This window comes from Hypomesus nipponensis, chromosome 5 (assembly GCF_054491055.1).
Source record: "Hypomesus nipponensis isolate SF chromosome 5, ASM5449105v1, whole genome shotgun sequence".
Classification (NCBI taxonomy): domain Eukaryota; kingdom Metazoa; phylum Chordata; class Actinopteri; order Osmeriformes; family Osmeridae; genus Hypomesus; species Hypomesus nipponensis.
Genome location: NC_140365.1, coordinates 10,329,875 through 10,451,770, shown reverse-complemented (window position 1 = coordinate 10,451,770; position 121,896 = coordinate 10,329,875). Strand labels below are relative to the sequence as shown.

The 121,896-nt window shown below is 46.3% G+C and overlaps 8 protein-coding genes, 4 long non-coding RNA genes and 7 other non-coding genes across 25 annotated transcripts; 3 read left to right on the top strand and 16 right to left on the bottom strand.

Annotated features, from left to right (window-relative positions):
- Positions 1-419: 419 nt before the first annotated feature.
- On the bottom strand, positions 420-13,839 carry rabep1 (rabaptin, RAB GTPase binding effector protein 1). 3 transcript variants are annotated; one of them, XM_084698326.1, is made up of 19 exons: positions 13,693-13,839; positions 11,929-12,057; positions 11,348-11,551; positions 10,794-10,954; positions 10,443-10,562; positions 10,118-10,253; positions 9,313-9,491; positions 8,868-8,975; positions 7,898-8,368; positions 7,417-7,521; positions 6,922-7,038; positions 6,630-6,728; positions 5,498-5,638; positions 4,149-4,338; positions 3,934-3,945; positions 3,031-3,086; positions 2,603-2,701; positions 2,094-2,210; positions 420-1,410 (listed from the first exon to the last, which is right to left on the bottom strand). In XM_084698326.1, exons 1-19 carry the CDS (start codon positions 13,736-13,738, stop codon positions 1,309-1,311), a joined length of 2,592 nt encoding a protein of 863 aa, XP_084554452.1. In that variant the 5' UTR covers positions 13,739-13,839; the 3' UTR covers positions 420-1,308. The 3 variants fall into 3 exon arrangements, with proteins under 3 accessions (XP_084554452.1, XP_084554454.1, XP_084554453.1); XM_084698328.1 differs by lacking the exon at positions 2,094-2,210; XM_084698327.1 differs by lacking the exon at positions 3,934-3,945.
- A 3,289-nt stretch (positions 13,840-17,128) lies between these two features.
- Positions 17,129-20,630, top strand: scimp (SLP adaptor and CSK interacting membrane protein). Its single transcript, XM_084698595.1, has 5 exons — positions 17,129-17,229; positions 18,117-18,240; positions 18,790-18,853; positions 19,233-19,312; positions 19,498-20,630. Exons 2-5 carry the CDS (start codon positions 18,129-18,131, stop codon positions 19,701-19,703), a joined length of 462 nt encoding a protein of 153 aa, XP_084554721.1. The 5' UTR covers positions 17,129-17,229; positions 18,117-18,128; the 3' UTR covers positions 19,704-20,630.
- A 728-nt stretch (positions 20,631-21,358) lies between these two features.
- derl2 (derlin 2) lies at positions 21,359-24,963 on the bottom strand. The gene is made up of 7 exons (XM_084698215.1): positions 24,822-24,963; positions 24,219-24,284; positions 23,233-23,306; positions 22,909-23,002; positions 22,359-22,554; positions 22,136-22,226; positions 21,359-21,911 (listed from the first exon to the last, which is right to left on the bottom strand). The coding sequence occupies exons 1-7, from the start codon at positions 24,912-24,914 to the stop codon at positions 21,806-21,808; spliced, it is 720 nt and encodes a 239-aa protein (XP_084554341.1). The 5' UTR covers positions 24,915-24,963; the 3' UTR covers positions 21,359-21,805.
- Positions 24,964-25,546: 583 nt separating this feature from the next.
- On the top strand, positions 25,547-27,118 carry mis12 (MIS12 kinetochore complex component). The gene is made up of 2 exons (XM_084698216.1): positions 25,547-25,634; positions 26,173-27,118. Exons 1-2 carry the CDS (start codon positions 25,607-25,609, stop codon positions 26,802-26,804), a joined length of 660 nt encoding a protein of 219 aa, XP_084554342.1. The 5' UTR covers positions 25,547-25,606; the 3' UTR covers positions 26,805-27,118.
- A 105-nt stretch (positions 27,119-27,223) lies between these two features.
- On the bottom strand, positions 27,224-37,676 carry LOC146288419 (uncharacterized). Its single transcript, XR_014755170.1, has 3 exons — positions 37,599-37,676; positions 34,449-34,487; positions 27,224-28,913 (listed from the first exon to the last, which is right to left on the bottom strand). It is a non-coding gene; the product is annotated as an uncharacterized LOC146288419 (long non-coding RNA).
- Positions 27,534-27,606, bottom strand: trnav-aac (transfer RNA valine (anticodon AAC)). Its single transcript has one exon. It is a non-coding gene; the product is annotated as a tRNA-Val (tRNA).
- On the bottom strand, positions 29,117-29,189 carry trnav-cac (transfer RNA valine (anticodon CAC)). The gene has a single exon. It is a non-coding gene; the product is annotated as a tRNA-Val (tRNA).
- On the bottom strand, positions 29,386-29,458 carry trnav-aac (transfer RNA valine (anticodon AAC)). Its single transcript has one exon. It is a non-coding gene; the product is annotated as a tRNA-Val (tRNA).
- Positions 30,902-30,974, bottom strand: trnav-aac (transfer RNA valine (anticodon AAC)). Its single transcript has one exon. It is a non-coding gene; the product is annotated as a tRNA-Val (tRNA).
- On the bottom strand, positions 32,549-32,621 carry trnav-cac (transfer RNA valine (anticodon CAC)). Its single transcript has one exon. It is a non-coding gene; the product is annotated as a tRNA-Val (tRNA).
- trnav-aac (transfer RNA valine (anticodon AAC)) lies at positions 33,426-33,498 on the bottom strand. Its single transcript has one exon. It is a non-coding gene; the product is annotated as a tRNA-Val (tRNA).
- On the bottom strand, positions 35,205-35,277 carry trnav-cac (transfer RNA valine (anticodon CAC)). The gene has a single exon. It is a non-coding gene; the product is annotated as a tRNA-Val (tRNA).
- A 46-nt stretch (positions 37,677-37,722) lies between the features above and the next one.
- LOC146288418 (uncharacterized) lies at positions 37,723-40,789 on the bottom strand. Its single transcript, XM_084698773.1, has 14 exons — positions 40,778-40,789; positions 40,432-40,497; positions 40,287-40,331; positions 40,037-40,072; positions 39,850-39,939; positions 39,539-39,592; positions 39,403-39,459; positions 39,259-39,285; positions 39,056-39,124; positions 38,809-38,862; positions 38,515-38,541; positions 38,364-38,417; positions 38,091-38,177; positions 37,723-37,728 (listed from the first exon to the last, which is right to left on the bottom strand). The coding sequence occupies exons 1-14, from the start codon at positions 40,787-40,789 to the stop codon at positions 37,723-37,725; spliced, it is 684 nt and encodes a 227-aa protein (XP_084554899.1).
- A 60-nt stretch (positions 40,790-40,849) lies between these two features.
- Positions 40,850-42,728, bottom strand: LOC146288417 (uncharacterized). Its single transcript, XR_014755098.1, has 5 exons — positions 42,650-42,728; positions 42,012-42,128; positions 41,127-41,162; positions 40,999-41,016; positions 40,850-40,896 (listed from the first exon to the last, which is right to left on the bottom strand). It is a non-coding gene; the product is annotated as an uncharacterized LOC146288417 (long non-coding RNA).
- A 412-nt stretch (positions 42,729-43,140) lies between these two features.
- LOC146288416 (uncharacterized) lies at positions 43,141-44,614 on the bottom strand. The gene is made up of 6 exons (XR_014755099.1): positions 44,581-44,614; positions 44,365-44,391; positions 43,668-43,694; positions 43,489-43,515; positions 43,327-43,353; positions 43,141-43,233 (listed from the first exon to the last, which is right to left on the bottom strand). It is a non-coding gene; the product is annotated as an uncharacterized LOC146288416 (long non-coding RNA).
- Positions 44,615-47,823: 3,209 nt separating this feature from the next.
- LOC146288415 (uncharacterized) lies at positions 47,824-67,795 on the bottom strand. Its single transcript, XR_014755096.1, has 3 exons — positions 67,681-67,795; positions 67,383-67,434; positions 47,824-47,862 (listed from the first exon to the last, which is right to left on the bottom strand). It is a non-coding gene; the product is annotated as an uncharacterized LOC146288415 (long non-coding RNA).
- A 1,267-nt stretch (positions 67,796-69,062) lies between these two features.
- LOC146288414 (dual specificity protein kinase CLK4-like) lies at positions 69,063-76,243 on the bottom strand. 4 transcript variants are annotated; one of them, XM_084697957.1, is made up of 13 exons: positions 76,114-76,243; positions 75,129-75,289; positions 73,752-73,998; positions 72,944-73,034; positions 72,462-72,528; positions 72,188-72,304; positions 71,224-71,390; positions 70,696-70,790; positions 70,456-70,585; positions 70,247-70,329; positions 70,052-70,131; positions 69,695-69,785; positions 69,063-69,474 (listed from the first exon to the last, which is right to left on the bottom strand). In XM_084697957.1, exons 2-13 carry the CDS (start codon positions 75,287-75,289, stop codon positions 69,325-69,327), a joined length of 1,479 nt encoding a protein of 492 aa, XP_084554083.1. In that variant the 5' UTR covers positions 76,114-76,243; the 3' UTR covers positions 69,063-69,324. The 4 variants fall into 4 exon arrangements, with proteins under 4 accessions (XP_084554083.1, XP_084554082.1, XP_084554085.1 ...); XM_084697956.1 differs by lacking the exon at positions 76,114-76,243 and adding an exon at positions 75,626-75,791 and having other exon boundaries at positions 75,129-75,516; XM_084697959.1 differs by lacking the exon at positions 76,114-76,243 and adding an exon at positions 74,578-74,633 and having other exon boundaries at positions 75,129-75,250.
- Positions 76,244-86,954: 10,711 nt separating this feature from the next.
- On the top strand, positions 86,955-91,903 carry LOC146288413 (rho GTPase-activating protein 24). The gene is made up of 7 exons (XM_084697960.1): positions 86,955-87,326; positions 87,638-87,845; positions 88,082-88,214; positions 88,405-88,478; positions 88,667-88,788; positions 89,281-90,358; positions 90,707-91,903. The coding sequence occupies exons 1-7, from the start codon at positions 87,233-87,235 to the stop codon at positions 90,942-90,944; spliced, it is 1,947 nt and encodes a 648-aa protein (XP_084554086.1). The 5' UTR covers positions 86,955-87,232; the 3' UTR covers positions 90,945-91,903.
- An 857-nt stretch (positions 91,904-92,760) lies between these two features.
- Positions 92,761-105,205, bottom strand: LOC146288412 (glutamine--fructose-6-phosphate aminotransferase [isomerizing] 2-like). Of its 2 annotated transcripts, XM_084697955.1 has the most exons (19): positions 105,047-105,205; positions 104,406-104,513; positions 104,081-104,176; positions 103,792-103,917; positions 103,178-103,236; positions 102,587-102,721; positions 101,814-101,875; positions 100,004-100,083; positions 99,469-99,580; positions 98,903-99,066; positions 98,606-98,701; positions 98,357-98,454; positions 97,842-97,962; positions 97,566-97,723; positions 97,344-97,458; positions 95,373-95,500; positions 94,755-94,922; positions 94,075-94,236; positions 92,761-93,805 (listed from the first exon to the last, which is right to left on the bottom strand). In XM_084697955.1, exons 1-19 carry the CDS (start codon positions 105,051-105,053, stop codon positions 93,761-93,763), a joined length of 2,040 nt encoding a protein of 679 aa, XP_084554081.1. In that variant the 5' UTR covers positions 105,054-105,205; the 3' UTR covers positions 92,761-93,760. The 2 variants fall into 2 exon arrangements, with proteins under 2 accessions (XP_084554081.1, XP_084554080.1); XM_084697954.1 differs by lacking the exon at positions 105,047-105,205 and having other exon boundaries at positions 104,406-104,526.
- Between the last annotated feature and the right edge of the window lie 16,691 nt (positions 105,206-121,896).

Here is a 121,896-nt window from a genome sequence, read left to right as displayed (position 1 = left end):
TTAGTATTTTATCTAACTAAATGAATGACTATAAAAACAAGAGCATCTCTCAATATTCAGCAGTCCTGTCACACAAATTATAAACATGTAGAATTTATTATAAGGAATATCTGTATTTTTTCTCAGGTGTATCGTTATCCGTCAATAAGAAATCAACTCAACAGCATCAGTAGCTTTAGTTGTAAAGATTTTTTTACAATAAAAAAAATGCTCACTATTTAAAAGGTCATTGTCCATGATCCTGTGTGTTAAAGTGTAGTCTTAAACAGTTTCCTTATCTCAGAAAACATACAAGGGTCGTCGAGCAAAGTTGTTGCTTTATACTGCTGGTGGACCTGCCAGAGGTTGCAATGTGGGGGAAATGAAATGAGGGAAGCCCCTCTGCTCAGCTGTAATAAAGTCTTCCGCTTGAGACACAGTACAGTTCTGAAACCACAGGCTTTATTGAGGCAGATCATACCAACCAACGATCAGAGCTGGGGGTGTGGGGGGGGGGGCAAACCATTAATCATGTAGCAGTAGCGGTAGATTCTTAGTGAAATGGTTAACGTGGACTACAGAAGGAACACAGGTCTGATTATTATGACGGGGGGGGTAACAAATGACTTCATCAATGCAATAATATATATCCTGTATACATCGTTATGTACAAATATGTTCAGTAAATCTCCTTCATTAAGTCTTTGCCGTAAGCAAGTTGAAATTACGAAAAAGGGAAAAAAAACAAAAAAAGGTTAGAGAATGAAAGAGAAATAAGGAGAGAAAGATACATAGATGGTGAGATAGAAATAAAGACGGAAATTCATCTGCTTGTTGCCAAAACAGCAGAGAAGAGTGCAGATCCTTTTGATCCCATTTTACCTGACAGAGAAGTTGTAGATGAAAAAGTGCCTCAGAAGACTACAAACTCCTCTTTGGTTTAGCTAACATGGACAGTCCCATATCTACAGTAGAAACCAGGGATAGACACACACACACACATACATACATACACACACACAGAGGAAGGAAGCTTCAATCCACCATAAACAGTTATTTTGTTATTTACAATCTCTTAGTAGTAATGTTCCTTCACTTCTGAACAGACAAGCTCCAAATCCTCTTGTACAGAAAAAGGCCTTTCATCTCCTTACAGACTGATTTTTATCGTCCTCCATCTCGAACATTTTTTCCCCATCCCCAAACCATTTCATCATACTATTCTGTGGTAGTGATGGTCAGGGGGTTGGGCTTGGGAGAATGTCATTGGGCCAATGAGACAGGTGGAGACTGGAAGGCGGACGGGGGATGCAGTGTCAACCAATAGTATCATGTCTCTGGAAGATGGCTGATGTCAGTCAAGTTGGTGTCATTAAGAATTGCTTTGATGCGATCCAGAGAGTCGGCCTGCCGGATTCGCTCCAATTGGACCTGAGAGAATGAAGAGAACACCGATTGGTTTATTTTGTTGGTCAATAAATTAACACACACACACAACTCTACTGAGAACTACTACACCAATTACTGCTACAACTACTGTGGTAAATCACTATATTCATATTGTCAATGAGTGACTACCTTTTATAGCGTTCACACTTACCAACAATATTTTGGGAACTTTTGAAGAAAGCCACTAAGTAAGTATGCAATATAAAGTTTGTTTTTAAGTGAATGAATACTAGGATTTTCATTTAATCTGTAATTTCTGCATTTTAGCCCACATTACTGATAATGGTGGAATTTTACAAATGTATGTCCACTCTTTCCTTACCTGTGGTTTTTTGTTGAGAAATGGAGTAGACAGTGCCATAAACTGAGCATTCCAATCCCTTCTGATACCGACAGATACTGACACTATCTTTACCAGTGTATTACAGTTGTGTCTTGACAAATAAATCCATTTCAACTGACGTTGTTTCAGTTAACAATACAAAAATTTGCTTTTTCTTGGACACAAAGGTAGTAGCAGTCCACGAATAGCATCATAAAAGGACGCAACAGATCTCAACATTAAAACACATTTCCGAAGAAGATCTCCAGCTATAAACTACACCGGTACAAACAACATTTTGGTTTCAAACGCGCAACCTCGCTGACTCTGACTCTGCCGTTACCTGCAGGGTCTGGGAGAGCTTGACAAAGTCCCTCTGCACCTGCTCACTGACGTCCAGTTCCGTCTGTAACCGCTGGGCTTTGTCCTTCTCATCCAGCGCCTGGCTCTCCAGGGCGGTCTGTCCACCAGCAACACACGCACACGCACCAGACACCCACACACGCGCAAAGGGAGTCAGGTGGCCGAGCGGTTAGGAAATTGGGCTGGTAATCGGAAGGTTGCCAGTTTGATTCCTGGCCGTGCCAAAATGACGTTGTGGCCTTGGGCAAGGCACTTTCACCCTACCTGCCTCGGGGGAATGTCCCTGTACTCACTGTAAGTCGCTCTGGATAAGAGCGTCTGCTAAATGACTACGTGTAAATGTAAACCAATATGAGATGAGGTCAGGCAACCGTCGTCCCAGGGGAGTCAGGCGCCCTCTCACGTGTCAGGAGTTAACAAACGTGTGAGACAGCGGGGGGGGGGGGGGAGATGGTTGTACCTGTATTTGTGTACGTGTTAAACTCTGACCTTGGCTGTGGCGACCTCCTTCATCTGCTCCTCGAGGCTGGTCTTTAGGCTCTGTACGCTCTCCAACGTCCGGCTCCTCTCTGCTAGGTTTCTCTCCAGCTGAGGGGAGCGTCAACGTACTGTCAGCAACCACCCATTTATCAGTGTCCAGTGTATTTATGAATAGCATCGTCACCAAAACATTCTGCTGGAGCCAATTCAACAGCATTCCCCGGGGAAAAAAATGATGGTATGCATTAAAATGTCTTCCTTCTACAATATATGTGTCTGTCTATTCAGCCTTGATTCGACACACTGTCATTTATTTCCCTTTGTCCAAACTCATCAACGTCACAGTGGATCGTATCCACAGAGGTACACTTCCAGTGCCACAGTTAGGGAGAGTAAGTCTGACCGTAAGCTTCCCACCTATGTTGGGGAAAGTGTACCTGCTCTTTCTCTGCCTTCACTCGCTCCAGCTCAGTCTTCAGGCTGGAAAAGGACGCTGGGTAAAAGAAGAGACGGTGATACAGACTTACTACAGAGCCATGACAAAGACCCCAGACATGCGTTCAGGCTTTCTAATGAGGTGCCTGGAAAACTGAGTCTGCAATTCATGAATAATTGATTGGAGAGGCGTGTTGAGGGTGGAGGGGGAGTGGTGCGTGTATGTCTTAGCTCTACAAAGCAATACAACACAAAATGTTTTTTTGATAACAAGTATAAAAATACACCATTACTCTAGTGTAAATAGCATCCTCCAAAACTAGATTAACGATGTATATGTGAATATGAAGTATGTATATATTTGAAGCTACAAGTAAATGTAGAGGCAAATGTAAAGGCATCAAACACGAGTGCAATCACTATGTGCAAAAATATCCAACTCACCAATGTTGATGTTTTTTGTTTACATGTGTAATTATTTAGCGTAAACAACAAACTATTAAAAAGAAATGTCAATTAATTTACCTGTGAAAAGATAACTAATCAAGCCACTATGTTACATCCTATAGGTGGTATTATTAGTGGTATTATTAGCCGTGCACATCAATGGCACAATTTTACAAACCACATATGCCGCTATGTACCATGACTGTTTTTGGTCAATGCACCCTTCATACCCATAATGCACCCTTCATACCCATAATGCACCCTTCATACCCATAATGCACCCTTCATACACATGCCATGTCCAAACATCAAAGTACAAAAGCAAACATGAAAAGCAGTGGATGAGTTTAACTTCCATTCCATCATTAGTCTATCATGTGAAGGTACTAGTGCGCACACACACACACACACACACACACACAGCCAGAGTGGGCTTGTTTCAGAGTGTGTTTTCATACCTTCCAGGATGTCTGAACAACAGTCACCAATGGGGAAGAAAGGAGTGGAGGAAAGAGAGGGACAAAGAATCTTCAGAGTGTGTAAAAACCCAACCTCCCGGAACCCAGTCCAAAAGGTCAAGAGAGGCACCCAAGTTGCATATCGGCCGACAGCGCTCTCCTCCCACCATAACACCGGCATGCCAAGTCCAGCGAACGAAGGCGTCACGGCTCACCTATCTCCTCCTTGCAGCCCTCTATCTCCAGCTGCAGCGTGTCCTCCAGGTTGTCCTTCAGACACTGCTCGGCCTGGATCTGCTCCTTCAGGAACAGGATCTCCGCCTTCAGCTTCTCCTCCAGGTGGTCTGCTGCGGTGCGCACCCCCACCATGTCCTCCCGCAGCTGTAGTACCAGGGGCTGGAGCTCCTGGTCAAAACAGAGGGTCTCTTTTGTCATACAAGAAAAAGATATAGAATGTAATGTGTGGAAGAAATTTAGATTTCCCGCGTGCTTACATTATTCACTAATCAAGAGAACTCGTCATTGGATACTAGTGAGTATGTTCTCATGTAAGCTTGCTATTAATAAGAGTAGATTGTGTCTATGTGTCCGGGTTAATAGATGTTCGAGATCAGGAGAAAGTACTGGCTAAATGTTCCTTGTCATGACTACAAGGAGAGCTCCAACTATGAACTCTCTAGTCTGAGTTGTCATGTGTTGGGAGCTTTGAATCTCTTTCTCTGAGACTGTAGTAACGTCATTACTGCCTGACTGTCACTATCTATGTTTACATTCTTGTGCCCTATAAAAGATGGTCCTCCGGCCTTCAGAGCGGAGAGAGACATGATTGAGACCTAAGCCTGGTGTTGTCATTTATTGTCAGAGGTCTGGTTTTCTCTCCCAATCTGCAGATTGATAAATACTTATCAAAATCCAGAACTCAACTGAACTTAGTCACTCCGTTTATGAAGAGACGGACAAAACACTTTCTTCATCAAATGAAACACACAAATCCGGTCTCTTAGATCCACGCACAAAACACTTTCTTCATCAAATGAAACACACAAATCCGGTCTCTTACATCCACGCACTTCTCTGAAGACACGTGGGGATGGAGCTTTTGCCGCTATGGCACCCGGACTCTGGAATGCTTTGCCAACCGGCATTAGGTTTGCTGAGAATGTTGAGTTTTAAGGGACGAGTGAAGACTCACTTGTTCAGGTTAGCTTTTGAGTCATCTCTGTCTCTGGTCTATTGATCATTTTGATCTGTTTTTATTTATTTGTATTATTAGACTTTTATGTTATATTGACAATGTACATTGTGAAGCACTTTGTGACCCTGTCTGCGAAAAAGCGCCGTATAAATACATTTTACTTGGAGAGAAGAAAAACTCCCCTCTTGGGAGATAGTAAAGAGAAGATTGGATGAGTGGCTGGCCCTTTGCCCCAAACATCTTTGCATGACTCAAGTCTCAGCCTTTATTCACAGCGCCGTGGCTATGATTCATTCTACATTACATTCTCCCCTCCCTCTCCCTCTCCCCTCAACACACACACACACACTGAAAACACAGAGCTCGTACTTGCACGGTGTTGGGTAGTTTAAAGTCTTCTTGCTGCTGGAGGGATGAATGGAGACTGTGTTTGCCCTGTAGGCTCTCGTTGTCTTTCTGCAGCCTGCTCAGCTCCTCTGCCACCTGCTCTCTGGACTGCATCAGCACTGCCTGGGACACAGCACACAAACAACAGCAGATGACGTGTCACTCTCCCGACAGTGGTCAAATCTCTGAACTTTACAGGAGGTGCAAACTTCCTGTGGGAACATTCAAAATGATTAGGGACTATTCAGAAACTAGTGAGAATCATGGGGATTTAATGGAGAATATTGAGAAATGAACACAAAATGGGGATTTTTTTGAGATGCTAAGGCCTGTGTCTACATGTGTTGCAAGAATGAACTGCTCATGTAATGGAAGCATGGAGAGGGCAAGCAGTGAATTGCAATACCACTGAATTTGTACTAGATGGGGGTGTTTTCCCGTGTCAGACTTTTCACATGTACGGTATTAAAAAATAGATATAGTATGTGTATATAAAAATACAGTTTATATACACACACAGTATATACTGTATATAGTGCAACTTAGTTTAATAAGGAGGTGGTTATCGTTTTTGTGTTCATTATTATTAAGTCAAATAATATATTTAGCTTATTGAGGTAATGTACAACGGGAAATATGCAACCGTTTAATTATTTTTCAAGGAACATTTTGCGAATGAAAATTCCCATAGAAACTTTCCAGAAAATTCCTGGAAACTTTTCAACCTCAATTGTAAGTGTATTCTAACCTTAACCGTATCCCTATTCTTCCCCATAATTCTATAAAAAATTTAATTAAATTGTGATTCATTGGGGAAAAATAGGATGACCATCTCGTTGAGCCAGTCAACTGGCCCGATATGTGTTTGACTTGACTCTCTCTCTCTCTCTCTCTCTCTCTCTCTCTTTCTCTGGCAGGAGAGACATCATTTTCACTCAAGTTTCTTGCATCAGTAAATCCCATGCATATGCATAAGATGGGATGTCTTGGATAAATAACTAAATGTAATGTCCAAATGCTTTTGGCTGATAATGCGCCCTGGCTGGATAGGACTGTTCAGAGACTTTGTAAAAGCCTATATTGGGGCTGGTTGTGCTATGGGATAGGTGCTCACCATCTGTTCCTGGGTGTGCCTCTTGGCTTGACTAAAGGCCTGTTGTAGTGTGGTTAGTAGCGTCTCAGATTCCTGCACTTTCTGTACGAGAGCCAAGACCTGGAACAAAACAACCAGTCAGCAACGAGACTCATCACAGTTATATGCAAATTCTTTGTCTCTTCTCCAAAATTGTATATAGAAAGCCTGTTGGCTTGATTTCGAGCAACTCATTCTACATAACAGGCGTAAAACGCATTTAAAAACGACACATGCGACTATGTGTGTGTCGGTTGTACGAGGGGGAACAGACCTTGACAGTGGTTTCCTCGTTGCCCTGTTTGACGGAGTCTTCCAGCTCCTGTTTCTCAGCCATGGTTCTCTCCAGCTGGTCGTTGGCCTGCCGAAGCATCACCTGTAGCTTCTTTACCTGACAGACCCCAGACCGCAGCTATGTGAATGGAACAGGCGGGCACAAAGACTGGCTGGCACAGGGACCAATTGGCACCAAGCTAGTCACCGTTAACAGCGCCAAGTCTATTCCACTACGCCAAATTTGAGGCTGCTGGAATTTCCCAGACAACAAATGGTTTTGACTGCGAACAGATGGCGTGTTTTATCGGCCCAAAATGATTTCGGAACAAAGGTGATTTCTACTATTCCCCCGACACACGCGGCCAATTTCATACTCAGTCGGAAGGCTGAAAGCAGCAATCAAAATGCTACTGTAGCTGAGGGAGGAGAGAGAAAGAGAGAGACCGAAAGAGAGAGTGAGAGTAAGAGAGAGAGAGGGGGCAGGAGAGGTCACCTGATCTCTTGTCTCCGCCTCTTGGCCCTGAATGACCTGCAGCTGTTTCTCATAGTTGGAGCACATGTCGCAGCGTCTTCCCAGTTTCCGGCCCGCGTTCTTCACCTAGCAACAGACGGCCAAGAACGCTCTCAGGAATACGACAAAGTGAATCAAGCCGACAAGAGCACCGACACCCAAAAACAACTCACGGTAGCAAAGAAGTTGTTCCACTATAGCTAGCTTGAAAATGTCAATGCTAAACACAGAATTAAGTCAATGATAGCAAAAACAGCAGTAGTAGACAGGGGAGATGTACATGGGAGATACACAGACACAGTACTCAAATGGTAAACATTTGTGAACCCGTACACATCATATCCTGCACTTTTCCAGAAGAATCTGACAATGGGATTCCTTGGGTAATGGCACGCTACCGGATGTGCAAAGTAACATGTAACGATGAAAACACACGAGAGAACCCCCAACCCTTCTGACAGACCTCTTGCTGGAGCAGGTTCCACTCGCTGTCGCTGACCAGCCGGTACCCCGAGGGGGCCAGGTAAGCCGTGTCGGGGGCATGGGAAATACTGGAGAGCAGCGACGCCGTCTCTTCCTGCTCCGGCGTCATGGCCTTGATGGCCTTCTCCTGGTCCTTCGTCAACAGGAAGTGACCCGCCGTCAGCTGAATGGAGCTGACGGAAACCGTGTCCCCGAAGCCCTCGATCGCCCCGCTGTCCGCGCCCACCAGGGGCCCAAAGTCCGACTCGTCCAGGTGGCTGGCCGACTTGGCTTTGTGGTTGTGGCCCCCGAGGCCCTGCTGCATGCCCTGGAGGGCCCCGGAGCAGGAGCCCAGGCTGTCAGTGGACTGAGCCCGACGGAGGCTGTCCTTGTAGGGGTCCAGGGGCCCCCCGGCCACCACCTCGGTGTCTAAGGAGTACATGGAGCCATGTCCGCTGTGGTTGGTGTGGGGCTAGAGGAGAGGAGATACAGAACAATGGGTCACATATTCAGAACTGTGGCGATTTGCATGAGATTATGTGTAATTTAACAGTCTGTTTAAGAAGTGGGAGAGATAAAAAAATGCCGTTGGGGAGTGCAATACAAGAGGGGCAGTCTAACTTCAAAGTAGCTCTTTGAACTGAATCAATTTAAAGTTTTTGAGGCACTTGTAACACTGCATGTGGTTGAAGTTAAAAACAAAATTAAAGCAGAAAGGCACTCGAGATGATGGCATTCCAGCATTTAACTACTACGTTTTCAGTAGAACGGTTAGCCAGGGTTAACCTTTAAGCATGTCTGTTTCGTCATTACATCCTTGTGGTGTCACTTGAGGTGATTTTAAGACCCTCTCCTATTTGCCATTCAAAAATCAGAGGTCAGAATATGAAGATCTACTGTCCTGGAAGATCCCATATCGGGAGGGGTGAGTATGCATGGTCGGTGGATTCAGGGAACCCTATCTGCCTCACCTCGTCAATGCTGAGGCCGAGGAATGAGTCGTCTAAAGGCTCGGTGAAGTCGCCATCCTCTTCTTGCCTCTCCTTCGTCTGGCTGATCATTTCCTTCTCGTACTCCTCCTGGGGGGGGGGGAGGGGGGATGACGACACACGATGTGTTAAACACACAACTGGAGCCTGACTTGGTGTTTCGTAGCTGTGCACACACACAAACACTCACAATCACACACCAACACACCCACAAAACTTGTCTGGATCTGTAAAACGTGCGCCGAACCTCAAATAACATCAGACAACTGCCACCCTATTTCCATTGTGCCCCTATCTCCCTACAAATGTAATTAACCCCCGTTACGCCCAACCACAACGGCAGCGTTGGCTTCCCCAAAACCAAACCGCATGCTACGATCAGAGCCCAGGGCCAGGGTTGCGACGGGCATCGCGCCAGCATGGGTACCTGGTCCCTCTTCCTCATCTCCTCCACCTGGCGCAGCTGCTCCGAGGAGAGCACACTCTCGATGCGCTGCATGTCCCTCATGAGCAGCCTCTGCGACTCCAGGAACTGGTCGTTGGCCCGCTGCCAGGTGTGCTTCAGCTGGTTGTGCTGCTGGCGCTCCAGCTCCAACAGGTGACACACTGACCCCCCAGACGGAGAGAGATGGAGGAGAGAGAGAGAGGGCGAGGGGGGGAGTGAGAGACGGGGGAGTGAGAGAGGGTGGTGGGAGAGAGAGAGGGGAGGAAGAGTGGTGACGCAGAGAGAGGAGAGAGAAAGGGCGAGGGGGGAGTGAGAGACGGGGGAGTGAGAGAGGGTGGTGGGAGAGAGGGTGGTGAGAGAGAGAGAGGGGAGAAAGAGTGGTGACGCAGAGAGAGGAGAGAGAGAGGGGGCGAGGGGGGGAGTGAGAGACGGGGGAGTGAGAGAGGGTGGTGGGAGAGAGAGGGGAGGAAGAGCGGTGACGCAGAGAGAGGAGAGAGAAAAGGCAGAAAGGAGTGAAAGGGAGGGAGAGGAGAAAAACACAATTTTAGAAAGGGGATGAATATTGCAGGCTAGTTAGGTATTTTTGTTCAATTACTGTGTCACGGCGAACAAAACGGTGAACTTTTAGTTCACGGATTATGTGCGGCACTGCTTAGCACTATTTGTTCATCACTTTGGACAAAAGTGTCAAAAAAAAAAAGAAAAAAGGATGAACTCAAATGTAAGAATTTCAAAGGCGCTAAACTTCCCTCGATGTCCTTGGACAAAACAGGGCATGACGAGTCACCTTCATGAAGTTCTTTGCGTAGTTTCTCGGCGTCCTCCTGCAGGACAGACTTCTGCGTGTTGAGCACGGCCACGTACATCTCCAGATCTGTGCGACACGACTTCTCAGCCTCCAGAACGTGGTTCAGCTCCTTCACCTATAGAGAGAAACCCCACCCAAATAACTGGTAGGTCTTCAGTCCCAAAACCATGTAAAGTGTAAACCTTGTAAAGTGTCCTCTTCCAGCGATTTGGTAGATCTATCAAAAATTATTACTGCTTTTATGACATTGGTTATACTTTTCAGTGTGACTTATGTGTATACAAATGTATGTACGTGTTTGCACCTTGGAAGCCTCCAGTTCCTTCACCCTGTCCTCTGTTGTGGTGAGCTTGGCTTTCAGAGCTGCTATCTCCTGCTCCATAGGCATCACGACTGACCTCAGCTTCTCAGCATCCTCCTGGGCCTGACAGGAGAAATGAAAGACTGTTAACAACTTAAAACAAAATAAAGTCATGAAACAACCCGAGTTTATAACATTATGATATGACTTATGACCTGAGTTAGCATTCTAGTGCTACATTGACATTTCAACAGAAAAACCACACGAGATGGGGATACGTGGTACTTTCTGTCTCAATTTAGATGGCGACCTCCATTTTAGAAACCGGAAGCATCCGCAAGTCCGCCAACGCACCTTTTTCATCTCGTTCTCCAGGTTCTCCTCCTCCTGGCCCTCCGAGAGGCGGCGTCTCAGCTCGGCCATCTCCCTCTCCACGGCCTCCCTGTACTGGGCCCACTGCGCCCTCTCCTGCTCCAAGCGCTGGTGGAACTGCACCTCATACTCGGTCACGGTGTCTAACAGGACAGGGAGAGAGCCTTTACTGGACTGTTTGTTGTTGTTAGCACTGTTTGGTCGTGTCACCCTGCCTGTCCAGCTTGAGATGGGTCAAGTGTTTTTTTCAGGCTTATTGCCGGCTCGCTAGAATGCCAGAACTCAAGCTCTGATGCTGCGTTAACCGCCAATGGTGTATTCTCAGTGTACTGAGTGAGATGATATTCCTGGTTCACATAACTTCCTTCTACAAACCTTATGGGTGATCCTATGGCTTTGAGAGCTTAGTTACCTATGGCCCCATGGGAAAACATAACAGCGACCGAACTTCAGTCGTAACAGTCCATAACATCATCAATTGCCAACGTGGGATGCAGCAATAGGGATAACCAGCCTTAGCTTCTTGGCTGGGCTACCTTTCATGATGGCCTGCAGCGATGCCACCTCCTCTTGCCACTGGCCTTTGACCTGGTCGATAGCCTCCTGCTTGGTGCTCTCTGACACGGTCGCCACCTCCTTGATGTTCTCCATCTCAGCCTGAGCCTGAGTGAGCTGTGTCTGAACGCGACTCAGCTCCGCCTGCGCACCCTCCAGAGATGCCGCCTGCCTCTTCAGCTCCTCTGGGAGAAGAAGAAAATAAAAAGGGGAGGGGGGGGAGACAGAAGTGGAAAAGAGGGAGGTGGGGAGGGAGAAAGAGGAAGCAGGCATGGGATGGAACAAGAGATGCGTGTTGAGTAAAACCGAGAACTGACTCCGTGGCCTGTCAGAAAAAGGAATTCAGACATGATACACTGTCCAAACAACTAAAAATATTTGAACTTCTCTACGCTGAAACGCAACAAAGGCTTTGCTATTTTTCAGTCATTTGGAAAAAATGCTTCACATTTCAGCTTTCTTAACTAGATCCATTCTAAACACTGTATGAGAAAAATTGTATGAATCTATAAGGCAGTTCCATTCCAGTAAATGAGCTAATAAAACCGTATTAAAGACTTACCTTCTTTTGACAGGTAGAGCTCCTTAAACTTGGCCCGTTTCTGGTTGAACTCCAACTCCAGCTGCTGTTTGAGTTTGATGAACTCGGCCCGCTCCTGCTCCAGTGCTGCCACACGCTTCTGGAGCCCCCCTGAAGAACGGTAAAAAGCTCACCTGAGAATACCCGTTTTGGTCTCCATGTTCCTTAACAAGGCTAGCTTAGCAAATGGTCGCTAACTTCGGTAGCTGACTTTGACCCAGGATTAAATAAAAGCAATGAAGGGTTTATTGCCGAGGAGTGAGGGCAATGCTTCACTCATGTGAGCAAGTTTCAGGTGACTAGAAATAGTGTACTTTATGTAAAAACAGCAGCCACCTGTCTATTTCAGTCGGACACTCAGACACTATTTTAACTAGTCACCCCTTGGAAAGGGGAAGTGCATTTTATTTTGCAGTCAGTTTAATCGTTTTTTCAGTTCAGCATACTTGAGCTTAGTTAAGCATGTATGAGAAATAGACAATTGGTTTGAGGCTGTCAATATAACAATTCAGGCAATCAAACAAGACACCTCATTTTGCAAAAAAAAAAAAGTAACTCTCCTGACCACTTATTGCATTAATGTTCATATTAACTAACTCAACAAAAATCTGCTCAAAATATATAAATTAGTTGTTGACCACATTCTAGCAGGTTTCTACTCTGGTCTAGGAACTTGTACCTTTAACCAGATTAGCTTGTGTAAGACAGTTTTGCTGTCTGAAAATCACTTCTTTATTATAAGCCCTTTTCTAGCAGATTTCGAATAGATCCCTTTGATGCGTTACTCAGTCTTTTTTCCCTGTGTAAAATGTAATGCCATTCAGGATCTATTCTAAAGAAGTCTAGCAAATCAGACCATATAGAAATTGTGAAAACCTAGACTAAAGCTTGTCCCAACTGAATCAATAAATGTTATAATGTTACACGTAAAGAGATCTTGACCTGGACTTAATTACACAAATGCTTTACATTGAGGTCAAGAAAAAATAATATAACTACATTGACTAGCTATCTTATGAGGATAGCGCATCCAAATGAGCCATTACTAAAATATCCCCATAGAAAATGAATAGGGCAAAGTGGATTGAAAGAATGATATGCTCACTGGAGTGATGACATGCAGAGAATTGCAGAAACAATTATACGGCTGAGTCTAACAAACTGAAATTATATGAACTGTTCAACATTGCCAATTCACCCACACAATGCAAGCACACTGTATATCAAACTAAACGTATGGATAGACACAATTACATGCATCTGGACTGACATTGCCTGCTAGGAAGCTAAACAGCAAGGATCAATTTGATCAGACTTCCCGGTAGTGCGTGTGGTTAAGGGTCGATCAGAAGCTGGAGAATAGTCGTTTTGGAGTTTCTCTTCACATTAACTGCATAAAGAAACTCCCTGACTGTCATTGTTGTTGTGTTTTGAACTTGACAATGACAGGTAGCTCTCTGGCTAGCGGTTAGCTATCCAACGGATAACAAGCAACCCAAAGGTTACGACAGATCTCCGATCACGCCATAATATGTAGTTAATAAGAACACTGTGCGCATATTGTATGTGGCCTCAAAATGCATGATTTCGTCCCCTGAGAACATAGAGAATAACCACACTACCACCTTTCAGGTAGCATAGCGAATGGGCTATTTTAGCTCGAGGATGCACAGGCCGCTGACCTGGATTAGCTCGAGACCACGCAAGCTACATTACTAATACTTCCAAAAAGAAAATTATGTTTACCGTCATGCTGGGACGGCCGGGCAGATCCCGAGGCCTCCTCGGCCATGGTTTCCTTGGGGTGGATTGCAATAACCGGCGGGGTGAGAGAAAGCTAGGAGTGTCTAAGAAAACAGGCAACTACATGAAAGGCAACGTCATTGGAGATACAGAGCCAACCACGCATGTGCCAACGGGAATATAAGGGAGGAGTTGGGCAACATGGATTGAGTTGATGAGGGATGATGATGATAATGATGATGATTGTATGTATTATAAAGATAATACAATAGTGTAGGCAGGTACCCGATTAAGCTAAGAAGCTTTCTTCTTTCTCTCAGATAATCACACCCAAACACAAATACAGCCGTGGCCAAATGTATTGGGAGCGACATACATTTTGTGTTTGCAAAGCTTGCTGGGCCTTGGCAATATGACAGCTAACATAATTTCAGTAACCAAAGTCATATCACCAATACAGGGGGAAATGTGAACTGGTTCTAGCCAGGTGAAATCACTCTATCATTCTGATTGGATTGTAGGACTGCTGTAAAAGAGGGGGGAATTGCCATTGAAAATGTTTGCCCCCAAAAAAGCTTTTAAAAATATGAAATGTGCCTTATTGTGATTCCAGTATTCTATAGAAACGTGAAAAGATTTTTCTCAAGATTTTCTCAAATACTGAACCAGCAAACTTTGCAAAACACAACATGTGTCATTGCATTGGTGGCCACTGGCCAGTGAACTATTTTGAGGTGGTAGTGGAACATATATAACTTAAATTAAACAAAATATCAGCACCATTGCAATAGATTGGAACACATTTATATAACCGTTTTCACCCCACATATTTTAATATGTAACTAAACACTTCAACTTCAGCCATACATTACATTTACATGTATTCATTTAGCAGACTCTTTTATCCAACGCGACTTCCAAGAGAGAGCTTTACAAAGTGCATAGGTCACTGATAATAACAACATTGCGGGTAGCCAAAACATGAAGCACATATTGTGAACAACCAAAATAAGTGCCATAAGGAAGAACCATAAGAGCATGTACTTTAACAAGTTACAATTAAACAACATGAATCGCTATAAGTGCAAGTGTACTAGTATAAAAGCAAGCAACAGTGAAAAAAAATAAAATAATATTTCACAGCGAGTACAACAATTTAAATCAGTTACCAATAACCAACAAGAGCAACAAGTCTCTAAGCAAGAGTCATTGTGATCCTTGAGGAAACTAGCATTGGGTCCAACAAACCATTCCTAAGTACCGTGGTACTCCCGGAACAAGTGCGTCTTGAGCCTTTTCTTGAAGGTGGGGAGACAGTCAGTGTCTCTGATAGAGGTGAGGAGTTGAGTCCACCACGGGGAGGCCAGACAGGAGAAGAGCTTGTGTTGGGACCGGGCGGTCTTGAGCGGTCGGACCACCAGGCGGTTGTCTGAAGAAGACCGTAGGTGGTGGGTGGGGGTGTAAGGCTGCAGGAGTGACTTGATGTAGTCGGGTGCAGTCCCGTTCACTGCTTGGAAGGTCAGTACCAGGGTCTTCAATCTGATGAGGGCCTTAATGGGTAGCCAGCGGAGGGAGATGAGGAGCGGGGTAACATGGGAGCGTCTGGGTAGATTGTAGACCAGGCGGGCCGCTGCGTTCTGAATCTTCCGAAGAGGGTGGGTTGCGTATGCTGGGAGACCAGCAAGCAGCGAGTAGCAGTAGTCCAACTTGGAGAGGACAAGTGCCCGGACTAGCAGCTGGGTGGAGTGCTCAGACAGGTATCTCCTGATCTTCTGGATGTTGTAGAGGGTGAATCTACATGACCGGGAGACCGCAGCAATGTGGGCCATGAGGGAGAGCTCGTCATCCATGGTAACCCCAAGGTTCCTGGCAGAGGATGAGGGGGTCACCGTTGCAGATCCCAGGGTGATTGAGAGATTGTGGGAGATGGAGGGTTTGGCTGGGATGATGAGAAGTTCTGTTTTGGCGAGGAGGTGTTCAGCTGGAGGTGGTGCTTGGTCATCCAGGCGGAGATGTCTGTTAGGCAGGCCTCAATCCTAGCTGAGACCCCGGATCGGTCGGGGGGAACGACAGGTACAGCTGCGTGTCGTCAGCATAGCAGTGGTAAGAGAAGCCATGGGAGGTGATGATTGATCCAAGTGAGGTGGTGTACAGAGAGAAGGGGAGGGGTCCAAGGACGTAGCCCTGTGGGACACCAGTGGAGAGCTGGCGAGGGCCTGACAGTTTGCCTCCCCAAGAGACCTGGTAGGATCTTCCCGACAGGTAGGATGAGATCCACTGGAGTGCAGTGCCAGTGATGCCCATCTCAAAAAGTCTGGAGAGCGGGATCTGGTGGTTAACCGTATCAAACGCTGCAGAAAGGTCCAGCAGAATGATGACGGATGACCTTGAAGCCGCTCTGGTAGACTGGAGGGCAGTGGTGACTGCCATAGTCCGTTCATTCTCATGGTGCATCCCCACATTTAAGCAGGGTCGCAGCAAGGGGAGGCGGTGAGTTCCAATACATTATCAATCGAATGGAGATTGAGGGGAGCCATGATGAGGAGAGTCAAGGCAATGACAAAATTGTGAAGATGCGGAGCTGCAGAGATGCGGAGCAAGAGAATGGGATTCCGTGTGGCGCAAAGAGGTTGAGAAACATTTTGGGGCTGTGGGGGATTCAACCAAAAGAACCCTATATGGAACATGTGGTGTCCACATTCTTGCCGTCTTTAATTCTCCCAGTGCTGTATAATGTGTTGTATGATTTAAGCCTAAACAAAAACTAAGCCTTAAGCATCCAAGCCATCATCACCCTTTCATTTGTGTATTTTAAAACAGACAATGCAAACAAGGACCAATTAGCTCGTCATTCAGTGAGGCAATGTCAGAAGAACAGGAGAACATTGATCAATGCCATATCTGCAATCAAGGCCTTACACAAGATCAACTCCCTTCATACCCCTTTGTTACACATAACATACACCAGGGCAAAAATCTGGGAGACAATGGCGGGGGGAAGGACTTTCTCATATAGAGTTTTTCTCCTCTGGAACTGACTCTTCATGTTGCAATCAGAGCGGCTGACGTTATCCCTGTGTGAGGCCAAATTAAAAACCTTTAATTTGAGTCACTTCTGGGTTGGATGTGGCTGCTGATCTGTGGACATTTGTGAAGCGCTCTGTGTCACCGCTTGTAAAAAAGGTGTTATGATTACTAGTGTTTATAATTAGTGTAAATATAATTTTGTCATTGTTTTTGTACTCCTAATTGGGAGCTAACACAGCAAATTGTACAATTTGTCCATCCTGCCTACGCCTAGGCCCAAATAGGGTGTGAACACTCAATACAGTCTGAATCAGTGAAGCAAATAGCCGGGTGGGGGCAGGGGTTATGGTAGTCATTTGGACTTCCTTAAAAAAGACTAAAGGGAAATGAGTTGGCTCAAGCAGACCAGACCTCGAGATTAATCATGACCTCAAGAAGAAGCTTCCTGTCATCTACATTTAGCTTTTAACAGAAATATCAACATACCATTAGTTTTTCATTGGATTCCGTACGGTAAGAAAGCTTCTGTCAGTGTGAAGTCCCTTGTGTATTGAGAACACTGTAATGAGGACTAGCACGCATTGTAATGTTGTAATGGACTGTTGTAATTGTTGTGACAACAAAATACATTTTGTGTTTGATGTCATAATATGATTTTTTTGTCACCCAGGTTCAGTAATGCCAACATAATTTTAGCAATTTCTTTCTTTCTTTCTGTCTTCTTTTTTTAATTTATTTTTTTAGCTTGGGGTAGAACAGATAAGCACCAATGCAATCTAGATCTTTGGCATTGACTGGTGCCTTTCTTGCTTTGTGCTGGAAGACTGTAAGAACATGTACATGTCAGGAAGTAATACACTTGACACTTCTAAAATAAGAGTTGCAGCTGTGAGAGGATGCAGTGTCCTCGATAAACATGCAATTAGCATTTGCACAAAACTCTGCTTAAAGAGTTGTTCTGTCACAATGGTAACAGTGAGTTCATGAGAAAAATTCAGATTAAAGTTCATGGGGGTTAAGATACAGGTAAAGGCTACTTGAGTGCTCATCAGCTGTTATGAATAAAAAGGCACACAAGTATGAGACTGTCACTTGTGAGAAACTTGTCAGTTTACAGTAACAGTACAACCTAGCTCATGATAATACAGAACTGGGAAGTGGTCCACCACAAACAACTATTCTTTTTTTCTACAGTTTTTCAAAAATGAAGCCATTGTTTCTTTCCATTCTTTCTGTTGAAAATCAGAAAGTGTATGTACCAATGTCTAAGTGTGTTACAAATGTGTAAGACATTGTGACTGTGAAGCTTGGTTCACGAATGCATGTACAGTATCAAATATCCACATGTACACGGCATATAAACTCTTTCATGACTTTTGGTTCTTGTTTGGTTTGTGTAGACTAAAGCATTGATGGATCAATTCCGAGAATACTTCTGGCTATGGATAATCATTGGAATGATTTCTGTCTCTGTGGTGATTGGGCTCACCTTTTACTTTATCAATAGGTGGATCTCCAAACAAGGTATTTAAACATTATATCCATATAAAAAATAACACTGCAGACACTTTAAAGGCAGGATAGGTAAGTTTTGCGAACCTAGCTATTTTAGCTTGAGATTGAAAGGGCTCAAACCAAAATATCTCACCCCTCCTTTGAAACCCACTTCTCAAAAACACATGAAAATTGCTGGGGTACAGTAGCTAAGCAGACAAACAAGGAGCCCGTCCATTCATTGCATTCGGTCCAAATGCCATCCAATCATTTGTGCTGGTCTGACCTTAATGATTGGTCGTGTTTATTACAGTCGTGCGATGCCCACAGATAGGCCTATAGGATTCATTTACTGTCAAACCTTTAGATTCATTGGTTATCAGGGTGGGAAGTTCATTTCAGCAAATATGACAAAAAGTGCTTCTCAAAATCAACACCTACTCTGCCTTTAAAGTCAATGTTACTTTTAATCAACACCTTAGCACTACAATCCATTACTTTAACACTCTTAGCCTACATAGAGTTATACACTTGACTGTTGTATTAGTTGTTTTAACACAGTGTTGCTCCTCTTTACAGCTGATGTGTTCCAAACAAATTCACCTCCAGATCATACTTCAAATTCCCCCGAATTCTATGTCCAGTAAGTAATTAAAAAATACTCAAAAAATACAACTTTTTTCTTCATCAAAGTTAACACATGGAGGTAATAAAATAAAATGTAGAATAAAACACAGTGTATTCAAATGGTACGGATTTTTAATTCTCTGCTCACACAAAAACGCTAGTCCAGCCACTTTTATGATGTTGGTTCAGGGGCTTTCCATGTAACAAAACGCTTATGGTGCCTTAGTACTGTAGGCTGAGAGAAAGTGACACCGCTCTTAAGTATCCATTTCCTTTTTCCAAAAATGGCTAATCCTACATGTCGCCTACATAGCATGAATGTAACCTCCAAGAATGAGCCGCAGCAAAGTTAGAGAAATATTTCTCTCCGTTCTTTTCTCTCCTTGCCTGGTCAGAAACAACTCGTATCACCCAAAAGACATTGAAAACGATCTGCCTCCTTTACCACCAAGAACACAGTTCGAAACATGTCCAGGTAGGCATTTTCAATACAGGAAACCTGTATTTAGACAACATAACAAGGGTTATGTTATGCAATGTCCACTACTTGACCAAGGCCTGAATCAAATAAAATTATTAGCTGCCAACATATTTCCAATACCACAGTTGCAAACACCAACCCAAGTATTTTTGTTGTTGATGTGTCTCTGTGCTCCACAGAAGCAGACAGCTACGAGAACCTCGCTGACCCACCTGATTATGTGTCCTTGGATGACCAGATTGTGCCTCCTCCGTACATAAAAAAATTGAGTCAGGAGTGTTGCTATGACAAACACAGCGTGTCCTCAGAGGACTACGATGACATCGGGAAGAACGATTGTAACGAGGGTAGACAGAGTGAGGAAGACTATGATGATGTAGGATAAACCTCGGTGGACCTAATGGCCAGGCTTAACCCAGAAACCAGAGAAGTGTCCTGATACAGGTATAGATGACTACAGTTTTCTTTTACCAATTAAAATGGAAAGGGTTAAGTGTAGGCTACAGTCCAAATCATGTTATTTAAAGACACATAATTGAGGGGAAAAGGAATGCTCACATTATTATATCCATCATCTGCTTAACTTAATAATTCATATTAGCTATACTTAATAGTTAGCTATACTTAGTATGTGTGAGCCTATAGTATAAGAATAATATTTAGTGTGATCTGTTCATCATATAGCATGGATTGCAATTGTTTTCAGTATTTCCTCAATGTTGGGATATGTGAAGTCGTATCAGTTAAAGATGCAGTTATTAATATTTGTTGAGGCACTGCACATCAGCTACAGTTGGCAGATCAGCCTACTGTCACCATAACTCAGTAAAACGGTAAGCTAACTGTTTATGTAGTAACACACATCAGCACAAAATGTTTCCTGTAGATAGTGGAAAATGACATTAATTTGGTCTAGTGATGTAGTTGCACTGTAGTTATTTCAACAAAACTTGGAAGCAGCACAGACCATCAGGAGGAATTACTGTCTACTCCCAGTGCTGTACCCTTTTAAGCATTGTGTGCCTCAAAAAACCAGTTTCCTTAACTGGCTTAAAACCAGTTTCCAAGAAATGACAACAGCAGGAATATATTTTCCTTGAATATTGTTTTTTTTCTTGGCTTAGCCATACATTATGTAAACCATACTTACAAGATTTAAATGACACTAAGGTTGCTGTCTTAAAATGTTTGCGTGAGTGGAACACATGTTAAACATTAATTTGATAATTGAGTGGATGGTTACATAAAGGACCAGTGTAACTGTACTATTAATGAACTGGACACTTTACTTCCCTTTCTTTTTCTAAAAAATATACTGTCAATATATATATATATATATATATATATATATATATATATATATATATATATATATATATATATATATATAAAACTGTTACTGCTTAGAGTCTTTAGCCAATATTAAACATTGAAAATGTTATTTTGTTTTAATGACTGAATAGAAATTTGAGATACAAAACAAGAGGGAGTGGCACCAGTGGGCAACTGATCAGTGACTTGAGTGGATAACACTGTCTGGTCAGAAGAGGCCCTGTTCCTCGTCAGATACGATGTTGGTCATGTTGAAGTCAGCGTAGGCAGAATGAGTCCATCAACCTGATGTCATTAGTACTCGGAGCATGTTGGTGTATGATGGAGTGGATTTTCAAAAATGTCTAAAACCCTGTTTTGTTTTTGCTTTGTCATTATGGTTGTGAGTGTGTAGGTTGAAAGGATAAAATAAAAGAAAATCTATTTTAGAATAAAAGCTTGTAATGTGCCCTGTGACAATTCAGTCTTTTTGTTATTCAAATATAGACACTGTACTTCACCCAGTGTTATTTTAGCTACAAAACATAAACAAGCAAAATGTTTAACACTTAAAACACATGCTTGTTTGACAGTGCCATAAGAAATATACAGTCACAAGTATGAAGTGATTGAGAATTCAATTAATAACTGTGCATCTCTGATGTAATTTCCATAATTGATATGCTAAATTAGACCAATTGAAATAATACAAAAAAATATACTCAACAATTATTCTTGCTTGCCACACATTTATTCTTAAAAAAAAAAAAAAAAAGTAAAATGGAAAAACACGAGATCTGACCGGAATTCACCAATTCAATCAGATATCCTTGTCCTCTTGTTTCTGCTCATCTGATTATATTTTCAGAGATAAAGACATACGCCAACAATACAGCCAAAGGTTTGCCCTTCAAAGTCCCCTCTCCCTGTTGTTGCCTCGTCACAGATGGTCTTATGGCAACAGTCCGGCTTTTAGAACAGTCTTTGAGGGGGGTGTAAGCCACATACAGTACACAGACAACCGACGAATCTCCGGAAAGCTCAGGTAGGAGATTGGCCTTCTTCATCCAGAACTATAGTGAAACAAGTTGAATAAAGACCACATAATTTGTCCCCCTAGCCTTCCTTTGAGGGAATGTCCATGAAAGTGATCCTGTAATGATGAGAGGTGCCATGTTAACCCCCGAGGCGCTGGCCCTCGCCCCATCCAAACCCTCCAGGGCGTTCCTCTGGGAGAGGGTTGTAGTTGGCGTCGTCTTCTGGCGTGTCAAACAGCATCTTACTGTGGAGGACAAAATGCAGAAGGATACATTCATATCCCAGTAAAATGTGAAAGGTTGTATGCTAGGTCATATGATTCCTAGGCTATAAGCAACACATTACAAATCAATTCTAATGTTTCTTGAAAAAAAAAAAAATTGAACTACAAATGTGACAATTAAAATCACTTCGATTTTTCCATCAGCGCAAACGGATAGACTGCAACAGAGAAGAACACAAACTCACAGAAATGAAGGAGTCTTGAGCCATCTGCCACCGCCTGGTTGGTTAGGGAACACATCTTCCAGGAAAAAGTATACATGACCTACAGCAATACCTTGAGGAGGAGGGTAAATGACAGTCAACCATCCTCAACACAGACAGAGGCATTTAATCTCATTGAATAGACAGTACAATTGGTTTGCAATGATGCAAAGCCAATTGGAGTGATGTAAATTTCAACCGGTACCTAGTAGATCCACAATGATGGAGTTGCCCAGTAACAGAGAGAATCCCATCAGAACCCAGGGGAGGAAAGGTGCCTGGAAGTTCAGCAGGCCAAAGAAGTTCATGCGGACATTGGGGTTACGTCTGCTCCACACGTACACTAGCATGATAGTAAAGGCTTGGCCCAAGAACACTAGACTCACAAAAGTGCCAAATATCTGTGATGATATTAAGAAGATTAATGTGAATAGATTATGATGTGTAGAAAAAGGCTATATAGGCTGTCTTAATTTAACATTATCTAACATTAAACAACAAAGGAAAACACGTACAAGGATCACAACCAAAACTACAGCAGGTGACTTGGTCATAATCACATATTTTACTCATATTTGTATTAAAACAGGAAATAAAAGTTTAAATTTCTCCTTTTAAAATCAATACATAAATTATATAGCCTAAACCCAGCACATAAACCCATGTGTCAATCTATAGAAAGCCTATCTAATTGAATCTAATTCACTTACAGTGACAATTAATTATATTGAAACAAGATAAGGGTAAAAGGATACAGTCATCAGAAGGCCACCAAAGAGGAACATGAAGACGAAATCAGCAGTGCGACCCCTGAAAGAACCCTCCTCCAGCATACGACAATATCGATATCTGAAAGTCACGCTTAAGGACATCTCTCCACAATAAAGCAACTGGTAGTTCATCTACCAGAACAGGGGCCTAATTCACAACAAATACAGTATACTATTTCCTTGTGAAAATGGAGGACCTGTGACAAAAAGTCTGTGTGGATAACTTTGTATACATGTGTACAACAACCACAAAACAAACACAACACATGCAAATGCAAGTTTCAAAGAGGCATGTGACTGAAAGGATACAAAAATATCATATTGAAAAGGAAGTTGAAGCCAACTGGGCCGAAAAATAGAAAGTTGGTTATGATTCGCCATACCTTGGAGAGAGAAGCAAATTGAAGTCAAGTCTTGGAACTGCATGTAGAAAATCTGTAAACCTAGCCTAACATCTGAAGATGTATAGTGAAGGAGGGAGTATAGATCAAGTATTACAAATGTAGACTATACTTCATTAAGTTGGTTCTGTTTTGGGGCACAAAATTAGTCATGTTAGTGATTAGTCATGTCTATGGACCTCATTGACTACTGTAAAAAATATATATGTATATGAGCTATATATGTATATGTATGAATATATGAGCTACTAATATGTCAAAATTACATTAAATTCTGATTGAGCACATTTGTCCAAACTGAAACCACAAGACATTCTAAACAAAAATTCTAAACTGAAAATAAACTACCTCCATCAAAACAGACAACTTACTCCAACAACATATTTTTTTAATTATTCATTATAAAGTCGCCCAATAAATATTAACGAGAAGTGTATTCATACTTTAACACAATAAACTTGAATAAATGTTGCCATTTGCTAATGCTATAATTATAATGTGTACCAATAAAATCAAAAACAAATTACTACATGGGCTGTGTTCATTATTTTCTAACACTGAGATAACTTAAGCAGAATGTCACTGAAGGCCATGACATATATGCAGATATTTTCTTGCCATTTGCAGTGCATGTGATTTTTTATGACATAAAATAATACTTTTAGACTCATTTATCATGTCATGATAATGATGAATGGCATCTCTGTTTCAAATATCCCAGCAACAGGGGAATACTGTAATTCAGACTAATGACAACATTATCTCCAAAGAAACTGCCTATGAAATGTATAATGTCTAGGACTTTCATGGAACCTCAAGTTTTCGAAAAAGCTTTTCATTTCCTTAAAATGATTCAACTCGTTTGTGTCACTAATTCGAGTATTGCTTACTCACCTGATAATTCCTTAGTATCAAATCTGGATTGAAGTATAGTTGGAAAGGTGTGATGAGTTCTAGTTGCTACGGGAGAAAGAGCAGCATTATAAAGAAAATAACGCAAGATATATTTTTGTCCATATTCAAAAAAATGTTACAAAGAGTTACCCTTTTCGAATAAAACAGAACCTAGAATAATCTGCACAACATTTGTACAGTACGTAGTTAGTTCTAGCTCAATAACTTGCTGAACTGCTGCCGGGTGAGACTCTAAATATCAAGAGCCAACAACCAAGAGACTTTGCTAACTAGCAAGTCTGTCGATCAAGACGCAAATGTGATGCACTACAGTACGAGGTTGTGACAGCTCAGCATTCATTACCCTGATGAGCTAGTTGTCTCCATGAATGATTCGAAATCGGTTTGCCGATATAAGTAGAGCTAGCTGTTAAGATAGACTAGCAAACCATTAGCCTAACTAGCAATACCTAGCTGCTGTGCTGTTTTGCTGAGCTGACAGCTACTAGCAAACTTACATGAAGGAGACTGACACTAGCGGCTTGTCATCAGTGACATAAACATGACTAGTGAGATAAATATATTCAACAAATTGTTTCTTACCACTGCAGCGGTTGTGAGAACACATGCGGTTGTGTATGCCCTAGTAACAACAGGAATTTGTAAATATTCCTGCTGAAATGTCTGGTAAGCCATCTTGGAACAACTCAGACACTTCCGGCACTTGCTTGACACGTCACCACAAGAGCAATGGCGTAGCATAGAGTGATCTGTTATTGGCTAGATAGCTTTTGTTTATGTTTAGTGAGCGAACCAGATATATGTCACTCAAAGGCCAAAACTGACTGTGAAAGGATGTCAGAATTCGATTGGTCCGCGTCAATGTTTTCAGCGAATAATAATTAGGGGCGGGCCATCTATTTCTTCCATCTTTGACTATTCATTTTTGTTTACTGTAGTGGACCTTGGTGTTAGTATCTTCTTTTTTGTTTGTTTTAAACGTGTAACTATAATTTATAGTTAACTAACAGAAATAAACACTGTTTGTTAAAAATTGTAATGTATATTAAATGTTTAAAAGGTTTATAAGGATTCCAACCAATCATTTATAGCCTTCTTAGTTGTTTTCAGATGTGTTCCTTCTCAGGCAAGAAACTCCACCAGGTCCATGTCTTTGCATGGGTTATCTTTACGTTTTAGTATACCTCTTAATATGCTTGCAGTTTTATAATGTGCTGTGTTACTTTTTTCGTTTTAGTGTTAGCCTACGTCTTCCTGAACAGTTGGTGGCGCAAGCGCGTAGAGTCACAATTAATTTACTTTTACAGCAAAACAATAAAACATGGCGCGGGAATTTCAGTAGCTGCGATCCTCGGAATTTCGAGTTGATGATGGACAAGAACCGAGTTGGTGAAGGTAAAGGCGCGTGTTCATAGATTTTCAAGAACCTTTCAAAAAATAAAATGTCTAAAAATGTTAAATGTTTCCATATTATCTCGTATGCAGCAGTATTTAACACTACGTAACCCATTCATGAATCGTTCCTGCCTGGAGCCTGGCTCCTACTACTAGTCATGCCAAGATTGCAATGCTAGCTAGCTAGTCAACTACCACATCAGCATCATTGCTCTCCGAACAAGTTGGTCTAGCAACAACAACAAAAAAGTTGGCTGGCTGGCCGGCCAGCTAACTAGTCTCTGGATTACTAGCTAGTAGATAATACTACAGCTCTTTGTAAAATAATAACTATTAACAGCAGGGACTAGAGTAGAATGACTACCGGAACAGTGGTTCTGTTGGCTGAAGTTAAGTTTGCATGGCCGACTGTCCATCAATTTAGTAATCTTGTTAACTTTTCAATAGTTGACAAATGTTTATACTTATGTAGATTGTAATATATTCATATTGATGCATCTAACAAGAAAATGTAACATTTTGCATCGTTTTTTTTCAGAGGGGGTTGTGTCTCCCCCATCTCTTCGTCTGTATGAAGCACAGTTCTTTGGATTCACCCCTCAAACCTGCATGTTCAGAATCTACAGTGCTTTTCGAGACTGCCTATACGAAGTGCTGCTTGTCGTTGAGGAAGTGTGTGTAAGAAATGTAAGTGGAACTGAACCCAATGAAGATCTTCGTCTAAGGGCGAGGAAATGCACCCAAAAGCTGCAACTGTTCCTCCAAAAGCGTTTCGAACGCTTATCAGGCCGCATGGAAACTCAATTGCTCAATAACGTCTTTTCAGTTCCGCCTAATGTGTTGTTACCAGATGACAAGCCACATCAAAGATTCACTGAAGGTTTGCCAGAGGTTCTGAAGCTAGAGTCATGCCTGGCTGAACTGCACCATTCATATCAAGCAGAGGTTTGTGCCCAGCAAGCCTTGTTAGCTGAGCTGGAGGAGCAGAGAGAGGTTCAGGAGCAGCTGGATGGAATACTGAGGTGGATTGGGGAGCTGCAGGCTACTTGGCTGAAGGAGGGAATGGGCAGCTTCCATGACAGTTTCCGGGTCATGGTGCAGTCGGTCAAGAAACTGCAGGATGTCATTGGAGAGATAAGTAAGAAAAGCAGAGAATTGGATGAAGGCTAATACATGGGATGGGACCTCTTTGGCATAAAGACAACAAATATTGTCAGGTCCTTCTCAAATCTGAATAGTACTAACAATTGTTCGGTCAAATTGAATTGGAGCTTGTAACCTAATTAATGGAAAAACACGACCTGATTTTTGTTGGTATGAGTAGGCCTTTTGATGTGTACATTTTTATAGGTGCTTTGTATACATTTATGGACTGGATCTAATCACCACAAGGGGGAAGCATTGTATTATAATTGAAAATAAAGGCAGGCTGTCTGCTGTTGGACCACTATGCATTTGTAAATAAACATGTTTTTTGATATATATATATATATTTTTTTACATTCTTTGTACCATAATACTTCCTATACTACATTGAACGTATATATTTGCAGTAATCGTCATTAAACTTTTCTTTAAGTAAATAAGTGTTATCATTAAAAATATTTTATTAAAAAATTTGAAAAAACATTCATATAGTTGAAAGTATATTATGTTATATATTTAAAAGCATGTTTCAAACATGTACAGTGCTTCTGTAGTATGTTTACAGATTTTATACATTTCACACAGAAAACAAGCCTCTTCCTAAATCATATCTGATACAGACAAAGATACAGTTGAGATGTATTCACCGGTGTGTTCATTTCCATAACTACAGAATCATAACCTATTATAACCGAGGCTCTAAAAGTTGAAAGAAAAACGTAGTATTTTCTTTTAAGGGGAAAGAGAAAAGCATGTTTCCGCCCGGTCTCGAACCGGGGACCTTTCGCGTGTTAGGCGAACGTGATAACCACTACACTACGGAAACTGTGAGCAAAGGAACATTTACTACAAAGTATACTTGTTCAAATATATAAATTTTAAACCTTTACAGTTTCTATAGTGTAGTAGTAGATATGTAAAATGGTAACATAAAAAAACATACTAATACATTTCATGAATAAGTCTGTAAATGCTGTTATTGTATTGAAATGCTTACACTTTAAATAACAACATCCAACTGAACAATCAATCACATTTTGGTGTAGAAAAAAAAATATATATATATATTATGGAGGATATGCTACCAGGAAATAAAGACAAAAAACAATATATTGGTATCAAACAACTTAACATTATTACAAATATTCCTGCCCATATAGTACAGTTTGACGTTGAATATATTGGTATATGATAAGGTACACATGTCTTATATTAAAAGTAGAATGAAGGAAAGCCAGATAGATTATGCTACTGTCTCTATGTTTATCTGTTTTAGTGCTTCATATTCCAAACATTAATTACAGTACTTGATGAACTAACTGTATTACAATAACCTACAGCTTGGTAATGTAAATATGGAGCATACATTAATCTTTGATGTAATTAAATGACACTGTCAACCAAAACAAATGTAAATATCCTACATTTTAAGTACTTTCACATCTAATCACATTTGATTCAATGCAAACAATTTGTTGAAAATAAAAAGCCTTTCATAATGGTACAATGCTAGTTTCCCAAGATGTTTGTTGAGAAAAGTGCAATTTCCAAAGTATTACCAAAATATATTTTTTGTAGACAATATTTGTGAAACTGTTAATGGAACTAGTTCATCTCTGTTGCTATTAAAAGTCATGGGATCCATTTAATGACAGATCAATTATAACTGAAGAAGTTCCTTGTTAAGACATTGAATTTACTCAACATTTAATAAACTTGAATGATTCTGGTAAATGTATGCGATTGAGACCCCCCTAACCATGACAATCATGATTATCAAAACTCATCAATACTCCCAGACTTTGTAGATTATCTGATGCTCAGGAAACTTTGGACCATGGGGATTGAACATGTGACCCCTGTCAGTGATATTTTGAGTCAAAACATATTTCCCATCCCATTTCTTATGTTCATGAGTTCTGGAGTTAACCGCTTTCAAATACGTTGCCGTATACCATCTTTCTTATTCTTGGTACTCCTTCTCATATGCAAATGTTTTAAGCATAAAAATGTCCAACAAGAAAAACTCAATATATTAAATAGGAATTAACAAAATAAACTACCATTTTGTAGTTGAAAAAATATATATCGATATATACAAATTCCTCTTCTCTTCTGGGTTGTTCATCATCACTGAAAGAAGATGAGAAAGGTTAGATGCACATGGACCAAATATATTGTAGCAAAATGTTAAATAGAACTAGTGGAATATTTGATGTATAGTTTATCTTAACATAATTATATAGACAGCGATCAAGTAGCATACTAGGCCCTAAAAGAATGCCAATGCCAAAAATGACAACAAGTGAATGAATGCTTTCTTCCAGAAGAAAACATGTTTCCGCCCGGTTTCGAACCGGGGACCTTTCGCGTGTGAGGCGAACGTGATAACCACTACACTACGGAAACTGATGATTTTCATTGACTGATAGTTCTGGTTTTAATTATGTATCTACAATGATTATATCACCAGGTCAATATTTCTCTCATTAAATATTTATCTATGAACAATACCATTTAGTTGATTTCAATAGTAGACTTTTCAACACTCTTATATTGCGTAAGACTCAGGAAAGAGGGAGGGGTGGGTGAAATGGAAAAAACATGTTTCCGCCCGGTCTCGAACCGGGGACCTTTCGCGTGTTAGGCGAACGTGATAACCACTACACTACGGAAACTGCTGAAACTCAATGGTAAATATTTCCTTTGACAAAGGTGTGGGCTAAACAAACACAGCTAACAACAAATTTTAAAGTCTGAAAATGTCATGTTTTGGATATAGTAACCATTTGTTATCAATATTTAAGCAATTAGTGCTTTGAATAAGACATATGTTAGAATATTACTCCTAATATTATATACCAGATGCTGCATCAATACAGTAGCTTCACTGTTACAATTATATGAAGCCATGATAAGCATGTATAGTTTAAATGTTTTAATTCAGTTTATATTATACTGTTAAATACACAATATGTGTGTACATTTACCTTTATTTTGTAGTGGGCTTAAAGGAGACACTGCAAAAAATCACTGTCTAAGGTAAATGTTATTGAGTATAGCTAATTAGTCCTCTGCTTGATCAATTTATACTTTTCACGTTAAGTTAGTGCACCATATAAGGATTTTTAAATGTTATTTTTTAAGTCATGTGCGTAGAATAATCTAAAAAATGTAATTTATATATTTGTTGATGAAGTGGGCTTACTTGGAACCCCCATCTTAAAAGTTACGTTAGGTACCCATTGAGCCCATGCCCGACTTTTGACATATTTTAACAAATTACATTTACATTTATTCATTTAGCAGACACTTTAATCCAAAGTGACTTCCAAGAGAGAGCTTTACAAAGTGCATAAGTCACTGATAATAACAAAAAGGTAGCCACAAAGCATTGTGGGTAGCCAAAACAAGAAACACACATTGTGAACAACCAAAAAGTAAGTGCCAAAGGGAAGAACCATAAGAGCATGTAGTTATGCAAGTTACAATTAAACAACATGAATCTTTAAGTGCAAGTGTACCTGTAGAAAAGCAGGCAACAGTAAAATAAAAATAGATTAACTAAAATATAATATTTTGCAGCGAACACAACAGTTTAATAAGACAATAAAAACTTTAGAAACAGCTGTAGATAATGTATTGATGTTTCAAATATGAGATTAGACCTTCATTTGAACTAAAATGTTGTCCCTTAAATTGTAGCATTTCTGAAAGCGGATTTGGTGGGCGTAATAGGGACGTTTACCCAAGTTGGTGTATGAAATGTAATGATCTGTTCTGTCATCAAAATACGAGTTGAGATCTAACAATACTGTGAAATTTGAGATCTTAATCTTTGTACTTAAAAATAATTTGGCAATAATTAGAAAACCCTAGTTTTAATTAGTACCATTCCCAGGACAGAAGTGGAAAGGGGCAGTGGTGACCTAGAAAAACATATTAAATCATATCTGATACAAAGATACAGTTGAGATGTATTCACTGGGTGTATTCACTTCCAAAACACTACAGAATCATAACCTATTATCATAACAGACTGAGAGGCTGTAAAAGCTGAAATAAAAACGGTTTCAGTTTTTTCTCTACAGGTGAAAGAGCAAGAGTGAAAATGAAAAGCATGTTTCCGCCCGGTCTCGAACCGGGGACCTTTCGCGTGTTAGGCGAACGTGATAACCACTACACTACGGAAACTGTTGAAAAACAATGGTCAAAAATTCTGGTCATATTTTAACAAATATTATTTAGGTAAGTACAGTTCAATTAGTTATACATCTTACATGGCACTGAAGAGGGGGGGGGGGGGAGTAACAAGTAACAACTGAAGACGGAGGGATGAAATAAGAAAAACCGCCCGGTTTCGAGCCAGGGACCTTGCGCGCGGGAACCAACTATGGTTTGTCTTAACTTTCCTTGGCCGCGTTTCCCAGATTCCTTAAGAAGCTCTTAAGCGCTGAAACCTTCTTAGGAGCGCTCTTAAGAGCGCCGTGAAAGAAGTACGTGTTTCCCAGAGTCATTCTTAGCTTAAGAAGATCTTTCACTAAGAAGGAAATGTAAGATCAGCCTGACCCACTCTTAACAGCCTTCTTAGCGACCAAACGCTCACTGCAGCCGCGTCAGGGAAAGTTATATCTGACACTCAAAGGAATACTAAAACCATGCGTGATGATAAATGTGCGCCCACAGCTGCAGAACACTGACGCAAGAAAAATAATAGCATAATAAGAAAAATAACGATATAAAAATAAATAATTGCTCATGTGTTCCTGTAGCTACATAAATAAAATGAATCATCATTACTATCACTCATTACGTTTTCACAAACATTAGGCATCTGCATGAGTTGACGTTAGATATAAAAACATCAACAACCCTGTGGTATTTCACAGAAATCAGGGAAACTGACAGGTGTAATTGAACTCGGCTGGAACCTCATCAAGAGATCGAGGCTCCACCTCAGTCTATATATAAAGGCGTTGCTGAAGTCCACGCAAGTGGACTACTCCCAACAATAAACCCACTACCACTACCACTACCACCACACATCAACTATCATGTATAGGGCTCAAGGCCGTAGACATGGAGTCAACATCGGGGGGTACGAATTACATTTTTTATGATAATTTCTGACTGCGTGCGTGGTTGCCTGTCGTAGCGTAGAACATTTATATTTTTATATCAATATATTGGGGGGGACATTTTGACCAGATTTGAATAGTGGGGGAGATGTGTCCCCCCAATATGTATTATGATTACGGCCTTACATTGTGTTGTGTGTGATTCGTGCGCTGATAAAGTGGTGGGTGATCGATTTTCCTGGCATCGATTGATTTAGTTTCAACCCCACGGCGGTGGACAGCTCCCACTAAGAGCTTCTTAAGAGGCTTCTTTGGCGGGATTTTAAGAAGGCAGTTAAGAACGTGTCTGGGAAACACCCCTATCTTAGCACTCCTTCTTAGCCGAACCCTTCTTAAGAGCCTTCTTAAATCCTTAAGAACGTTCGAATCTGGGAAACGCGGCCCTTAACTTTTCCAATTCATTCTTTATGGTAGTCCTTAACTCTACGGATGTAATATTCAAACGGCCTCTGGTGGCGCTGTTCTGACTTTCCCATAGACACCCATTGAAAAAGAAAGAGGCACGATGTCATCAGTCAGATCACCGTTTCTTCAGATTCGACCCCTCCTATAAATCCAATCCCCGACCCATTTCGTGATCCGTGTCAAAGTGCCTCTCGAGGAAAGTAATGGGATTAAATACGAAAAACATGTTTCCGCCCGGTTTCGAACCGGGGACCTTTCGCGTGTGAGGCGAACGTGATAACCACTACACTACGGAAACTGATGACTGATAGGCTGATATAAGTGCCTCAATAGGTATTTTAAAATATGAACACAACTTTTAAATATCAACATTATTATTTCAAGTTACACAGTTTGTGACATTATAAGTGACATATTTTGACTATGCTGGATCCAAATATCTATGGGGAAACAGTTTACAGATATATTTCTCACTCTTTTAACTACATATTGATTTATTTATATGACCTCATCCTCTGTTGCACTTATTTATATGGTTGAGTGTCAATAAAAGGACTTGATTTCATATAAGTGGTACTATCAATTGATGTTGTAAATTAACTTGTCAATAAAAGTATTCATTAACTTGTAAATGTATTAACTTATTAAACTGTTTATTTTTTTGTTTTTAAATAACATAATAATTCATTTCAATATTTTTTTTCTCAAGAATTTTTATCTGGACAGGGCCTTTTGATACACACTCAATAGGGGTCAGCATCTGTACTACATGTACTACAAAAAAAACAAAGCTATATAACTAAATAACCCATTACAGTTGGGTATGACTTTTCCAACAAGCTGTACAATTCCTGAATCCCAAATATCACATAGTAAGATTAGATTAGAGCAAATAGATTTTTATTATTATTATTTAGCTACATGGGCGTGTTAACCACTACACTATGGAAATTGATTATATCAATTGGTCAATATTTCTCTCTTCAAATATTTATCTATGAACAATACCATTTAGTGCATGTCAATAGTGGACTTTTCAACATTGTCTTATCTTGCCTAAGACTCAGGAAAGAGGGAGGCATGGGTGAAACAGAAAAAAACATGTTTCCGCCCGGTCTCGAACCGGGGACCTTTCGCGTGTTAGGCGAACGTGATAACCACTACACTACGGAAACTGATGATCCTAATGGGTCAATATTGGTCAATTAATAGGTATTATAGGGTTGTCATCAAACATTCTAAATTCGAATTTATATTTGAATAGTTGTTAAAAAATGAATTTCAAATGTGAAAATTAATATTCGAATGTTTTTTTTTTAAACAACCGCAGCGGCAGTGCGTCTGTCTGCTTACAGTTGACTTGCATGGAAGATGGCAGAAAGTGCAGAACCCAGCTTGACCGCAGCAGAGAAAGTGATTGTAACCCCAAAAAATCTAAAGAGTGATGTCTGGAAATATTTTGGATTTTGGTCAGTTGATGGTAAACTTGTTGAGCCTACAGCTAAAGTAGTGTGTAAACTATGTAAGCTGGAGTTATCTTACCATTCAAACACTAGCAAGTTGAGGCTACATCTCCATGTTTACCACAGCACAGCTCACTCGGAGCGTTCAATGTCGGTTCTATACTGTAAAACTTGTTGATTTTATTTGTTTCAATCACTGAATGAAGCCTGCCATATTGGGACAAGAATCGCGACCTTAAATTGCTTGCTCAAAACTTAGAATTTGTTTATTGTTGTCGTTCATTTTACACCGCTATGCACAGAGAGCGCGATGGTGCGGGAGAGAGAGAGAAAGAAAGAGTGCGTGTGTGCGAGCAAGAGGCCAAGGTCTGCGGTCTTGGCCATTAGTTCATTTACTTATTTTTGTGTAGGTAATTTGTCAAATATGTTTAAACTTTAATAAATTAGGCCTACCTACCTACTGTATACAAGTAGTTGTGTTTTGTTGTATTAATTTGTCCTGTTATTGACGTACTTAATACACAACCAGAAATTCGAATATGCGTTTTTTTAAAGGGAATTTTTGAATGTAATTTTTAAGCAATTTTGACAGTCCTAATACATCAGATCTAGATTAGATCTATTTTCACACAACTATATTTTAATAATTTAGCTGTACATACCTTGTGCCAGCATCCTGGTATTGGCAACCCATCCCGACCCTGTGGAGACAGAAAATAAGTGTTATCAAATTAACTTACCTAACTAATCACATATTAATATTCATGTAGCTACCATGTAGTTACGAGAAAAGTAGGGAGGCTAGTACACCCGGACAACTAAAACGAAAAGTCGTACAAGTTCACCAAAGACCAAAACATACAAAACACACAACAGTTTAAATACCATTGTCACTGACAAAATCACAAACAAGGTTGTTGTCTAATCATTAATGCACAATTTATCCAGGCAGGGTTAACACAGGAGTGAGGGAGGGGCATAAAGTCAGGAAGCAGTAATACTATACCAATGGGCAAGGGGTGCCAGAGGGTGGCCCCGCCTCCCCGAGGAGCTCTTTACTTCCACTGGTTACCTGAAAACCATTCCAGTTGGTTTTGAGTCACTTCTATTTAAAATCAATCAACGTATACCTATAATCAAGCACACAAACTAGGACTGGGATGGGAATGGCTAACATGGCACTTGCTAGAGCTACCTACAAAATACTCTTTGTCGACACAAACCAGTACTAAAAAGACAGCAACAATGGTTATAGTAAAATAGAAATATATTTTTAAAATGTTCTATTCGAAATGAACGGCAGTCCAATCAGAAGTGTTACAGCGCAGGGTTGGACATCCTACCCCTCCTAAATAACCAACCCTGCCCCATGTCGAGGTGCCTTTCAAGGAACAGGACAGGGATGAAATACAAAAACATGTTTCCGCCCGGTTTCGAACCGGGGACCTTTCGCGTGTGAGGCGAACGTGATAACCACTACACTACGGAAACTGATGACCCTGAAGATCCCCGACAGCTTTACAACTGTGACGAGTCGGGGTTTCAGACGGACAAGGGCAGGAACATGGTGCTGGTGAAGAAGGGGGGCAAACTACCCTACAAACAGGCAGCCTGTACCAGGGTTCATATCACAGTGCTGGTGTGCCTGAACGACGGTTGTCCTACACTACATGAGTACCCCGAGGGACCTTATTTGGCAAGAGTCCCTCGGTGTACATAGACTCCGAATTATTCAGGCATTGGTTCACTTCTTTAAGCGTGTTGTGAGGAAGCGCCCCCCACCCCCGATCTTCTATGGACATAAGAGCCACTTGGACCTGGTGATCAACACCGCCAGAAGGAAAGCTGTAGTACTCCTGTGCCTGCCACCACATCTCTCCCATGTCCTGCAACGTCTTGACGTAGGATCCCTCCCCCCCGCCTCTATGATAATTCATTCATATTAAATCAAATGTCCTCCCTCCACAGCTTTCCTAAGCCACTTTGATGATCACTCGACTGGTAAGAACTGTAAATCATATTTTTCCTGAGTGCTCTAAAGAAAAGCAGACCATTTTTGTACGACAGAGCCAAGAAACCGTCACCATCTTCCCAGTAACTAGTGCTCACCAGGCCCATGACACCACCAATTGGTAAGCATGTGAACCCCGCTGTAGCATGTGTATGGAACCCCACTGTGTATGGAAGAGAATACAATGAATATAGAACAAGTGTAATCCGTCTGCTTTGTCTTCTAAGCTGGACCATCAACTGTGGCTGAGGATGGGGTCAGTCTCTGTCAGACAATGTAGAGGTGGTGTCATGGGCCCAGTGTGAATACGGAGAGAGCTGATTCCACTCCTTCTGTGTGGATTGGGAGGATGGGGACTCAGTGTGTCTCCTATGTTGATTTTGTCGTGGCGGCCCGCCACGGCTGAACTTCTGCCGCCACGGTATCAGAAATAGGGCTGTACAAGACAGGCCGTCTATCAGCAGTGATTGCACTGCTAAAAAAAAATCCTAGGGGAAACACTGGGACTTTTAATGTACTTTTTTATAGAATAACTGTTTTTAATTACATTTATTTATTTGATTTGCCGTGTCTTATTATGCTTGGCTTCATATAAACAACTACACTTATAAATATAAACTTCACGTGATATAAACAATGCGCAAAATATACAGCACCAAAAGCTACTTTTAATAGTTAGAGGCTAAGAGACCCAGTTAAAAAAGAGGGCATCTATACACTCAAATTAGGAATGTCCTCAGCTGAACATAGAAATAAAGGAAGAATAAACCGAAGAATCGTAGGTCTGCAAAAAAATTGTCTAGGAATTGTCAAATTCGACCACTCAACCACGAAAATGTCAAGTTTGACTGCGTAACAGCACATGGGCTTACTCGGCTAGTTAGCTCTGGACGTTCTGCACTGCACAGAAGCCTATGGTTTGACAGCGTGTTTATATATTCAGATAACATGGAGGCTACCATTTGGTATACATGCAACATATGGTGTACACACATTGTATACTTTCCTATCGTTGGTGTGGCAATTCTTCTAAACTAGCGCCATAATACTAGCTGATAATCGCGTCTAGAAAGTTCGAACGAACGACACCCTCTGGCTAGAGCTAATTGCCAAAATGAGAAGGAAATGGCTTTTTAGGCATATCTCTATTGGATTTTGAAACTTGTATACTATAAAAAATATATTCAAATTGTATATTGTTCTGATAGCTAGCCCTTGAAAGCAGCTGAATATCGCTATTTTCCTTACCAGGCTCACGCTTGTTTCATTAAAACTAAATGGCGCTTGTAGAACTGTTGTATAAAAACACCACAAGAAGAGCGTTACTGCTGAACATTAGCACGTCTGTGCCTACCTTCGACATTGGGCATGCGGCCTTGTACCTGACCGAATAACAGCCGTGCAGTGATATCTTTCGCAGCAAACTACCTCCTGTGATATTGTTTAAAGACGTTTTTGTTATTTTGCATGCCAATCAAATTAAACAGACGAAAAATATATTGTCGTTCTTATGGTTTTAGACATATTTCTTATTTCACTACCGCAACAAAATGGTTGCTGCTAACCAGCTAATTTCGCAAGCATGGCTAGCTGGACACTGTACGTAGCTAGCTACGGTCGGCTAACTCAGAGCAAGGACTTTATCACAGAATAAATAACGAACTCATTCAAACCCGGGGCAGCTTATGCAATTCTGCAGTCATCGTCTGTCTAGTTGACTCGACGAGCTGGTCAATAATACACTGGCGTGAGTTCATCTTAATCGGCTCTCATACTACTGATCAGACAATACTTTGCCTACCATTCTCTCCCGATCTTTTCTCACGTGTGGCTGCCCGCTCTACACTCACTTACTACCTGTACCCATGCAGCCATCTGATTGGTTGACACCTGACGCACGCTCTCATGATCATAACCACTAACCATCAGAGCTATTGAAAAAGAGAAAATACGTTAAAACTTAATTTACACACCCCGATAAAGAAAAAAATATCAGGCTTTCTAAAACGCTGGAAAGTATACATGAACATATGCAACCCCTACCTGTGATAGATCTTAGAAGAAAGATGATTAATTGCACAGTCCTAACACACAGCACCAGTTTCACATAGACACACATTTAAGAATACACACACACTTGTGTATAAATCATCTTCCTTGGCTTTTTCATTCCCCATCAACATCTCCATTCAGTTAAAGGACGGTTCATGGAATGGTAGCCTATCTCAGGACAAAGGGGACTTTGACGTGGTAAAAGAAGGGAAGTGAAGTTGTAAAGGCTGACGTCACATACCACAGGACAGGGTTGGTCCAATCCTGGGGGTCCCTGCTCGCCCTTCTGGCCCTTCATAGCCCTCTTACCCCCCAGGCCCCGGTCACCCTGGGATAGACCAGAGAAGGGCCACAAACTAATCATTATATGTAACTGGATGGTATTTCTGAAGCCAATGAGGACATCAGAAATGTAGAGTTAAAGATAGATTGCCGAAGAGGGTATGTGAATTCTAATGATCTTGGTGGAGAATATGATGCTATGATTTGGTAAGGGGAAGGTGTTGTCACTTACCTTCTCTCCTCTATCTCCTCTGACCCCCTTCTCACCCATCAGTCCAGGGAAGCCCTGTCAAGGATAGAGGGAGGTTAAGACCTGCAGAATTTACAGTTAAGATTAATTTAAGGCTTGCAATTAAATTCAGCCTGTGAATCAAAGTACTTACATCTAACCCTGGCTGTCCTTGTTCTCCCTGACAAGGAAATCACACAGAATCTCAAATTACACAAAAGTCTGTTGTATTTAATACTTCTTGGTACAGTGTAATGTTGTGCGGCATGCTGTATAATACAACGTGATTTTCTTGGGTATGCAAATAAAGCCCAAAAGCATCTTATTTCCAATGTCAAATCAAAGCGTGTTGCTGTGCATCCATTTGGTAAAAGGTGGTCTGAGGTCTTTTGAAACATGCGCCTATAGCTTTGATAGGTTCAAGTACTGTATGTAAAATGTGGCTGACCTTTCCACCTTTGGTGCCAGGGAGACCAACCAATCCAGTTGAACCAGGAACTCCCTGTGCGAGGGAGCGGTGGGTGATAAGGCACTCGGGGTATGAGCTAGCAGACATGTATCACCACTCACATTCACGACAGTCAGCCGAGCAAGACTTTGTGTGGGCCGTAACTGCTGTTCAGCCAACACCACACAAAGCCATTGTTGGTCTTTCTCTCTGGAAACAGATCGTAACTATAAAGGGAAAGACTCACCCTCAAACCGGGGGGTCCTATGTGTCCAGCATCCCCCTTCTCTCCTTTTACCATCTCCCCAGGTTCACCCTATTTGATACAGAGCACACGACCTAGAATCCTCTGCAAGCTTTTCCATTCTAAAATGTTTGCTCCGAATCGGAGGATGACGTAATTACTGTTCGTGATCCTATTCAAGAGCAGGAGATCTGGATTCATCTCACCTTGGACCCGGGTACTCCGTGAGGTCCCTGCAAAACGGCAGAGAAAATATGAGATCGGTTTCCACATTAAAACACTGAAAATGGGAAAACTCTGAGGCCGTGGTCGTGCTGTTCTGAAAGGGCTGCGGCCGACAGGTCACCCACCGTGAACCCTGGGGGTCCGGGGGGCCCTGGAGGGCCGGGTATGGAGATCAGCTGAGCCTGGGGGAGGGAGAGAGTCGCTGGTCAGAGGATCCTAATCACTTCACATGCAGCATCATTCAGGTAAACCATCACTGACCAGATTCTCCTCAAAGCGAAAGTCTCTTCCCTCTCCTTTTTGTCCTGCTGACCCCTGATAACGTAATGCACAACAAAGAGAACAGACACTGCATGAGAGGTTGTACTGTATCACACCGAGAACAGCAGTGATGTGAGATAACAGATATGATGTATCCTGTCTTATGATTGACGCATGATTCTTTTCTAATTTCTCTGCATTGGATTGGTAATCTACATCCGCACTGTCTCAGCAATACCAGCTTGATGACAGTTGCTGCTGCTCGTTCTACGGTTTGACTCAGTTTGACAGAGCTAGTTCCCCCCACCCACCTGAAGACCAGGCTGGCCATACTGTCCTTTATCCCCCTTCTCGCCTGATGCTCCTGGGGTCCCTGGCTCACCCCTTTCCCCTTTATGACCCTACAAACACAGGAGAGAACACTTGAACACTACAGGACCCAATATACTCAGGTGACTGTCCCACTTGGAATTCTCGATCATTCTTTTCTGTAGCTACCTTTTCCCCATCAGTTCCAGGTAAGCCAGCGTCTCCCTGTTGAGACACAAACCAAAATACAAGATCAAGTCTTAAGAGTCTTTCCTGGCAGGGACAGTCACTGTAACAGTCCAGTGTTGCTGTGAGCACAGCTAAAAGACAGTGGACAAGACAGGGGCCTGGGAGTTCAGGAAATAATTAATTATTTAAAGGTAAAGGACAAGTTCATTTAGTTGATGTATGCCAGTATTGTATTTGGGACTGCTCTGACCTTCAGCCCTGACTCCCCAGGGGGGCCCGGTGGTCCGGCAGGGCCCTGAGGAAACAGAAAAGGATCAAACTCAATCAGGCAAGAGATTTCTACCTTATGTTTTTCAGTCAGTGTGTGAGACTACAAATGTTTGCTCAGGGCTTACCTGAATATGTGTCTGGCTGAGAGCAGTGTCAAAGGAACCTGGGATACCCTTCTCTCCTGGGAAACCCTGTATAAATAGAGAGATGGGGAGAGACAGAGAAAAGTAATGAACTAGGTAATGGCACAACTTCCTTCAGTGGATGTACATCTCTTAAGCTTAAAAAGGGTATTCAATGGTATTCGAGTCACATATTCATAGACGTGTGCAAGATAGACAGTGCATCCGTAACTTTTGTAAGATGCCAGCAAGGAAAGGTTATTCACTCACCATGACCCCACGAGGTCCAGTCTTCCCCACCTCCCCCTTCTCCCCCTGACCAAGGACAGGACAGAACGTCAGCCTTTACTGAGTCCCACATTTCATAACAGAAGACCAGTGAGTTTGTCGTTCAAACGAACTAAAAACCCTCACCTTCAATCCCGAAGGCCCCTCGGGCCCTGACATGCCTTGCTGTCCATTCTCGCCCTGCACAAAACAAGAGAGGATATAGTCAGCTGGAGACTGCTCGTGTGTGTCTACCTGTGTGTGTTTGTGTGTGTTTGTCTTTGTGTGCATGATAACCTTTACCTGTGGTCCTTTAGGCCCCTATGAGTAGACAGATAATAAACACATTAAAAACCAGGAGTAAGTATCGATTATAAAAATGATGAACTATGATTTATACTTTAAAAAACATAGCAGAAAGCATAGACTACCTCCTTTCCATCCAATCCATTTAGACCAGGTGGGCCCTGTAAATGATAGTGGAGGTAAACACAACACAGGTTGAATTAGAATCCGATAAAATAAAAAAGAATTCACTCAGATTTAATTCTACTGGTTTTCCACTAGGGGAGCAGCATTTCATTACAATCCAGTCTCTGCTGTCTGATTAGTGAGAGATTCAACATCTGGTGTTCCAGATTCACAGTCTTGATGACATCTTGTACCAGAGGAAATTATGAAGTCATCAGGGCTCTCAAAACACTTCTGGCGTTGACAAGAGATTGGCTACCAAACGTTCAGACTTGTGGAAGGTAGGGTGTATATACTGATGAGTCATGATTAGTGAACGACCTTGGCGGTCTCATTAGCGAACTGATTTGGTGTTGGTGTTAAGGCTATCATGATGACAGCCACCCCATGTGGAGAGGAGGACGACGAGTGAGAAGGGGAACCGGAATCCGCCCACCCTCCCGCCCCCCCCCCCCCCCTGCCAAACCGCAGCAGTTAAGGAAGCAAAGGTAAACATTGTTGAGAGAGAGACAGCGACGAGTAGCAGAGAGGCGCCTCAGAGAGACATCTGTTGGCAAGATGGAGGCTGTGAGACGACTCCACCAAGGACGAGCCCACACTCACTACGGACTAATCATTGCGTTGAATCTCAACGGGGCACATTTCACCTGCACAGGGAAGAGCAGATCATAGGGAGGGAGATGGAGAGAGCAGAGGGGGGGAGGAGAGGACGGTGGAGGAGATGTAGTTTGGACTTGGTGTCAGGGACAGAAACAACGGATGGTTTCGAAGGAGGAGAGAGGAAAGGGAAGAGTGTAGAGATTGGACGGACGTTTGGTCGAAGAAAGGCCGGAGGAGCATCTTACCGGCTCACCCGGTTCTCCGCGGGGCCCATCCCTCCCCGTGTTCCCTGGAGGGCCCCTGGGGCCAAGAGGTCCCGGAGGACCGGGCGGGCCAGGGGGCCCAGCCTGGCCCTGGTCACCCTGCCAAAACAGAGGCACAGGAGAGGCAGCATGTGAATGGCGGGCACCGTTTGTAAAACAGAAGTGACACAGGAGGAGAGCAGATCAAGGGCACACGCTCTAAGGGACAGAAGGCGAGAGAGAGGTTGAGACGATTCTTCTCAGGCTTTTGGACAGGACACATGCAGGTAGGAAAGATCAGAGCAGTGCTTAGTTGAGGAGGAGGGGAGGAAAAGCACAGTTCAGCCCGTCTGTACCTTGACGAGCCGTCTGTGGAAGGTGTGCTGGTCGCCGGACAGAAAGCTGTGATCGAAACGAGGGAAGACCATCTCCAGTCCAGAAGAATGGACCGGGCAGACACAAGCATAGAGAAACACGGACAGAGATATATATGTCATTAGAAGCTTCAGGGACTAGTTGTTTCTCTTGCCCCTTGAAGGAAAAAGGGAAAAGGTCTAGGCGAGGGGGAGGGATGGAGCGACATGGCGGAGCTGAAAGTGAAAGCGACCGTTAAAAAGAGAGCGCGAGAGATGAGGACAAACCTTGACAGTGAGAATCTGATTACTGAGTAAACCTGCTGACCCATGTAATGCAGGGGGACCCTGGAGGAGAGGGGAGAACCACAGGGAGACAGGAGGAGGAGAGGATGAGGGGGGGGCTAGTGGACCCCTTCAGCGATGCACAATAACACGCCGGTAATCATTCACAAAGGCTTCTGCCGAAGTCTGACCCAGGCCATCTGTTTTCTGATGCAGCCGGGCCAAGCCGGATCAAGCCAGGCCAGGCTCGTCTAGGTGCTAAGGGAGTAGTCTAAGGTGACGGATGGACTTGTGCGCAGGAGACAAGTGTTCGAGAGAATCAAACATCCTTCTCTTCCACATTCCGGATTCTTTACGGGCCGTAAGTCTTCCTACTGTTGCAGAGAGTTGCCGAGACAAACAATGGACTTGGACAGATGACTCGATGGAACGTGTGTGACTGTGTCTGTGTGTGTGTGCACGTGTGCATGGTATCCAGCAAATGTAATTGATGATAGCCTGTTCATTCATTCTTTTAACTAAGTCACTGGAGTGTGTGTACGTGTGTTTGTGTGTCTCACCCTTGGTCCCGTGTCTCCTTGATCCCCCTGAAGATATTGCAAACAACAAAAGACGTCAGAATAACTTTATTCATTGGTCAACGGATGGTATGTTTGTGTGAGTATAAGATGCTTTTCTACCTTGTCTCCTTTGGGGCCAGCCGATCCCTGTGAAAAGGAAAAAAAAAAAGATTGAAGGCCATCATGCTATCAACATACTCTCTTTCCTTCTCAAGTGTGGTGCCATCAGAAGACATGACACTCCCCACATCGTGGGGTCATGTGATGAGGATGGAGACCTACCTCACTTCCCTTCTGACCAGGAAGACCCTGTAAATGGTGACACAGATTTGTTGATTTTAAATCACGAACAAATGTATACACATAAATAAACCCAACATATTCGAGTAGACAAGAGTACTGGGACAACTGACTGTTGTCAGGCAATCTCTAGAAACTCTCAAGATGGTCGCCATACTTACAGACAGTCCATCCATACCGAGAGGACCCTGGAACACAAGACAGAATAACTCAAAGTTAACATTGGGGCTTTTGTGGGGGAAATCTTTTGTTTGTGTGCGTGTGTTAGAGCACATGTGGCTGATCTGTCCACTGACAGTATAGACTAACATCTCTGTTTTGTTTGAACTGGAACAGCTTCACAGACCTGTTTCCCTGTTGGCCAGTTGGCCCTGAACCCCAAATGCTAGCTGCCAACACACACACACACACACACACACACAACCAGCCTCAATACATCCCAAAGCATCAAGCATAACAGACAAACACGATCACTCAAGCACAGTTCTTTGTATGTCAGTTCATAAAAGTAACACACGAAGACCTCAACAACAACAGTACATGGCATCTTGGTGCCAAAAAGACCAGAAACATCCTTTGTCAGCATCTAAATGTGAGATGAGAGCTGAGTCCACTAGGTGACACTATATTTGTGAAGAACATGAATGGGACACAGGTTCAACCAAATCACTGTGTATACCGAAATAGCTGTGTAGGCTAGGTACTTTAGGTGTATTATGCCTACAGTATAGTTTGTATATTCTGTATGCCAGTACACGTAGATTGATTGGAAATATGGAGAGCACTTATTTTATGGACAACAGATTCAGTTGGGTAGTATTGTAGTCAGTGACAGAGCAAAGTTACAGTGACACGTACCGGGTAACCATCCCGTCCAGGCGTGCCCTGCAGGGATTAACCATAAAAAATGAGGATTAGGATTAAAATTAGGATCCATTTTAGAGATCCGTTAAACCACCCAAAGCTCACTATCTTGAGCCACAGTGAAACTAGAAAACAATAAATTGTTGCGCCAGCTAGAAATGTACTTCTCAAGTATCCATTGCCTTAAACATCCACTGAATGTTAACGTACCTCCTCCCAGTCCACAATACAATAGACTCAGCACCTGTAACTATTCAGCACCACCTACCACAGCACCCTCATGGAGATACTTACAGGAGAACCTGCAAGAGAGACAGACAACAGACAGGGAGAAACACAATTGTGTTAAGATCTGGTCTGGTTTGATCGGGTCTGGTCTGGCATGCTCTGGATTGATCTGGTCTGGTTTGGTCTGGCCTGGTTTGTTCTGGTTTGATCTGGTCGGGTTTGGTTTAGTCTGGTCTGGTTGCTCTTCTGAGTTATCTCAGAGCTGATCTACAGAGGGACGACCGACGGATGTAATCAAAATAACATGGTAATGTGTTCCAAGTCACAACAAAGGCTTTTTATGGGCTCCTTCTATCATCTTCAGCTTACGCTTCACAACTAAATTTCCTATGATGCTTTGTTTGTGGCGTTGATCATTCAATCAGGAGGCATATTAATGGCTTGATTACAGAATGTTTTAGGCACTCAATCAAGGCTTTGTTGCATGTACTGTTCATTAATCATAGTACTACTATAGCTAGAAGAGCCTTCAGGAACATTCCTCCAGGAGAGAGTGTTTAAAACATGACCCCTCCAGGAGAGAGATAGTTTAGAACCTGACCCCTCCAGGAGAGAGATAGTTTAGAACCTGACCCCTCCAGGAGAGAGAAAGTTTAGAACCTGACCCCTCCAGGAGAAAGTTTAGAACCTGAACGACCCCTCCTCGAGAGGTCAGATTGGATGTAGCATTGAGGGGTTGGATGTAGCAATCCAAGAGGATTGGAGGGGGTGCAAAGTGATGCAAACATACTAAAATCCCTCATCTAACCTTTTGGTGGTATCATGGAACTTGTGGCTTTTACATGTTTTGATTATCCTTTTGTTGCAATAGATAAGGCCAGCATTCCTGTAAGAGGGGAGAAAGTTCAAACCTGCCAGTCTCTGTCTATTTCCTATCCTTGATGCTCTTTCTTTTGCCCTAGCAGGGAAGGAAATCTCTCGGAGCAGAAACAAGTACATTATATTGCGAACATACGCTGGATTTGTTTCTACGCTCAGTGATTACGGGGAAAGGATATCTTCCTGAGCCCTGTCAGCCAGCTGTCGGACTTTCCTCCTACTCGCACAGCACTCTGCTGTGCTTGACACTGTCCACAGCCCTGACCTTTGTGACACGGCTCACTAGGAAGCCTGCTATCAGGGACACTCCAGCCAGTGGTGATGCTCTTAAGAGATTTTCTAGCGCTAATGGAATGTGACACAGCATGTGGAAGGATCCAGAAGTAAGAGCTACAGCAGCTTAGAGAGACCCTGGCCCTTTCTGCCCAGCCTGGCCCAGCCCGGCCCCTGTACAGTGTCAAATCGACCCGCATGTAAACAGATGACGCGTTTCCGAGGACAGATTCGTAGGGGGGACAAGAGGAGGGGAAGGGAATTGAAGAGAGAGATGGATTAGGATGACCTTCCCTGGTCTTCTGTCACAGAAACTGTCAAAGTTAGAATTCCTCCTCCCTTTTTTTTGGGTCATGGGGCGAGTGAAGGGAGAAAAGCACAAAGAGAAGATCTAGAGATAGACAGTGAGTCAGAGAGAGGGAAAACCAGAAAAAGAAAGGATGACCGAGAGAAAGAGATAGAGGGGGGATGTGCCCCTCCTGAGGGGAACGGGGACCTGGGTCAGGTCGGGTCAGGATGACTGACACAAACCAGAGGGGGCTGCTTTTCATGTCCACATCTTTTTGGAGTCAGGGAGGGGTACACTGAACCCAACCAGTTTCCCTCCCCCGCCACCACCCCCCGACAGGGAAGACGAAATCCTTCCCGCAGAGACACTCGTCTATTAACATATCATACATTACACAGCAGAATAAAGTCGAGGAGAGGGAAGGGAAAGAAGAGAGGCAAAAAAGAGAATAGAAGGAGAGAGGGAGGGATGAAATGGGCAGTCGTGTGTCGGGGAGGGACTTGTGGCTATCGACACACAGGATGAAACTAATGTTTTTACCCTGACCGGACCACCTGGGAGTTCACTAACGGCACACACAGTTGTGCAGACACACACACACACACAGTGATTTAGCACCAGCATCAATACACCGAGCCATAAATCAGTGTTCGGCCCTGTAAAATGTGGCCCCCAGACACAGCTTAAAGGCTACTGTACAGATAAAAGACCAGGGCTCTCATAAGGCCAGGCCTCTATACTCTGGATATTTAGTATCTCTGGAGGGCAAAGACACGACGGGATAGGAGGAGACGCTACAGGGGACCTTGGAACACGAGCGTCTTGCTTTTGTGATTGACCATTGACATGGTGATCACGTTGACCCAAAGAACCTACGCCTAGAGCGTATACTGTACATTACATTCAAGACAGGTTGCCACATCTGTTTACAATAGCAAAGCTATTATCAAGGAAATTGACTATATTTATCAGAGTACGTTCTTAACATTTAAACAGAGGACAAAATGGCCCCTGGGGGTCGGAGAAATGAGAACGTTTTCTGATAAAGGACTCCAAAGGACTCCAAAGGAACCATTGACTTGAACTCTGACCACATGCTGACTTGACTCCCTCTCAGAGTCTGTATTAGTCAACACATACAGGATGGCTTGAAGAAAAACGTTTTCTAACGTTTTTCTATTTTTTCCTAAATATTTACAACTCCTTTTCCAAGCTCTAAAGACTGATAACTCCTTTTAAATCATCTACCGGACAATGGGAAGACAAACAAATGACCTGCTAGCAGTGCAAAAAAAACACAATTTTATTTGTGAGGTAGTTGAACATTTTGAAAGATTAAAAGTATAAATATGAAAAGTTGTAGTGTGCAATGAGACTAATAATTAATGACCTGCTAGAGCTGGCCTGGAATCCATGTGCTCTGTAATGCTAAAATAAGGGGCTTGAATTATGTGTTTCTGGTGGAGGGGTTTAAACTGTAAACATATTTCCCCATCATTTTGGAACAAGAAAAACGTAATGCCTCCTGATGAATGCTGTTTTCTAATGGCCAAACTGCTTTGTGCATCTTTGACATCTATATGTTGGACAAGGTAACACACACAGACACACACAGACACAGACACAGACACACACACACACAAACAAAAAATATCACATATACCTTGAATGGGAAGTGAAAAGAATAATGAGGGGAGGTAAGCTCGCTAATACAGACAAACCCACTTCCACAGAGCCACTGACAAACATTTGAGAAAGAGAGCGATTGGAGCAGTTACCAGGTTCGCCTTTTCTGCCCATCCTTCCTCGTTTTCCCGGGGGGCCTGGATGGAAAGAGAGAAAAAGAGAGAAATAGTATTATACATAACATAGGTAGGTTATAATCTGTTTATCAATGAGGCTCCCATCCCTTATCTTCTGATATCTTAAAAATCACAATCATGCACTTTCTCAAAAGGTTACTGTTGAAGTCCTGGATTGGTCACAACCTTGTTCTTCAGACAATGGAAATGACATTCTACGAACAAAAATGAGCGGTTTCCCTGACCTATAACAAGGTTAAGCAATCCCAGACTAGTCCTAGAAATATGCTCTCTTCAAAGTTTATAATATGATTTAATACTTAACAGGACTGTCTGGCTTTTTATCTGACTGAAAAGCAGCCAGTACAGTTCCTTTATATTATGAGTTGGGGGACCAACTTCAATCAGCCCCAACTTCACACTGCTTAACAGACAGTTGACGCCCAGGGGAGGACCTGCTTACGGCTCCAATAGGAACCCTGCGTGGGAAGTCGCGTGTTTGGACAGACGACAAGATTCCTCCGCCGCTGAGCGTCAAGGGGGAGGGGCACCCGGGGAGGGGCACCCGCCGTGTCACTGCGGCCGGCTGGGCTGGGCTAGAGAGACTGGGGGTCGGAAAGGAAGGATCTAGACCAGGGGCTTTATCGCTATCAGACGCCCGGCGTGAGAAATATGGCCTGTCCGTTTCCCACTGCGGTCAGCCGGCCTTCGCCGTCCAATCTGGAGACATCCCCCCTGGGGGCGTCCAGCCTGAAGATAAGGATTCTGGGAAAAAGGCTATGACAGCATCCAAGATGCATTCCATTTCCTTTGAGGTGGACACACACTGATTCTGAAGCTTCTTCAGGTTATGAAAAACATCCAGGGAGATAGATAAGAGAGTGAATGAGTGTGTGCACAAGTGTTGAAGACTGAAAGACTGGTAGAGCGAAAACGGTAGTGAGAGAGAAAGATAGATAGATAAAGAGAGATAAAGAGAGAGCGAGACAGAGAGAAAGAGTTAGAGACACGCACAAGCCAGGTATAGTGGCACATATGTCTTTTTAAACCACTTTGGTAGCTGAATAGTTTGTTCGTTTTGACGCGCCTGTCCGAATAATACTCTTACGTATTTTCTATATTGCTATTGAAGTTAGCAGCAGGCTACTCACCACTCCAACTCCAAGGTGAACGGTACGTGGCAGTTGATTGATTTCCACATTTCTTGTCCAGTACAAGTCTTAATCCAAAGGAAAAATTATGTCCAAGACTATCCTGAACATAAAATCCTTGCTTCAAAGCTTTTATTTATCAACCGAATAACGGTCAAAAAACCTTTGGCTTCCAACTAATAACAGCTTCCTTTGTTCCCAAAAAAACTTTACAAAAAATGTTCTCATCATAAACAATGCTCATGTGCCATAACCAATTTAGTTTATATTATTTGTAATTAATAAGAAAATAATAATTCAATTAGGTTACATTCTAGCCTAATTGAATTATTGTTTTCTTATTAATTACAAATAATTAACATAAAATTACAAATAATTTTGATTATAACTATACACCAACTATTACCATAATAATGATATACAATGAATTTGGCTCTTGCACCAGGTATCATCAGGTGTGCCTAAGACCCAGCCCAACAGCCAACCCTTAAAATACAACCAAAGTCAGAATAGGATTAAGAGGATCAACAGAGAAGGATTTTTCTCCTGGAAAGGGTATCAATCCTATAATGAAAGCCATTGACTTCTCAATAATCCTACAGGTGGTTCTGGTTAGCTCGTTTTAATTTGTTGCGCTGCGAAAAAAGACGCCTTTGTGCTGAGTGTGAAAACAGTAAGGAAGGACTGCCTCCGTTTCAAATTCATGCCAGATCAGTTATGCTGATTTTCACATAGCAGAGCTGTTGTTAATAGACACAATGAAGGCGTAGCGTATACCTCAGACTGCCCTAGGCCTATTCTAGGCCTAGTTTATTACCTTAATTTAGCCCCTTAATACGTGAATTGAGTCAAATCTACTCATCCACATAGTGAGGTTGAATGGAGAATTGTACTCTGCTACGTCTGGTAGTTGAGCCCACAGAGATAAAACAGGAGACATCCCTTACATCACTACACTGTGAAAGCGATGTTGTTTTGTTTGTGAGCATCCACAAAGTTGAGGGATGGAATGATCATGCATTCTGTGCGGGCACTTTACATTTGACATTTAAAACACATTTTTGAGTACCTCCATTGTGTTGCCTTGATGTAAACTATTTTCTTCCAATCCATTTACCCCCGAAAAATATCTCTCATTATCTCTTTACATCTCGTAGTAATCACTCTTTTTAATAGCTCGCGTGGTGACTGATTGAACGCTGCTCTGTGAAGCAGATCATCAATGTGTCCACCACAGTCAAACCTGTCTTTCTTTTCCTCCAATTCCGGTTCTCAGCCAACCGCTGCATCTCTAAGTGTTTCGGATGAAACACAGGCCCGACGCCAAATACAACGTGAAAACTGCGAACGAACGTCAGCGCAATTAAGCGGCAACACAAACAGGCGTCCGTCTGTCCCATTCCTCCACCGATCCAGCGTGAGAAACGTTCTGCCGATTTGCTGTGGTATGTGAATATTAAACTGCACGTGGACTACAATGGATCACGCAGTGAGGTGAAATTGCTTTTCGTCCTTCTACTGTAACTGACAGCTCCAGGTGACCGTCGCTGGGAGTGTTGACACAGGGCCACGGTGTGGGGGAAATGTGATATTGTGTTATGACTAGAGAGAAGTGGTGGAGAGGAGGAGGATGTGACTTATTACACCTCCTTCCTAGAGGACATAGGGAGAGAGGGAGAGGAGGGAGGGAAGGGGGTTAAGCATGTCAAAAGGTTAAACTGCAGATGAAGTTGTCATTGCACGAACTGGAGAATATTATGACATGGATCTGGGATTTAGAGTGTGTGTGTGTGTGCTTCAGAGCGTGTGCGGTGTGGGTGATAGATTTTTGAACGACGTTGGAACCATTTCAATCAGAAGATCATAAAGATGTCGTTATCATGTTGAGCTCATATATGAAAATATTGTATAACCCTGTTCTAAGGTGTCAAGGTTTTTGCGTAGCTCAAGTCCTAAACCACCCAGTAATCCTCACTTTCCCCAAATCCTACACCCGCCCCCCGAGGCAATGTGGACCGGATTATTAAACGTTTGAAGAAAGGTGTACTACCCAAATACTTCCTTTCATAAATGATCTGTAGGTTCTTAATCAGGAACATTTTTCCTGCTGGCTTCACCAGAACAGCCTTTTTCAGTGTGTGTCTATAAGTTATTTTCACAAAGTAAACATGTTTAACCCTATTCAAGTAACTCGAAGGCTGTAAGAGGATTTTTTGAATTTCTCCTTCACGACAGGTATTGAATCACGTCGTATGGAGCGAGGTACAGTGCTGCTGTCAGTGTTCCTGTCACCGTCCCTTGTAGAAGTACATTTACATTTGGTAGACGCTCTTATCCAGAGCGACTTACAATAAGTACAGGGACATTACCCCCGAGGCAAGTAGGGTGAATCAATCCGGCAACCTTCTGATTACTAGCCCGACTACCTCACCGGTCAGCCATCTGACTCCCACAGTAGTCGTGTAGAGCGGTAGCCTTGCCAGGCCGTCCCCCTAACTCGCTGTGGACCAGATGGTCTCGCGGCAGAAACCTGGAGCGCGTCTCGCAGTCTTTCATGTCCCCCACTGCGGCTAACGCTACCCTAAACAACGGCTTTGGTTACTGGGGTTAGACCAATCCATTTCACCCGTTTGTTTTTGTTTTCCTTTCCAATTTCCAATGGAGGGACCTAAGAAAGGGGGCCCTCCAATCACATGCTGGCCCCGGCACATCCAGGAAGTCTGTCAGGACGTACTGTATGTTTTGTTGAGTGATGTGAATGATCGCATTAACCAAAGGCACTGTGGGTTTCAAAGCCTTACAGATTGACAAAATGCATTGTACATCATGTGTTTATTAACAAAGAGATAAATGTGAAAGCTGCTGTGCGCCTGCCATGAGTGTGTGTGTGTGTGTGTGTGTGTGTGTGTGTGTGTGTGTGTGTGTGTGTGTGTGTGTGTGTGTGTGTGTGTGTGTGTTTGTGCGCATAATATGAGTTCCCTGACTAGAAGCTAGAATACGTTTTTGTGCCGGTCTGTTTTCATTCAGACAGCAGGTCAGAGAAACAGTCTAGATAGTGATCAGATATGAAATATCTGCAAGGTGGAATTCTGTGTTTCTACTGAGTTGATCTTAAATTCCTGTTTCAACAAGGTGGATTCTCAGGGGATCTCTGGGTGCTGAAGCTGTTGTCTTAACCCCTAATTGCTGATCCTTTGACTTCAACAGAGATTAGGCTGATCAGCTAAACTACACTTAGAACATTTTCTGAAATCCTTAGATTGAACCAGTTTGATAAACATTATAGGAGGGAGACGGAGTGAAGACTATCATCAAAGATGGCCATCAAACAAGAATACCAAGGGATATGTGCAGGGCCGGCCCAAGGCATAAGCGAACTAACAGTTTATTGTATTATGTAAAAATATATATATTCTTTTTTTTTTATCGGCAACAATAAACGACGCAGAGGGGCCCCCAAATCAATTTTGCTTAAGGCCCCATAAAGGTTTGGGCTGGCCTTGGATATGTGTGTCAGAGAGTACAGCACAGTAGCAGATGTTCTCCTCAATACAGAGATTCAGTTGATTTGGAAAACTACATCTATAACACATGCTCTACAATCCTAACATTAAATAATTACTTACTAGTAATAAACATGATGATTGGGAAAGGGATTGGCAGACTCAATAAAAGAATACCAAAAGTCAAAGTCATGTGAAATGCACAGCCAGGGCATCCGTAGACCTGAGTGGGCCAGAATCTACTAGAACCTCCTACTATCAAGCAGGCCAGTGCTGAATGACGGACCTACCTGACCTATCTGCTCTGGGTCCCCTCTGGGGTCCACTGGGACTGACACTGCCCCCCCCCCCCCACACACACACACACACACACACACACACTTTGGTAGGAGGAAGTATCAATATCACACTTTGTGCCTGAGGGGGAAAAAGTTGGTTTGAGACATGGTGAACCACCCTTGTTATGAAAGGAGGACAAAGGGCCGGGAATGTGTGTGTGTGTGTGTGTGTGAGTGTATGGGGTAAAATGCTAAGCATATAAGGGATTTACTCTGTAACTAAGAGCAGACATATGTTTTCCTCCTTGGTAGTTTTCCTGGACAATAAAATGGGTCCTGTGAGAGTGGAGGTGGGTTCCTGCTTCAGGTTTGGTCTGACGCACCCCAGTGTCTTGACACGGTCTGAGGGAGATCGAGTAGAATCAACCATGACTTCAGAAGGGATTCAAACCACGGTTCTCTTCCCCGTAAAAAAAAAGAAGACTAAATGTAAATGACTAAATGTAAAAGCCAAAGTGTGCCCAAAAGGGGCCAGGGAAGAACGAATCACTGACCAAGGGAGGGTCATTGTCACCAAACCACTTCTACAGCATAATCCCAGGGCATGGATAATCTGCAGTCAGTATACTGAAAGAGTAGTTTACACTGACTGGTGTAACATATAGATGAATATTTTCTAACTTTGTATCATTAATTTCAATTTAGTGTATGTCTGTGTATTGTTGTCTTTAGATTGGATATTCTTTTGTACCAAGCCTTGTCCAAGACAATAGAACATCTGGTCGATCTTAGGCTCTGGATAAGAGCGTCTGCTAAAATGACTAAATGACTAAATGTAGGCTTTATAAACTTCCTTCAGAATCCAAATCTGCCTGGCAGTGGCTGGACAAAGCAGCACAGTGAAACAGGCTAGGATGCCTTCATGTTTATAACCTAAAGGATCAGACATCTGAGAATTAATGGTGCTCAAACATAACGTGACTCGCCAGTGGGTTTGTTAAACACATCCATCTGGGAAGTCTTCCTTGGAACCTGTTTGGAAAAGGGCAGGCACTTTCAAAAATACTTGGCAGGTGATTGGATAAACCATCTGTCTGTCTTCGCCCGTCACAGGCTAACTTCAACCACACCTGCGGCTGCCAGTAGTTCCTCATAGGATGCTGATTGGTCCGAACCACTGTGGTTCGGACACAAACGAATAACCTAGTAAACTTGATTCTCATGCGGTCGTGATCTCGTGAATCCAGCTGTCTTGCCAGGTTAGCTCCAACAAGCATGCACTAGTGAGCTGTGGGAGAAGAAGTAAGACTACGCTCATGGGGCTGACAGGCCAGAATATTCCTTGTTCTTGACAGCGTCATGTAAAGAGTGTGCTTTGTTTCCTTATCGATGGGCACTGTCAGCTCCACAACCACGCGCCAGCCCTACGGGTGACGTCGACATCAGCAGAACGATGGAAGGCTGCGAGATGAGAAGAGGGCTCTCGGTGAGGTTTACTCAGAGAGACACTGATAGAATGAGAACAGATGGGACCCATTTTCTCCAGTCACACAGGATCAGAACGGTCCGGTCCTATTCAGTCGTTTTCTAGAGCTCTAGACTGCCTGGTTAGCCTCTGGCATGGACAACAGAAAGTTCTACTGAAAGTTTGGTTTGCTGGATTGTCAAAACAACCAGTTGGGGTTCCAGGTCATGCAGAGAGAGAGAGTATGTTACCCCACACACATTGAACAAACACCACCATGATAGTTCGACATAGATTTGTTGACGTTTAAAACTCTATTAATGTAGATGAATAATACCCTGGGTCAAGGTGGTTGGGGACCTCTGTCTTCTTGACCCGATGACTAAGTCGACACTGACGCGCAGATGGTAACGGTGAGTGTTTCCACACCTTATCTATCATCTTTGGAGAAGATCGGCAAACGCAAACCAGACCACTACGATTGATGAATGCACACGTGTGTGCATGCGAACGGACGTACAGAACACGGAGACAGGGTCAGCGAAGACAGGTCCTAATAACGCGTGTCGTGTTGAAGGATGGGAACAGCGCTTTAGGTAGGCGGTAAGCAGGCAGGGGCAGTCTGTCATCTGTGAGAGATTCTGTTGAAAAGCCTGAAAAGACACCTGGGCAGACACAAAGTGCAAGGGTTTCGGAGTTCCCATCCTCTCCGCTTGTCAAACCTGAGTGCCAGAGAGAGTAATCCCCTTCTGACCGCTGGGTGTATTTATCTGTCTCAATTGACCTTTCACCCCTCACGCCAGCAAGAGTGAAACCTCCCATCTGACCCACTCGACAGAAGATCGCGCCCTGCCCTCCGTCAAGGACAATGGTCCGCTGAAGTCTCTAGCGTCCATCGAAACAATGTCATTGGTTCCATGTGGGTTTTGCCAGTGTAGACGGGACAGTTTCCGGAATTTTCTGTGGGAAACCAACACGGTGATACGCTGTATGCAAGTGAGAGACACTTGGCAGATTATCAGCTCAAACAAACCGCTAAACGACATTTGGTCTGGTCTCAATTGAATTCAAATGCGGGACACAAAGTGATTTGGCCTTGTTCTTATTTGCGCAAGGGTTTTTGAAGTCGTTTAATGAATGAAACCTGTTGGGGAGAATACTCTGTGTGGTTGGTCCAGGCAAAATTAAAGGAAGCAGAAAAGGAAAGAGGGAAAAAGAAAGAGACCGAAAGACAGAAATATAGAGAGGTAGGGAGAGAAACATGGGCCCAACCACTTCCTGGGTCCTGGGTCTTGTTAGGGTGTTACTGGGTGGCATCGGGCCAATCCTAGGGCTGGGTCCTCGCTGATCTGAAGCATGTGTGTGTGTGTGTGTGTGTCTGTGTGTGTATGTGTGAAAGTTTGCATGTTTCATTCAACAATATTGTAAAATAGTGGAGAAACATGAGATTGGAAAACAAACTATGATCAACATCCTAGTAGATTACTGATCTGGATGCCATCTTGGTGCTCTCTGATTTATCTCTGTAGGGCCCTCCTGCCCCCCTGTACACACACAAACACACACACATACACACTTTTAACACTCGATTGCCCCTACCAGACTTTCCCAAATACGTTGTATGTCTCTCATCAACTCCAGCTCTCCTGGTGAATGTCCCTGCTAGACCTCATATATTCTTCTCCATATTGTCTGTCAAACTGTGTTTCAACTTGACTGCTCTATGTCAGCTCTACCTTGTCTGACCTCCCACCTCTCTTTCTGTTCTCACCTCTCCCCGTCTTTTTATACGACTCATACAGCCAATGACTCTGTCTCCACTCCGCGTTTCACAACAATCATTGTCCTTTCTGGACAATGTTTGCTTGGTACCAAAAAGCAATGGTGTTTTGCGAGAACAGGCTGTTAGCCAGCGGCATCCTGTTCCTATTTTGGCACGGTCGTGTTTCGACACATATCGGGGGGACACCCAAAGCCCTTGGGGAACGCCGCCATCGTGGCACAACGACGAGGCTCACTCGAGGCGTGATTAACGGCGCTCGGATGACGGCCGTGTCAAAACACATCAGTCGGGGCGGGGGGGGGGGTGGGGGCGGGGGGGGGGGGGGATTGAGAGGAGCTGATCTCGTTGTGTGCTGCATGCTGACACGTTTATGGGTTTACACGAGCCTACTGGCATGCTAACGCCACAAAAGTTACCGTTTGTTTAGCTCCATTGCTGTTTACGGAGATTGCCTCGCAGCTGCTTAGCTCGGGGGATCCTCAAAGAGTTTTACACATTTGTGATTGATGCGGTCTGATGCTTGCGGTGGAACAGGTCAGAAAGACGGGTCGTAAATCAGCCCGCGCTAATGCAGACAAACAGTCTACATGTGTTGCATCTCAGCGTCTGCTGATATACGGCAGATAGGTTATCCCACACACTCACACACATACACACACCCTCCCACTCCCACACACGCACAAGAATTCCCAGGAGGAGTGTGTGTGGGGTGTCCTGGAGAGGTGAAGGTTGGAGACAGCGAGGATCGGGTCGCAGAGGCGTGTCGTGTTGACGGGGTCAATGAGAGGTTGGGACCAAAACGGTCGTGTTTGGCGAGTCCACGACAATTAGCTTTGATCCGACAGATTCACCTGGCAGTCTGACGCTTGGGGTCCCTGAGCGAGTGCGCACGTACCACGCACTCACAAACACACACGGAGGCGAGGAGAGACATGCGCGAGCCGGATCAAACTCAGTCCCAAACCACGCGTCCTCTCGCTAAGGGTCCAGGGTCAAGTTCACGGCAATTTGACAACGTCGGCTGTCACCCTTGACACGACACACACACACACACGCTATGTACACTTACTCCCTTGTTGAGGGTAACTCCTCAGTGAGTGTTCGACTTCTGATCCTGTGTCTCCTCTTCCTCAAACTCCTGACACTTACGGATCCTATCTTCAGATATGTGCGAGTGCGACCCACCAGCAACCAGCGCCAAACACAAACAACGAAGCCCAGATTAGAACAATCTGTTTGTGCCGGAGACCTCTGATTTGTCCCACAATGCTGACAATGTTCAAACTGAAGGAGGGAGAGAGGGTTGGAGCTAAGTGAAGTGCAGGCCACATATGGGCTTGGTTAGCTGTTGGGTTAGCTCACTACCTCTCCATCTCTCTCGCTCTTGCCTGGTAGGAACAGGATGGTTGGTGTTAGTGTTTGCTCTGCTTCGGTTCTCCTGAGAACACGCTAGAAGCTTCTTCTGAGGTCGCTGCGGCTGTGAGGCCCGTACATGCCGTACAGACAGATTAGAGTATGTTCTCAACCTCTCGATCTCTCCACCTCCTCTCTTTCGCTTTCAAACGCTTTCTTCTCGTCTCCTCCTGTCACATCTGCAGGTTGAGAGAAATGGAGAAGCGTGCCGCAAAAGACCTGGGCTTTGAGAGTGAGGTGGCGGGTGAAGGTTATGGTGAGGAGAGTGAGACAGGCGGCGGGCTGGCATATCGGTGAACAGACAGACATGCAGACAGATGGGCAGGGACAGTCACAGACAGGCGGCAGCCCAACAGGCACAATGTTATTCTTAATTGAATCCAACGAAGACATGAATCCACTAATAGAACACTGCAGAACAGGATATGAAAAATGGAGTTCAAGTCCACATTCAAATGTGTCGTCGGTTTGGATCGAGAGAGCAAATGATGTCTTTGGCTTCCAGTGGAATCGCAATTATTACATGTCAGCGTTTTGTGATGCTGTACGTATGTTGCCAGTGTTTGGGCGACCTACTATGAGACCACCATCAAGATGACTAAGTGTTGTGGTGGAGCAATACCACCACAACCTCCAGCAGCAAGACAAATAAACACCAGCATGCAGAGCAATAACAACAGTAAGGACACACACAAACACACAACCCCCCCCCCAGCAAACAGCAACTTTTACACCAAACAGACCCTAACAATGGCAACACACCACCCTCCTCAGCTCCCCCCTCCCCCAGGCCATTACAATCCTATCAGACAAGGAGGAAATGCTTGGTCGAACCTCCCCCCTTTACCAGTTAGCCTAGCCGCACCACTCCTCTAATCGGCTGGGCCGCATCTGTGGCGCTCTAATGCGCGACAATGCTCTGCAGCTGTATGCACGGCGGAGGGCGGTAATGACGCCACATCGTCTAATCTCCCTCTGTTCGCTTTGTGTTTAGGAGCTGTGAATATAAACACTCGTTAATCATGCGTTCGGGATGTGCGAGGGGAGTGCGGGCATAAAAGGGGAGCTCTGCATTTCATCACCCAGCTCTACATTTACGCTGCACGTGCGAGCGTCTGGATAGGATTTCTGTTATTCGCTGCTATCGTACTCCTAATTATTTGGCCTCCGTTTATCTCAACGTTTTCATATTTAAAAGCACTTTAGACAGAAACCTAATGCATGCAAGTCAAATAAACATTCTTTTTTTTTTTTTTTTTTACAGACAATCCTTTGAATCAGAATACTGGGGTGAATTACAGGGAAATTAGACGGGAACAAATGCCCCTAGGTACGTTTATGGTGTATTGCTTTAATCACATGCTCTTTAGCCTTTCTCCAGAAGAGCTATAGAAATGGCCAGCCATGGCTCCTTAGCTGTGGCTAATTTCATTGGCCCGTGCAAGGGTCCAAACACACACCCCCGAGGCACTCCACAATCCAATAAAGCGCTTCATGATATTTTAACCACAAACATTAGGCCAATCAAAAGCAGGTGTTGCTTTGCTGACCGCTCCATCTCCAGTTATTCTTAACATTATGACGCCAGAGGCTGTGTGTGTGTGTGTGCGCACGTGTGTGTGTCCCTCAAAACATGAAAACGTTCATATTAAAAGTGAAAACCACCATACAGTACCCAGAGTGGAAAGTTTTACATTTGAGTTCGGAGGTCAAGAATGATTATGCTTGAGGAGAAAAAGCCGATTCATTTTTTTATTGCAGCATTGCTACAATAAATACACTTTTGGAGGATTCCAAGAAGTTATTGTCGAAAAAAAAAAGCAGAGAAGTATTTAAAACATGCAGAAACACTGTAGAAACTGTCATGGCTGCTTCTAATGGACAGCAGGTGCTTGTGTCTTAAACATGTGCAGCTCTGAAAGCCCCACACCCCCAAACACTCATAGTCAGGAAACGGGAAACAAATAAGCTTTTAAAAGAACTCCTAATGGCATGGTACTTTCTGTGGCCTTATTTAAAGCCATAACTGCTACTAAATGGTAAATTGGCTTTGTTTAATTGCGACCAGTTAACGTTTCCTCTGAGATGAAAGCGCCCAAGTATGTGGGTAACTGGAAAGGGCTTGTTGACAGTGTGCTGACAGAGAGAGGCACAGACACAGACGTTCACCCGCGTAGACGCAATCGAGGCCATGCATTCGCAGGGACGTCCAGTATGTACAGTATGTGCAGATCCATACTAGGGGCAACGTCCCGTCCCATCCCGTCCCCCCCCCGTCACACCCATGCTCTGTAATGACACGGCACATCTGACTGCGCCGCGGTCACCGCCTCCGGTGACGGCGGTGAACGCGAGCAGACGAGACGTCTGTCCGGGGCGCGGGGAACATTCCGGACATTCTGCCGAGGCCGGCGACGCAGTCCTCCAATCTGCTCCGCCGCTCCCCCCCACCCCCCTGCGTCCCGACCTGAAGCCGTCCCTGGGAAGAATGAAGGAGGGATCCGGGATAGCAAGCCCTGCCCTGCCCTCCATCCTCACCCCACAACCCAGGAAGGTGTCCCCGGTCCTCCAGTCTGTTGAATGCTGGAGACACCTGAGAGATGCAGTGGGGACCGTCATCATAAAGGGACTATCGGCCATAACCGTCTCTAGTAAACGCAACCATCTCCTGCGAACATCATTAATCGGAATAACATCCCTATTTGAGATAGTGAGGTTGGTAGATGGGGAATGGCTAGGCCGTGGGAAGACAAGATACAGTCATGACTGTCCACTATGCAGGCTCTTTAGTATACTGGTCCTCACACACACACACAAACACACGCATCTGTGACTCCGCTCTAAAGGGGTGCGAATTCCAACGACACCATACGGTCTATGACAGAGTTCCTGGTCTAACTGTCGCCCCTCTCCTGTCACCACCTGTTCCTTTGAGTGTCAGAGGCTATATAGGGCTTAACACAGCACGCAAGAATGTCTTCTATAACCTACTACACACAGCTGGCTCACACACATACACACACACATACAGTACATCTGGGACTCAACTCCAGAGGGGCGATAATCCTAACTATTTCACACGCATGTGCGCACACACACAGACACACACCGTCTATGCCATGACTTGACTCCATGGAGGTGAGAATTCAGTGTAAATCCCCCTTGCCATGCACACACATTCACGCAGTCACACATGATCACACATAGGCACATCGTCAACGAGTCTAGCAGGGTGACCATTTTACCACGGTCACGCCAGGTCAGGAATGTCCTCATAAGTCATATTGCCGACCCCAGACCCTTCAGTCATGTGACAGTGGGGAAGTCACAAAACCCAACCACAAACAAAGATGGGGTCTCCAAACTGACAGAGGTAGGGTGGTATTGTATGTGAAAATCCAAATCTGTTCAGTTATTTTATTAGCCCGTTAAAAGACAACAGACCACACACAACCTACTCAGTACTCAGACCCGACCTCTTCTCCCTCCGAGGGCTAGATTATTATGGGCTGCTTTATGAGGTCACCTGGGTGACAAAGACAGGGAGGTGTTATCCCCATGACCAAGGGGGAAAGTTAACAAAGGTCGCAGGTCACGCACACACAGGAAGGATCCGGTTTTACACTTAGTTTGCTGGATGGGTTTACGGCATTCAGAGTTTCTAATGGAAGATCAGTCCTAGGGTGTCCCAGCCACCTGTTTGGTAGAGCCAGATGGAGCTGCACATTAGTACTGCTTCCTTTTCCTTGGGCTTCAAATGGATCATCTGTAAAACCCTCTATCCAAAGACATCAACGATCATTTTGAGCGGCAATGCCGTAGCGATCGAGAAGGTCGACGACGATGGCTACCGTGAAGACTGACAGACCGCAAGTTCGAGTTCTTAGGGTTGGACACGCGCGTCAGCCGGTGACAAAATCGTCTGGGGTGAAGAGCGCGGGGGCAGAAGTACTTACTGTCCAGCTAAAAGGTCAGCGCGTGGACTGGATCCTTCACCGGGGCGCTTCGACACGGCCCTGACTAACTCAGCCCATAAAGCCAATGACCAGGCACCATGCTGGGATGATGAGAAACGCAGCCCGAGATCACACCAGGCGTCAGGTAGCGCCCGGAAACATTTTTAAAGGGCCGAAACTACAAGTGTCATCTGTGTGAAGGTATCGTGCAAATGTCGAATTTTCATCATGTGAGGATTTGGTCCAAATCCATTTACCGCGCCCTGCGCTGCAAATTCAATGCTGACGTGGTTTGGTGGCTGATGAGAGGGAAAAAAACGATGACGCAGAAGCGCATGTAGAATCCCATCGCAGCTGTGCTTCCAGTTCAGACGACTTTTATTCACAGTGACGAGGACGCGTGGATGTGTCGGATCCACTTGCGCATGACAGAGGACAAATCTGTCGAGAGTCGGGTCCCGTTCTAGAGCGTTCTACACAGCTGCGCTGCTGTTGATCCACTTGATTCTGTCAACTCTAACTCGCCCACGACACTGTCCCGAGGAGCTGCGTGCAAAAAGGTTTGACGGAAAACCTGCTTCGACGAGTAGAGGGGGGTTGGGAAGGGAGGGGGAGCAGAAGGAGAGAAAAGAGAGGGTGAAAAACTCAATTTGAAGTTGAAGGATCAACAGGGGCAAAACAAACAACAGACAAATCACATCTGCTCATCCGTATCAGACGAGGGAGGGATGGGCACGTGTGTTTATTGTGCGGATTGACTGTATGTATGTGCAGACACACTGTGTGTGTGTGTGTGGATTGTGTGTGTGTCTGTGCTGTGTGTGTGTGTGTGCGGCTGAGTGTGTGTATGTGCAGATAGAGTGTGCGTGTGTGTACCGTGCCTCTCTCAGGTTGGCAGCTCCGTCAGCGAGGTCATTATGTAACACACACCTAGCCTAGCTCCGCGTCGAGAAGATGACTCGAGAGTAAACACCAGAGACAAAACGTCCTCGTCAAGCGTTCACAGTCAACACCACCTGCGTGTGACGAGCCTTTATGAACAACAGTGGGTGTTGGAGTTAGGGCGTGCACGACATTCTGGTGCATATCTCCGTGTGTGTGTGCGTGTGTGCTTGCGCGCGCGCGTGATAGAAAAGCAAGTAAATATGTGCGCAGGCGAGCGAAGAGGCCCTTCAATGGAGTTACGGAGCGGGAAGAAGGGGGATTACTGCCCAACCACTGTATCTCCCAATCACAGCCGACAACAGTAGGGCTCATTAGCAGATTGTCATCAGGGAACCAGCGCTGCACGCAAAGCAGGCTCAACAGTCCACACTCGGCAGTCTGATTCACTTCTAGGCTGCGCCAGAATCGACAAAAACAACAAACAAGCTGGATATCAGTGGGACTGCTTCTTCTTTCCAGCTGAACAAATGTTCAGTTCATATAATAGGCTAGGTCCAGAAACTGGATGAAGTTTCCCAACATTAGCGTTTGTAACATGTGACGTGATAGTATTATCCATGTTATGATTTGATGGTGTGCAGCCATGTAGGCTACTTCTGTTGTGACAAGGAAGTTCAGATCAGCATGCCCTTTTCTAGAACATTCCCTGCAAAACATTTACAGTTCAACCAATACATGGACCTAATACCAGAGTCAACGATCCACTTCCCCCCAGTCCTCAGGGGACACACACGACCTTGATATGGAAGTATGTGAGAAAGCACACACACAAACACACGCACACACACAGGGTGAATGCAGTCCTGGCTTCTCTGGCTCACTGGAGTTACTGGAGAGATCGGCTATTAAGATTGGCTCTGGCTGTGAAAACAGGGTCAGGTCAGCTACCTTCTCTCTGTCTCTCTCAAACACACACATACACACACACACACAATCACATCCCAGCACGTATGCACACACACACATCTACAATAACAAACTCAACCCTAAACAGGGTTGATGTGGGTCAAATGCCAGTTAACTTCTTTTCCCCCTCAAATACTTTAAATACTTCCCTGTCTGGAGAATCAGAATGTAGCCAGAACCGGTACCAAATCAAGCCTGAGCTACGAAGACGTCTAGCAATTGTTACCACACTCCAAATACCAAGTTTTACAACATCAGATTTCTACAGGGTGTGTGTATGTGTGTGTGTATGTGTGTGTGTGTGTGTGTGTGGGGGGGGTGTAAGGAGGCTGATTTGGTGCTGGGCGTTGGGATTAGGGCGAGAACAAGATCCCCTAGCCTGAAAACGAGACTCCCTTTAAGACAAACGGGGCGTGGAAGATCCAACCCAGTCTCAGTCTGTCGTCAGTCGGTGAATAGCTGTCAAGGGGTTATGCGACACTTAAAAGAAAGGTGAGGGCGCTGAGGGTGTGAGCGTTCGCTAAGGGGTCTTGTTTGACTCGTTCAAATGCACGCCCTCACACACACACACACACACGCCCATAGATCAGAGAACACAGGGATACCATCCCCAAATGACCCTAAGACTCGGTCTGGGTGATATTTTTGTTGAGCGGGACAGGAGGAGTGTCTGTGTTGACGGACGAGAACAAGAACAGATGATTTTCAAAAGGGGAGCACCGCCGCAGACATAATAGAGAGATGCAGCATGCAAGCGCGGACACACAGGCAGAACACAAATACACACGCCGCTTAAGGCCAAAAACACCGTCTTCAAGAAAAAAGCCTGTTGAAGAAAGTTGTGAAGAGTTGTTTCAGTCGAGCGACGGCACAACGGTAGAAACATCCACGCATCAGCGGCGATCGAGGGTGGTGCGTTGTGAGAAGCCCTCCCTCTCTCTCCCTCTCTCTCTCTCTCTCTCTCTCTCTCTCTCTATCTCTCTCTCTCCTTCTCTCCCTCTCTCTATCTCTCTCTCTCTCTCTCTCTCTTCTTTCCCTCTCTCTCGCTCTCTCTCTCTCTCTCTCTCTCTCTCTCTCCTTCTCTCTATCTCTCTCTCTCTCTCTCTCTCTCTCTCTCTCTCTCTCTCTCTCTCTCTCTCTCTCTCTCTCTCTCTCTCTCTCTCTCTCTCTCTCTCTCCCTCTCTATCACTCCAATCACCTCAGATTCTGGGTAATTAAACTCAACATTCCATAATGGTTTCCATACCACCGCTTCCATCTCAGGAGTTAAGAGGCCTGACGTTTATTCACTGGGATTGTGAAATGCCGATACAGGAGAGAGGGGTGGGAGGGGAAGAGTGAGAGGCGGGGAGGTGAGAAGTGAAGATGCGAAGTGTGGCGAAGAAAGCCAAGGTGTGCAGAGGAAGAGGCTAGCAACGGAGGGTAGAGCAGAGTGGAAGGAGAAGAGATGAGGAGAGGGAGAGGACAGAGGAGAGACAAAGGAGAGGAGAGGGAGAGGAGAGAAAGGAGGGGAGATGAGAGGAGAGAGAGAAGAAGAGAGAGAGAGAGGAGTGAGAGGAGAGACTTTTTACAGCAAAGCTGAACACCAGCCAACATGCCCTCCCACAGGCCCAAGGACAGATGCTTCCAATAAATGGCATTTCAGGACCAAACTTTCATTGTTGCTTTTTAGCTCATATTTTGGACCAAATATGTACAGACTGGTTATTCAAATAAACATTTGGACCCCTGTCTCCAATCTCAACCACAAAGTTCAGCACAAAAAGCAGACGTACTGTAGATTTGCCTAAACCTGTAGTTGTATTCAATGAGACTAAAAATACCAAAGTTGATCTTTCTTTCTCCTAAAGAACATTGTTCAGTTGCTCTATCATTTTGCATTACTTTCTCCCCTCCCTGCTATCTATGTTGTCATTCCTTCTAGAATACTTTATTCATAGGATTTGAGCTTCACTTTTTGGGGTCAAATGCATGCGGTGTTAACACACACACAAACACACCCACACACACACAACTCTCCAGCTTGTCTGCTCTGGCCATCTCTACAGCTCACAGGACACACACCACTAAACACGTTAACATCCGTCCCATGAAGCCTTGAGGCAGGTCCCACAGCTTACATGCTGCCAAACGTCTCTCTGTCTCTCTCCACCTTCGCCTTCTCTCTCTTTCAGATTCTCTTTCTTCCTCCCCTTCCCTCCCTACCCCCAGAAGGTGATATCAAGCTCCAGCTATGAAATACAAGAGGCCCGAGAGAGCATGTTGCGCGACATGGGAAGGGTTTCAAGTCATTTCAGGGCCTGTGTGGCTGCGGGCTTTGAAGAGCCAAACACAGCCAGATGAAGGATACCTGACCCCTGGTCTAGACATGAGATGTACTATTGGAGCATGCCAGACGTGTTTATAAGACCCTGACTGTGGTCCACTTGCATTGCTCATACAGTGTTCACTGTTCACACGTGAGCCGATATTCAATGATTTGGACAGCGTTTTCTCCAGCAGCCCCAATGTATTTTCATCGTAAACATGGCGGAGCCAGGAAAAAAGGCGGATTCTGGAAAGTTCAACAGTTACAGAAGTGATCTATTGTGACACATTGGCTTAGGCATTTAGTACACTAAAACATGATGTTTTCTTAAGGCTAGAAACCGGAAACTACCCTTAAATACACTTGAGGGTCAGCCTGCTGCCAGTGAGTACCGATGGAGCATTAAACTCCATTACTCAACACTACACGACACAGACCCAAAACACTTCTTTTTTTTTTACCCAGAGTGGGTTCATCTATTTACTGCGCCACAGAAGGCTGTCGGTGCCCCAAAAAAGCAAGTATCAGAGGAGGCCAATCTGGTCACACCCCCCTGGAGCACTCTGCTCTATTGAAACCCTCCTTATGTCTCTTTGACTAGGCACAATGGAGATGCTTGAGCTGAGACAAGCTAAGTCCCAGGGCTCCTTGGGGGTGAATGGCTTCATAAATCCCAGGGTGGAGACCAGAGAGATTGGCCCGGGGACCACCTGCATCGCTGGGAGGGACTGGCGTGTGAGGAGCAGAGGCTGCATTACAAAGCTTTCCTTCCTACAAACAGCTTAAAGGGATATCGCCAGAAATAGAAGTTATTTGGCTGGAGGAAGTCAATGTGATTTTGGTTGTTTGAGCCTTTACGTAGGAATGTAGTGTACGTGGTGATGCAGGGCAAGAGCCCTCTTAAGAAACAGCTGTCATTAACAAGTAGATTGCAGGGCCTTTGGGTGTGTGCCGCAGGGGCTTATGAATAAGGTTTGTTATCGTTATTAGATCATGTTCCGGGCTCTTCTATCATGTTTTGGGGGTTTGGAGGCTCATATGGACTGAGTCTAACACTCCTGAATTTCCCTAGGCAATTCACCAATCCCTGTTCCAGAACTTTTAGAAGAACCCTGAAAAGGTTCAATAACTTCTCTGGTTCAGATCCATCTTCTGGCTCAGGAACCCCAGGAAATAAAACCATCATCTCCGACGATCAGCAAACGTGGCCATGAATTTATTCACCGCCCCCCAACCACCAGCAGCGTGAAAGGTGGAAGACCAGATGCGCTCAAGGGGAAGTGAGGTAGCACCGGACCAAAACACAGGGGTGAGCTGTGTCACTGTGGGCTCATGCGTATAGCGCATGGCTAAATGCATGACAGCAGCCCAGGGCACGTCCACGCAGTAACTCTGCCTCACACTGCTTCTCTCTGACATAAAATACCAAATGCCGCTAAAACAAGAGTGAAAACATGAGAGCGTATATGAAAGTGTACCAATTCAGACATGGTTCAACGCACGCCCGTCTGCTCCGTTTTCGTTCAGAAGGAGGTTGTAAATCGGAATGTTCTACGTTCGAGGTTGCACAATAAATCCATTCTGTCAAGCAGCAGTCTCCGTGGATGTGAGAGACCACATTTTGGAGTCTTTATAACTTCCACATGTGGGATATGAGAGGCATTTTTTCGTTCTTTCTTTTTTTGCTGCATCAACTGTATAAACAGCGTTGTGCCTCTGGGCCAGAGTGGACCTCGGTGTCACTCAGTCCAGGTTGCTATTGCTTCTACTAGTCTCCACACAAACACACAAGCTCTTATCATGCACAGCAGGGACGGATCAAGACATTTTCACCTGGAGTGGTAGGAGGTAGTTGTAGGCTGGCATGAAGGCATGGAGGAACAGTCTGACCCGACGCCACCATAAATTATAATCATATTGTAGTTTCAATAATGCTAATAATAATACTACTAACATTATTGAATACAATTTACTATAATATTGCTTTTTTGCCACTTCCACACCTTGGTTCCACCAGTGACGCACAGTATTCATCTGGTGCATTCTATTCTGTATATTATATAAACACTTTTAACATTTTATCAGCATCCATGAAGGTGGTGCCAACAGTCAGAGTAGAGGAGAGATTTACCTGGGGGACAGGTGCACTCTGGAACAACTTCCCTGGCCAGGCGAAGTTTAGGAAGCAGTAGATTCAGCCTCTGGGAGAGGATAAAGGTGGGAAAGGCATCAGTGTGCGATGTGGATGATTAAATGGCATTTCGTTATCAATTATATCATTAAAGATTTATTACGAATCAGTTGACAAGAGAAGACAGTCAACACGAACCATCTCCAAACGAATGATTTATCTGCGTGAAGCACTTTCTGTTCCACATTGGTGTGAAAATCGTGCTCCTCAATATTTGATATCACTGTGTCTCTATTAAGAAGACATGCATGTGTCCCCGCGCATTTAGACATGAATAAAACATTACCTCTTGCACAAGCTTTTCAATCATAACTTGAAGATTAGGTACAGTCCCGTTCTCATCCAGCACAGTAACGTCGGGATGCTGCGGAGCAGTTTTCTCAGTTTCCAGCTTGAGCACTCTGTATTCCAGGTGAGACGTTTTGAAGTTAACCAGTAAACAAAATACCACGGAACATACCCACAACACAATAAACAACACCGTGGGCAAACTGCCCTTACAGTGTTTAGTTTTAAATGTATCTGTTTTCGACTTCGTCGTTTTTTCCTCTGAGTTTGATGGACTTCCCATTTTGAAGACGGCAAAATGGTTTAAAAACTTTTAATATAATTTCTGTTGCTGCTTTGCCGCGGTTAGAGCTTCTGATGTCAGATAGTGACTTTGTTAAAGTAGTCGAGTCATCAGTAGAATGACCGTTTCATAGCCGAGCATCTTCGAAAGACATTCACAAGTTGGCTTGCGACAGCTGCACGACTGTGGTGATTGGTTACGCGCAGTCAGGACAGACCAGCCAGTCCCACACAGGATGGCGATAATGTACACTTCTAAAGAGAAAGTAGCCTCCCCAGTTAATTTACGGTGCAAGAGTAGGCTAATATACTTAACGTTATATCAAGCACCCTCTCCCATCTTGTAAACGTGAATGATATTCTAAGCGTTCGACTTACTCACGGATAAGAAAAAAATGTTGGCCATCGCATACTTCCATAGGAAGTACATTAACACATTATCACTGTCAAGCGAATGATTCGCCAATCGATCACTAAGACATGAATAGGTCAATCTCCATGCCCTAGCTCCTACTGCATCCTTGTCCGAATCTAGTCAGTTTGGGTCATTGTTGCCATCACCTGGCTGAAAAATACCATTACAATCACTTATCTACATCCTCAAACATTATGAAGTGTTTACCAAACTTAATCAAATGAGTCTACCCAGGTAAATTGGCTTGTATCAACCAGATAGATTTATTTTTATGGAGACTTCATGGTTGTTATAGGGTTTTGTCATGGATAGAAAGCATGCCACTTCTTTGATCAAGTTTGAGAACAGGAACAGGTTTATTAAACAATCACAAATCATCAAAACAGCAATCATCAAAAAGAAAATAAGTACATAAATAGAAGCTTAGAAAACAGTCACACACACACACAGCCGCAAGTCAACAGACAGGTAATCTCGTAGGAGGACTGATGCAGTCTATACGAATCTCCTTTGGAGAGCAGAAATCGCAGCGTGTGTCCGCGTACGCGTGTACGCCTTGGTTCCCTCTCTGCAACGGCGCGCAAGCACGCACGCCGGGGTCATTTCCGACGGTCTTTCCTCAGAGGATCGAAGAAGGGGTGCCAGATGGCCTCCTCCAGGGTGAGACGTCTGGACACGTCGTACTCCATCATCCCGTGGATGAGGTCGAACAGCTGCTCGTCGTCCCAGCTCTTCGACAACATGTATTGCTGGGGGGGGGGGGAACCGGGGGGTTAACACCCAAACAGTTTACGTGGATCTACACAGCAGACAAAGGCTGAGCCAGTTGGCTCGCTGCACCTGGTTTGGCGTTCGCATACGGCGAAGAGGGCCATTTCCCCCTTGACTCTTCTCAGAACGGACCAATTTTAAACGGCGGGATTCAAATTTCTGAGGAGCGATCGAAAGGGAGAAAGAAATGGTTTGTACCTTGAGGGGTTTGCAGTGCTTCCGCACGTATCGTCCTGAGGAGCTGTGCTCGTCCCAGTCCAGACGCTCGTGATGCACGTAGCGGCGCTTTCTGGAGACGTAAAATGGAAACGTCATTCAAACCGGCCCCTCCCAAAGGGCTTCCAAGGCAGAGCGCCAACCAAACAGCAACTACCGGGGAGCCTATGACCCTCATTGGGGGAATTCAACACCTCCGAGATCCCATTTGGCAGTCTTGGAACAGAACACATGACGTGGGGAGCACGACGAGGCTATTTCAGAAGGTCAACCCGAATGCTCCCCCTGCATGACCATTGCCTACGGTTTACACATGGGGCCCAGGAACTGAGGACCTACTTGGTTTTCTGTAGCAGGTGGGCCGGTATGGGGCCCAGAACCCTTTCCATCATGGCCAGGTGCTCCTTGCTGTCGTGGGTCTGAAACGCAGCGGAGAGAAGGGTCAGTCCACATTGGACCGAAAGGGTGTTGCCGCTCATACAGTTGTGAGGCGAGGGGTAATGAGCTGTAATGTCTGTATGGTCCCCTGGGTACCTGGAAGAGGGTGAGCCCCAGGTAGTACTCGATCAGGATGCAGCCCAGGCTCCACACGTCGCACGCCTGGTTCCAGCCCAGCTCTGAGCAGGGGAACACCAAACACTTCAACACATATACACGTGTGAAAGAAAATGCATATATACCCTTAGACCCACCTTCGGAGAGTTTTTGTGTGCGTGTGAGAGAGATATTGAGTGTGTACACACCCAGGATGACCTCTGGCGCGCGGTAGTGCCTCGTGGAGACCACCGAGGTGTGGTGCTCGTGGTCGAACGTGGCGTTGCCGAAGTCCACCACCTTCACGTCCAAACACTTCAACGTCCTCTCGTCGCGCTTCTGGAACGCGCACACGCACACACACACACACGTGCCATGGGTAACACGTTAGGAACACACACCACCACATAGCGCACAATCTTTGGTGTACATGTCGCAATACAACTGACCATTTTGGAGTTGTACTTGATGTCGTAGTCCGATCTGACAAACAGGATATTCTCGGGCTTCAGGTCAGTGTGGGTCAGCTTGTTCCTATGGAGGACTGGAACACACCCAATGAAACGCAGTGTGACTTTCAGCTCGTCAAGTACACCACATTTGCTGCCAGAACTAACCTAGGGGTCCAACTCCCCCAAATAGCTAAAGACAACAGAACATACATAGATATGTAACCATATGTATTTTGAGAGAAGGCTCCTACGAGAAAATCAGCCACTTGTTTCCTGAATAGACATCAGGTATTGATCTGGGGCTTTGTAGTTTTGCGTGGTGACGTTAGCATCAGAACCAGAACCAGCATTATTGGCAAAGTATACACACATTCAAGGAATTTGGCTCGGGTACTCGCACGGAAACAAAAGAACAAGGGCAAGTGGACCGGGCAAAATAAAGATGAAAATAACACCGCTAAAATCGAATCACGTGTCCACATGGCAGCATGTGCGAGAAGAAAGGGAGGGGGGGGCGGAGCTCACAGCAGACGGCTCGGATGATCTGGTAGGCCATGTGACGGATCTGGTGGACGGAGAAGGGCAGGAATCCGTTCTCCTTGATGAAGTCGAAGGTGCTCAGGCCGAGCAGCTCGAACACGATGCAGACGTGACCGTGGTAGTCGAACCAGTCCAGCATACGCACGCACGCGCTGGGGGAAGAGGAGAGCGAGAGAGCGAGAGAGAGAGAGAGGGGAGAGGCTGGTTCAATCCGTGACAGTTGACTTGGCTTGTTGCTCTCAGGTGAGCGCTGGATGTCAACTCACATTACTCCCATCACGTCTGTACTCCACTGGCTACCGGTTTTTCTTGTAGGCATATACAAGCACATACAAGATAACCGTGCTAACGTTGACATGTAGCGGACATTACATTTAGTCATTTAGCAGACGCTCTTATCCGGGAGGGTGAAGCGCCTTGCCCAATAACGTCATTTAGCACGGCAAAGAATCAAACCGCCAACCTTCTGATTAATAGCCCGATTCCCTAACCGCTCAGCCATCTGACCCAACATTTAAAGGCACTACACGGTTTTGGCACCCGTCTACGTCAGTGAACTGCTTCTCCCCTTCAACCCGACTCGCTCTCTCAGGTCCTCTGGGCTTGGACTCTCTGTCCCTAGAGGCGTTTCGGTGTAACTGTTCCCAAAATTTGGAACTCACTCCCCCAGTCTCTTCGCAGCATCACATCCATCTCAATTCAAAACGTATCCGTTTTCTCAATTTCATCGGTCCTAATCTGTTGCTATGTATTTTCTCGGTGTCATGTTTCATTTGCTGTGTTTGGTTGCATGATGCTTTTTACTTTTCGTGTTTGTCCATGTTTTTGTACGGTATTACTATTGAAAAGTGTCCTTGAGTTCGGGAAAGGCCCTATTAAAAATGTCACTTATTATTATTACTATCATCAGGTGTTAAGTGTCGGTTTGGTGAAGCCTCGGTCGACTCACAATCTGCCTTCGTTGTCCAGCGAGTTCATCTCCTCCAGGACTTCCACCTCCGACATGGCCGCCTCGCGGTAGCGGTCAATGTTCTTTATGATTTTCAGCGCCACGCGGTACTCGTCTCTGGAACAGGGGGTGGTCGCCAACGAACAAGGAGACGGGGACAACACAGGGACAACACAGGGACATGGAGGCATTTTACGATGGCAAGAGTCCCATTTTTAGGGTCAGTGAGAAACAATCGGAATGTTCCGGTGTGGGCACTGGTGCTGTCGCTCACTTCATCATGTCTTTGCACTCCACCACCTTCCCAAAGGCTCCTTCTCCGAGCGTGGACACGATCTCGTCTGCGGAGGGCGAGAGCACACGGTCAGCACGGCCGAATGGAGCCGCTGAACATGCAGCCTGACTAGACTAGCTGTCGCCTTGATGTAGCAAGATACACACACACACGCACACACACACACAGGTTAACGTTGGTTTTAGTCAATCCTGAAACTAGACAACTAGCTGATCTCGCGAGCTAGACTAGCTGATCTCGCTGACCTGGCCTCGTCTGAGGAACTCGACAGATGGAGTCAAACAGAGAGCGTTGAAAACTCCACCGTTTGACAACATACAGTTCACTAAAGAGGGGACCTCTCTCCTCTCTCCCCCCCCCCCCCCCCGTAACGCCCCAAAGCTAGCCTACACTCTGGTGAAACATGAAACGAGAAGGGTTATATACAGAGACAGAGAGGAGAAGAGGTGGGAGTGCTGTACATCTTGCTTTCAGTACGAGTCCATTGTGATAGATCAGGTGACCCTCCTCGTCATCCTCAAAACTCCGGGACTTTTTCCTTCTCTGGTTCCTCTGGAAGTACGGAGGGGGGTGGCAGCGAGAAGGGGGGGGGGCCGCCGAACGGGGCAGGCGCGGAGGAGGGGGGGGGGGCGGCAACGGGCGCCGTCATCGTCATCGACAAGCCGCCGGGGACCAGGGACGGGAGGAGGAGGCGTGTCGTCGTCCCGGGAGGGTGCGTCGGCGGAGAGGGGGAGGAGGGTTTTCGCCGGCGTGCAGGTGGGACGCCCCCCAGGGAAGGGCGGGGCCACAGCGGCGGCGGCAGCAGCAGACAATTCAAACGCATCCCGAGAAACGCACAGCGTGGCACCACATGGTGTGTGTTACAGAAGAAAAACATGGCGACAACATTTTCAGACATGAAACAATACAGGAAGTTTGTTGTTTGTTTTTAAACGAGAGAAGAAGTAGTGACATCATATTAGAGTGACAATTACATCATCCTGGGTTCTGATGGCTCAGCTAAATGACACAGGTCCAAAACCTGTCCATTCAATCACGAAAAGCCCAATTCTTACTTTGGGTCAAACTATAAAGCTATTTAAAATGAGATAATATGTTCTTTGGTAAGGTTACAAATGAAATTATGAAGCTGTTCACAATACGCCAACAACCGAAGATGATAGTTGTCCTACTGCCTAGAGCAGTCCTACATCCTAGCACCTAGGGACGGAGCAGGCAGTGCAGCTGGAGAGGGAGCAGGAGGAGGAGTGGGGGGGTGGGGGGGCATACCGAGTCCGACTGAGTCCGGCTGTGGCGTCTGGACCGGTGGCGAGTGTGGCTGCTCCTGTGGCTCCGGCCGCTGCGCGCTGACGACTTGCTGTAATGATGCCACTCCCTGTTCTTCTCGTCCCTGGCCGGTTCGGCCCTGGCCGGGTCCCCCTGGGGGTCGCTGTGGGCCCCCTGGCTTGTGGGGGCCCCGTTGGGCTCCTTGGCCCGCTGGTCCCTGCCCTCCAGCCTCCCGGGGTCCACACGACACCTGCGGACACGGGGGAGGAGGGGCTGGTTCGCGCACGCAACAATCCAAGAACGTACATACAGGCGATTTACGCAACAGGAAATGCACCCACACACGCGCGCGCAGAACCGTGGCTCGATATCACAGCTTTTAAATAACCACGGGTAATCGAGACAAGCATCAGACTCTGCTCGACATAGCTCTACCATATCACCCTGCAAACAGACATGCTGTGACCCAGCCACCCGCTGCAGGCGCCAGTACTGACGAGGGGAGCGCCGCTAGGGTCAACCCAGAGGATGCAGGATCAAGACGGGGTCGGGGGGTGGTGACACGCTGGTGGCAGAAGTTACTCAGTTCCTCATCGGCCCCTTTCAGCACGAATGCCTGGTGGCACTTTGTGTGTTCCCCTCTGAGGCACCATGGGCATCGGGTGTCTTCCAGAAGGGGTCTCCCTTAGTGCGGGGGGCCTACGCTGGGCCTGGTCGACGCTCTCCTCTCACAACATGCCTGACTGGGATGCCTGCACCTGTCAATGTTTTAGTAGTAAATCCATCCACAGAATGTCCCACTACCTCACAGCGTACTCTTGCCACTCACTTAAGATTCAATCCTTCACAGGAAAGCAGTGGAGATGACATCGTGTTCCATTTGTCCTGAGGCAGCAAACAATTATAGCAGGAATTATGATGTTATTGCTGTGCGTGTTAAATGTGTCTTGTTGCATGTGTGGATGACTCGGAAAATGACACAATCCTGGGGATCACACAATACTGGGACCTTACAAAGGCCCGTTAGTGCACACAGCTGGAAAGAAGCTTCAAATAAATATTTGCCAAACATTTGAAAGATCACCAATCACTTCTTATATAATTTGGTAGCTGAGATGCAGTTACATTGCAGTACTTTCGAATGGAACTACTTATACTTCACTGTGGACAAAAGTATCTGCTAAATGATTAACGCAATGTTCCTTCACAACACAATTAATTCACAGACTTTGACAAAGTCCACCAGACATTCTATGTTGAGTTGAACATTGATGTAACGTAGCAACACATTTGTTTTCTGTCCACTTCACCAGCCTGTACACCACACAGAATAACATCACAAAAACATGCTATTGGCTTGTTGAGCAAAACACACTTTACCTTTCGTACGTTTTGAAGTGGTGATACTGCCTGAGGGGTTTCTTGTCTCTGTCACCGCTTTGGGAGCTTCGCCGCAGGCGTTTGCGAACCTCCACCTTCTCCTCCCAGCTGTATTCCTGGACCCAGGCATCGGGCGAGCGTAGCCGCTTCGACCGCCGCATCTGCCAAACAAGGAGTCCCACACATTGAATGTAATAAAATGTTACGATGCAGAAAGTTTATCCCCAAACATTCCTATAGATATAGCTACGCTGTTGACACGAAGCCAGCTGCAACGAAGGGTGGCCGTGCCCCAAGCCTCGGATAGAGGAGTTCCTATTTCCTTAGTGAGAAGATGGCTCGTCTGTCATAGAGATTGACACCCTCTTAGATGTGAGCGTAAACACCGCTGTGGACACAGCCAAAAGGCTATTCAATTACGTGTGATTGAATTTAATAGAGTACATTTTAGCAACTTATACTCAATAAATGTTGACCCATGGAAAAGCTATAGTCACCGCCAGGTCGCTCCAGTAAATCAATAGCTTGTCTCAAGGCGTGTCCCTGCCTGAACTACTAACAAAACAATATAGCCCTAAGCCTAGCTAGCTAAACTACGTGATGTCGCAAACATTTAGTTAAGATAGGAAGTCACATTGGCTAAGTATGTAGCTAGTAGCCAAGCTGTTGCTTGCGTGGTATTGGGAGTTTGAAGCAGATAATGCTATAGTGTGGCAAAAAGCAAATAGACAAAACACTGGAGTCGCTGGTTAGCTGACTTGCTAGTAAGTACTCTGTAGCCTTCTGAGCTAGTCATCGTCGGGCTGGCTAGCTACATACAGTAGCGAAGCTGTAGCCAATACAATGTCAATGGCGACGTCAAATCTATGCTAGCTGGGCAATGTTACTGTACCGTACAGTGTACGGTGTGTTGTTAAGGCGGCGAGCGAGTTCGACGTAACGTAGAGCGATTAAATTTCTCTCTTAAATATAAAAATATCCCCACCTTAACAACTAGTTATTTCAGGTTCTGTAATAAGACACTGTACTCTCCAGATAGATGATATTTGAAGTCAGCTTGCTCTGCTAGATTGCTAGCTCGTTATGTTTACGACGCCAACGAGCAAAATGGCGACTGCCGTTCAGGAACAAAGGCAAGATGTGTTTTCACGACACTGTTGGCAGATGCACGGAAAGTTGAGTTTATAAGTAAATTGTCTTTTAGCCAATGTAAAAGATTACAATAATACAAGTATAACACAGTTTAATTTTATTGAAACAGAAATATATTTATACATTTTAAAACATTGTTTTCCAACACTGAATTGGAGACCATTTTGCCCCTCCCAGTCAAAGGGCAGTCACTGGCCAAAGGTCAAAACTGAGTACAAACTGTTTTTTGAGGGTGTAATACTTGCTTTGACTCGTTGCTGATCTTATGTCTCAATTGTTGAGTGTTAATTACTGTTTTTGACAGAAAATAGGGGGTTATCAGCAGTAACTTCAAAACAAAAGTAAATTGAAATTAACCACCTTGAAGCACCTTCGTGAAGTTGGAGGTTCTTGAAGCCCATTTTCACCGTTCCACTCAAAGACCAGTTAATGCCAGTGGGATTTCAGTGTCAATTTTTGACTATAACAGTAGGCCCATTGCAGATTAAATAGTACATACAGCGTGTGTGTGTGTGTATGACCTCATGTATTTGAGCCACAAGAACATCAGCACCGCACATATCCTGCATTCATTTTCTTCTTCTTTGATTGATGGATCACAGCCAACTTAAAGGTGTATACACCACCATCATACTGTGCAGGAGAGTGTGTTCAGTCAGGGCCAATACCGTACAGTACACCATATTCCACTACTGTGTTTTTAAGAAATCTACCCACCTCTACCCTCTCCAAAATCAACACCACCACCATCAATTCCACCAACAGGTCACTTCTGTGTGACTCACCCATCTTTGTACTACGAAGGGCAGCAGCCGATTCTGAACACATCACCACCCATAGGGGCCTCACCCCCTCCTCCAGCCACCTCAACCTCACCATAATGTCCACCCTCTCTGCTGTGTAAGCTGTTACACAATCAATCAGCCTCACCAGAATGCATGCCCCAAATTCTGCTATCCACACGCCTGCACTACCCGTAAACACCTGCTCACTGACCTGACTTCTAGTGGACATTGCTTTCTGAATGTCTATTTAGATGTTAAGTGAGCAGTGCAGTATGTGAACAATGCCGTTTGCGTATCGTATGGACAAACGTACATGTATGAAACTGGAGAATATTGAATATTGTTCACCCAAACACATGACCCATGGTGACATATGGGTAGTAGAATTGAAAAAAAAAAGTTTAAGAGTTTGAGAGTTTAAGATTCCAGATGGTGTTGACACAAACTAATGCCCTGCCCTGACCCGACTCTGCTGAAGGCATCGTCAATTCTCGGACATGCAAGACTCGAATGTTTATGACCACTGCTTTAGCTAACATTAGCCCTCTATTTTATAAATAAGTTTGCCATTAAATGTGGCCTTTGCGAAGAAAGACACAAAGTCTGTCAACAAAGCTGGTTTCAAGTAAACAAGGTGTCATTATTTGAAGGCAAGTAACGTTTAAATGATTTGTTAGATTGCTGTCCGACAGCCTTGTGCAGACTACCCCGTTAAGCAATGCTTTTATTGTGTTGTTGAGTGGGTTAACAGACAACCACCACCCACCTGGCTACTGTCTATCACAAATTAAATTAGGTTTTTAATTGACAAATTGTTGTTTCTTTATTGAGGGAGACGTATGATTCTCAAACTCAGCATATGTCTTCAGTATTGAGAGTCAGTAATGATGAAGTGGACCATAAACTTCCATCAACTGACTTGTCTTGTCTGTCAGCAGGAGGTAGAATAGCTTGAAAAAACACAACAGGTACAGTCATTTGATTCCACAAAGCACACATCCAGTATCAGCCTAATCCTGACCAAGGAAAGAAAAAACAACTGGATAAAAACGACCACAACCAGCATGAGCCACTTTAGCTTAGTACACCGTACACCAAGGTTCAGCCAGAAAAGTGTGATGCTGCCCTCTAGAGGAAAATTGCGGGAAAACAGATGGACCACGTCGCAATCAGACAAATCTCAAAGATCAAGATATATGAGATGGCGAAAAGCAGATACACTCATCCAGAGGTTATATTGAGGTTTTAACGTTTGACAGTAAGTGCATCAGACAGTGAGCTAAATCCAATCAATGCATCTGTCATAAAGTAAATCCCCCAGTTGACCACTAACTCTCCAAGCGTGGTGAGATGGACTGGACTAAGCTGGAGCGCAGGGAGATTAGGGATAAAGACCTTAATGCAGGCTGATGAAAAATGAAAATGAAACCAGTAGGTGCTGCTAGTTTATTATAGTGAAAGGTCGAGCGGCAAAACACAGAGAGAATGAAGAATGTGTGTATGTGCTTATGTGAGCATGTGTGACACTGAGAGAGTAGGTGGTTTTGGAGTGGGGCGGGAGTGAGGGGGTCAGGGAAGATTGACTGGTTTCATTTTCTGAAGAGCATCCTCACACACACACACACACAGACACACACACACACACACACAAACCCCCTTGATGAAGAGTGTATCGGGTTCTCTTGGGTTTATTGACACAGCAGGAGGTGAAAGCTCTCAGTGGTAATTGGAATTGTCCCATGTTGTAACCAAAGCAGAAACCGGAATCCCTCTTATATCACCCAGAAGCGTGGGAGAGAAAGGCTCTCCCTCTGTAGAGGTTTGTACCAGGCCTGGACCTACAGAGAAGGAACACATCCTGCCTGATAACTGGGATCATGTGCGGCACATCGCACGAACCCAGAAAAACACTCCTCCTACGACCCAGTCAAACACAGGTGTCATCACCGTCTAAAATGGTGGTTTTCCGGGTGCCACTCGCATCTAATGACATGCCCAGTCTGGTGTGGGCCGGCCCAAGTCCCTCTGGCCCAGGACTAACCTCAGGTAGAGGAGCACCTGGAGGTGCCGGCCTCTGCCTCCACTGTGCAGAAGCACTCGCCACGCCACCAAAACCCAAGTCAAGCTCTCTTCTCCCTTCTCCGGATCGATAATTCCCTGAGAATCTGCCAGGCAAGGACTGTAAATCTACCGCGATGGTGGGGTGTGTGTGTGTGGTGTGGATGGGGGGGGGGGGAGGGAGAGAGAGAGTGAGAGAGAGAGAGAGACTCCTTATAACATAATGGACGACGGTTCAAAAGTTGAACGCGCTGGCTGTCTGTTCTCCTCTTTACTGCCTCCTCAGTCATCGTGCGCATGTGTGTGTGTGTATGTGAGGGAGAGTCACGTCGATGGCTATTATACTAAATGCAAGGAGTGGAGAGGGGGGGTGGTGGGGGTCTGGGGGGTGGGGGAGGTCGAGGGGAGTGGGGTGGGGGGGGGGGGGGAAGGTACATTAGGGAAATTGCCTCTGCCCAGCGACTCGGTGCAGAAGTAATCACAGCTGGCGGAGGAGAAGGGAGAGAGACGGATGAGGAGAGGCGAGGGGGAGAGGAGGAGGAAGGGATGCTGAGGCCACGTTTTGGCTCCGTATGTGTGCGGCCGAGCAGGATCTCGTCTGCTGCAGAGCCCCCCTTCCCTACAACCCCCCCCCCAACTGTACGTCTGACTACCCCCCCCACCCCCCCACCCCCCATACGCACACACCACAACTCTTATGGGACGGGGGGGTTTTAATGAGGCGGCGGGGGGAGGAGGGGGTTTGGGAGTAACGGACATGAACGAGGGAAGGAGACAGAAGGAGTGGGAGATGGCAGAGTGAGGAAGGTGAGGAGAACGGAAAAGGGGGGGGACAAGATTCAAAAACTGAGCGAGAGGCAGAGAGAGAGACAGAGAGAGAGAGAGAGAGAGAGAGAGAGAGAGAGAGGGGACGGGACGGTTAAAGTGAGCGAGCGAAAGAGCGGAGAAGGAGAATGAGCTGGGACAGCCGACGTTGGTTCCACAAGGACGTCTTCACCCGGAGAGTCGACGGCAACAGGATGGTAGGAGCAGGGGGGAGGACGTCCGTCAACAGGAAGTAGAGGAGTGTGAATCCACGCCAATTCCCACTTGGATGGCTCCCATGGACGATCTGAGTGTGGCTACTGGAGGAGAGAGTTGGCTAGGCTAGGCTGGGCTGGTAGGGGAGATCTCTGGAGCTGGACCCACGCACCTGCAGTATGGGGCTCACCTGCTTCAAGTCCTGGAAGTACGACGGAGCAGCACAGAAAGGTGAGTGCTGGAGCCCGAGGTTGACCAACCAGCCATCTTCCTCATCCGCGGCGGGACCTTCGTCCTCAGCATCATCAGCAATGACTCATCAGCAATTCCCTCGTTGTCATGATCCTCACGATCGTAGTTATGATTCTCATCATCAGTATCATCATCATCCTCTTCTCCAATACCATCGGCATCTTTAGAGAGACTCAACCTTGGACATGTTCGAGCAACCCCAGCATCAGTCAACATCAATTTCACTGTCCACAAAGGGCCTATAAGCGTTTTTGAATCGCTAGAACAAGTTAGTAGCAGTGGCTACTGAAACTTTAGAACCATCTCCAACATCTCCAACATCATTTAAATCATGAGTGATGAACCAGATGCTTTGTGCACTAGTGTTTTCCGTGGTCCTCCAGACAGAAGATCCTGTTCAGAGTTCCCTACACGAGTGTGATGGAAGTTTCCTGTGCATCCAGAACATTGAGGACTGTGCTGGATTGATCCTGTAACTGTATGGGCTAGTGGGGACACAAAGAAGGCAGCACAAAAGAGTTAGATCACATCTCGGGGTTAGTGGGTCATACGAAAATGTCTCTCTCTCTCCCTCTCTCACTCACACACACACACACACACACACACACACACACACATCAGCAGACCTGTCATGTGCATGCAGACAGACACACACATGTATTCATGCACCGCTCGTTCCCTCCCCGACACGCACAGAACAAGCTTTGAGGGGTCTCCAGGGGATTAGGACGTAGTGTAATGGATTAGGATGTGTCATGGTGCCCTTGAATGACATCAGCGCATGATGACTATATTAGAGGGGTGACAGGAGGGTGTGAGGGGTGTAGGGGATGTGTTTGGGGGGGGGGGAAGGGGTCAGGATGGAGACGAGTGTCTGGTTAGGATGTGACGGGTCAACCGGGGTTTGTAGGTGGGATGAGGGGGGATTGGAATAAGCGATGGGGAAGGGGGCAGGGGTGGGATAAAGGGAGAGAGGAAGGGAGGGTGAGGAGATCAAAGGCTGTGCTAACGAATCATGTGATTTACACCGGCAACTTGACGCATGACGGACAGGGGGTGGGGGTGGGGTTGGGGGTGGGGGTGGGGGGCACTCCAAATAATGAACGCAGAAAAAAAAGAGAGCAGAGGAGAGGACAGGAGAGGGAAAAAAGGGAGAACGAGGTCGTCGGAGAACCAGTCGGACAGACACTGTTTCATCCAATTGGGTTGACAGGCTGCAGCAGATGCTGTCGGTAAAGAAGGCTGTTCTCCTGTGCGGGCCCGAGACCACAGTGGAGAACAGCCACAGGATCGGCCTATCGCACTGTCCCTAATGTAAAGACTGGACACTGACAGAGTGTAGCTACGGATAAGCTAATTATCTAGACTGTTTTTACAACTCTGGCAGGTGCTGACAAAAAATGCCTCTACTCAAATTATTAATAACCCTCTCTCTCTCTCTCTCTCTCTCTCTCTTTCTCTCTCTCTCGCTCTTTCTTTCTTTTTCTCTCCCTCTCTCTCTCTCTCTCCCTGTCTCTCTCTCTCTCTCTCTCTCTCTCTCTCTCTCTCTCTCTCTTCCTCTTGTGTGGACTGTGAGGAAGAGAGTGGAGAGCATAGTTTAATTGCTGCAGGAAGTGAGCCATAACATGATTAATAACCCCGGAGGGGGGGAAAAAATGGAGGGAAAAAAGGCTCAGACGTGAGTGTCTTTTTTAATTAAATGATGAAAATCGATGAGGTTGTCTCCCCCTTGGTGGACCCTGAAAGTGCTTGGAGATGAGATGGGGCTTAGATTCCCACTGGGCTGGTGTCCAGCCGATGCCTAACTCACACACGCACACACACACACACACACGAAGGAGGACATGACCGTGACCAACCTCCCTCACATGACAGAGGAGTTATACTACATTAACATCAGTTGCGGAGTTACGTTCCCTGTCTTCCTCATTGTTCCCTGATGTTTCCACGGACTTCCATGACAAGCCCCCATGGAAGGGCCTGGGCTTTAAGATTGACAGGTGTTTGTGTCCGGGTGTGTTTGTGAGGAGGAACGAAAGAGAGAGAGAGCACGTTCAAAGAGAAGATGTGTGTTTGTCCACGTGTGATTGTTTGTGGGTGTGGTTGAGTGTATGTGCATGCCTGTGTGTGTGTCTGTATGCCATGTAAGTGTGTGTGTACGATTGTGTGTCAGTCGTATCGGGCTGTTTTGCCCAGCAGAGGGAGTCTGGACTCTGTTATGGTCATTTCTGAGAACTCACACGTGCGTGCGCACACACACACACAGAACCACAAATACCTCCTGGCTGCTATGACAGGCACAGATATATCTCCAGGCTAATCAAGTCTGTGAACCATACCAATGCATGCAGACCTTGTTTGGTTCTCTATTATAGAGCCTAGAGGCATATGTCTATTTACTCTCATTGCTGAGGATACTTCTTCTCTCAGTCTCTCTCTCTCCTTCTCTCCCTCCCCTCTCTCCATCTTCTTCCCGTACCCTCCATAACCCCCCTTTCCCTCCCTCCCTCCCTCCCTCCCTCCCTCCCTCCCTCCCTCCCTCCCTCCCTCCCTCCCTCCCTCCCTCCCTCCCTCCCTCCCTCCCTCCCTCCCTCCCTCCCTCCCTCCCTCCCTCCCTCCCTCCCTCTCTACCTTTCTCCCGCTCTCTCTCCCCTTCCCCAACTCTCCCTGACCCCTCTCCCCTTTCTCTCCCTCCCTCCCTTCCCCAGGTGGGAACAGGGATGTTCTGGTCAGTCCTGGATCCTACTTCTTCTTGTCCAACAGCTGTGGCCAGGGGGAGGAGTGGCTGAAGACCCTCAACAAGGGGGTCTGGATACCTTTCACAGGTAACACCAGCCACACATCACTCAAATGAAAACTTACACAAAACACGTTGTCACTCACGTGCACACATTCACATTGTCATCCTAAGTTTTCAATACAAACATTCCCACAGACATTACATGGCTAGAAGTATGTGGATGCTTGAACATCACAACTGTATGAGCTTTTTGGACATCCCATTCCAAAACCAATGGCATTCAAATAGAGTTGGTGCCCTTTTTGTGACCATAACAGCTGCCACTCTTCTGGGAAGGCTGCCCATAGGATTATAGATTATCTGTGGTACTTTCTGCCCAGTCATGGAAGCAAATCTGTGTTCCAACTCTTGTAAAAACCTTCCTAGAAAAATGAAATCGGTTATAGAAACAAAGTGGGAACTACCAAATTTTTCGGAAAACAAGCCGTATTTTCCCAAGCCGCACTCTTTTTTGCGTAGGGGGCGTGGTTTCAACTCAGAGGTGGGAATTATGAGTGACAGCCTAACAAAAGGTGTCTTTGACTTCATGCAGCACTGGCGGCGCCGACAACCTGCTGCAGCCGGCTGCCTTGAAGCTGAGAATGCCATTGGCTGCTTCAAGTCAGCCGGGCTCCAAGCGGCTGCAGGCGATGCCGGCGCTGCATGAAGTCAAACGCACCTAAAGAGGCGGAAGACTCGGCAGTCGGCATGGGTCTGCTCTGCCAAGGCAACACGTTGGGGCCAGCGCACAGGTAAGACATGTCCTGGTGGTATGTGTTGATGACAGAAAAATTCCTTAGCGGAGCGGACGCCATACTGACTGCCTTCTTTGTTAGGCTGTCACTCATATTTCCCGCCTCTGAGATGAAGCCACGCCCCCTACGCCAAAAGTCTGAAACTGAAAAACAGATCTGAAAAAATAATAATAATCTGAAACTGAAAAAAACCAACCTGAAACTCAAGAAAAAGATTTGAAACCGTAAAAAATAAAAAAATTGAATCTGAAAACATGAAATGTGAAACTACCGGTATGTAAAAATATAAAAGTGAAAAATGAAAATTAATAATAATAATTTATTCAAAATAATTCCAGAATGTAATCGAAATTGTATTCGACCTGAAGAAAAAATTGGTACACTTATTTTTTTGTTTGAATACATGGTTTTATTTTTTAAGTTTTACAAACAAAACTTAAATTTTCAATGTCAACCTTTTGTTTTTGTAACTATAGATTTTTTTTCTCGAATTAACAAAACATTTGGCCCTCATTTTGCTCCATAGGTGTTGAGTATTAAAATAGCTGCACGGTCTGTAGAGATCTTGGGACAAAGCCACTTTTTAGTTCCAAGACCGGTTTATACACCGCTTCAAAATATAAGCCATACAACAACAAGAAAACTGTAAAATCAGGGGTACAAGCCATGGTTTTATTTCCGAAAAATATGGTAACTCCATATTAATGCCCACAAGTTTGGATTGAGAGGTTCAACAAGTAGGTGTCTGTACACTGAGATGTGTCCACATCCTATTGGTCTTAAGGTGTATGACTGTAGAGTCCCATCGGCAGACACAAACACATGCTGGTACACACACAAGACTCACAACTGTTGTGCTAAGTAACTCGTCCCTGAGATAAGCATCTGACTTGGGAGCATGGTGAATTCCGGGGTGAACGTTTCACAGTGAGATTAACATTCCAAGTAAATTCTCCAAAACGCCTCATTCCAGTTAACGAGTCAGTAACTCCTGTTCCCACTTTAGGGGTTTCTCCCCGCCTTTCTCCACTCGCCCACACACTTTGCACTTTTCTAGAACATGGCAGAAACATGTCATGGAGATATCTTATTGCCGGATTAGAGGGTAAAGCTGTGGAACTGGAGTGTGGGGTTACGAACTCGCGTTGAACCTGGGTCGCCCTGCTCACAACACACCAGGTTTCTGCCACTACACCAAGAGGATGTCCGTGTGGTCATTGGGAGATATTAAGGCTGAATGGATATCAGACAAGGGGAAGTGCTAATTGTGAGCAGGTGAGGTTCCAAACCACCTCGGCTACAGTCTTGGGGTCCTGACAGGTGCCAGGGTGGGAATGTGTGTGGACAAGGGGGAGTCTCAATACATTTTATTTTTGGTCCATCTGTTACACTGTTCAGGTGTGGTAATGATTATCAGGAGTTTCAGGAGTTAGGGCGGTGTAACACACACACACACACACAAATGCACACAAACACATGCCCCACACACACAGACACACATGAAGTGTGGCGAAGTGTGGCAACAACTTGGACATGCTCCAGTGAGCGGTATCGGAGGTGGGGGTAGGTTTGTTGAGAAGAGGTGAAAGGGGCCGAGGGAAAGAGGGGAAAAAAGAGTGGGAGGGGGGGGGGGGTGACTCGAAGGGTGAGAGGGAGAAAGAGTGCAGAACACCACGCTCCGCTGCGTTCACTTCTGGTTAGCCGGCGGTCTAAGGAATAACAAACCAAAGTTTGGAAAAAAAGGAACGTAAGCGCGGAGGAGAGGGAGGACGGAGAGAGAGAGAGAGAGAGAGAGAGAGAGAGAGAGAGAGACACAGCGCAGAACGCTTCTGTGCGCGTGCTGCGGGAGGCTCCGGAGGGAGGCGGCAAACCACGAGCCCCGAGAAGCCAACACTTGACCGGAGGCCGTGTGTGTGTGAGAGAGAGAGAGCGTGTGGGAGATATGTGACACTGGCAGAGGAAAACAATGGCACATTCCTGAGACAAGGCGATGTGAAGAGGCCTGAGCGAGGGAGCTGGAGACGGCATGCAGCGGAGAGACAGACAGCCCTCGGCCCTCGGGACAGACGCCCAAGCGACGACAACAGCAAACCATTATCACAGGGCAACAAGGGAACGTAAAAACCTCCTCCTCCTCCTCCTCAGAGAGAGCGAGAAAGAGAGCGAGGGAGAGAGAGAGAGGGAGAGAAGGAGAGAGAGGGAGAGACAGAGGGATCAACACTTTCCCTGTGGATGTCAGCTGCCCTCGTCACCTCAAACACGAGTCCCACCCTTCCACAGGAGAACCACAGGAGCAGTAGGGAGCCCGGAGCCAAGCAAACCCAGGCAGAGTCCACCCTCCCCCCCAACCCCCCCCTCTCTCCCCCCCCCCCAGCTGGACGTTTCACTTGTTTGCTCCACCCCCGGGCGTCAGTTCAGCTGGCAGGCACAGGCACACACAGACGTCCCTGGCAAGCCTTTTTTGAAACAGTCGAAGGAGCCAAGCAGACGGCACCCACTCAAAACCCCATATCAGAAATCGGCTGCATCACACCGGACAAGCCTTCTCGGGCTGGTCCCCTTGCTCGTCTTGGAGAAGACAAACTGGAGTAACTTTATTGGCAGAGCTCACATTCCCATGATGGACTTTGCCGATATGATTGTTCCGTAGTATGCCTGACTGTGAGAGAGGATGTGTGATAGCTTGAGCATTCCACTATGCTGCCTCTTGTAGGATGAACCCTCCCATAGGAATGTTCCTTCATCAGATTAGGTCACATTGACAGGCCAGAGAAAGAGGGAAGGGAGGAGGGGAGAGAGAGAGAGATAGAGAGAGAAAGAGAGAGGGTGATAAAGAGAGAGAGACAGCCTCCCCTCATTTCCAGGCACCGGAGCAAGAAGAGAACTCATCTGTTCACCTGGCGAGAGGACGAGAGAAGAGGAGGAGGGAGATCACAGTCTCAAACCGCCAGAGAGTTTCCTAAACAGAGGTAGACAGGGGTGGGGGTGGGGGGGTGGGGGGAGCGACCTACAGTGAGAACACACACACACACATAATCCTGTGACTGGGCTCGGGGGGGAAAAAAAGACAGCCCAGAGCGTTGAGCTGTCACACACACCGTTTGAACTCGGCGACGACCTCAGCACCACCGGACTGGTCCGTGGGGTGAGAGACCACGCAAGAACAACAGAGAGCGAGAACAAAAGGAGTCAACAAAAGAAGCACGGAAGAAGTAGAACTGAACTGAAACGGGGACCTTGAACCTTGACGGAGAGGAGTACTAGCAGGAGAGGACAGGAGAGGATAGGACAGTAGAGGGGAGGATGCCTGAGATTAAGTCGAGCGTCGGTCGGACGGGCAGCTACCTGTCCCACTCTGCCTACAGGAAGATCAAGAGGGTGCTGAGCTTCAGACGCAGTGAGTATCCCCTCAGAGAAGACCACACACGCCGCACACCTGCAACCCATGTCGGATTTAGATGTCGGCCATTTTGAGAGTCCCCCGTCCATTCATCCATCTCTCTCCAAACGTCTCAAGTGTCCGGAAGGGCAAAAGGCCACTAGCTGGATTGTGGGAGATGCTTGAGTGTACGACTCCAAGACAGGGCTCATTCTTCTATCCCTTCTCCATCCTGGCCTTTCTCACCTCCCACCTCACTGACTCCTCTACCCCTACCCCTCCTCTCCCCACTCCCCCTCTACTCTCCCCACTCCCCCTCTCCTCTCCAGGGGTGTTCGGCCAGCGTCTGGAGGAGACAGTGCTGTACGAGCGGCGCTACGGCGTTCACATGGCGCCCTTGGTGGTGGAGCAGTGTGTCGACTTCATCCGGGAGCGGGGGCTGCTGGAGGTGGGCTTGTTTCGGCAGCCGGGCCAGGCCACGCTGGTCAGGGAGCTGCAGGAAGCCTTTGACGCGGGCGAGAAGCCCTCCTTCGACAGGTAGGTCACCCGCCCTACTGGCTCCAAGTCCGTGGTTTACCAAACTCAGAAGCACTGAAGACCGAGGTAGAATGGGTGTTTGTCAATGACTGGCTTCCCTGAAGAAGAGCGTGTGGACTATGAAGCGTTTTAAGTGGAGAATCTCTTATGTCACGTGTTAAGTCTCAGACTCCAGGGGTCAAGGAGGGGTCAGGGAAGGGTGTGTGTGTGTGTAATTGTGTTTTTTTCCATCCCAGCAGTACAGACGTCCATACCGTAGCGTCCCTCCTGAAGCTCTACCTTAGAGAGCTACCCGAGCCTCTGGTGCCTTTCTCCCGCTACCAGGACTTCCTCCTGTGTGGCAAGAAGCTATCCTCCGAGAGGACACAGGTACGGAATATACATATCCCATCCGGCATGATGGAAGGATGGCGTTAAAAGTGATTTAATGAAGTGATTAACTGCTGTAAGATCCAAGATGAACCATCTTACTTATCTTCAACTTATCTTCTGATCCCTTCCTCCCTCCCTGACCCTTTTCTTCCTCCACGTTCCCTCCCTTCTTCTCGCTGCCATCCAGGGGTTGGTCGAGCTCAGGTGTCTTCTTCATGAACTTCCAGTGGCCAACTTCAACCTGCTCCACTACATCTGCCAGTAAGTCTCCAACCTTTCACCTGAACTTCCACCTCACACTGAAAAACATTCCTCTTGTCATTGCTGGTGTAGAATACATAGTATAATCAGCGGGAACAGCCCCCTATCGTGTTATATGCAATATAGCCATGGAAGCTGGTTCCCCACTGTCCCAGGGTGATCTAGAAGGTTTTCCTGGTTCTCCTCAGGTTCTTGAACGAGGTCCAGACCTTCTCCTGCAGCAACAAGATGAGCACCCAGAACCTGGCCACTGTATTTGGACCGAACATCCTCCGGCCTAAAGCTGAGGACCCAGAGAGTATAATAGGAGGTGTGTGTGTGTGTGGTCTGTGAAAACCAAGCGCCTGTTTCTGAGAAGTCATCTCTAGGTTCGAATGTTGCGTTGCTCAGGACTTTGTTGATGTCTCCTTTAGGTATTGAACGTTAAAACAGGAGGGTGAGTAGAGAGGAGTTGGAAACCTTGCTGTGTGTGTGCGTTTGTGCTATTAAGTCAGTCAGACGGTGAAAAGAAGACAGAGCCAAACACCTGGTCAGAGAGACCGATTTAGAGAAGTTTCCAGACAGAACAGGCCAGATATAACAGAGGATACTGCAAGGACGGACACAGATATAGACAGATATAGAGTCTGCCACTGTATTACTCTGTTTTATGTCAACAGACTTTTGTTACTAGGTGTGTGCCTTCAGCTGTTATCGCACAGGTGTGTGTGTCTTTAAACTGTGTGCGTGCGTGTTCTATGGAATGGGTTACGGTTGCTCTAACCGTGTGTGTCTTCTACCATGTGTGTGTGTCTTCGATCAGGCGCGGCTGTAGTGCAGCAGCTGATGTTGGAGTTGATCAGGGAACACCAGTGTCTTTTCTCCAGGGAGGGGAGTGCGTCCGGGACCCCGCCTGGCCCCTCGCGCCCAGACTCTTACCCCTGCCGGAGGAGGGGTACAGGGGAATCCTGGCCCCCCCAGCCCTGTCCTGCCACCCACCAGCAGCGAGCCCCACGGTCCTCCCCCTGCTCACGCCAGCTCTCCCTCCCTCTCATTGCCGAGAGAAGGGGCTCTGGTCTGAGCCCCATGTTCCCCTTCCCCCTCCCCTCCAACGCAGACCCGCCACATTGTGAAGCTCTCTCCCCTGTCAGCCCAGCTGGAGCTCTGTGCCACAGATACCCCCCCTCCCACCCAGACTACCACCCCCAGCCCCAGCCCGGCCACCCAGCCTCCAGCCTCCACACCTCAGCCTCCACGGTCACTCTCCAGGCCGACCTGGAGCCGGCACCAGGCCCCAGCAGGAGCACCAGGCTCGGGTCCGGGGGCCGGCCAGGCCTGGAGCGCCCTCACTGGGGGGCGGAGAGAGCCAGCGAGGGGGGCCTGGCTGGCAACACGAGCGGCAGCAGCGAGACTCAGGAGGACAGCACTCTTTCGGTCTACGACAACCTGGACATTCGGTCGGTCGAGCTTAAGGGCGAGGTGGGGGAGAGGGGGGAAGCCCACGCCGGTGGCCTCGCCGTCACCAAGCAAGAGGTGGAGGCCGAACCGGAAGCGGACTCCACCAGTTCCTGGTCGTCCTGTGAAGGCCTGCCATTGGACGGCGGCGCTGCTGTGGGCGCCGAAGGCGGAGCCAGTCCGGAACAGCGCCCGGCAAGGTTCACCTCCTTCAGATCCAACAGGGAGGACGAAGATGACGAGGACCCCCACCCCAATTCCCCCGCCTCCTCCTCCGTCCCCACCGACCCCCTGCTGAGCACAGGGAGCTCAGAGGTGTTCCTGCCCTCGGGGCCCCTGGAACCCCTGGCTCCTGCCCCTCACGTCCAGGCTATCCACTGCCTGCTGGCTGGCCTGAGACAGCAGATGGCCCGGCAAAGGGCCGAGTACGAGACGAAGATCCAGAGGTGGGTGGAGGTCGGCTAACTTAACTTTGCAATGCCTTCCTCTGCTGATTTCTCCATTGCTGTTCTTCGGGCAAAGAGAAGGTTAAGGCATGCGATTACAAACCTTGAGCAAAATTAGACTTCCTCGACACGCACTTTCAGTGTACCAGCGCGTGCAAGTAGCTTCAAAAGTACTCTTTCAATTCAATGTGTTTTACTGGCATGAGTGTTTAGGCTAAACAATGACACCGAAGCAGTCCACCATGAAGGGACAACACCTTCTCTTTCAACATCTCTCACTCTCTCTCTTGACCCCCCTCCTCTCGTTCTCCCCTTCCCTCATCTTCTCTCCCCCTCTCCTCGCCTCAGGTTGGAGCAGCGCAACGAGGCCCTCCAGGGGGAGATGGCGGTACTGCGGGCCAACCTGACACAGCAGCGACGCTGGCACAGCGTGGCCGAGATCAAGATTCGCAACGTGGAGCGCGCCCGCTCCGACGCCGACCGGCGCAACGCCACGCTGCAGCGGGAGATGGAGCAGTTCTTCGAGACCTTCGGAGACCTGAGCGCCGAGGCCAGGAAGGCAGAACACATCGTCCAGAGCTTCTGAAGGCCGGCGCTAAGGAGGACAGAGAAATGGACGGAGATATATACGTCTTTAATCCGTGCGGCATCGTGAAGCCGCCTTTTGACGTGGTTACAAAACCGACATGGAGGGTTTAAAACGCTGACTCAGGGGTCATCAGTCAGACCCACTCTCAACACCTTAACGGTTAGTGAGAACATCATCACTGATGCACCAGCTTGCAAGGAAGAGAAACAAGACAATTATTCGAGGAGAGGACCTAAACGAAAAAATACTTTAACCAAGAGTTGGCTAATGGTGGTAAATCTTGACGGCCTTGCTCGACAGAACTGGAATCTTGAAACAGAGAAGCCAGGCTTTGTTTTGTCTCGACCATAGCTCTCAGCTCACTTCAGACCAGACGACACGCAAACAGAGCGGACCAGGAAGGGGATTCAGACCAGAGCAATCGACTATTGCCAGATAGAGCACCACAGGAAGGACAGTGTGGGCCTGGCAGTGTGGACTCAATGAACCAGCCGCATGTGGGTGACAAACAAAGGTTGAAATGGTTAATACTCCTGTCAGAAATAGACCATGATTCACTACCCCTGAGTGTTGAGGTCATTTTCTATTAGTGTGTTTAGTGACAAACAAGGGGTCTTTTATCATCAAGTCTTTTCCTGACGATGGAAATATAGATATGGATAATTCTGGAACGGTTGAAAGACCCGCTCACCTTCTTATTGAAGAGCAAGGTGACTGGCTGTGCGTTGTAGAGAAACACTGAGTCTGATGTACCAGTGAGTGTTGTCCAATGTTTGTATGCTGCATTAGTATCGTTCAGTGTGCTCACTACACACAAGCAACATTATTCCAGTTTTCCTTGAGATGCAGGTCTCTCTTTTGTCCTCTCTCTCTCTCTCTCTCTCTCTCTCTCTCTCCCTCTATCTCTCTCAAACACACAGTCAATCATTTGTATAAAATAAAACTACCAAAGACTTAACCACACTCGCATTTAAGCAATTTATATTTGTATTCTGCCTGCATTTCTCGATGAGATTTTTGCCGTCCTGATGACATTACTTGGGTTTGTGAACCAGTAAAGAAACGGTAATGCCACTTTTAAACAATCCCTTTTATGTTGCCCTTGAGAGGGAAGTCCACACATTTTTAAGGACTCGGATCTTTGTATCTTGTTCAATGAAATGAACAAATATTTTTCCGGATCTTTTGGTTCATTTGAGTCACTATGGCACTCTTGCCCTGCTCTAAACGACAAATGTTCAATGATGAACATCATCCGATAACACAAATCGGCCTTGATATCAGTACCTCCAAAATTAAACCTAATGGCCCCACTTCCTGTTGCACAGGTTTGCAGGGCGACAATTCATTCCATCAACAGTACTGTTCAAAAGACTACAGGTCCGTGGTCTTATCTTCCCTAGAGTCCTTAGAATAATTTTTCTTTTACTCGCTTGTCAGACCAGAGCTGTTTTCTTGTTTTGAATGGGAAAGATTGAGATCTCCATATCCTTCACGGATCCTTTGAGCGATTTGTTTACCCGCATAGTGAGTGCAGTGCAAGCCAAGCACTGGGGGTGGAAAGCAAACAAATCACTCACATGGAGGTGAATCGTGATTCGTAATCCAGACAAAAGAATGGTTCATAAGAATGAATTGTTCATGAACACCCATCGCCTTCAGAGTTAGCCTAGGGGCTTTAGTCAGATGCTGTGGGATTTGTTATGAAATCGCCACTACGGGGAACCCATACACACCTTGTTCAGACGACAGATTTTCAACCTCAAGAGCGGAGGTATAAAGATAAGACCTGAACAGATCTTCAGAACAACAATTATTGTTGGGAGTTTTTCTTTCTTTAAACACTGAAAGATTGTTATTTTATCGTACTTATAGATTGACAGACACATCAACATCAAAATCTAATACAAAGAACTGATTTTCATTACCTGCATGCAGACAGCATTGTACTTAACAGGCAACTCAACAACTCAACACATTTTCATGACACATTACAAGCATTAAGGAAATCGAAACAAAAATCTTAAATAATTTGATATAAAAGACAAAGAATTTCTCTACATTTAGAATATATATATATATATATATATATATATATATATATATATATATATATATATATATATATATATATATATATTTGGAATGCGTATGTTTGGTATAGAAAATAGGTTGAACAAAAATAGATTTCTAGAAAAAAGTTTGTCTATCAAACGTTAAATGACTTCATAGAAAACACGGTTCAGACCTTCCCAGCACTGAGAGAAGCAGAGCACAGCTCGTGTACCGCAGGGAACCGATGTCTTTCTTTTAAATTACACAAATCACAGCTCGACTGCACTGCCTGTCACAGACTGTTCGTCCCCCTCGAAGTCTTTGGCTCAAACACGAGGAGGGAACACAGATCCTGGCACATCAACCAGAGACGTACGAGCGAAGCGTTGTCTAAGGGAACGCTGTCGGCTGTTCCAGTACCTGTGGGACTAGGCTGCGCCTTCATCGACACTCGTTTGGCGTGCGCTCTCGTGTGTTCCGGTGTCGCCGAGGCGATACCATCTATCGTTCACAGACACAAAGGGGGCCCTCGTTGTTCGGTTCCTCTGTGTATTGCACACCTGTTCACTGTTCTACGTTAGAAGTGAAATAAGAAGACGGTTACAGGTCTCTGTGGCTCAGCACCTGCTGGTAAACAGAAGGGGTCTTGACATTGTACACGCGCGCGCGCGCACACACACACACACAGACAAGCACAGTCACACACAAAATGACACGGACGATTGCACTGTTTTTGTCGTCGTCGGACGATCCAGTAGTTACTCCACAGTTACAGATTTGGCCAGGTTCCTAGGACAGTCCACCTAGGGTAAGGAGCGAGAGTAAAACAATCAACAACTTTCCCAACTTCAACTTCTCTGTCTCTGTCTCTGTCTCTGTCTCTGTCTCTGTCTCTTTCTGTCTGTCTGTCTGTCTGTCTGTCTGTCTGTCCGTCTACCACACAGATGAGGAATGAGGAAACACAAACACACACTGCCATGCAAACACATACATTGTGTGTATGTGTTTACATGCATCAAAGAAGCCCCCCATACCCATACCCCCCCCCCCCCCCCCCCCCCAGTCTCCTTACGTCGTAGCCGCGCAGCACAGCCAGGTGGAAGGAGAGCAGCTGCAGGGGTATGACGCTGAGGACGCCCTGGAGACAGTCCACCGTCTGGGGCAGCTGGATGGTCTGGTACGCCTTCCTGCTCACCTCCGGGTCGCCACGGCTACACAGGATGATGGGACGCCCCTGGGAGAAGAGGAATTGGGGTGGGGGGGGGGGGGGAAAGGGTGTGACTGCAAGGAGATGACAAAGTCATGTGGGAGGGAGGTATTTGTCTTTTTTCAACAAAGGGTGTGAGAGAACGTGTAGAGTGTGAGAAAACAAGGGATGAGAGAGACATGGACGAGTTAAAGAGAGAGGACAACACAGAGAGGGAGAGATGAAGACAGAGAGAGAGAGAGAGAGAGAGAGAGAGAGAGAGAGAGAGAGAGAGAGAGGAGGAGAGAGGGAGACAGAGTGAGAGAGGGAGACAGACAGTGGGAGACAGAGTGAGACAAAGCGAGAGAGAGAGAGAGAGAGAGAGAGAGAGAGAGAGAGAGAGAGAGAGAGAGAGAGAGAGTGAGAGAGGGACAGTCATAAAGAGGGAGAGAGACAGACAGAGGGAGAGAGAGAGAGAGAGAGAGAGAGAGAGAGAGAGAGAGAGAGAGAGAGAGAGAGAGAGAGAGAGAAAGAGAGAGAGAGAGAGGGGGACGGTGAGGCGTCACCTGTCTGGCGGTGACCTGCTGCAGGGCGTTGTGACACTTGGTGTAGCAGGCGTCCCTCATGATGATCATGATGACGGGCATGTGTTTGTCTATGAGGGCCAGAGGGCCGTGTTTCAGCTCCCCCGCCAGGATCCCCTCCGAGTGCATGTAGGTGATCTCCTTGATCTTCTGCAGAAGGAAGGCAGCACCAATCACGTGTCAGACACACAGCACCAATCACGTATCAGACATACAGCACCAATCACGTGTCAGACACACAGCACCAATCACGCATCAGACACACAGCACCAATCACGCATCAGACACACAGGACCAATCACGTATCAGATCCACAGGACCAATCACGTCCAGATCCACAGGACCAATCACGTATCAGACACACAACACCAATCACGTATCAGATCCACAGGACCAATCCCATGTGTGTGGGTGTGTATATGTGTGTTTGTGCATGTATGTATATATACAGCATATATACATGTACAGTTGTGGCCATAAGTTTTATGCCAAGGCCCAGCAAGCTTTGCAAACACAAAATGTATGTCGCTCCCAATACCTTTGGCCACGGCTGTATGTATGTGTGCGTGCATGCACGTGTAGATATCGCTCCCAGCTCACCAGCGCCCCCTCCAGACAGGTGGCGTAGTTGTAGCCTCGGCCCATGACCAGCAGAGACCTCTGCTGGTACAGCTCGTCTGCTATGGACCTGATCTGCTCGTCCACACTCAGAACCTCCTGGATCAGGTCTGCGGAGGAAACCAGGAAACGGGGGGGTGAGGACTGGAGCATCTTCACACCCAGGAGAGGAGGGGCGGGGCGGGAGGTCAGAGAGGAGGGGAGGAGGGAGAGGGGAGGGAGGGGGAGTCAGAGAGGAGGGGCGGGAGGTCAGAGAGGAGGGGAGGAGGGAGAGGGGAGGGAGGGGGAGTCAGAGAGGAGGGGAGGAGGGAGAGGGGAGGGAGGTCAGAGAGGAGGGGAGGAGGGAGAGGGGAGGGAGGGGGAGTCAGAGAGGAGGGGCGGGAGGTCAGAGAGGAGGGGAGGAGGGAGAGGGGAGGGAGGGGGAGTCAGAGAGGAGGGGCGGGAGGTCAGAGAGGAGGGGAGGAGGGAGAGGGGAGGGAGGGGGAGTCAGAGAGGAGGGGCGGGAGGTCAGAGAGGAGGGGAGGAGGGAGAGGGGAGGGAGGGGGAGGTCAGAGAGGAGGGGCGGGAGGTCAGAGAGGAGGGGAGGAGGGAGAGGGGAGGGAGGGGGAGTCAGAGAGGAGGGGCGGGAGGTCAGAGAGGAGGGGAGGAGGGAGAGGGGAGGGAGGGGGAGTCAGAGAGGAGGGGCGGGAGGTCAGAGAGGAGGGGAGGAGGGAGAGGGGAGGGAGGGGGAGTCAGAGAGGAGGGGCGGGAGGTCAGAGAGGAGGGGAGGAGGGAGAGGGGAGGGAGGGGGAGTCAGAGAGGAGGGGCGGGAGGTCAGAGAGGAGGGGCGGGAGGTCAGAGAGGAGGGGCGGGAGGTCAGAGAGGAGGGGAGGAGGGAGAGGGGAGGGAGGGGGAGTCAGAGAGGAGGGGAGGAGGGAGAAGGGAGGGAGGGGGAGTCAGAGAGGAGGGGAGGAGGGAGAGGGGAGGGGCGGGAGGTCAGAGAGGAGGGGAGGAGGGAGAGGGGAGGGAGGGGGAGTCAGAAAGGAGGGGAGGAGGGAGAGGGGAGGGAGGTCAGAGAGGAGGGGGGGAGGGAGAGGGGAGGGAGGGGGAGTCAGAGAGGAGGGGAGGAGGGAGAGGGGAGGGGCGGGAGGTCAGAGAGGAGGGGAGGAGGGAGAGGGGAGGGAGGGGGAGTCAGAGAGGAGGGGAGGAGGGAGAGGGGAGGGAGGTCAGAGAGGAGGGGAGGAGGGAGAGGGGAGGGAGGGGGAGTCAGAGAGGAGGGGAGGAGGGAGAGGGGAGGGAGGGGGAGTCAGAGAGGAGGGGCGGGGGGAGAGGGGAGGGAGGGGGAGTCAGAGAGGAGGGGAGGAGGGAGAGGGGAGGGAGGGGGAGTCAGAGAGGAGGGGAGGAGGGAGAGGGGAGGGAGGGGGAGTCAGAGAGGAGGGGAGGAGGGAGAGGGGAGGGAGGGGGAGTCAGAGAGGAGGGGAGGAGGGAGAGGGGAGGGAGGGGGAGTCAGAGAGGAGGGGAGGAGGGAGAGGGGAGGGAGGGGGAGTCAGAGAGTAGGGGAGGGGGGAGAGGGGAGGGAGGGGGAGTCAGAGAGGAGGGGAGGAGGGAGAGGGGAGGGAGGTCAGAGAGGAGGGGAGGAGAGAGAGGGGAGGGAGGTCAGAGAGGAGGGGAGGAGAGAGAGGGGAGGGGAGGAGAGAGAGGGGAGGAGAGAGAGGGGAGGGAGGTCAGAGAGGAGGGGAGGAGAGAGAGGGGAGGGGAGGAGAGAGAGGGGAGGGCTGCAAAAGAGGGGGATGGGAGGGGAAAGGTGGGGGAGGAGAAAGGAGCTAGAGGAGTAAGAGAGCCAAGATAAAGAGGGGAGGGAACGGATGGAGGGGAGGAGGAGCGAGGAGAGGAAAGGAGGGGAGCGGTGAAGAGGGCAGGGGAACGGATAAGAGAGGAGGGGGACGGGACAGGGGCGGAGGAGGTGTGACTGACCCGGCAGCGTCCTGAGACCGTCGACGATCTCCAGCCTCCGGCTCTGCAGGGACAGCCTGTCCTCACTCATCATCAGACCAAACATGATGAGAGACACAAACTGACTGGTGTATGCCTGGACACGCACACACACACACACACACACAAAAGCACAGTATGACAATGGACACAGCCACAGCCACGACCGCACACGAAGCGCGTTTTGACGGCCGTGCGGCCTACCTTGGTGCTGGCCACGCCGATCTCCGGCCCGGCGTTGATGTGGACGCCACAGTCCGTCTCCCTGGAGATGGAGCTGCCCACCGTGTTGGTCACGCCCACGGTCAGGGCGCTGCGCTCCCGGCAGTACCGCAACGCCATCAGAGTGTCGGCCGTCTCGCCTGGGGCCGTAAAGGGACGTTTCACTCAGAACGCACCCGCCCACACACACGACCAGGAACTACTCTGGTGGTGGGGGCAGGGATTGCCTGGGCGGGGCCTGTCAACCCTCCCTCTTACCCGATTGGCTAATGAAGAAGCAGACGTCGTCTCTGAAGACAGGCGTGTTGCGGTCCAGGAAGTCGCTGGCCAGCTCCACCATGACAGGAAGTTCCGTCAGCTCCTCCAGGATCTGCCTGGTCTGGGAACGCGAAGCGACAACATTTCAGTTCGGCCGCTTGAGCTCCTCCCACAAAAGACATGTTAAATTCCACATTTACAATTTGCTTCCAATGTCAAGTATCAGTTTAGGGCTATGAAATCCAAGTCTATATGATTCGTAACAGTTATAAGAGCAGGAGTGTGAAGGGTTAGCAGACGATGAGGTAGAAACTCTTAAAGCGTATCTATAACACAAAATAATTAGACACATTGAATTCTATACATCTTTTTAGGATGGTCATCCAATCAACCAAGCCTAAAAGTCATACATTCTGCCCAGATTCGTCCTTATAAGGACAGGGGAGGGGTTAGCCAGAAGATGGGAGGGGGTTTAGCTAAAAGGGGAGTGGTCCTTTCTTCTCCAGGCAACGTACCGCCAGTCCAGCGTGGAAACTGGTGCCGCAGCCAATCACAATGAGGCGCCTGCAGCGGCGGATCTCCTTAAGGTGGTCCTTCAGCCCCCCGAGGACCACTGGGTTGAAAGCGAGCACACACACACACACATTATGATTTCACCCAAACACCATGCACACAAACAAAAGCTGAGATGTAACCACTCAAAGACACACACCCACCCACCCACCTACCTCAGACCCCTATCAATGGGTGGTTGTGACTGTTACCTGTGTTGGTGTCAAAACAGATTCGTCCTCTCATCGTGTTGAAAACAGACTCTGGTTGCTCAAAGATCTCCTTCTGCATGAAGGCCTTGAAGTTCCCTGAGCAACACACACACACACACACACACACACATACACAACACACAAACACACACATCAACACAGAGCAATCCCCAAGAGATCATCATTGGCAGGGGTCATTCATTTCCCGCCGAGAAACCTCGACCCCCAACGGCATCGGCCGTTGAAAGCATCACGCTCAGCTGACAGGCAAGAGGGTCCTTCCCCCTGACCCCTGACCTTTCATGATCTCCTGCAGCTCCATCTGCAGCGTCTGGATGGCCCTGGGGGGGTAGTCCCCGGCCACGCCCCTCCCACGGTGCAGCGACAGCTTCCCCTCGGCCACCGCCGCGATGTCATCGTCCTCCAGGTACACCACCTTCTTGGTGTGCTCAACGATGGCACTGGACGGGGGGGACGGGGGACGGGGGGGTGAGGGGTGAGGGGTGAGGAGGAGGGAGGGCGGGAGAGGAAGTGGGAGAAAGCGAGAAGGAGGGATGAGGAGGGAGGGGGGAAAAAAAGGAGGGGGGGGGGTAGTGGTGGGGTAGAGGGAGAAGGACAAAGAGTGAGGGAGACACAAAGAGAAGGAGAGAATATTGTTTCTCAATGTGATGCTTGTTTTGTTTTTACAATAGAAAATGTGTGTATTCACGCCTTCGAGATTTAGGATTTACGATACTTGGTTGCCAGGTCAACTCTACTACGTCCACCCGCCATGTAGGTGCCTGAAAGCCCCCAGAAGTGGAACTGACGGTTTCTAACTCCCACATAGAGTCGGGGGATGAAGGCTATTCTGCCGCCCTTACCTGGCGTCCGAGGCAAAGTAGAACTCCACTGCCTTCCTGTCGTTGACAGAATGCAGGGCGGTACAACTGTCCACCCTATTCCGGAAGTTTCTCTGCTGAACGCCCAGATGACCTGAACACAGTACATAAACATCACGTGAATGCTTACCAGCCCTCACAGAGACAATGCTACGATCATGAACTGGTTTGTGGAAGCGACAGTATAAACAGCAGGGTTAGGTGACAGTGATATAGAACCCCTTATCAACACAGTGTTGACATTCCAGAGAGGCCGAGCTGTTTGTCTATGGGAAAAGGAATATCTCTATTCCTACATTGAGGTGTGTGTGTGTGTGTGTTTATTACTGAGTGACCCTGACCCCACCTTGTACAAGTATCAAGTGAGCAAACTCCACAAAGCAGTTTGTCAACAACTGCCAGGACGGGTTTTCACACGAGTTTACTAGTTACTTAGATAAGCGTTTCTGCTTGACAGTTTGTATCTTATCCAGTCATTTCGTAAGTGAATGAGCTCATTCGTTTCCCGGCTACTCACCAGTGTTATACTGTATAGGGATTTCTTCCATTGACAGCTCATACATGCTCCTCACACCAATCAGTAGAGGACTGCCTCTCCTACAAGGGGGTGAGGACGAGGGGATGAAGACAGGAGAGATGAGGGGATGAGGACAGGAGGGATGAGGGGGTGAGGACAGGAGGGATGAGGGGGTGAGGACAGGAGGGATGAGGGGGTGAGGACAGGAGGGATGAGGGGGTGAGGACAGGAGGGATGAAGACAGGAGAGATGAGGGGGTGAGGACAGGAGGGATGAGGGGGTGAGGACAGGAGGGATGAGGGGGTGAGGACAGGAGGGATGAGGGGGTGAGGACAGGAGGGATGAAGACAGGAGAGATGAGGGGGTGAGGACAGGAGGGATGAGGGGGTGAGGAAAGGAGGGATGAGGGGGTGAGGACAGGAGGGATGAGGGGGTGAGGACAGGAGGGATGAGGGCAGGAGGGATGAGGGGGTGAGGACAGGAGGACAGGAGGGATGAGGACAGGAGGGATGAGGGGGTGAGGACAGGAGGACAGGAGGGATGAGGACAGGAGGGATGAGGGGGTGAGGACAGGAGGGATGAGGGGGTGAGGACAGGAGGACAGGAGGGATGAGGACAGGAGGGATGAGGGGATGAGGACAGGAGGGATGAGGACAGGAGGGATGAGGGGATGAGGACAGGAGGGATGAGGGGGAAGAGGAGGGATCAGGGGATGGAGAGACGGTGAGATAAAATAGAGAGACTGGGAGACAACAATGGAAACTAAGAACTGTTGAGAAAGGCTGCGAGTCCACACACATGCACACACACACACACACACACACACAGTACAACACTTCCCGGGATGAGGCATTGAAACTTCTCAGAAACACAATGGTGCCTTTTCACCTAAATAACCTGTCTGGAGCGAGGCCACCTTCTCAAGAACCCCTGTTTTCTTCATGACGGGGCGCAAAAACAGGATATATGTGTACGTGTGCGTGCTTGCGGTGAGAACTGTTTTCTCTGGCCCTGCTCAGCCTCTGCAAAGGACCCCCACACACAACCACCAAAGCGAAGAAGGACACCATTGTTCTGTCCGGGGGGAGGGGGGGGGGGGGGAAGAACAGGATGACCCAGGAAGACACACGCACAAGCAGGCCCCACAGCCAGCCACTTCATTGTCCAGCACACACTTTCCTGGAAAGCAACTCACATCATGGATACTGCTTAAGTGTCTTAAGTGTGTGTGTGTGTGTGTGTGTGTATGTGTAAGTGTGTGTGTGTGTGTGGATAGCATGTGTCAATGATTATACCCCCCCCCCCCCCGCCACACACACACACACCCCAACCTACTCCGGCTGTCCTCGGATGATCTAGAACAATCGTTACCGTGCCTCGCTTACCCTCACTGGCTAGATGTTACTAGCTAGCGCGACTAGGATGAAAAGTATACGTCCGGACTTCCATTCTACTGTGGGGGAGTTTAAATTCAAGCATTAAAAAAAAGATTAGACTCCGGACTGAATATTCATAAAGACTAACCCTTGTGTCTAAGACACGGACCCATCTAAGCGCTGCACAGATTCTAGAAGTCCTTCTCAGACCTGGGCTATGGTGGTGAATGTGTTATTCACTGTTATTCTGTTAAGAGGATGACCTGCTTCCTTAAAACTTAGATCAGGTTTCCTTCCACACTACGACAAGCCTGACCTCTGACAGTTTTATGGGTCATCGTGAGGGGAGGCCATAATTGAGGCTTGAGCTACGGAAACGTGTGTACGTGTGTGCGCGCGCGCGCGTGCAAACAAGAAAGAGACGTCGTACAAACCTGGTGGCTATGGCCTCGCCTGGGAAATGGCTGCTTTTGAAAACAAGAGCAAAAGACCCTTCCTAGGAGAGAAACAAGACAGGGGAGGCGTGAAAAAAAGGAACCGTCGAGGAACGTTCTAGTAGGGTCAACCGTCAAACGCCACACACATCGGCCGCCCAAAAAATAAGAAATAGAACAATCCATTTACACACACACACACACACACACACAAAAAAAGAAAGAAAAGCAGGTCTGGTTTGAATCAACTGTCTAGGCTTTCCTCCTCTGAGGTTTTCTGGGGTGGGGACGAGGGGAGGGGTGGGTTATGGGAAATGATGTCATCACTTAGGACCTGCGCCAGACCCTCCCCACACAACAACCCAAAAAAACACAACCTTTATTGCCCAACACTGCCCTGATGTCTAAGTAACGGGGCCAGAGGGTTAGCTAGCTGCAACGCTAAGAGCACCGCTTTTTATTGTGTAACCGGGGTAACATATCCCGGTCAAAAACGTGATGATGTCAGAGTCGAGGGGAGAGGCGTTATCCGCAGTGGAGAACAAACTGGACCATAAACAAGCCCCCGCGTCATGTCATGCGTCAAAGCCTGGGTGGGGGCTGTCAACTGTGGTCAAAGGAGAAGGGAGGGAATTGGTTTCAGACCCATGACACACACACCAACCTTCCCCCTCTCCGATCCTCACCCTTTGCACAAACAACCACACCAGACTTCCAAACCCTGAATCACCCCCTGCCCACCCAAACCCACACACACACACACACAGGCTCACCAGTTGCTGGATGACTCGCTCCACCAGGGTGGAGAAGGAGACATAGTCGTTCTCCCGGTTGTCGTAGACGTACTTGATGAGCTTGGGGATCACCTCGGTGTCTGTCTCCGACTCAAACTCGTAGCCCTTGGAGTTCTGACCGGAGGAAACATCACTGCTTAGTCACAGACTGGCATATGAAGTGGCAAACAAAAGCCAAATAAAGTGATTTTCTTCCGAAAAATGTACAACAGTCACCCTTAAGATAAAACCTAACGTTTAACTATACTGATCAGTCACCGCCCAATGACTTGAGTCACTTTAATTAAACGTCCACAACGCTCGGAGGTGCAGCGGCGACAGGAGATGGATGCGTTTGTTCGGCGGCCTTGGAATCCCTTCTCTCATACAAGGCCCTGCCTTCAGAAGTTAGCGATCAGAAACGCCGCGTAACGACCTTTGTCGCGACCTTGACGCTCGCCAGGCGTAAATCACGAGACAAGAGGACCCCTCAGCCCACTGCGTCGACCTCCGCAGCTACACCTGGGGGTGAGCGCGTTGGACGGGTCCTCCGCTGCACCTTCCCAGACCGCCTCTGACCGTCTCACTCACCAGGTACTTCCTCAGCTCCTTGTAGTTTGTGATGATGCCGTTGTGGATCACGATGAACTCTGGGGGAGAGCAGACAGAAGGGTGAAGAGGGTATCTTTGACGTTTGAGGTCAGAGGAACAACAGACGGAGAACTCTTGGGACGAGTACGTCCCTGAGGTCCAAGCGGGGAGCTGACCGTCCCTGGCGGGTCTCCACGTGGTTCTTCTCCATCAGCGCATACGGGGACTCACGCCCTGTCATTACCTGTCACCGTTGACCTACGACCCTCTCTCTTTCATGTTGCCATTTTAGCCTTCACTGTGCCCCCCCACCCCCCCCCCCCCCCCCCCTCCAGGAGAGTGGGGCCCATTATGGGGGAGATTGGATGGGGGAGGGGGGGGTCGAAAACAGATGTTTTAAAGTGTCTCTCGGAAAAACACTTCACTGGCAAACGCGGACACAAAAAGGTTTGAGCTTGCGGTCTGTATTAGCGAAGGCATCAGAACGTTTTACTCTTATTACAAATGGGGCTGATTCCGATGCTATAGGTAATAAAACACGCGTGAATGCAGCGTGGAGCACGCACGGTCCATTAGGAACCACAAGTGCAACATGTCTCTGTGTGTGTCCTCACCGTTGTTCTTGTCGGAGCGTTGTGGGTGGCTGTTAAGAGCGCTGGGTTCCCCATGGGTAGCCCAGCGAGTGTGGGCAATCCCAAAATGGGTATCCAACTCGGTGTCCAGGTCAACAGAATCGCTCTCTGTTCACACACACACGTACATAGACACACACACACACGCCAATAGAAGTGAGCGTCAACAGTGTGAATTTCCTTGAGATGAGCTGTTGTGGGCTAAGCCGGAGACTAGAATAACATGCAAGTTGGTACTGTCAAGTAATACTCTTTATGTAGTCACACTTACTGTGTAGTTCTTCATCCAGAGCCTTCACCTTCCCTTTCTTCTTGAACAGGCAGATGCTGCCATTGTCGTTTTTTCTGGGGCCATCAACTCCAATGCCTGGCAGAGACAATGCCAAGTGAAATATGAGACTTGACAAAACAAGTCTGGTTACCTATTTACTAAACTGTCATGACTCTGTCAAGCACACACACATTGTTCAGTTGACATATCTTTAGAGTTCTAGCGAAGATGGGTTTAATATTCTAGGAAACTTCCTTTGATTTAACTTAAAAGCCAGACACAACACGAAGCAGTTCAACGCGAGGTTATTTAGAAGAGGATTTACCTGCGGAGTCATATCCTCTGTACTCCAGTCTCTGTAGTCCTTTGACCAAAGTCTCAAAAATTTCCTTTCTGGTCCGTGGGACTCTGTAGTTCAAGTAGGCAAAAATTCCTAAAACACACATAAACACGTTTTATTGAATTGAAAGTATATCAGAGATGACTACACCGAAAGTGAGACATAATCGTACGTTACACTTTCATTGCAGCCTAGCCTACTGAGGGTCCCAGCATAGAAGATGAACACTACAATTTCCCAACGTTTGTGTGACATTGCAGCTGGTTTGATAGTTTGACAGCTCAGCTGTGTGAGAGCGCAGTCACATCCAGATGTAGGGAGGTGGTGTACAGCGGAATGCGGTTGGTGATATAGCTGGCCCAGCTGCATTTGACAAGCTTGCTGTAAGTGTGACCGTAAACGCAATCTACAGAACAGTTTTACGGTAAAGACATCCTTGTGCCTGCAGTGCACCAGTTATGGTCGACAGTAGGCTACTAGTACAAGATCAAGTAAGTCTCTCAAGCCAGCAAGGCATGCTTGCTCGTCTGGCTAACGTACAGATGCAATGCTATGCTAATAATGCCTTGGTTAGCGAGTCAAGTCATTCAGCAATAACACGGAGATACAGACGCACTGTTACTTACCACACATATCTAGTTTTCTTGTATTCAAAATGGAGAAAGTTCTTCGCAGCTAAGAACCAAATGGAAAATGAGCCGTCATCAGCCTCCGGTCTGGAGAAAATAAACGAGGCGCTATCATTTCCTCCTCCCACTGCGTGTCCCCATGCCAACTAGCTTTACTGTAGGACCTCCCACTCGCATCACCTCGCTCAGACCCAAACACAACAGGGCTTGACTTGGGCCGGGGAGTTGCGTAATCTACCGGCACATTTTCCACAGCTTTATCTCTGGGACCTTTTGTCAGTTTAAATGTTTTGTAGAGCTTCTCACTTAATGAAAACGAGGTAGACTTAGACTTGACACCATTCTGTCGGTTGACTACTGGATCCAAACAGACAACAACGGAATCGTAAGATGAATTCTTTGAATTATGTGTGCCTGGCTAATTTGTATGGCTTGGACCTACAGTAACCAATTCAAATGATCTAATGTCTGGACATTGTTGTTATTCACTTGCAATTACTCAGTTACCATTCCCACTTACTTTGGATCCTACAGACTTGTACAGGCTTTCTGAAGGGCAGGGGCCCATAGTATCCAGGTGTTTGCTGATATCAACCATTCAGTGTGTCTTTACATTGGTTTTAGAAAGTAAAGAAACATGATGTAGGTTGTTGGTCAACTAGTCCCGTTATTACTAAGATTATAATTCCTGGAGAGCAACCATTAGTTGACATGTTACATTTGTTAAAAAAAACATACAACCAACATTTCTTCCAGTTGATAGACAACATACAAATTACTAATCCAAGCGACAGAAAAATAGGCTAGAGTAACCAAAAGGATATGGGAAAGTTATTCAAAGAACACATTTTACCTTATTACAAGACATTTGTGTGAAATTTCTCAAAATTAAATTCCATAGAAACTTATATCCAGTTTTCCAGGTTAGGATTTCCAGCAAAAAGTCTATCTAAAGTGGATATTTGATTTTCCAAATTATTTTAGGCATCATATGTATTTGTTGGTTAAGTGTCTCCCCCAAAATGTATCAGATTTACACAAACAAATAACAAGTATTTTAAAAAGCACACTTTAAATCCCTTCTGGACAAGTTCAGGTTTATTTTGTAACAACAGGTACATTTAAATGATTTTATTATAAATACTGTCCTAAATGTTTGTTATTGATGCCCTTGTAGCACCTGTATCCCATATTAAACGTGAATGGAATCACAATAACATTGAGAACTGGTTCACTTTAATTTATCTGGATAACTAAGACTTGTACACACTTTTCCAGAATGACCAGTGGTGAGAATTAGAAATGGATCTGGAGTTGTTCTCCGGTCAATGCTCTGCAGCTGCTCACTGCTCCTAGTGTACAAGATGGATAACAAATATATACACATTCATAACAGTTACACAAACTGTAACTAAATGAAAATAAGCTAAAAACTGGAACTGAAGGTGGTGTCTGATCACTGCTCCACAGCTGCCCACCGCACCTACTGAACGTACCACAATAAACATCAATGCATGGCTAAAGGTTTATTTATTTAGGGGGGGGGGGGGGGTAGAAAAAGTATAACAAAGTGAACATTAACAGATTGTAAAAATGTTTTTTTTGTGTGTCTTGTGTTAGGGGGATAAAACCTAAACACTACCAACATAGAGAAACCAACTCAAGTCAACTTTATTTTTATAAAGCACATTTAAAAACAACTTGTTTTTTTTAATGTTGACCAAAGTGCTGTACAGTCAGAACTAGACATTTTTATAGGACATGACTAACATCTTTTTAAAATCAACTGCAGACTCAAATGCTGGTGGGAGACAAAAAATAGTAAGACATGCGAGTTGGCTTTTGCTGGTCCGTTTTTTGATTGGTCCTTTGTCATGGCTGTGTGGACTTGCTGGTTTGTGGTTATAGCGTGACATCTTGGCTTAACAAGGAGTCACCCTGTATTAGGGCCCCCTGTCTCATATCACCAAGATGTCATTGGAAAATACACCAGAGTTGAGTGGCTGGTCGGTTGTTGTGGGGTGACTTTTTGCTGCTGTGCTGATGGGATCCTGCTCGAACCGTTGGCCGTTTAAATGACCGTTTAAATCCCGCTCAATGGCCAAGGTGGAACGGGCGATCCTGTGAAGCCAAAGGGTGCCCAGACACTGTCATGTATGTGAGGCATGAATCATAACAGCAACCATTTCCATTGGAAGGAAGGACACCCATAAGGAACAGTCATAAGTTTACGCCCATAAGTTTAGACCATTGGAAGGGCACCTTAAAGGGCACTGTATCACAGTTGCACCCCCTGCCACCCCCACCTCCCCCTCGAGTCCACCAGTGGATCCCTATATAGACTGTGTGTACAGTTTATCCTGGCAACACGAAAAAGTATCCGAAAGGGGAAAAAATACTTCTCTAATCCCACAATTGAGGTGGTTGGCGGTTCAGGATAGCTTTCAGAAAACGTTACCCACCCTCTGTGAAGAAACTGGGGGTCCAAGGAGAAGGACTTCCTAAATCCTGCTGAAGATTAAACTCCATCCTTTGCATTGAGCATGCCCTGCCTCTTATAAACTGTCTGTTAAGATTACAGCTGGAGTTTCCACAAGAAATGGGTCATCTTGGTAGAAGAAGGCATCATCTGAGCCACCCTCCAAAGCCTGGCATTCGCAGAGGGCCGGATAACAAGCTCAGATGCATAGAGTCATCAACATACCCTCCCTTTCTCTCTCTCTCTCTCTCTCTCTCTCTCTCTCTCTCTCTCTCTCTCTCTCTCTCTCTCTCTCTCTCTCTCTCTCTCTCTCTCTCTCTCTCTCTCTCTCTCTCTCTCTCTCTTTCTGTGACATTATGTGCATCTGGTGTCCAAGACTTGGAGTCGATATGTCTTCGAATGGAATTACACTTTATCCTCAAGGTATAATATCTTACTGGACAAATACAACTTTGCTGACAAAAATCTATTGTGAAAATGTTATTCACACAATCTGCTTTGGGTAAGTGTAATGATATGGCTGATTTGAACTCAAGCCCAGTTGCAGGTTTGTAACCCCTGGATGAATGTGTCACATAAACACCCCGAGCACTTCTACACATCAACGTGAGCAAATATGGTATTTAGAATGATTGCAAATGTGTGTTTGCCTAGTATTTAGGTTCTGTAATTCTAGTCAGCACTAAGCAGCAGTATAAACAAGCATATTGTTCCACCTAAAATGTAAAAGAAAGTCAAATACAATGCGCAAGCATACTGTGTTTACAATGTTACTTTACTTGCTTCTGCATTTGTATACAAATGTTTCACTGAGTTACCCGAGGATCCTTTTGTCAGTAATAAATCCCTATGTGTGCCTAAAGGAGTCCCTGTCTGTTATATTTACTCTATGCACTGCCTGCTAATGTTACCTGTCAATGACAAAAGTACTTGCTGTTTTATGCAGAGTGGTTTACTCAACTTTGCTAGTGAAATAGAGTTATGTTATATTAGCCAGAATGCTTATTGTGACTTTGTCACCTCGTCTTATCACATGAGTGCTATGTTAAGCATGATGATGAGTTTATCTTGTGTGGTTTGAACAACATAATCCATTTCTTTGGGGATCTCATTCCTTCCCTGAGCTGATAACAAGATCTTTGGAAATGAAATCCCCAAGTACAGGAAATGAAGAATGGTAGATAAACAGTGTGGCTACAATGAAGGTTGCAACACTGACACTGTGGTCCACACTGTGCTAATAAAACCCTGCTATTTTCTCAACAACACTGTTGGGAATGAGGTTAGAGAGCAGAGCAGAGAGCCAGGAAGATCAGAATGTTTGTTTTTTGTCCTTAATAGCCTCACAACTGTCCAATATTTCAGTCACTATCTTTCCTAAGTAAAGGGTGAGTGTAACAACAAGAATGGGAAATCTGCCCTTGAGGACACAATCTGTGTTGCCGTGTTTTTTGTGTGTTGCCAGAAGTTCCACAGATTGCTCTGATGTTCCATTGGTTTGTCTGTCAGTTCGATTGGTCACTCAACAAAAATAGCCTCACCCTTTGGCGAATGCACGTAAGTGGTCGTGGCTATTGCTAATTTGTGATTGTTTAACATCATAATTGTGTTTACACACAATAATGAATCATTCTGGTAACTTCAGGATTTAATTAAGGGATATTTTAGTGAAGAGTAAATGAACACAAAACAACGTTGAAAACATGATTATTTTCTTGTCTCTAAGTGCTTCCTGTCTTCCAGCACTGGATAAAATGCCTATAGGGTGAAAGTACTGATACTTTGTTTTAATTAAATTAAATAATTTGTTCATCTGAGTGCTGAAATATACAGACATAATCGCTGTATATTCACTCAGCTACAACCAATTGCTTTCAAACTTCATCCTTCACAGTACAAAACGATCATTAAATTAAACATACTGCCAGAACGAGACACTTTTTCACCGTGAGAGAGGGGAACATTCTAGTCTGGCCAAAGTCAATCACCCAACCTAAAACCATCTGAGCATGCTTTTCACAGGCAATAGCAGAGACACGGAGGAACTGAAGATGGACACAATACAAGTCTCAAGGAGCATCAACCTCAAAAAAACAAAGCATCTGGTAAAAGTCTATGGATAATGGATTTTTGGCCTTCATTGCATGCAAATTATCAGTATCCACATTTTAAATATGACGACTGTTTAGTAAGCATAATGTTAAGCTGTTCACTTTGGGTGACTTTAAATGAATGGGATATGTACACAAAGTGCAAACATTTCTGCACGTCTATCAAAGCATATGGATGAGAATACCTTAAAAATGTAGATAAGTCTCAGTGACAATATTATGTCAGGTGTAATAGTCTCCTGCAAATTGTAAATGTTTGATTACAGAATTAAGGCGGAAATAAATTGTGTCACTGTCTAACGATTTTAGGTTCACAATTTATATCTCCCATAAAGTTATTTGGAGATCTAAAAAAGACAATTAAAGCTTTAGCAAGCCTGCTGTGTTTCTATTTTGGATGTTGTCTTAAAAAATGAAATGAAATGAGTGAGTAATGAATAAACAGGGTTATGGTATGAAAAGTATCAGTAGTAGTGAATTGGGTGTTTATACCAGTCTTTAGCTTTGAAAGACTTAACAAGGAGTTTAAAGCTGTTTGTGTGTTAACTTTTTCATGTACATTTCTTAGAGCTAGGTATAGCTCAGTGGTTAGAGTGCCTGACTGCAGATTAAGAGGTCACAGGTTCAAGGTTTCTGGCTTTAGATAAAAAGTGTGTGCTGAATGAATTCCTTGCATCATTCACACCCATCTTTCCGTCTATTACACAAATGTACTCACTCTCTCCCTGTTAATTATCATCCATCAAAAGAATGTAGCAAAAATATGACCAAGGATGCAACTTAAAGAAAGCATCAAAGATCCCCAGCACCTCATTATCCAGAGACGCGTTCCAGTTAATTGCTTCTAATGGGAGCTTAAAGATCCTGTAAAGCATTATATAAGTCTATGAGTTACACAGTTGAACAGTTTCTCTTCCGTTTTCAGCTCAGGTTTTGTATAGGCGGAGCCAAAACCCGACCGATCCACGTCACAGCGACCGATCTACATCAGATTACAGATGGTTTCATTCTGTTACTCAGCTGGTACGATGCAAAGACAGAGAAAAAACAACAACACATAAAACACTCAGAGACTGCAGGTATGGCTAGGTAAGAGCGTCTGCTAAATGACTAAATGTATGGCTGTTCTGATATCTTCAATACATTTTAGGGGGCGGAGCTTCAGCTCCTTCAGGTGACACGCCCCCCCAGTCTCAAGCAGAGAAGACTGCTGATTTTCTCACGATTTCAAGGCCTAATTTAATGTACATGTTTTTTTTTTCATTCGAATTTGGATGGGTAGTAAACAACACATTCTTCTGTGGTGTGATGAACTTAAAACTCATTTTCAATTCCATTTTACAGGACCTTTACACAATGGCAGTTGGTAGTGCCAGTTGACATCAACCTTCTTCCAATGTGCAACACCTCCATTATGATTCCATATGTCACACATCCTGTTTGCCGCATCTATGAGCCAGTAACCCATACTATTTTCCAGGACGCCACAAGGTGGAACCCTAAGTGTCTGTGAAGGATAACATACAGCAGGGCAGTTGAATTAGCGTAGTGAAGCAAGGTTGTTCCACACATGAAGGGGCCATTGTAAACAAGAAAGTGGAACACAGAATTGTCCCAGATTTGTCCTTTTTAAGTAAAAGAAGAAACATCATTGAGTTCAAAACACTCCCAACACCCTAACAATACGTTGAGTTCAACCGATTCGAAAATGAAAGGAGACCAAGCTAAACTGGTTGGCATGGTGGCAGACAGATACAAACAGCAGGTGTACCATGTCATGTGTACTGTTACTTGACTGTTACTGCAGTGTTTCAGTGTTACAGTCTCCACGTCTTCTTGTTTCAACCAGGCTTTTAATCCGTTTTCTCCCAGATTCCTAGAGCCCTCTACAAGGGACAATAACAGAAATGAACTGCAATCAACGGGAGCCACAAAGTGGAGGTATTTACAATGAGGTGAAAGCTCATAGTAGCCCACACACCCAAGTAGTCTTTTGGTTTTGCCATTAAGGCTGTTGAGAAATCACTCCAGACCAGTTTCCGGGAGAAGTCTGTAATTAGGCTGCGACTGCTGGCGCCAACAGCCCCGCGGTCATCCATCTTGGGTCCTGCTCTCCCTGCATTTGAATAATGTATCTGTTTAATGGAGGCTTGCTATCATCACAGTTGCTCCTGTGGAATTAATTATGACAGCTTAAACATGATCAATGTATTTATCTCTCATCATCTGGCCCGCAGTGTGCGTGTGTGTTTTTTTGTTTGTGTTTAGTGCGTGCGTGTGTATGTGCCATTCATTAGGCACGTCAAAAATGATCAATGCATTTAGCCTCTCATGCCTCATCATGTTGCCCCTGACCTTTTTCAATCTCATTGATCTGTTTGCCATGCATCCATATTTATACGTCAGTCCCTTCAGTCAAACACACACACACGCACATTTAGCCTATCGCCCATTATGCGCTCACTTACACTGCGTTCAAGGCATTATGAATGAACATTCCATCCCTTTAGAGTCAATTAAGTCAACAGCAACTTGCGATCGCAGGCAGTTTCACACACAAGCCACCAGGGAGCAGCGCTTCCACACTCTATTCAGAGAGGTAGCCCATATTCATCCAAGTCACCTTTGTGTGTGTGCGCGTGTGTCAGTGCGCGTGTCTGTGCTCTTCTTACAAGGAGAGAGAGACGCTGAGGGGAAAGACACAAAGAAAGGGAGACATTCTGGCCAGACCTTCAACTCCTCAGCACTCCGCCTCGGCCGTCGCGACATGCCGGAGAAAGCTCCGAAGCAGGCCTTGCTGGCAGTCACGCCCAGTTGGAAGGAAGAGGCTACTCGGAGCTAGCCTCGTTAGCATTCCGCTCGTCCTGACCCATTTGCCGGGCTACTCCGGCGCTAGCCTATTAGTATTCTAACCCATTTGTGAGAGGCTGGTCTTGTCCCAGTCACGCTTCTCCTCAAGGCTGGAGGCCACAGTTCTGCTCTGGAAATAGCTGCAGAAATAGCAGTGTATTACTGTGTGTGTGTGCGTGTTTGTGTGCGTGTGCGTATGTGAACGTGTGTGTGCGTCCGTGCGAACGTGTGTGGAGAAAGAGACAGATGTTTTAAGGAAGAGACATCACTCACTGACCAGACACACATATTTACACAACGTTATTATTGAATATAAAAGAGGGCCCCTGCAATCCCTAGCCGGCTGATACTGATATTATTTTGTTCAACCTCCCCCTTGCCTAACCTCCCTCCCTCCCTCCCTCCCTCCCTCCCTCCCTCCCTCCCTCCCTCCCTCCCTCCCTCCCTCCCTCCCTCCCTCCCTCCCTCCCTCCCTCCCTCCCTCCCTCCCTCCCTCCCTCCCTCCCTCCCTCCCTCCCTCCCTCCCTCCCTCCCTCCCTCCCTCCCTCCCTCCCTCCCTCCCTCCCTCCCTCTTTATATGACAGCATTACAGACACAGAGCACATTCAATCAGCATTGGAATCGGAATGCAATCCTGAAAATGTGTTGGGTTCAGTTTTTTTTATATCAGTAAACCATGCCTTGGGTACTTACAATTCCCCAGTCGCAATTCTCCCCCGACCCCTAGAAGGCCAGAAAGATGATCCTCGACATTATTTACACTTGCAGTCTTCCTATTACCCAGAGTGATCACCAGTAGGCAGCACTATTGATCTCAATCTTCTGTATTCCACATGTGCATTTGTATTGCTCATTACAAGCATGGGCCTACCCTGTGTGCATGGGTGTCTGTGTGCCACCGTTTAAATCACCGTCGTAACCCTGTCGTTGCACAAGGACCTTTTTACGGCGTTCCATTACGGCCGCGGGGTAAGGCGGAGCGTCGAGGGGGCAAGGAGGGAGGAGGCCGAGCGGCCGAGCGGCCCTCTCACCTCACACAACGCCACCCCCCCCCCCCCCTTCCCGCGCACGCCCGCCAGACAACCCGTTTTGTACAGTGGGTGTTGTGTTTGTAGATGTGAAGACAGACGTAGAAGTTCAGGGCCTGTGACGCATGGACTGGGAGATTGGGGGCCGGAGAGCAACGAGCGTCGAAGACAGACGTTTGTTCGTGGATGCCTCCCTCTATTTCCTGTCACCAGAGGGTGCACAGAAACGGACGTGGAAGAAGGAAAAGGTTGAAGAAAGACTGGGAAGGCACTGAGAGAGGAACTGAAGAAGAAGAATCGTTTGAAAGTAAGGACGGAATGGACCAACCCCGTGATTGTCTGGGTTATGGGGCATTCGAATACTCCAGGCGGCCACATTACGGATTCGGGGAATGGGGCTTTACATTGAGTCGACTGCCAGCTTGCTTTCTCTGGGGCTAAATCTGCGTTGGGTCACACCGGCTTTTGGCAGTTTTCTTCTTTTCTTGTCCATGACCAATAGCAGAGCGACGCAGGGGGACTGTGGTTCACATGAAGCCGTCACAGCCCAGCCCACTGCAAAACCAGCTCCACACACACACACACACTAACTTTCCTTCAGTTGCCACACGAGGAATCGGCAGGCATACAGAAATTCCCCCTCTCAGCGAGGTTTGATTTACGGCGATTCTCCTTAAACAGCTGTTGAGGTTGAAGAATGGCGCGTTAGTGGAGGAAAGCCCGCTGGGCATTTTGCTCAATGGTAGACGGCTAAGGCCATGATTGCAATAGCTCTGTCCTGCATTTCCACCTCAGGTCCACGGTGAACGTTTAGCGAGAACAATAGCCAGTTAGCGAATGCAAATATGCTCTGAAGGAGAGGCTTTCAGGTCAAAGTGAAAAGGGTGGGGGGAGGAATTCTAAACGGAAAGTCCTCACACAGAAGTCATTCTGCCGAGGCAAACTCAGCCTGGGTTCAGGTTGGTTTCTGTGCCAGTAAAAGTAAGGCTGTGAACAATTCCCAAATGGAAACTGTGTGCAGTAGTTACCTACTGTTATGTACCTCTGTGAGAAAAATACTGGAAAAGGGAGAAAGAGTGTGGAGTGCTGGGTCAGATACTGTAGGCAGAGGACCATGAGGTCCTCCAATTGTAGACCAAAGCACTAATATGCAAGACTAGGGATGAAAACTCAGACAAACTGAGAAACCGTCAAGTTTTATACAATTAAGTAAATCCTAATTGCCAATTACTTTGATATGTAATCCTACAGGAGTGTAATGGGTTCATTTAATGGCCCCTTGGAGCATGCTAATTGGTATTTGTAAAGGCGTCTAAAAATCAAGGTGTGTTTGAGAACTGGGTGGCTTCAGACAGGAGTTTGATATAAAGTTTGCTGCAAGAGGAAAAACTCATTTTTGTCTCTCAGTTATTCACTTTCTCAGAAGGCACTCACACCCAAACACACCCACACATGTAGAGAGAGCAAAAGTGGAATTGAGATGTTGAAAAATATATATATAAAAAATAAAATAAAAATTCTGTCGGGTCGTTCTCTTAACTATGATCCCGGGACGTGTTTTTGATTTATCTGTTTATGACATGGCCGTCTTCAAGGGTACATTTGGAGGTGTAGGAAGAAAAAAAAAAAGGAATCTAATAAGGCTTTCCGAGATTTGAGTGCAGCCGGAGCCAACGTCTCACTCTCCCCTTCCTAACAAGGTCAGCCCTGTCAGAGAGTAGCGGGCCAGGGAGGTGATATACACCGGCCAGAAGGAAGACTCATCCTTCACGGACAGAGGGAGAGAGAGGGCGAGAGAGGGAGAAGGATGATGGAAGCAGGAGGAGGAGATGGGGGGTGGGGTGGGGTGGAGGGAGGCAGAAGGAGGAAGGGACGAGGGCACGGCGAGATAAGCAGACAGAGGGGAAAGAAAGGAAGGAAGGGGGAAAGAAAGGTTGAAGCAGAGGTTGGAAGTGTTGTGTGTCAAGGGGCGGGGCTAGAGGGTTCCTGAAAGCCCGGGCTTAGTGTTGACGTGAAGGTCTCCTCAGGCCAAATCGTCCCCCTGATAAATCCCCATGGCATGCTCAGCAGTCGCTCAGAAACAGTGTGGCGTGCCAGTCCAATTCCAACAAACTTTATTCGCATGACAAAACAGACGAGAAGTCGTACACGCTGCCAACGCATTAATTAAACAATTGACCATACGGATGCGACGTATATTAAATGCGCACATGCCTTTCTGTCTGTCTCTCTCTGAAGCCTCAAAAGACAGCACATTGGTCACCTCAGTATCATCTAGGGATAAATCCATGAGTAACCAAAGAGCCACAAGAGCCCATAGCTAGTTGTAGTGCTTCCAAAATACACCATCTCTCTGTGTCGCATAATTACTGGAGCCCTCTCTTGTTTCCCCCTGGAGAGAGGCAGCCAATATTTGGTATCAGTCAGCAACATTCGCACCTTGAGACATCCTGGCTGGCTATCACCAGAATTAGTGTGGAGGCACCATGCTAATGAGTGATAAATAACACTAATTAAGCTTATGCTAATCAAATGGTAATTAGACGCTGATTAGACACTTACAATACAACCCAGAGACTTTCTCCTTAGAAGAAAGAGCAGAGAGACAGAGAGAGGGGGAAAGAGAGAAAGAAAGTGTGTGAAGGAGAGAGAAATTGAAACTGTGTGTGAGCGAGTGTGTGTGTGTGTGTGTGTGTGTGTGTGTGTGTGTGTGTGTGTGTGTGTGTGTGTGTGTAAGAGAGTGAGCTGATCAATGACTAACGAAGGGGAGGGGGACTCCTCCGTGGAGCTGGAGATAAAGCCTCTCGTTAGCGCGTGTGCGAGGAGATACACAGCCGATGCAGTGAGACCACCCGACGCAGCTCACGGCACGGGAACAACCCCGACCACGCTCGCTATCGCCTCTCCCCACGCAATAGGCTCACATCTGGGCTTTGGGTTAGCAAAATAATGAGCTAATAAATTAAGGTAATCATGTAATTAAGGTAATTAATTGCCAACAGCAGGCTGCAGAGCTTCTGCGTAGACCCAGGGACCATAAAAGTTTTTTGATTGGACAGTGTGCAAGAGTAGCAAAGGCGCTTTACTCGGACGTCACGGCTAAATGTTACTGATTGCAAGATGAGTAAAACCAACAAAAAGCAAAACATGTCAACGTGCTGTACTTTTAACCAAACGTTTCGCTGTATGATTCCAGTAATGTGCCACCATTGTGTTCGTACTATGAATGTTGCTTGTAACAGACATAAACGTAATGTGAATATGATTTTAAAAAGCAATGGAATGTAATTATAAAACGTTAATTAAAACAGGCAACAAAAACGTCGACTACAGTGAATTAAATATGTTGCCGTCCACAATTGTGATGAAGTGCATTACTTAAGTGCTATGATGAAGTGAAGTGCTACACAGGTGCACAGGTGTCAGGTGTAAGTGTGTCAATGATAATGTAGCCTTGGCTGGGAGACTACAATTAGAGCCATTGCTGTGTTTCTCTCCAAATCGAAGCAAATCAGATGTATTTGTATAGCCTTTTTACAAGCAATGTCACAGAGGGCTTCACACATTCCCATAGAACTGCCCCTCAACCAACCTAAACCCTCAAGGAAGACAAGGAAAACATGGAAGAAACCTTGGGAGGAGCCATTCACGTGAAAGATCCCTTCATCCAGAGACAATGAGTCACAGAGAGGTGCAGAACACAGGCTAAACACAGTCATGCATCAAGTCAAGTGCCAATGAGTGTCAAAACACTGAAATTCAAAGTTCAACTCAGGTCAGAGTTGCTAAATGTCAGTTTAAGCAGTGGTAGCCACAGGGCTGGGGTCATGTGATCAGCGCAGCATCACAGGACAGCCAGGTATGTAGGCACAGGAAGGAAAGGGACCAGGAACTCCCTGTTGTCCGTCAACGGAGCTCCATTGACGGACAACAGGGAGTTCCTGGTCCCGATGTCCATTTGGCGACTAGGTCCAATGTTGGCAGACCGGCGACCAGGCAGACGTCGACAGCCAACCCCCCACACCACAGGGGAGGTGTGGAGGGTGGTGTGGAAGGGGGACAGAGAGAAGAGACAAGGAATTTGAGAATGCAAAGAAGCAACTAACAGTTACAATAACAGTAAGGGTGAGGTGCCCGCCGGTTAAGTGTGAACTAGTGCAGCAGTTTAGCAGACAAAAAAGGGTTTTTGATGTACCCCTAGACACCAAAACAGTGCCAGCCCCTCCAAAATTGGGACATGAAAATCGTTTCCAGGGAAGGGAAACTCTAAATAAGACTGTTATGTCCTCCGTCGTCTCCAACTAGCGACAGAAACAATAACAGTTACAATCAAATTCCGGTTGACTTTATTTGTAAATCCAAGTGATATGATACCTATGCAGACATAACAATGCTTTATTTGTAATTTAAAGTTTTATGATACAAATGCAGACATAAACACACACTTCAGGTTGGCTTTATTTGTAATTAAGTGTTAAACTAAACACACACAAAAACTTCAGCAGCCAATAAAGTGACTATACAGAAAGGTTTACTGTTGAACGTCGAAACGGTGTCAGCCTCCTTAATTGAAACAAGGAGTTTGTTCCAGAAATGAAACTCTTATGGGGAAATCAGACAGACTCGGCAGATATCTATACAAAGTACAGCATTGTGTGTGGTAAGTTTAGGGTACATAACCCCCAACTGTTTCTGTTAAATCCTTACTGTATGGAATTAGGTACAATGATAAGTCAAATACAACAGTAACAGTTCTAAGATATATATATATATATATATATATATATATATATATTATAGATAGATGGAAAGGAAATTACATTTTATTTTTTAAGACAGAGAGGCAGCCCTGAAGCACATTATTCCTCAGAATCTTACCCCTCCCCTCCTTCTCCCCCCCCCCCCCCCCCCCATCTCTTTGGCCCCTGAGGCCCAAGCCGGCCCTTCACCCCAGGCCTCCATTAGAGTTCAGCGGGAGCCATTATGGAGCCGGGCAGAAGCGAGCGGCGGCCATTACGGATCCAGAGAATGAGCTCAGCTGCAGGGGGTGGAACCACACAGCACACACTAATTGAATAGCCCTCACAGAAACACAGGAAAATGGAGCACGGGGAGTGAAGGAGAGAAGCCTCTGAAGCTGAATTCCAGTCCTTTTTGCTTTTCGTCCGCAGTTTTGCATTGCTTTGTTGTTTTTATGTTGCCAAACGACACCAACTTTAAACAAGGAAACAATATGGCACACTTGACTGGCCTGCGATGCAACGCTGTCACGGAGACTCGGCGTGTCCACCACGGGGAATAGTGTTTCTAATTCTCATCACATATGGCGTCGCGTCGTTCCAACATCCTTTGCTCCAAGGTGTGAGGCAAAGCAACTGGTAACACACGCGTGCACGCCATTTTCTCTCGAAAATTTCATATTCAAACTCAACGTCAAAATTCCCCTCGGAGACACCATTTCTAAAGATGAGAATCTATTCCGTGGGTGCCTGACAGAACAAATCAAACATGATATAGTGACTCTAAAACCCATACTGACATACTGAGACACACGCACGCTGCCATAGCCGAGCGACAATCACTTGTTTAGGAAGCTCCTGATTTCCTGGATATGTGCATCCGTTTCGCCCACAGCGCTTCTATTCATCTCCTGACCTTTGCTCGCTCTGCGGTGGGGAGACCACGGTACAGTAGCAGTAGCAGTCACCGGACTGTATCCCCCGGGGAATAAAGAGGCCACGTCTTTGAATCTGAAGTGGATGCCCGTGGCGTGTCGTGTCAGACAGGAGTCAGACTTCATGGCTGCCACAGTGCTTTAATGAATGTGCTGACAGGAGGTTACCACGTGTGACATTGTGGCGCGGATGAGCGGTACGACGTCAGCATGCACAGGGCAAGAAGGGCCGCCCAGGGAAGGTGTGGAGAGCCACACTCTCACGCGCCGCTTGGTGCAATCCCACAGTACGCACTCATCACACACACACGTGTGTAGTTGTGTTGCTCATCAGAGTCACTTGCACCCAATCTTGCCCGTATTGGGGATGGAACTCGGGACCTCTGACTTGCAAAGAACAACTACCACCATTATCATTTATGTATTGCTTTAACCAGCTACGCCAGCAAAAAGCTAGCTCTTTGATAGCGCGGGTTGGTGGTATTTAAACTGAAAAGGGAAGTTTAACCAGTTCAACTTGGCTACACATGCACTAAGACTTGCAACTCCCTCTCAATAACCAATTCTGATCTTTAGGATTCTGGGATTGCTAAAATAAATTCTAGCGCTTAAGTCTGAAGCGACGCAGGGGACACTATGTCATGCTTGAACCTGACGAGCCCAACTTTACCACAGCTCTCCACAACTTTCGCGAGTGGAGGAAGAGAAGGAGGGAGAGAGGGAAGGAGGGAATGCTTGAAGGCGTTGAAGCCCCAGTTTTAAGGCTGGCATCACCCTGTCACTGTAAGACACAATGGCAATACCGCCCCAGCTTCAGGCCTTCTACATACCTAACACACACACACACACACACACACACTGTTCGCAGCCCCCCTGCCTGGGGCCTGTACAGTACCTGAGTCCTGATGCTGCAGGAGGGGAGTGAGAGAAAAACACTCGTTTTAATTGAGTCCCCCCTGAGTGAGCCAGGGGAGCTCAGCCATCACACACTAACAGATGGCTCCCTATTTTTACACACACACACACACACACACACACACACACGCACACACACACACTCATACTCACACCGGGGAGTGAAGACCTGCTTTCTAATGGGCTCCCATGGGCCACAGCTCTACGAAGGGTTCACCCACACACACACTCTCTCCCGCTCCCTCTCTCTCTCACACACACACACACACACACACAGACACACCCACCCACAGACTCGGTTAACACTCTGTCTTACAGTGCTCAGGGTCAGTACACAGGTGTATACGCTTCTGTGGTGGGTATAGTGCAAATCCTTGTTCACCCTCACGTAACACACCGCCTGACATTTAGCACATACACAGACAGAGGCCATGCAGCGATTTGACACCCCATGCGTGAGCATGCGCGCACAGAGAGGTCGTGAACATATCAGCAAACAACGACTGTCTTGAGTGGAGGACCACTCGACAACCATCTCCAAGGCTGCTCTTACAGAAAAGCTTATTTTGTATGGTCGTGTTTGTGTATGCTACAGTTTCTAGAGACAAGAGGACCCTTTAGACTGTCGATATGTAAAAAAGAACAAAAGCTGGTACTGCTCAAATAGTTGATCGTGTCCACTCAGTATGCCTGTAAAGGGACAAGAAACAACTGTGTTTCCATTTTGGTTTTCTCGGTCTTCCATCTGTTCTGTAAGAAGCCACGATGGTCTGAAATTAAAGACAGAATTATTCACGGACACAAAAAGAACTTATTTTTCCACAGCAAAAGTGCAGAGCCCAACATACTGTACGTGCTCACAGCGTCGTCGCTGACCCAGTTCAAAGAGAATAAATGAGAAAACGCATGACGCAATCTCATTTGGTTCAAAGTTTGAAAAACTCTAGTCTTTACTCGAAGCCCCATGGAAGAGACCGCAAAGTATCAAAGCACCACTTCTCGCCAAAGCTAAGAGTCAAAGAGGGGGGATCTCTCTGTCTATAAAACATCAATCACAGTTCGAGAATGATCCATAAAAGAGCTATCGAATTGCTTTGACGCTTGTTCTGGTGCCTTGAACATGCCAATACTTCATATCCAGCTTCGCAATAATGTCTCAGTCGGTTCACCCACCTTGTCTCCAGACGCTCGATCGGCGAGATGCTCCTGCAGGGGATGAACGAGATGATGGGTCTCCACCGTGCATACACCAGCTCCACTCTTGAATCCAATCAGATGTTCTCCATCCGCAGCCTAATGCCAGCCAGGTGACAGTCAGACGGGATTCAGATGGCTGAGCGGTTAGGGAATTGGGCCACGAACCAGAAGGTTGCCGGTTCGATTCCTGGCTTTGCGAAAATTTCGTCGTGTCCTTGGGCAAGGCACTTCACCCTACTTGCCTCAGGGGAATGTCCCTGTAGCCTACTTACGGTAAGTCGCTCTGGATAAGAGCGTGTGTTAAATGAATGAGCGAAGCAGGTTCAGGCAAGGCACTCGGGCAGCGCGCGTCATACCGCCCATCGCCGTGCCCTCAGGCCATAGGCGTAGCTGGATAGGTGGCGCTATAAAGTCGCTCCATGCACGCACACGCATTGTCGAACCTCCCGTCTGCGTTGCTGCCGCCCTCCACCGTCCCCTTCACCCCCGTGTTGTCTGTCTGTGCTCCCCATGGGAGATTGAACTTGTTTCTTCCTGCCTCATGTATCGCATTTGCAGTGAAGGCGGGGAGCGCTTCCCCATGTACATCCATT

What these genes read in the sequence shown, in the direction of transcription:
- LOC146288413 (XM_084697960.1), top strand. Translation starts at nt 87,233, where the DNA reads ATGCCTGAGATTAAGTCGAGCGTCGGTCGGACGGGCAGCTACCTGTCC. An exon ending in TATCCTCCGAGAGGACACAG is followed by an intron (nt 88,215 to 88,404) that starts GTACGGAATATA and finishes GCTGCCATCCAG; the next exon opens with GGGTTGGTCGAGCTCAGGTG. An exon ending in TACGAGACGAAGATCCAGAG is followed by an intron (nt 90,359 to 90,706) that starts GTGGGTGGAGGT and finishes TCCTCGCCTCAG; the next exon opens with GTTGGAGCAGCGCAACGAGG.
- mis12 (XM_084698216.1), top strand. Translation starts at nt 25,607, where the DNA reads ATGATGGACAAGAACCGAGTTGGTGAAG. An exon ending in CAAGAACCGAGTTGGTGAAG is followed by an intron (nt 25,635 to 26,172) that starts GTAAAGGCGCGT and finishes GTTTTTTTTCAG; the next exon opens with AGGGGGTTGTGTCTCCCCCA.
- scimp (XM_084698595.1), top strand. Translation starts at nt 18,129, where the DNA reads ATGGATCAATTCCGAGAATACTTCTGGCTATGGATAATCATTGGAATG. An exon ending in TAGGTGGATCTCCAAACAAG is followed by an intron (nt 18,241 to 18,789) that starts GTATTTAAACAT and finishes TCCTCTTTACAG; the next exon opens with CTGATGTGTTCCAAACAAAT. An exon ending in ACAGTTCGAAACATGTCCAG is followed by an intron (nt 19,313 to 19,497) that starts GTAGGCATTTTC and finishes TGTGCTCCACAG; the next exon opens with AAGCAGACAGCTACGAGAAC.
- LOC146288418 (XM_084698773.1), bottom strand. An exon ending in TCAGCCAGACACATATTCAG is followed by an intron (nt 40,332 to 40,431) that starts GTAAGCCCTGAG and finishes CTGTTTCCTCAG; the next exon opens with GGCCCTGCCGGACCACCGGG. An exon ending in CTGGGGAGTCAGGGCTGAAG is followed by an intron (nt 40,073 to 40,286) that starts GTCAGAGCAGTC and finishes GTGTCTCAACAG; the next exon opens with GGAGACGCTGGCTTACCTGG.
- derl2 (XM_084698215.1), bottom strand. Translation starts at nt 24,914, where the DNA reads ATGGCTTACCAGACATTTCAGCAGGAATATTTACAAATTCCTGTTGTT. An exon ending in CTTTTCAATATGATATTTTT is followed by an intron (nt 23,003 to 23,232) that starts GTATCCTTTCAG and finishes CGTGACTTTCAG; the next exon opens with ATATCGATATTGTCGTATGC. An exon ending in TTGGTGGCCTTCTGATGACT is followed by an intron (nt 22,555 to 22,908) that starts GTATCCTTTTAC and finishes ATATCATCACAG; the next exon opens with ATATTTGGCACTTTTGTGAG.
- rabep1 (XM_084698326.1), bottom strand. Translation starts at nt 13,738, where the DNA reads ATGGCCGAGGAGGCCTCGGGATCTGCCCGGCCGTCCCAGCATGACG. An exon ending in TCGGCCTCAGCATTGACGAG is followed by an intron (nt 8,369 to 8,867) that starts GTGAGGCAGATA and finishes CCTCTCCTCTAG; the next exon opens with CCCCACACCAACCACAGCGG. An exon ending in AACTACCCAACACCGTGCAA is followed by an intron (nt 4,339 to 5,497) that starts GTACGAGCTCTG and finishes TGTTTTGACCAG; the next exon opens with GAGCTCCAGCCCCTGGTACT.
- LOC146288412 (XM_084697954.1), bottom strand. Translation starts at nt 104,526, where the DNA reads ATGTGTGTTTTAGGAATTTTTGCCTACTTGAACTACAGAGTCCCACGG. An exon ending in ACGCTCCGACAAGAACAACG is followed by an intron (nt 103,237 to 103,791) that starts GTGAGGACACAC and finishes GCTCTCCCCCAG; the next exon opens with AGTTCATCGTGATCCACAAC. An exon ending in TACTTTGCCTCGGACGCCAG is followed by an intron (nt 99,067 to 99,468) that starts GTAAGGGCGGCA and finishes CCCCCCGTCCAG; the next exon opens with TGCCATCGTTGAGCACACCA.
- LOC146288414 (XM_084697957.1), bottom strand. Translation starts at nt 75,289, where the DNA reads ATGCGGCGGTCGAAGCGGCTACGCTCGCCCGATGCCTGGGTCCAGGAA. An exon ending in CACTTCAAAACGTACGAAAG is followed by an intron (nt 73,999 to 75,128) that starts GTAAAGTGTGTT and finishes CCGTGTCCGCAG; the next exon opens with GTGTCGTGTGGACCCCGGGA. An exon ending in ACTCGTACTGAAAGCAAGAT is followed by an intron (nt 72,529 to 72,943) that starts GTACAGCACTCC and finishes CGCCCTCCGCAG; the next exon opens with ACGAGATCGTGTCCACGCTC.